General features: G+C 48.2%; 2 protein-coding genes across 4 annotated transcripts; one reads left to right on the top strand and one right to left on the bottom strand.

Annotated features, from left to right (window-relative positions):
- The first annotated feature begins 7,385 nt into the window (after window positions 1-7,385).
- magi1b (membrane associated guanylate kinase, WW and PDZ domain containing 1b) lies at window positions 7,386-108,766 on the top strand. 2 transcript variants are annotated; one of them, XM_084704592.1, is made up of 24 exons: window positions 7,386-8,185; window positions 47,714-47,830; window positions 68,981-69,100; window positions 69,942-70,148; window positions 71,987-72,194; window positions 72,542-72,624; window positions 73,632-73,667; window positions 75,365-75,422; window positions 76,356-76,438; window positions 77,485-77,604; window positions 79,459-79,644; window positions 79,736-80,368; window positions 87,887-87,918; window positions 88,289-88,432; window positions 90,323-90,569; window positions 93,227-93,318; window positions 94,531-94,723; window positions 95,926-96,228; window positions 98,910-99,077; window positions 101,745-101,838; window positions 101,953-102,040; window positions 102,626-102,769; window positions 104,009-104,147; window positions 106,856-108,766. In XM_084704592.1, exons 1-24 carry the CDS (start codon window positions 7,888-7,890, stop codon window positions 108,034-108,036), a joined length of 4,974 nt encoding a protein of 1,657 aa, XP_084560718.1. In that variant the 5' UTR covers window positions 7,386-7,887; the 3' UTR covers window positions 108,037-108,766. The 2 variants fall into 2 exon arrangements, with proteins under 2 accessions (XP_084560718.1, XP_084560719.1); XM_084704593.1 differs by lacking the exon at window positions 88,289-88,432.
- On the bottom strand, window positions 50,470-54,309 carry LOC146272561 (uncharacterized). Of its 2 annotated transcripts, XM_084704595.1 has the most exons (3): window positions 53,779-54,309; window positions 52,422-53,312; window positions 50,470-52,329 (listed from the first exon to the last, which is right to left on the bottom strand). In XM_084704595.1, exons 2-3 carry the CDS (start codon window positions 53,157-53,159, stop codon window positions 50,587-50,589), a joined length of 2,481 nt encoding a protein of 826 aa, XP_084560721.1. In that variant the 5' UTR covers window positions 53,160-53,312; window positions 53,779-54,309; the 3' UTR covers window positions 50,470-50,586. The 2 variants fall into 2 exon arrangements, with proteins under 2 accessions (XP_084560721.1, XP_084560720.1); XM_084704594.1 differs by lacking the exon at window positions 53,779-54,309 and having other exon boundaries at window positions 52,422-53,626.
- Window positions 108,767-110,016: the final 1,250 nt, after the last annotated feature.

Raw genomic sequence — 110,016 nt, 5'->3', positions numbered from 1 at the left:
CTGATCTCCTCATTTCACAAACTGTTTCCATTGTTTTCTTCCAAACTATACATTATGGGATAGATTCCATACTGTATCGTCATGGCCATTTTTGTAGTTAAATAACGTATTGTATGGTATTGTATTTTTTTGCTGTGATTCAATTAGTATATGAATACAGTTGTTCCATGCTTGTTCAGGGTCTATTAAATTATTAATTACTAGCATGCTACACATGTTTACACTCAGGGCTCACAACTAACTTTTTTCCTCGCTGTCCCACTGTACCGTCTTAAAGGGCAAAATGAACCGTCCCAAACTGAACTTGAACTGTCCCAAAATATAAATTCTTGTGTTTTTGCATTTGGACATTCTGACATGGGTCTAGGTTATTTGCAACACTATTTAAATGGAGCTCAAATCAATGTCTGAATTTAAATGTGAATACATACACAATAGAATACACAATTTTCTTGCTTGTTTCATGGTGGGGCTAAGACAATACTTGGTGTGGCTGTCGTAAAAAAGTTTCTAAAGGTTTTAAATATGTTTTTTTCGTGTGTATGTGTGTGTGTCTCAAGTGGCACAGCTATGCTATTTTTTTTCTTAAAGAAATTGTTTCTAAATGTTTTAAAAATATTTTCTACAAAAAGTTTACATCATTGATGAGTGCTTGTTGAGGACTCTACTAGACTCTACTATAATCTATTGTACTCTGCTTTACTCTACTCAGTTTTAGGCTTCTCTGTTCTCCCCTCTCCTCCTTTCTCTTCTGCTTTCCCTGTGTGGAAAAAAGTTTTCATAAAAAGTTTTGAAAGGTTGAAAAAGATTTTAGAAAATATTTGTAAAGGTTGAATTTTTTTTCTGAAGAATGTTTTCCAAAAAATGTTAAAATTCCCCCCCAAAAATACAGAGGCCTAAAAACTATGTTTGCCTGTGGGTTGGAATTAATGTAGCTGGTAGCTAGCTAGTTTACTCATGATGGACAGCTACTGTTTAGGTTAGGGCGCGACCGCGCACTGTAGAGCAGAGCATAAAACAAAACAGTGCTTGTTATGTGAATAAATTGTTTAAGGAATTTTCATTGGAGCTAAATGTGATAATGTGGTGTATGCATTTTATGTTGTTAGGGTCTATTGTCCCGCAGAAGTCTGTATTGAACTGTCCCAGACATCTTTTTCATCGTCCTCGGGATGTCGGGATGACATTAAGTTCGAGCCCTGTTTACACATTTACATTACATTACATTTCATCATTTAGCAGACGCTCTTATCCAGAGAAATTTATAGTTAGTACAGGGACATTCCCCCGAGGCAAGTAGGGTGAAGTGCCTTAATAGCCCGATTCCCTAACCGCTCAGCCATCTGACTCCCACTGTAATAAATGTATGCCATAATAATTTGTAAGCATATGTCATGGAGCTCATTAGCATCCAGAACATCAGCGTAATCTGCAGATCTGAACTACAGATTAGTTGTCGACTTCGCAACCATTTTCATTAACAAGCACAGACTAACAGATCAATTTACAAATACCCTGAATAACCCCTGACCTGAGCGGGCCGGGGGCCAGGTTGAAACCGTCTGGGCTCTCTTAAGGTTCAATTTGAACACTGGCACAACCTCTAGAATGTGTCACCATGTTCAATGCCAGCGTGCTGTATTTCGAGTGGGTGGAAGAGCTGAGCACTTAGGGTTCCTGTCTTGCTCTAAAGCCTTGTTGTGTTGGATTGAATTATTCAGCTATGCTTTAACATGGGCCACATGACCAAGCCTAGTCATAGCCAACAAGTCATCATGTGCTCTCAGTCTCTCTTTTCTGGCTTTCTTTTCTTTTCTCTGTCTCCTCTCTCTCTATCTCTCTCTCTCTCTCTCTCTCTCTCTCTCTCTCTCTCTCTCTCTCTCTCTCTCTCTCTCTCTCTCTGTCTCTCTCTGTCTCTCTCTCTCTCTCTCTCTCTCTGTGTCTCTCTCTCTTTCTCTCTCTCTGTCTCTGTGTGTGTCTCTCTCTCCCCCGGTCCCTGTCTCTCTCTCTCTCTCTCTCTCTCTCTCTCTCTCTCTCTCTCTCTCTCTCTCTCTCTCTCTCTCTGTCTCTCTCTGTCTCTCTCTCTCTCTCTCTCTCTCTCTCTCTCTCTCTCTCTCTCTCTCTCTCTCTCTCTCTCTCTCTCTCTCTGTGTCTCTCTCTCTTTCTCTCTCTCTGTCTCTGTCTCTCTCTCTCTCTCTCTCTCTCTCTGTGTCTCTCTCTCTTTCTCTCTCTCTGTCTCTGTCTCTGTCTCTCTCTCTCTCTCTCTCTCTCTCTGTGTCTCTCTCTCTTTCTCTCTCTCTGTCTCTGTGTGTGTCTCCCTCTCCCCCGGTCCCTGTCCCTCTCTCTCTCTCTCTCTCTCTCTCTCTCTCTCTGTCTCTCTCTCTCTCTCTGTCTCTCTCTCTCTCTCTCTGTGTCTCTCTCTCTTTCTCTCTCTCTGTCTCTGTGTGTGTCTCCCTCTCCCCCGGTCCCTGTCCCTCTCTCTCTCTCTCTCTCTCTGTCAGCCTTTCTCTCATTTAAACATGTACACAAGCATGTAACAGAACATTTCAATGCCGGTTTGAGAGTTTGTAAACACTTCTTGATCAACTTGTTTTAGATGTCAACAACGCCTGAAAAAGACAAAATGGTTGGCTGGCATCCAAATGGATAGATTTTCATTTCCTGGAGTTGCCCTTAGACCTTTGTACTATATAGTTGAGCAAAGATGATTTATTCTTTATTGTGTTGTGGTATATAGTACACTATAGAAATAAATATGGTATGGTCTAAAAGGCCAGATACAAGAGATCTAACGTGTGTGTTACATAACTGGACATGCAGTGTTAACCGTCGCATCAAATAATATATTTGTTTAATCAAATATCTGCCACTCATTACATAATCTGGATATGCTGTAGTCTTCGACTGTTTTGACAGTGTACACGTCAATTCAAATAATGGGATATTATTGTATGTTCTATTACCAGTCCCAAAGAATCTTCACTGGGTTCCCCAGAGGCAGCAACAGCTTTTTGAAAACCAGTCAAGAACATTCCTTATATGATGACCCACGTCAGTGACCTGTGGGCGTCACAGGAACTGCTCGTAATGTGGACAGACCGGTTGATCATGACAGTGGCCCAGGATGCACATTCTGAATGACAGTACAGGTGACAGTACAGGTGAGAGTACAGGTGACAGTACAGGTGACAGTACGGGTGACAGTACAGGTGACAGTACAGGTGACAGTACGGGTGACAGTACAGGTGACAGTACAGGTGACAGTACGGGTGACAGTACAGGTGACAGTACAGGTGACAGTACGGGTGACAGTACAGGTGACAGTACGGGTGACAGTACGGGTGACAGTACAGGTGACTCCCACAGGCCCTCTGTTACTAGGCCCTGCATCTACAAATAAAGGCGTGTCTGTTATTCATGGTGTGGACACATTTCAGAGAGCCACGTGATCGCAAATGTCTGTTTCATAAGATGTTTTGGGAAAATGAATATTTGTTTAGAAGTATTGGACACACTTACATTAAACTAATGTATATTTGTGACATTAGAGCTGAAATACCTCAAACACTTTGACTGGGAGAATGTAGAAAAATATACTTTATTGCTTGGCACATGGGCCAGCGTTACTCAATATGCTGAGTAACAATTTTTTTCCCACTGAAAATCATACTTTTTGGCAAAGGTTTACCTCAGAGACTAGAATTATGTGGCTCCTGATTTAGATTATGGAATTAAAAAGACCCTTCACATTGCTGTCCAGGTCACAAAATAGCCTAGAAAAGTACAGGTCACATGTTGCCAACAGACTGGTGACAACAGTCAGACCACAATGAAAGCCCTTATCGAAGTTCCTGTCATTGCCTATGGCCCGACAGTTTTCATAAGTAGTGCTGGATAATCTGATGGCCTTTTGGTGAGAGCTATTCATCTCTAATCTGGCAGGGCAACACTGAGCTTTGCAGCGCTGCTTTAGTTATAAAAAAAACGGATTTTTCTCTCTCTCTTTCTCTCGTTCCCCTCTGTGGATATACCGACAAGTAAGGCATTATCCTGTCACAGAGGAAAAGCTGATTAAAAAGACATCTAAGTAGAAAATGACCTTCTCGTTTACAGGTTTTTGTTATGTTGTGGTAAAAACAGGGATATCATGGTAAGGTTAGTGTCTGAGTTTTGGAAGGTAAGGCCACTAGAATGTTCTATGGTCATAGAGAACAACATCTAAACACATAGTCCTTATTGTTCATATGATGATCTCATGGGTATTGTATGATCGTCAGGATTAGAGAATCTAATGATGGATTGAATATACTAAACTCAGCAGAAGAAAATGCTCATGCACAACAACATTTATTTCTCTCTTTGTGAATGCAACATCTGTATCTGACAGGATAAGCCAAAAGGCATTAGCAAAGCTTTCACAATCTCTGCTGAACGTGATCTTAAAGACTCGCAGACTAGAAACATCAATCTAATCTGCATCACAATAACTATACAAACTATTTGGAACAAATACATGAATATATCTGGGCTGTGACAGTGCTTCTAGAAAGTTGGGATGTGTGTGTATGCATGTATTTGTGTGTGTCTGTGTGTATGCATGTATTTGTGTGTGTCTGTGTGTGTGTGTGTGTTCACCGAACGAGGTTTGCAAGATCCAGTAAAAGGTCATCTGAGCTCCTGTTGGCAGCCGTAGGCCACATCCCATCATAAAGTCTCCCTCCATCTCCCTCCACTTCCCTCCACCATATCTCCATTTCCCTCCACCTCCCTCCAACTCCCCTCACACGGCATAGAGGTAGGGGCTATGACAGCCATGGCTAATTTAGTACCTCAGTACCCTAATGCGATTACTCTCTCTCTCTCTCTTCCTCTCTTTCTCATCTCTCTCAACTCTCTCACCGCCTCTCTCTCTCCCTCTGTCTCTCTCTCTGACTCTCTCTCTCTCTCTGATCTCTCTCTCTCTCAACTCTCTCACAGCCTCTCTCTCTCCCTCTGTCTCTCACTCTTTCTCATTATTTTTGTACCTTCCATCCTAGCAGATCAAGTTAGCATCTAGAACTACACATGAAGGAGGAATAAACAACAGCAGTGGAACATTGAAGGGCTGTAAAACCCCTTCTGATTCTGTGTTCCAACAGTGTTGTCTTCTCTTCAGGGACCTGTAGAGGTTCATTCATCACAGTCAGTGATGTCGCAGTGATGAATAGAGCTCTTAATGTGTTTAGTTACTTGTGTGTAGATGTCTGAAAACCCTTCATCACTGTGTTCGGATTCGTGCCAATGCACACAATCGAAAAGGGTGATGACAATATTTTCAATGAAGACTAACTGACCTGGAGAACAGACTGAACCCAGTTCAACAAAAGACACATATAAAAACCAATGTGGTTTCATCCAAGCCTGTCCAAATCTGTTCCTGGAGAAACACTGTCCAACACACCTGATTCTAATAATTAACCGGTTTAATAAAATTAATGACTTTATTTGCAACTGCTGGAGCAAAATAAATAACAATAAAAATGTAAAGGAACAGGGACAGAGAGACCAACCCCTCCTTCTAGATGTTCTGTCACGCTGAGATGATACAGCAGCCGATGTAAAGAAACAGTGATTTAATGAGCATGTACTAAGATGGGGTCTTGACATTTCTATGAATAGAACCTTTCAAGAACAGGGCTGACTTGTACGTGTTCCATGGACGTGTGTTGACTTGTGTTGTATGTTCTCTAACTAATGTATTATCCATGGTGAAGTTGACCAAATGTGTGAATACAGATTGCATTTAAAAAGATGCATTATTTATGTTTAGGAAAAAAAACAACATCGTTCTGTGGGTTACAGTATGTCCTCAACAAAATGATGGTATGTTTCCGTATGTGCAAGACAGATCGAAAGAGGGATAAATAGAGAGAGGGAGGAGAGAGATGCATAGATGTAGAAGAACAGAATGAAAGACCTACAGACAGATAAACCATGAGATGTACACCATCTCTGACAGACCATGGAATTGTTTACAAGTTTCACACTACACTGTCAACAGCCTTGCTATGTTTGTTGCATCCTGTTCAATGTACTCCAATCAAGAACAATCTACATAATACTATCCCAAGGAGCGCTCAGCCTGGAAAATGATAAACATAAATTGTTGCTTTTCAAATGAGATCCTTCATGTCTTCCACACTGTGTTACACTAGGGCATCGATTCCATCTACCAAGAGAATGCACTCATCTTCTGTATATTAGAAAGCAATAACTTTATTGCAAATTACAACAACTCAGTAGGGTGGCCATTAAAAAAGCAGAGTTCTCCTGGTCATACACAGCTTCCTTCCTCCTCACTCCACACCTGAAGAAGTTGCTTCAGTTTTATACTTCCTGTCGTCTTCTCTCTTCCAAGAATGAGGCTGCAGTCTTTTCACTGATCAAGCCCTGTGCGATGCAATCATGGACAGTATCCTGGTTTTGTAAAGGTATGCATGTTTAAGCAATTTTTTTCACCAGTAGTAGAGTTACTGTGTCATGCTGTCACACTGTGTGATGAGCTGCTCCTGCTGCGTGTGTGTGACTGGAGGATGGCAGGAGACGTTACAAGGTTCGGGGCTTAAAAGCACCCACTCTGTTACTCTGTCCCATCCAGGCCAACGCTTTCACTCCCGTGGGACGAGTAGTACTTTGAATGTTATTTTTAGGTTGGAAAACGCTCATTGGCTTTTCCCTAGGTGAGAGGCCCAGCCCATCTGATCCCATCAAACAGCGTGCTTAGCTCCCTGTGTCTCAACCCAGCTGTCTAATGCCTGCTCTCTCTCCATCTCTCTCTCTCTCTCTCTCTCTCTCTCTTTCTCTCTCTGCGGTGGGAAAAGGGAATGATAATCATGATGGTATTGACATCCTCATGCACATCTACTTTCCTTTCCATTCAATAATTGTTTTGTGTTTGTATTTTATCATTCGTTTTTTGAAACATTTTGAATCACCAACACTAGTAAACACATAGTTTATAAAGGACATGAAAGTTAGATATTTCCTGTAATGCAAATCGTCAGGTAAAATAGGTAATGTTTCAAATAAAATGTTTTGTTTAGGTCCTTGTCCGTTCAACGTAGCCTACTAAGAAGCTTTGAGGTTTGTCAAAGGAAAGAACTGTGGTGCTTCTATTCTAAATAACACTTTCAACAATAGTTTCTAAATGTAGTTTTTGACGTAAGAAAATATGAAAAGCCAATCTCCCACAACGTCGGTATCATGTACCGTCCACCGTAGTGGTGCTTTAGGACCCAGTAATAAGTGTAGTCAGGATATCCCCGTGGACTCGGTGGGGAGAGGACGCATGCGCTCACTTTACTATCAGCATATCCCGATCTCTACAGCAGTCGGAGTGGGATGAATTTTAACACAACACACGACAACATTGTACCTGCTTAAAGGAGACGTTATCGAACTGAAACCACCAACCAAGTCGCTGGAATAGTATTAAAACATCGCAAACGTATGAATTTTGAGAGATTTTTTTTTTCTCACAAAGTGGCTTCAAAAAAGAAACTCCGAAAACATATAATAAGTGGGGACTGCAGGCGTTTGTAGGATTCTGACAACCGTATTCAAGATCGATATAAGAGGATTAAACGGCTAAGATGTTCTGATGATCAGAAAAATAGTAGCTTCCAATTAACGCCAGCTGGTGAGCAGTTCCTTTGAAGTCGTTCGTCGGACAAGAATGGCTTGATTGTTTTTGTATGATGGGGAAAAAATGACAGCAGCACTCATGCTTCAGGCAAAGAAAAGGAAAGTTTGCTGCTTTTAAATAGAATAGGGCCTATATCATTTTGTGAGATACTTCGCCTTCATACTTGTCGGAGACCACCTGTTTTTTGTTGGATTTTATTCACCATGTCCAAAGTGATACAAAAGAAGAATCACTGGACCACCAAAGTTAACGAGTGCGCGGTCTGCAAAGATGCTCGCGGTGACTTGAATGTGCCATTGCTTGGTGGCGCGGAGAATGGAGAGTTTGCTTATATCGGGCAAGTTAATGAGGATATAGTGGTTTACCAAAATGGAAAACTGTCGGAAGGAGAGTTATTACTCGAAGTAGAAAACCTCTCAATATCTGGATTGCCTCTATACGACGTGCAGACAGTAATAAAGAACTGCAAAGGTCCCGTCAGATTGAAAACAGTCAGACAAGGTAAGTCGCAACGGCGCCACTTCTGTGTGCGTTTGTCAGCTATTTGAGTGAGACCATGATAAGGTTGAACTTGTATGTTTACATTTACATCCTGGTTTGTATTATTCACTTCATAAGCACTCTCAACACCAATTTCTGTTTTTCATGATCATTTATGAATTAATTAATTAATAGTTTGACCGAGCAGGCTTTGATCTTTTACCAAAAAAGCACTTATTGACTGACGTCTTCTCCAGCTCGTGGACTACAATAGAAGCTCACAGTTTGCCTATTCATACTCAACTTGAGTCAGCGTGGGTACGGCTTGACGCTGAAGTACAGTGACAGGCCACCCCCTGGGAGCGTGCCAGCAGAGATGCTCAGAACCTCCCAGGACCAGCTTTATTCCTTCATGACAGATTTCATAACTTTTTACTCAGGAATAGGAGCGAATTAAACGAAGCACATACCGGCATGAAGCCTATGTATTGGTATGTCTGGAACCAACTTGACCCACGGCTCTTTTAGTTAACGTCTTTTTAAATGTATCCTAATTTAGCAGGCTTCCAGCCTACAGCACAGTATCTACACATGGTTTCAGTTCCTGTATTATTCACACTGTGGCCTTTATTGTCTGCTCCCCCTTACTGTATGTGTAACTCAAGACAATATCAGGAAATTCAGCCAATCAACTCCTGCTTAGTTTCGAACACACCATTTCCACGTCCTGTCTGGGGGGATACCATGGCGATTAGATCACATGACAAAATTCAATTTCAGATTTCAATAATTCAGACAGTCTGGGAATATTTTCTCCCTAATCAGTCTTAATTGGTAAAATATGTTTGGCAACAAATGCCATCTATAAAGTTTATATGGCTTAATTGTACCCAAAAGGCCTGTCATTTTCACACAGTTTAATTAACCAAAATCTAGCCAAAATAATAGCAGTCCTATACAGTTACTCTACACTTTTATTTAGTCCTTGAATCAGAAAGGAGACTGAAACTACTGATAGTAAAGTTTGTTCAGGGTTGAACACAGGGGAAACACACACACGTACTGTATACACACACACAAACACACACACTGTACACTCACTCTGTGTGACTGCCACTGTGCTGCCGTGCACGTGTCTATTTACTGTCAGAACCTCTGGGAAAATCATTAACTACATTATGTCATTTCCTCACACATTCCCACAGTCCCTGCTTATTTGAAAGAACCATCATTGTATCCCAACATCTCTCTCTCCTTTTCTCTCTCTTTCATTGATTGGTATTTAGTAGTACACTTTTGATTGAAAGGCTTGAGCTACAGAATCACAACTGAATCACAACTATGCTAGATGGGTCTACCCAACTGAACGTGTTCACATTTGACACATAACTGACACCGGCATGCTACTGAGGTATTTGTTATTTACAGAGACTTTACCAATGAGGGAGGCTTGGTGGAAGTTAAGTCTCTGTTTGTACTGAGATCCATGGCCTACTGGACGTGGAGACAGGCAACAGAATCCTGAAATCCAGCATGGAGCACCGGGGTGAAAGGTCAAGGGAGGTCACGCTGGAGGTATTTGGTGTCTGGGTCACGTCAGAACGCTGTCTGAAGGGTCTTAATCCCTGGCCTGGTCCCAGTAACACAGGCTTCCACTGGCCTGCTCAGACTGAGAATCCTTCATTCGTGTGAGGGAGAGGAGAGGCAAAGTCACTCATTTAAAAAGGCTCAGCTTTTTCAGCTACATGGTGACGTGGGGCTTGCGTGATGAACGGGGCAAGCTCAGCAGATTTGAATTGTGTTGTAAATTGTATGGGTAGAAAATGGACTATTTTTCTGGTGTGGTGTGAGTAGCGAGCTGGTGCTCTGGTTCAGATTTATTGAAGTGGATTAACTGTAGGTGGTACGGAGGGAATGTCTCCGGTTTGCTCTGCATGTGGAAGCGTTTATTTCCTCTTCCTCTGCGTGACCCCCCTCACCTACCCCACCCCACCCTCCCCCACCTTTGTACCAGAGACATAGAAAGATAGAAAGTGTGCGAAAGAAAGAAATAAAGCAGCATGTCTCCATGCAATATTTACTTGAAGTTGCTTTTGTGTGTGCTTGTAAGTGTGTGTGTGTGTGTGTGTGTCTGTCTATCCACCAATAAGAACAAAGCAACGAATGACCCATGATATGTAGTGCTTTAAGAAATGACCTGCTCTCTAAATCCTCCTCAGACTGTTGTTACTCTTGTCCTGGGATCGTTAGTTTTCCACTTGAGGAGCCTCTAATGTATTCACTTGTGTTGAGAATGAATGCAAATGTGTTCCTCTTGGCTCTTGTTACCACACACTCTCTCCGACAGAATAAGAGGAGCTCCTACTGCCTGACTACAGTAATGGAAGCTACCAGAGTAATGGAAGTGTAAAGTGCTGAGGTGCCCCAGGTTCTACTGGTCTCTGACAAATACTGCATGGTTTAAAATAAACTTTCTTTTACTTCGTAGCACCGGTGCTCCTAACTTTAAAAAGTTAAGAGCACCAGCAAAAATTTAGGAGCACCCACCCATATGAACATTTTCATACCGTCTTTTCAGCTCTTCAGATCTGCATTTAATCTGTATTTAAATTAAGTCTGTAAAGATTAAGTTGAACTGGTTAATAGACTGTTGGATAAAACGGTGGACCGGTCACTGTATCAGCTCACAGCAGGCACGTACTGTGTAGTAGGCTAATTAACAAGTGTTTTGTAAAGACATTTAAACGGGTCGCACCATAACGATTATGTGCATTGGCTCAAATACTCCCAAATATATTTTGAGGTCGCACAGATTTCAACAATTTCAAGCCACGTACATGACATGCCATGGGACTGGAGCACCAATGAAAATGTTCAAAAGCCAACTGATCAAGTGAAAGATGCAACATGCAGGCTTCTGTTAACGTTTCTTTGGTGACGGTGGTCATTTCGGAAGGGGAGAAAGGGAGGATGGGTTCTTGGTCTTGGCTCTCAATGCAGGCCTGGACTGAACACCACGTGCCCTAAACTATCCGTACTCTGTCTGGTCAGAACCCAGCAACCCTGAGAAGTCACGTCAGTCATGTACAGTCCCTCAGACTGCTCCCTACCAACACACCACAACATCCAGCTCCTCCAGGCTCATCCCGCTCTCCAGTCCCTAGTCTCTTTTGAATGTCACGAAACCTTGAGAAATTTCCCTGAGCTTAAACTCGTCTTCTTACATTCGTTCCCAGAAGCATCTACGGCCCATACAAAGTGATGGCTGATATGACAAATCTTCTCACTAGGCCTCTGCTTATTCCCACCCTATCACTGCAGCTGTCTCGTTAGCATAATCCCACAGCTGTGAGGTACAGTGAGTTAGTGTCACAAGCTAGCAGCATCAGAGTGGATGGCACACTGAGCAGAGAGGGACATGAGGAGTTGGCTTCCTAGGTCTCTTCTCATACTTGCTGTCCATGAACACTGTTTGGCAGCTCGATCAAACCAGTTTCTTGACACGGAACATCTTGCGTCAAAATATCCCAATGTTTTTGGGTCTGTGAAGAGAGAGTGGGCCCAGCCATCGATTAGGACAAGAGCACAGTTGTTGACAGAGTTGGCTGCCTGTGGACAGCTGTGCTCCTGTGAAGCAGGAGGGTGTTCATGTGCATGCCTGGAGAGAAGGAGCATGACGCAGGATGACGTGGTGATGCCCTCGTTCAGCTTGGCTGGTGTTTACCCCGATGACACTCTTCCCCTCGTGGCCACAGCAGCACCAGGAAGGACTGGTGCAAGCAGACAGCAGTGTCAGGATATGCCCTTGTAGGACGGGATGCATTCTGGAATGTTCCAGGGTTAGGGATTGTTAAGTGTTTTTTTTTTTTTTTTCCTTTTCTCTACCTTCATCTAGAGCACTCTCTAGAGTCTGCAGTTGTTTTCATTGAATCTGTAATGTCCATTGGCTGTGATTAAGTAATCAGTGCGTTGAAAATGTGCTTGTTTTTACTTGTGTCCAGGAAATCCATGCGTTTGTGTTATTATTCAGTCCTCTGGAGAGTCTGTTTGTTTTCAACCATTTTTTTTTTTTTCTTTACCTTTAATTACGGTCGGGCCAGAGCTCTGGGGTCTGATTACACAAATCTCATTAACGCAAAGCCCCTTCCACACACGCACATGCACACATACTGTATTCATACACATGCTCACACACAGAATTTCCCGCCTCAAAGATGCTGATACGCGCATGGACACACACACACACAGACTTAGGGGGTATCTGTGGGATTTGAGGAAGGGCCAGTCTTGACTAAGAGGATTTCGACATGAGTCTGTTTCCGCCGTGGCGAGCAGACAGCACACACACTCCTGTGTTTTGGTTCGAAAAGCCATCAGTGGGGAGGCATGGCTCAGACCAGTCAAAAGAGTCAAAGGGTCTCACGCTGTCCTATTCTTTCTTCTTCTCTGTTCCCTGCCTCTTAGAGTCTCTCAATTTGTTCATCTATTCCAACGTTCTCCCTAATCTCTTCATGCAGTCTCTTTGGTTTGCTTAGTGCCATGATGAGAGCCGGTTTTTAAATGTCTTTGTGAACTGGCTTCAGTGTTACCACTTGGCTCCGCCTCTTGTTGTGTCCCTATGAAAGGACTCCTCCATGATGGTCTGGTCATGACAGGACAGTATGTTGGTTGGGATTGTAATGACAGTTTTATATACTATAGAGACGTTGTAATGTCTTTTGACAGGGGGAAAATGACTTCTTCCCCCAGCCCCTAAAACAAAAGAAGAAACAGATGTAATCAGAACATGTGTTAGTGTTTACATAGGAACAGTGGAGATCCAAATGACAAACAGCATCTCTTTTATAATCTGTGTCTATCCAGACAGTATTCTATTAATCACCCTGCTTACGTGATCAGGGATTAGCACACTTTCCAAGACAATTTGCCATTTAGTCTACAACAAAATGTCAGTCTTTATTCATCACAGTTATTCATTCAGGGCTCATTGGCAGTCACTTCCAATTACCTAGAGACACACACAGTGTGTCTGTTTGACAGTCTCTGTTTGTGTTGCTTGAGGGCTCAACTCTAGATCTCCCATCTGGTCATCTTAGGCACTGTGATTCAGACCAGTGCTATGGTTGTGTTGATTGAGAAAGCATGTGGTAATTGGCTTGAAACTGTTGATGCGCCCGACGACTGTAAGAGCTGAATTGTACGTCTGGTTACGGCTCTTACAGAAGCTACATAGGTACGCCAGACAATTTGTCCTTCCAGCTAGAAGAACCGCAGTCCACAGCACTTCAAGTGACTCACTGTGAGCTGTCCTTGTGGACCTCCAGTTCCATATCCCTGTGACAGGTCTGTGAGGTTGTCTAGGCTTGCCCTTCTCCAGTCATGTATTCCTGTGGGCCACTAACGCCTTTATCAACACCCTATAAATGTCTGAGCCCTTGACTGTCTCTGCAAGTGCCTGACACCTTCACATACTCATACTGTTGACCTGGAAACCAAGTGGGAAAAACCCGTCGCTACGGATACCATGGTTGAGCACAGGCCATCAGAGCAATGTTCTGTTTTCACCATCATCATTAGCACAAATGATGGCAGGGTCACATCGCCTACTTTTCATATGTCATTACCTGTTTAGATTTAGAAACACTCCTCTTCATCAGTGTTTCAGCACAACATCCAACGCGGTATAGATTTGATATAAATTGAAATGAGTCAAGAGGAATTGGCCCTGTCTACGCCTGTCAGATAGATGAAGTTGAAATGGAAGTGCCAGTCTGTATGTGTGTGTGCTCCAGACTGCCCCCCCCCCCCCCCCCCCCCCATGCTCGACTGCAATGTCTATGCCATCCAGCTGATCTGATCGGCAGTGGTGTGACCGTCTGTTTCCGTAGCGACTGGTGGGCGGCGGAAACGGGGCGGAGACAGACAGGTGCTTATCCCTCTCTCCCTCGTCTTTCATCTGTCCCTCTGAAAGACTTGCGAGGAAAGCAGACCTTTTGGTGTTCTGGTCCAGAGAGAGAGAGAGAGAGACAGAGAGGGTGTGGCGCTGAACTTTGAGGTTTCCTCTTTGTTCTGTCACACACAGACAGACCTCACACGAGCACACTCATCCTTTCCCTGAGAATATGTATGACAAGAACTCTGTCTTGTTTTGCTTTGCGACAGCAGAAACAGGAGGTGGTAAGACCTTGTGTTGGCCAGCCCACCACCGTGTTTCTCTCTCAGGAGGTTGGTGTGCATCAGCAACAGGTTCTCACATCCACTGCTGTAAAACTGGCTTCGGCCTAGTTATGTTTAGCCTCTATTGCCACAGTTGTCCCCTAGAATCTATCATAGAGAAGGTACAGTACAGCCCAAAAGCATCGGTTTACTTTTACTTCTGTGGGGGAATTTTCCAACCAAGTCCGGTATGCATAATCTTCCTGGCATAGACGTTTGTTTAGACTGAGAGGGGAAGCGTTCACCGATTGTCAAACAAAATCTCTCTCTGGAATGGGATCGCTCCCTAGCCAAGCCTATCATTGTAGAAACACACCTACAATAGACTACATATTTTCTTTCCCTCTTTCACCATTTCTCACCATTTTCATTCTCTCTCCTAAGGAAAGATTCACCCACCTTAATGCTTTTGTTAGAGATGACAGGGACCATACCAATGACATATGGCCCCAATCTGCTCAATGCATAAAGAATCACCTCCCTGATACACTAAGCATTCATTGGTGAAAACGGTATAGAAGATTGCTAGTACATACAGACAGTCCTCCAAGTCCTCTGGCTCTACTGGGCCCTAACGCTCATAAATTAGAGAGGGAATCTAATTTCCCTCTTGGCCTCTCTGAGAGTTGCAGTCTGCTTTAAGGCGGGAGTGTGTGTGCGTGTATGTGTGGGGGTGGGGGGGGGGGTTCGTTTGATTTGAATTCTTCATGATGTAAATGGCCTGATATAGGCAGTTCCACTGAAGACTTGAGACTCCATTTTGGCTTTGGCCTAGTTGGGCGCTGACTCATCCAGACTGTGTCTGTCACACTGACTAAGCAGTAATGGCACAGGACATATGCCAGGCCTGCTTGACATGACAAATGTCTCAGGGGTTCTAGTGTCAGGATGGGGGCATCTGAGGATCTCAGGCACTTACAGAACCTCAGACAAGTGCTCTGTGAGAACTCCCCTGCCTTCCGTGAAGCACCACAGCAGGTAAACGGTACCTCTCTCCAGGATCCAGCAAGCTGCTTCTGAACCGGGCTCCTCTGGAGTGAGTGGTCCTGGGAGCTAGATTAGACTCCCGGGCTGTTCTGTTGAAGTTCTGTTGAAGTTCAGTTGAACTCTTCAGAAGTGCAGGATCAGAAACATCCTTAACATGTTTGTCAGTCTGTGTAGTGAACTCTGCTCTGTTCTGACTCCTTAGTAGGAGCTTCTCTCATTGGGTCTGTGAAGAGGAAAACCAGAGCGTGTCTTCTTTCAGTGCTCCACCACTATTCTGTGTTTCTGGTTCCTGTCATGAGTAGCTGAAACGTTGTCTGTCACTTCAGGCCCTGTAGAGCAAAGCAGGAGGAGGTGCACTTGTCTCAAAGGAAAGAACCACATCCACCTTGTCAGTGACAAGCTGTCTGGAGGACTGACTCTGTTTGAATACAAACACACCAATGAGAAGACTGACGGAAAAAACAGACCGTCAATCAGTCAGTCAATGAGACAAACTGTCAGTTATTTACAATGCTGACTCTGGAGGGAAGAGCAGACTGGAAGTTGTGTGCTGGAGGTTGAGATGTTTACAACGTCAACAAGCTGAAGGGAACTACGTAGCATTGGTGGAATCCTGCCTGGCTGGTTATGGGTGTCTTCATCCTAACGTCTCTCATAATCGAGCCCTGGTGGTTAATCAATCACACGGGGAGGGCTGGAAGAACCTAACATTATCAAGTCACTCTACACTGTAGCCTGCAGTCAAAGGGTATTCTATTGTTATCTTAATGTAATGTTCTTACATATACGCATATTATATATTATGTATGTTGTTTCCACAGAAGTCTCAACATGTCATAAACCACAATGGAGAGACCCGTGTTTAGAACGGCAAGGGACACTTCTGTTGCAATATCTCAGATAAAGATCACCCAACTGTCACTTTACTGTGTGTGTGTTTAATGCTGACGTCGTCGCACCTGTTCCCAGGGCAGAGCCAGTCTGACAGGTTAGGGTGAAACTGCAGCATACCTGGACCTTACCTGGGTAGCAGGTGAAAGGGGACTGTCCACCTGAGCCTGTAGTGCCAGTTTTCAGGAAGGAGGGGCTAACCCCGAGGCCCAGTGTTTGATGAAGCATTACACTGGAGACCTCCTCCTCCCTCTGTCCTTCTGTCCCTGTAACATCCGCTCCCCAAGGGCCCCTGCAGCCTGCGTCTTTCCAGCCCTTTCTGACCTGCCAACAGAGCTTTACATACCAAACACAAGCTATTCAGTGCAGTCATTCAAGACTTTGAGTATCCCCTTTAGCCTTGACTTTTTTGGGGGGGAGCGTGGAAAGACAATGACAGGCCCTGGTTCCTCCTCCCCTACCCCCATTCCTCCTGGTTTTGTGTGTGTAAACATGCCGTTCGAGGTGATTGAAGTCAGGCGGCCAGGGTAACCACAGTGACAGGCCCTAAACCCTGAAGTAGTGACTGACTGCTATATAAAACCTCTAGAACGGTATGATCTGTCTGGAAGCCGGCTTTAGAGGCAAACAACAGAGTCCTGTTTTTGCCCCTGTTCTGTTTTGTGGTAATAATGCTAATTTGTGTATATATATATATATATATATATTCTTTATATAATACAATCTTATATAAGGTATTAACAATGTCTTTTAGAAGGCGTTCTAGAAATGAAGACGCTTCCTAATCCCTGCCTGTGAAGCACCTCTCCTCCTCAGTCCCCCTCTGGTAGATAAACTCAGCAGGTTCCTCCTGAAGCCTGGGAGACATCCACCGCAGCTCTCTCTAATCCTCCACACTCTGGAGGAGATTTGCATGTGGAAGGAGAAGGATGCGAGTAATGGACTTACTCCAGTCAGATCTGCTGATGTTCTCCATCCAGTGTTTAATTACTCCAGCTCTGCGCTACAGTTTAAAACCATGAATGTTGAAGTTCCTATGAGGCTGTGGAAACTTGGGAACAACTGGTTAGAACAGGATTTTAGATATAACAGAAGGATCACTTCTAATTCATTGGCCCTGGACTCAAACTGTGCACAGTGACAATAAAGTTTAATCTAATCTACTTAACTACAACCCAGTGCTATCTGCTAGGAAGGGCCAGGCTGGAATGTCCAATCCGAATGTTTGTGCTGCCAGAGGGAGTTCACCTCTTTAAGGGGAGGAAGAAGGGGCACATCCACCCTCTGTGTTTACATCCGTCACATGCGCACACACACAGACACACACAGATGGAAGGGAAGTTAAGTTGAAAAGTAGCTATCATTCTAACTTTTCCACAGACAAATCATGTCACGTAGACAAGGGTTAGACTTTTCCAAAGAAATGATGGAATTGGTTGGCAGACGATTTTAAAAAGCTCAAATATGCTACTTTGTTCTTTTTTACTTCTTGTGTGTGTATGCGCGCAGCTGTACCTAAAGTGCCAAAAGTGTTATCAACTCCCAAATTCACATAGCAAAAAGGCACAAATTGTCATCAAAATATGACTGCTTTTGTTTTGTTTACATGGTTCTGTTTCCTCAGTCCTTGAATACGTTTGAATCTACCCTTTGCAGTCCTCCGGGGTAGTGCAGTGTGAGTGAGTGAGAGCACAGAGTGCTCATCTGTGCTCATTCCTCAGACTGGCAGCACCCTCCACCACCTCCTCTGGATCTGGTCAACTGAGAGCAAGTGGGGCACCCTGACCCGATCAGCGATCGACATGCCCTACGCTCTCTCCTGTCTGCTGGAAGCAAATAGTGGAGGCGTAAGCCCGGAGAAGTGTGTGTGTGTGTGTGTGTGTGTGTGTGTGGTAAGTGTGCGGATTCTTCTGGTCTATTTCTCAGGCTTCATTCTGCCCGGCTAAGCGCCAGCTGTACTCTGTGGACTGTGTGATGTTTCTGTACAAGCTATCGTCCTATAGCACACAGAGCCCCGAATCAGGCCCAGAGAGGAACATCCATGGTCATGAGTCAGGTCTCTGTTAAACAGCTGCCTGAGACACTGGGGGCTTGTGGGCCTTTGTCTCATTCTCATGGATCGTTCTGGAGGATGGAGAGCAGTGGTCTTCAACCTTGGTCGTCAGAGCCCCACTGTTCTGTATGTTTTCCTGCTCCAACACACCTGATTCTAATGAAGGTAGTTATCAGGCTTCCGCGAGCTTGATAACGACCCATTCTTTTGAATGAGGTGTGTTGGAGCAGGGAACCATCTAAAACGTACAGGACAGTGGGGCCCACCCGGGTTGAAGACCCGTAGATTGAGGTGTAGATTGTATATGATGTGTGCTATACAGTAAGTTCACTCAGGCTTTGTGTGTCTGTGTTGGGTGTATTGGTTGAGTTTCAGGCTGTAGTCAGATTGGTTGTTAGGGGATGTGAACGTCTCAGTTTGGCTGAGTGTAGCAGCCTGCCTGCCTGCCTGCTTGACGAGTGGTAGTGTGTCTTTCTGCCTGTCTGCCTGCCTGCTTGCCTGACATGCGTCTGTCTGTCTGTCTGTCCGTCCGTCTGACTTTGTCCTTTGGGCCCACATAAAACAACTGAGAGTGGACAGATGGACACAATTCTGTCCACTTGTCTGTGTTGTGTGTGTGGGTTTGATGAACGTGTGCGTGCGTCTAAGAATGTATTCTCGTCCTATTCCTCTGTCAGCTCTCTGCTGAACCGTGAAGGGAATATGTAGCGTAAAAACTGGGCAGAGCCAGTGCTGTCAGCCTCACGCTGCACAGCTCCTCCCGTGCTCTCTCTGTCGGTCTCTTCCCTTCTCTCTCTCTCGGCGCTGTGTCAGTCTTCTGACTCGCCGTCTCTCTGTTTGCGTGCGATATCTCCTGATTTACACAAACAAACATGGGCGTGCTCTGCAACTCTCCGTATGTCTGTCCACCCCTCGCCCCTCGATCCCTCCTGCTTCCTCCTTCTCTCTGGCATACTGGTATTACAATGTAGCTGGGACGTTCCCCCAAAGCGAGCCTCTGTTATGTTGATCATCTCCATCATCTCTGTGTCTTAATGGTCGCTGGGCTCGGGGTTGCCGCGGGCTGTGACAGCACAGAAGCAGTGAGGGAGATGAGGGCTGTTCTGAAGGCCGGTTCCCCGGATTATCCTTCCAACAATCAAACCAGGATGAAATCTCTCCTATCCACTTCCCTCTCCAAAGCCTCCATTCTCTCCCCCTGTTCCCCTGCCTCCCTGCCCTCCTACTCTCTCTCTCTCGCTTTCTTCTTTCCTTCCTCTTTCCTTCGCTCCGATGTCCCTTCGGCCTCATATTTTCTGGGAAGCAGATGTCTTGTGAAACCATGCTGGTGGTTTACCTTCGAGACAGACCCACATTGCTTTTATCACATTGCATAACTCACTCCCCCCCCCCCATCTGTCTGCTGGGAAGTTATCGGTAAGTCCCTGGTCCTCATGCCCGTCCCTGTCATGTCCCTCAGCTGCCTGGTCTCCGTGAGTTCCCCTGTGTTGACACGTCCCCAGGGCTGCAGTGCTGACATTGCTGCTGGCTGTAGAGCTGCTCGCAGGCAGCTTGTGGTTTCTGGAGAAGCTGATGACAAACAGTGATGTTTGAGGCGGATGTGTTGGTGTGTGTGTGTGTTTGTGTTTGTCTCTGTGTGTGTTTGTCTCAATGTGTTTGGGAAAGGGATTGTGGAGAAATGCGTGGGTGATGGGTGGGGTGAGTGAGGGAGGGAGTGTGTGCGTTTGTTTGTGGGAGAAGGGGAGAAAGTGGGCAGCATGAAGCTGTTGGGGCATTGAGCAGAAGGCAGCAGATATTACCCCCATATTTCACGTCTCTGAGATGGACTGGTCTACGACTCCCCCCATTGGACGGTGCCAATAAGCGACATCCACAAATCAGCCTCTCATTTCCTGTATTCTGGCAGAGGGTTGTTATTGCCTTCTCAGCCCCCGTCAACCACCTGCCCCACCCTACCCCCCAACCGCATCGCATCCCTTATCCACACCCTGCCTTTGTTCTGTTCCTGTGATTGGATGGTTGCAGGGTGGATGCTAATGAGGGTGAGGCAGGGTGTCAGCATAGCACAGCTACTGGCAGATTGGATTCTGGGTGACTGGTTGAGGGGGATCATTACAGGGCTGGGGGTGTGTTGGTAATGTCTCCATGGATGTTTACTTTTGGTGTTTGTCGTTGTTTCTTGTTTCAGTTTTTGTGTTGCCATGAATGTGGGCTTGTGAGTAAGCACACGTTTTAGTTGTCTGTTTGTTTGGAACCTGTATGTGTGTGTGTGTGTGTGTGTGTGTGTGTGTGTGTGTATGCAAGCCCGTGTGTGTGTGTCGGTGTACTGCACGAGCGTGTGTGTGTGTGTGTGTGTGTGTGTGTGTGTGCGGTCCCCCTGTTGTGGTTCCTGTGGTGTGATTGATGCTCTACCTCCTTAGATCTGTCTGCTGCAGTTCTTCGCCTGCATAATCTCTCTCTCTCTCTCTCTCTCTCTCTCTCTGTTTCTCTCTCTGTCTCTCTCTCTGTCTCTCTCTGCCTCTCTCTCTGTCTCTCTGTCTCTCTCTCTGTCTCTCTGTCTGTCTCTCTCTCTCTCTGTCTCTGTCTCCTCCCTCCCTTTTCTCCTTTTGTTTGGAAAGAGAGACAGACAACACTGACAGTCCAGTCCTTCCTCTATTTCCTCCTCCTCAGTGCTGTACATCTGATCTGATATCTTCCTAATGTAGTTTGTGCATCACAGACCAGTAAAGACCCATGGAATATGGATTAATAATTTCACCATTTGAAATTGCTGAATAATTTATGGCTACAACAGGTTGTACTGTCTCAAGGACATTTGTTGTGTGTGAAATTTGGAGTTGAGCTTAACTATTGACAACAGATATTCTCTTTATTAACATAAAACAGTCTAGATGTTACAGCATGTAAGGCATTGTCTGTGTCTCTGTGTGTGTGTTGTTCAGAAAGTGCCAGTGTCTGTTGTGGGTAAGGAAGTGATAAATAGCTCATTAGCAGTATCAGGCTGGTACCCAGACACTGTGGTAGCAGATGGGCACATGGACCCCTGTGGAGCTGTTGGGGGTACAGACCACCGGGGAATCCCCCTCACACGCACACACACACACCACCTCCCCACTTTACTGATTAGGGTGTTACAGTGTGCTAAAGCTTTTGGTCATGACTTGTCAACCTTTTCACACCATCACCAGTCAATCCAGTGTTCTCTAAAACCCAAGATCTCTAGGATAATAGCAATTCTTAAAGTCACTATGTTAAAAAAATTATAAAAAATCCAGCACATCACAATCAATTACCCAACTGCTTTCTAGACAGCATGAACCAACCAGCCAGGCTCTCTGAGAGTCCCAAGCCCAGCCCAGACTGCCTCCTTCCACCCAGCTGAGTCCCGGAGGCTGACAGCTTCCTGAGTGGACCTGGCACTGGAGCCACTCACTGCCCCCCCCCCCCCCAGCCCAGCCCAGCACTGGAGCCACTCGCTGCCCCCCCCCCCCCCCCTCCCCCCAGCCCAGCCCAGCACTGGAGCCACTCGCTGCCCCCCCCCCCTTCCCCCCAGCCCAGCCCAGCACTGGAGCCACTCGCTGCCCCCTCCCCCCAGCCCAGCCCAGCCCAACACTGGAGCCACTCGCTGCCCCCTCCCAGCCCGGCCCGGCCCAGCCCAGCACTGGAGCCACTCACTGCCCCCCCATCGCAGCCCAGCGGCCCGGCCCAGCCCTCCCCAGCAGGCTAATGTCAACTCTGCAGCCCCCGTCCTAATCACTACCATATGGTAGTGCATTCATGTCACCCTGCCTCTGCCCCTGTGCAGACCTGGAGCTGGACAGACTCAGCTGTCTGTGTCCCCCCCACCCCACCCCCCAGACCATCAGGCTTCTCCTCCAGCAACCTTAAACTATTTAACATACACATCCATCAGCACTCCAACACTTTATAGTATTGAATTCCCTGTTCGAACTGTACTTACTTATTGCTTCTACTTCGTTTTATTGCAGGTCCAAGTTTTTGGCATTACTGCGTTTTTTGAAAGTTTTTGTAGCTTTTTTTGTACTAAACACCGGCCTTTCTGAACAAGTTTTATGCAGGGGTCATGGTCATGAGCAGTGTTCATGTTGGTAGTAGACCCAGAGACACCTGAGGGACTACCTGTGGACCCATGTGACCTTAGCAACTCATCCTTCTCCCTCCTATAGGTTTTTTTTCCTTCCTATTCTCTCCTTATTCTCCCTCATTTAATAACTCTCCCCCTTCTCTTTCTCCTCCTCTTTCCCTCACTCCCTCTTTCCCTGTATCTGCTGACGGGTTGAGAGTGACAGTCTTTGTTTTATTCAGTGGGAACGTGATCGATGGCCGCCAGCAGAATCAAAAGACTTGGCTTCATTATGGACCATTGATTTACCTCCCAGCCGGAGGAACGCAGGATGTTATGATTGATCGTCTCGCATGCCGCATACTGTACAGGGAAACCTACACCTTGTTTATCTTGGGCTGATTGGTCAGTACCAGCAACAACAGTGAACACAGTGTGATGTGTGTAGGACGAGAGGCCTGGACGAGATGCAGGCTCCCGAGGGATGCTGGGAGCTGGGAGGAGGAGCACGACCCTTCTGCTTTGATCTGCTGAGCCCTGGGACGAGGGAAGGGGTTGGACTGCTTCTAACCACTTTAATGTTGAGATGTGATCAAGATGGTGAAAGAGTGAAGGAAACATGAAGTGAGAGAGAAAAAGAGAGATGGTTTGGAGATACAGTTATGCCACACATGTGGTTGAACTTGTTCCAGAAGAATTTGGGTGGTCTGATGTCATCGTCCTTCAAATGCAGACAGTTTCGTCCTTGCAAAGGAATCAGTTTCTGTGTGTGTGTGTGTGTGTGTGTGTGCACATGTGCCTAGCCTCACAGTATTTTCCAAACGTTTAGTCTTCTACTCATCAAGGTTCCTGTAAAAGATAGACACACACAGCATGAGCTCACTCTTATTCCCTGCCACAAACAACACGTTCAAGTTGGTGTCAGTTAACCACCTCTGGCTGTGAACCAGAGAGGACTTAAAAGAACCGCCGCTCTTTGTAAACTCTCCAATAAACCACCATGAAGTGGGTTATTGTTGACAGAAGCATTCTATCAGATTAAATCCATGTGAATGCGAAGTTTGGGATGACTGCGCTAATCTATGTGTTGGGAGTCTTTGAAGAAGACGTTGATAGTATCGTGCTCCTGGCCCTCCTCAGTGTGACAGCGTGGGGCAGGTGTGGGCGGGGCTCCATGACTCGCTCTCAGGTGAGTTGTTTGCCTCACACAGTCATGCTACTTAGAGACCAGAGAGGGCGAGGGACTGCAAAACCACATCTCAGGAACATTTCCCAGATCAGTCCAAACAAACAAACAGGCTGTCGGTGTTGAAGGTAAGTGGCGTTGACCCTGTGACGAACACGTCTTTATTTTGCTGAAACATGTCAATGAAGACGTGAAGGTCTTTGGGCTTGTTAATCTTTGGGCCTGAACGATGGCTGTTGTTTCACTGTTAAATGTTTCAGGTGTTCCAACTCCATATGTACTTGGAAGCATGATCTTTAGAGACTGACTTGCTTCTAGGATCCATATTTTTAGTTGGTGATTATTGCTGCTGTGGTGTCTTCTTCATGAAAAAAATCAAACTTTATTGTGACCTATATCCTTTGGTTCTTAAAGTTATGGCTGAGGTTGAGATTTCACAACTGAAACCTACTGAACCAACCTTAAGTTTCAGAGTAGGGAGGTTCAGTATGTCGGGCTTAACCTGTTTGTGTATTTGACGATGGTGATGGTTATGATGATGATGATGATGGTGATGGTGATGGTGATTGTGATGATGATGATGATGATAGTTGCAGTCACTCCAATGTCTCTCTCTGTGGAGCATGCTCTGTTGAGTCCAGTGGGTTCCTTCCATTTTGGAGCATTATTAGTACTCCCCTCCTTTCCTTTCGTCTACACAGACCCTAGGGCCCTACTACATCTTCCCCCCTCTCCTATTTCCTACCTCTCCTCCTCCATGTCCTCCCTCTCCTCTGTTTATCTTTTTTCTCTCCTCCTACTATTTCCTCCATCTTTTTTCTATCCTCCTTCTTTCTCTTCCTCTTTCGGGTGACCCTTCCTGGTGGTCTGAATGAACTCCAGATTCCCCACCTGCTGTCCCTCAGAACCCTTGACCCCCTTTGGCAAGGGGGGAGAGGGAGAGAGGAGAACATGATCAGCAGCTCTCCTTCATTAGGACGGGAAACCCTACTCTCGGCATGCTGGGAGAGGATCTGCCTGCTGGTGTGCTGTGGCTGGCCAGCTGTATTATCCCAAATGAAACAAGTGGAGCTGCCCGCAGCCTTGTGGGGCCCCTGGGGGCAGGAGGCTCCTCTGTGGAGTCAGAAGAACACAACGCAGGGCCACCGGTTAGCTGGGGGGAGGAGGAAGAGGAGGGAGCAGAGAGATAGTGAGGTGGCCTGTCAAGAGGGAAGAAGATGAACTGCAGCTTCGTTGTGACAGCCTGTTGTGTGTGTGTGTGTGTTGGTCAGTGTTGTCTCCTGTATCTGAGTTCTATCTCTGCTGCATGAGTCTTGTTGAATAGTGCTGCAAAGATGGTATAGAGGGATCTCTGCCGGCCTGCCGGCCTGCCTGCCTGCCTCCCTGCAGCAGTCCATGGTTTACTCTCAGAGGTCAGCGGGAGGTCACTGGTCCCATGCTGACTGCGCTCATCCAAGCCACTGTGTGTCATGCTGTAATTGCACGTGTAATTCATCCGACTGCACTCTCCCTCCCCTCCTTATAGAGACAAACGATGACTGGGCAGGGTGATGTGGATGGCGCTACTGCAGGCCTCTTGTGGAGAGCGAGTGCAGCCAGATGTCTGTCTAAAGCAATCGGAAAGGAAAAAAAGATTGGGTGTAAAGTAATGGTTAGATTCATTTTCCCCTCATTGGGTTTGCGTATGCGTTCGTGTGGTGTGTGTGTGTGTGTGTGTGTGTGGGGGGGGGGGGGGGGGGGGGGGGAGGGGGTGAGTGTACGAGAGCAGGAATACGATGGATGAGACGTTCATCTCAATGCCCCAAGGTCCTGCAGACCAGCCTCCCGCCACGCCCCCGAGAGCTGTGGTTGCTATGATACACCGGAGAGAAGGGAGGCAGAATGGATGTTAACGATCTTGAAGGTGTCACCAGCTTTAATTGATCACCGAGGAAAGCCTGGCGGAGGAGGGCCATGCGTACTATCAACACAAGCACCCGGCACTCCATAGAAAAGGATGTCACAGCACAAACAAATACACAAATCAATAGTGCTGTTACTCCTTTCTTCTTTCCATCTCTATCTCTGTTCCTCTCTCCACGCCCTGTGTTTCTGCTGGGGCGAAACAGCAGCAGATCTCTCCTGAACCCCTACCCACCCCCCCCCCCCACCCCCCCTCTGCCAAAATGTAATTAGACCAGTTGAGAGTGCAAATGTCATAGCTATTGATCAGAGAGCCAGCACATACAGCATGGGTGACCCCAGCATTTAGCCTCTAATGAACAGGCTTCATTAGCTGACCTGTCCTCAGGCCAGAAGCCAGCCAGTCCACTCCTCTGGATGCCTTCCTCTCTTCAACACTGTTACAAGGAGGTCAGCTGGATGACAGTTTGGATAGTCGGGGGAGCTGAAGGTTAGGTATACATGTGTTTATGTGTGCAACTCATCTCTTACAATCTATATGCGTCCTTGAAAAGGGATAGCCTATTAATAAAGTGTGATTGACCTGAGAGGAATTTTTTAGCTCGCTTCTATGGAAGCAAGTCAGTGACATGTTTTGAATTATAAAAGGCATTGAATACTTGATATTGAAATTGAAACGCCACCAAATTTGTTGGTTTTGAATTCACTTCTTACATTTAAATATTAATTTATTTCAATGTAAAAAAAAAAAAAATGTTTTAGTTTAAGAGGTGAATTCAAAACCAACAAGTTCAGTGGTGTTTAAGTATTCAATGCCTTTTTTTAATTCAAAACATTGTCACTGATTTGGTTCCATAGGCTTCCCTCTGCTATATTTTTTTATTATTATAGACACGTTAAGTTCCTCAGTGTCAGAGTCTAATTCCCAAATGTGTTGCTAAATTACTTCCGCGAAGGTACCATTCCAAGGTTTTGGAAGAATTTTACATTGTTGTGGCAAAAAGTGCGGCTACGGCTAGCTAACTCCAGAGCCATAGAGACTAACTCCAGAGCCATAGAGACTAACTCCAGAGCCATAGAGAGGCTCTAACTAGCTAGCCACAGTCACAAACATTGCTAATGTCTGGAGTGGATAAACAACCATGGTGATAGCTACAGAAAGCGACTCCATAAAGTTTCCTTCTCGCTGAACAAACAAAATGCTGTATCTGCTTTTTATGGCTCAGCATAAGCCTGTCTGGTCCTTCAGTGGCCCCTCAGCCCTGCCAGTATATTTAGACTTCCTTGTTTATCTCTGCTCACAACAGCCAGGAAGCAGCTTCCTAACTCATCTTTTGGGACCATTGGTGGAATGATTCGTTTGCAAGGCCTTATCTGTCTGCATAGCTTCACCAGCCTTTTATTATCAATCCACAGTGTGTGTGTTTGTGTCTGTGTTTGTGAGAGAGTGTCACCAAATTACTTTTGTTCAGAATATTTATCTTTTTGCCTGAGCAGTTTAACAATATCCATTTAATGACATTACCAACACTGCCAGGATAAGAAAGGACCATGTTTCAGACCAAGTAATAAAAAAATGTTCGGAGGCAGAAGCAGTTATACGCCAGTATTAGATTTGGTGTCTAGCAGTGGTCTGGGGAGCACCAGTCTTGGCTAACCTTGTTGCCAGGGGCTGTGCGGTTCCCTCTGTGTGTGGACTGTGATTGGCTGAGAAGCAGCCGGCTTTCTTTTATGACAAATGATGTGTTTGTATGACATCTACTGCTTCTGCATTGCTGCTTTTTGTTTATAGATCTCGAGCCACATACACAAGTACTCTGGTCACCCTTATGAAAATGATTGGCAAACTGATGAACCAGCAGTGCAGAAGATGGGCTAGATTACCTCAAGGTCTGCAGTAAAGACTTATTACCTGTTTGAAATAAAGAATGTTTTACTCAACAGTTCTTCAGTAAAGACTACATTACCACTGTAGGTCTGCAGTAAGACTACATTACCTCTGTAGGTCTGCAGTGAGACTACATTACCTCTGTAGGTCTGCAGTGAGACGACATTACCTCTGTAGGTCTGCAGTGAGACTACATTACCACTGTAGGTCTGCAGTGAGATGACATTACCTCTGTAGGTCTGCAGTGAGACTACATTACCTCTGTAGGTCTGCAGTGAGACGACATTACCTCTGTAGGTCTGCAGTGAGACTACATTACCACTGTAGGTCTGCAGTGAGATGACATTACCTCTGTAGGTCTGCAGTGAGACTACATTACCTCTGTAGGTCTGCAGTGAGACGACATTACCTCTGTAGGTCTGCAGTGAGACTACATTACCTCTGTAGGTCTGCAGTAAGACTATATTACCTCTGCAGTAAAAACTTTCATGTCTAAGGGCATGAAGGAATTTGTTTATGAACTTAAGACAGAAATGGAGAGCAAGGAATGGAGGACAGAGACAAAGTGAAAAATCAATTCTTTAAAGAAACATTAGCGTGAAGCTGAACTTTGGACCTCCCTCTACTCCTTCCACTGTCCCGGCTCTACTCCCTCACACTTCCATCTCACCTCGATCGATTTTTCCACATTGTAAATACCCCTACACTTTTCCCTCTGAGACAAACCATTCAGTTCCTCCACTAATTCACATTGACTGGACCATGATGTATATTCTGTTCTTCAACTTTGATTAGAATACCAACCGTTTCCTGGTCTTCCATCGTTCTTAAGTGTTCTATCGTGGAGAGGATGGGAGAGTGGAGTGGAGGGGGGTGGGGCAAGGAAGGGAGGGGAGAGGACCATAGATTTCTGAAGCTAATTCAATAGCCTGTTCTTTTCTGTTCTTGCTCATAATGAGATTGGAACACAGACATTTGGTCCCCCGATTAAAGCGTCCAATCACAGAGAGGTTGTGGAGCGACAGGTTGCCGTGACCCAGCTCTAATAGAGAACGTTATCACCCAACCAGGCACTGTTCCTTAATTACAAACGATGCAGACGCTGCCGTCGCTGGGCCAAACGTCTTACAGATAATAGACTTGGTTAGCGTTGCTAGCGAGTCAAGAAAATTAATTAAATAACTTTCCTTTATATCGGTACATTTAATGGGTTCATTGCAGTTTGAATTAGATCATTTTACATTATCACAGCAAAGATAAAATAATGAGAAACCAAACACTAGTCACTGCAGAGTGCACAGCCTCACTGTGCTGTCAAAGTCTGTGGCGCTTCCGGGCAGTGTGAGAGTGTCCTCTGCCCAGTGTTGGGCAGCATTAGCCTCCCTGTGATAGGGATGGAAGCAGACAGGGAGAAAGGCTGCTGGCCCACACAGAAACAAACACTACAACACTGTGTCTCTGCCATGCCCCTCATCACTGCATCCCTCTCAGTTTGTAGGCCACTTACCTCATAATACAGAGGACGGATATGGAGAAGCTGTTGGCTATGCCAGTTTGTGTGTCTGTGTGTGTGTGTGTGTGTGTGTGTGTGTGTACGCGTACCCAAAACACTCCCTCACTCACCCCATCGCCTCTATAATCTAGTGCTGCAGCATGCTACCCGACTTGCTACATCACGACATGCCTTTATAATGCACATGTCATTGATTTTCCACAACACATCTGTCGGCCACATCATCATTTTTCCAACTGACCTTTTTACCTCAGAGAGAGCTGTAGGCTACATTGTTTGCATAGATCTGTTAGTAAGTAGCGTTGATGGGTGTATAAGGGCAGTGCTGACTGACGTTAAGGCCTGCATGGTATTGTTCCACTGGGCTGGGGTTCTCCTCTGGCTCTGATAATATCCCCCACAGGATCTATCCATTCATTCTTAAAGCTGCAGAGTACCGTGGAGGGTAGTGTGTCTGTCGTAAATTGCTCATACTTATTTTTGGAAAGGCTGCAACAACACGCCTCTGTTGGTATGCATTGCCAAACATCCCATTCCTACTAAAACCCAGACCATTACTGCATGTCGTGACCTTCTTTTGTTTGTTATAGAGCCCTACTTTCCTGCTCTCATATCCCAATGAAGGACAATTGCATTCAAAGATTCTATTTGATGATCCCTGCTCCGGAGCACAACTTTACTTGATGGAACTTTCCGGTCTTTGTTTGGGGATAGGGGGCTGTCTGAAGGAGGATGTCTGTCCGACACACAGACAGGTTGCATGCTGGGCTGGAGAAGGAGAAAGACTGAACAGGGTTATTAGTGTGCTTACTGAACTCCTGTGTGGTTTTTGGTTGGCCAAAAACCACACAAATAAAAAATAAATAAATAAAACAAGTTGGAAAATTCTAGTCAAAACTAAAACTCATTTTGTTTTACTTTTAAATGTTTATCATCTGGAACATTTTTAATACTCTTTTATGCTGAACCACTAGACAACATGTATCGTTTCAGGATCTTAAGTGACCCAGCAAACAGACGTTAGGGATCAGAGCATACACCATTAACATCAGCCCTCCAGCCAAGGTTTCCATGATATTTACAGCATCTGTTAAGGATAAAAACGTCAGAAGTGTGTGGGTCTTTGCTATTAAAAGCCCAAAGCCGTAGACGTGTAAATGACATCACTGAGCAGGGCAGGTCAGGGCCTATGAGTCATTCAGGGTCCAATGTCAGAACGCCCTGGTCATGTGACCATGGCAGTTAGAGAAATGAGTGGCTCTGGTAGACAGCACTATTGGCTGTGATGTTGACCAAGGGTTTAATGACTAGCTGTAGGTGTTGCAGATTATCACTTCATTCAATGTCTCAGTGGAACAGCCTGAAGTTGTGTTCATTTGTAAGCCTATTGGATGGAAACATGTTCTCTACTTCAATAGTCACTTTGACAATACATACACACACAAACACACATTCCTACGGAGGTTGCTCTGTATTCCTGCATCCTCTCAAAGATGTTGAACAACACGTCGCCTAATAGTACTGTACAGTAGCTCATTAGAGGAGGTGTTGACCTGACCCAGAAGATAAGACGCTGTAAGCTGAACTGACTGCCCAGTGCAGCATTATGAATCAGACAGAAGATCCCTCTGCAAACTTCTCTCCCTGCCTCTTGTGATTGATCAGACTCTGTGGTGAGCTGCTGTAGACCATTAGAAGTCAACAGCTTAGGGCAGTGTAGTTTCACAAGTTATTCAGATCATTAGAGGCACTTAACAAGGTTCTACCTCTGTGGCCAAAGAACCATCAGCATGCGGACCACCTCAGAATGGGCTTTTAATGGCTCAATTAGTTACTACGTGAGCGATGAAGAATGCCATAACACCATAGAAGCAATCAGACAGGCTTTTTGTGCATCAGAGGGGCTTCATTTGCCATCCTTTTGAATTGATTACGGACCATTCCTTAGTGGGCGGGACTGGGGGGAAATTAACAAGGCATAAACACACACACGCGCACATGGTCAGTACTTTACAACGGCAGCGGTGCTAGTATGAGATACCTTGTGTCTCAATTATCTGCCTGCTGCGATTTTATGTTACTCCAAACCTTTACTTGTGTTATTGTTTTGACTGCATAGATCTATTTCGGAGCCAAAAGAGACACACCCTGATATTTATTTTAAAAACTCTCTGCTTTACAGTTCTTTAGGGAAAGCTTGTGGAAATTTCCCATGTATGAGCCAGTGGAAGAATTTTCACCCTTTTTTCTTTTTTAACCCCCTCATATAGCTAGCCAAATGCTGGGCTCATGAGCGTGTTTCTGTCCTGTGCCCTAGAATGGAGATGTCATGGCATGATTGGATCCTGTGTGGGTAGTGTGTTGGCTGGTGAGGGGTTAAGGCCATTGTTGAAGCGCCAGCATTGTTTGGAGAGCTGTGTCTAGTTCAGTGGTCCTGCGAATAGGCTGTGCTGCAGGATGTGTGTGTGATTGGGGGGGGGGTGGGGGGGGGAGGGGGGTACGTGAAGCCAGCTAACTGTTGGAACATGGTATTGTACGTATCTCTCACTGTCTCATCTTTCTTCCATTGGTTAAGATTTCAGCTCTCCTGTCTGCTTAGATACCAGGGGTCTTCCTTGCTTCTGACTGGCTGAATGCAGAGGTCAAGGGTCATGACATTACCAGCCAATCATCACAGTTGTGTCAAGTCGTCATTTATTCATTCATCACAGTCTTTTAATCTAATCTCTGGTTAGAAGACGTTTCCACCAGTGCACTCAGTGTTGAGCAGATTCTCCACTCGCATTTTCCATGACAAAGAATCTGAATGCCACTAGAGATGCTGTAGAGTGGATGAGCAACTTGATTGAACGAGGCCTAGTGCTCATTGTCCCTCTACTGAAGGATGTAGGTAGGCCAATACAACCTGCATTTGAATGCGGCAAAGGTTTTCTTTTGCTCTCTCGGGGAACACAACTACAGCTAACTTCTGATGTGGACGTAATTTCAATTCAAAAGCCGCCGTTGCTGTCTCAGCACTTAGTGGAAGTAGTAGGGCTGTCATAAAACAGTCTGAGGGAGTTTCAGTTTAGAACAGAGCTTCAGCGTAATGGCCCCTGTAGAGGCAGTCCAGCCCCTTGATGCTGAGTCCGCAGGGGGAGGGAGATGAGAGGCACAAGGGCATTTAATTAACTGCCTCAACACTCCATGTGAATCTGGTGTATTCAGTTGCTAAGTTAAAGAGAGCAACACATAACCAATGACACATCAAAACTTGCATGATTGTCATCTGACTTTCGGTGTGTGTGTGTGTGTGTGTGTGTACCATTATGACTGTCTCTGGGCGTTGGCGTCGAAGCAGGAATGTGGGGCCAGGAATGTTGTCCTCCATGACTCTTACAGTTGGGAGTGTCATAAAGAGGTCCTGTTTGATTTAGTTACCCCGAGGGAAACTGGCACATCGAACTTTGTGTGTGTTTGATTTCTTCTGTCTGTGTTGGTCTTCGTTGCTGTGTGCTGACTGCAGAGGTCCGGCTGATATTAGCAGTCCTGTATGTGAAGGATGCAGAGGCGTGTCTGTGTGTGTGTGCGTGTGTGTGTGTATGTGCTATATGGGGTCTGGGAAATCGTGTTAGTGTTCTGCTCCATGTGGACTAGTCGTGTGTTTGTGTGTGTTGTGCTACGTGGACTAGACCTGTGTGTTGAGCTACGTGGACTAGACCTGTGTGTTGAGCTACGTGGACTAGACCTGCATGTCCTATTAAACAGCCAGGCCCTGTAATGTGTATGTGGCCACACCTCAGTGCACTCAACAGGCTTCTGTGATTGGAGCCTAATTGCAGATAACTAATCCTCTTCCTGTTTCTCTGGAGACCTCATGGTTTCCCAGCTTCATTCTGCAGTCATCTGCATTCTGCCTGTGTCTTGACACGGTATGGCTTTGGCCTCAGCTGTTTGGGAATGGACTTGTTACCATCCAAACGAGCGGAAGCCAGTTCAGTTTGTTGTCTGTCTGCGTCCCTATCTGATTGATGGGGCTGTGATTGTGTAATGGAGTCTGGTTTGGCCCCTGCCAGCATCCGTGTCCGCTCTCTGCCCCGGAGGGCACAGGAGATCTCATCTGAGAGAGACAGGCAAAGATCCTCCTTAGGATGATCTCTCTCTCTGCTCTTATCTCCCTCAGCTATTATGTTGAGGGGTGGTGGGGGCGTAGCAGAAGGGTGTAGGTTACAGGGAGACGAGGAGGCTGGAGTCTTGCCAAATGGATAAACTGGCATTTCTGTCTCCCCTCCCCGCCCTGTCATATCCTCCTCTTCCCTTCCCTCTCTTTCTGCTATTTTCATATTCCTCTTGTCTGTTCTCACCTATTTGTTCTTCCGTCAAGTCTGTTCTTTTTGCTCTTGTCTAGTTTCTTTGGAGGTTCCTGGGTAAGGAACGATCACGTTTGAGATATGACAAGTGCAGGGAAGAGAGAGAGGAGTAAAGAGGAGAAGTGGATAGGAAGTACGGGAAGAGAGATGAGAAAACACAAGGCAGGGTTATGGAAATGTATAACTCTGTCTGCTTCTCAGTTGGAGCTGATAACAGCAGCCCTGCTGATGAGCCCCCAGCTCTGGCTGCTGTGTCACCTTCATACCGGTCCCCCTTCCTTCTGGAAGGCAGGAGTCCTGTTGATACAGCTGGCTGGAGAAAGCAAGCCTGGAGCAGTGTGGCCCACTGTAGAGCTGGAGGGAGTCCTGAGCTCTCGTTCACTGTGGCATGAACTCAGGCACCCCAGAGCTCTCTGTCTGTCTGTTTGTCTGTCTCTCTCTCTCTCTCTCTCTATGTCTCTATGTCTCTATGTCTCTATGTCTCTATGTCTCTATGTCTCTATGTCTCTCTCTATGTCTCTATGTCTCTCTCTATGTCTCTATGTCTCTCTCTATGTCTCTCTCTATGTCTCTCTCTATGTCTCTCTCTATGTCTCTCTCTCTCTCCCTGTCTCTCTCTCTCTCTCTCTCCCTGTCTCTCTCTCTCTCTCTCCCTGTCTCTCTCTCTCCCTGTCTCCCTGTCTCTCTCTCTCTCTCCCTGTCTCTCTCTCTCTCTCCCTGTCTCTCTCTCTCTCTCTCTCTCTCCCTGTCTCTCTCTCTCTCTCCCTGTCTCTCTCCCTGTCTCTTTGTTCTCTCTCTCTGCTGACTCACTGGCTGTCTGTCTCTCTCTGAGAGAGAAGGTGCACACTGCACCTAACATCTGTACAGAAAAGGTTACACTCTCTCTCTCGTGTCTGTTTCTTTCTTTTTGTTTCTTCATCTTAAAATTATTCTTCAGTTGGTAATGTTTATGTAGCACAAGTGCAATTTCATTCAGTAAAAAAAAAAAAAAACACAAAGGAAACGTTTGGTTGATTCAATAAAAAAACTGTCAAAAGGGATTCTATTCTACTGTGTGTTGATTTCCCATGTAATGATCCTTTCTGTATGTCACCCCTCTCTCCTCCTCCCCTCTTTCCTCTCTCTGCTGGGGGATCATTCATGCTTCCGCTGATTTGAGAGTGGTGTCAGCTGTCGAGTCCCTCGGACGATTTATGTGACAGATTAATTCTCCCATCTCCACTGAGACACGCTGTCACCACCACCATCTCCTGCCTCTGTGATCCATCACCTCTCTCTCTCTCTCTCTCTCTCTGTCTCTCTCTCTGTCTCTCTCTCTGTCTCTCTCTCTGTCTCTCTCTCTGTCTCTCTCTTTTTCTCACACGCACACACACACGCTCACACACATTCACACAAATGGACTCCTCACTCAGTTTTAAGACAGACTGTCTCTACACAGGCTGGCAAAGTATGGGCATCACCTTGTAACTGTTCCTGTGTTCAGCAGCAGGCTGCACCACAGAGGTGTCAAGTGAGCTGCTGTTATTCTTTAGAGATAGATTAAGTGTGTGATTGTGCGAGAACGATTTTGCGAATGTGTGTGAAATGTCATTCTTGGATTGGCACGTTGGATAGAAGGAGATGCTGGCAAACCATTATTCAAGAGGGAAAATGTCCCCCTATGTTATGCAGTAATGTTAGCTTTGGGCATGCCTCTCACACACGTCTTGAGTTTCCTCCAGAACTGCTCCTTGAAACCACCACTGCAAAGCTCCTGTCAACACCAAAAAGACTCTCACGAGACAGCACATAAGAGGCCCATTAAAACTAGTGTTTCCACCAGATTGCAGAGGTTTTCTCTCACTAATCAGGTGACATATAAATATGTCATTATTATGAGTCCGGTGCAACGTTTTTATGTTTGTCTTGGGGTCTCACCCATATTCTTGAGTGTGATCAGATTTCATAATGGAATGTTATTGCCCATTATCTCCTCAGAAGCAAAAGCAAACTGAAATGCTGCTGATTCTTGGCTTCACAGGAAGCCACCCCGTGTGACCCATTCTACTTTATCACCTCCACACTTGCTTTTGTTTACAATCAAAGCTCTGCTGAAGCGGAGCTTTTTCTTTTATTCCCCCTCCTTTTTTTTTTTTTCTTTTTTTTTTTACAAGACTTCAATAAAGGAAGTGCTCCTAGTCTTGGTGATTTCCCTCGGAAGACGGATAAATCCTGGAGAAGGACCGCGTCAGCAGGTCGCTGAGCGGCCTGTTCTCGTCTTCATGCCATTTCATTGATCCCTAGTGTCCCTGGTGTCCCTGGTGTCCCTGGTGTCCCTGGTGTCCCTGGTGTCCCCAGGTGTCCCTGGTGTCCCCAGGTGTCCCCAGGTGTCCCTGGTGTCCCCAGGTGTCCCCAGGTGTCCCTGGTGTCCCCAGGTGTCCTTGGTGTCCCCAGGTGTCCCTGGTGTCCCTGGTGTCCCTGGTGTCCCTGGTGTCCCTGGTGTCCCTGGTGTCCCTGGTGTCTCAGGTGTCTCAGGTGTCCCTGGTGTCCCTGGTGTCCCTGGTGTCCCTGGTGTCTTAGGTGTCCCAGGTGTCCCCAGGTGTCCCCAGGTGTCCTCAGGTGTCCCCTGGTGTCCCCTGGTGTCCCTGGTGTCCCAGGTGTCCTCTGGTGTCTCTGGTGTCTCTGGTGTCCCCTGGTGTCCCTGGTGTCCCAGGTGTCCCAGGTGTCTCAGGTGTCTCAGGTGTCTCTGGTGTCCCAGGTGTCCCCAGGTGTCCCCAGGTGTCTCAGGTGTCCCCAGGTGTCCTCAGGTGTCCTTGGTGTCCTTGGTGTTCCTTTCTAAACACACGCCCCCCAGACATCTGCCTTCCTGCTTTTGCGTGCCATTAAAAGTACATACAGTAGCTCTCGGTTGTACCCTGGTGTGTTGTTGGTGCATTCCTGCGGAGTCCTTCAGAAGGTAGATGAGTGTCTTTCTCTGCATTCCAGGGTTCTGACTTTGTGGAATGAAACCATCATGAGGATGGAGGGATGAGGAGAGACAGTGAGTTGGTCAGAGAAAGCTCTGGAAGAAAGAGGGAGAGCTAGTAAAAGAATAGGGTGAGAGAGGGAGAATGAGAGACGCAGAGAGATAGAGAAAGAGAGAGAGAGGCCAGCTCTCTGAGCTTAAGCCCAGCTGAGGCAACGTAGTAAAGATGATGACATCTTTTCCAGTGAAAAGGCTTTCATCCGTTTAATGGCCCACAATCCCCTGGGCCTACATGCCGTCGTTCTCCTTGGCATCGCTGGCGTCTCTGCCCTGGAAGATTCCTCTGCCTGCTGATCTCTAATCCACCAAGCATCATGCCCACCATGTTCACCTCTTTGCACACACACACACCGCAAGACACACAAACGCACATACACTCATATATGCACACACACACACACGTACACACACACACGGAGGGCTCTAGAAGATGAGGAGAGGTTGGAGATGCAATTTTAATGCCACTTTTCTATTCTCAGAACATCCTCTCTCAGACAGACAGACAGACATGAACATGCAGGGGCCATGTTGCTGTCAGTCTTAATCTCATTCATTCATTGATTCAATCATTTAGCAAAATGACTCTTATCGTCCGTTCACCGACCGCTCACACACAAAGCACAGTGTGACAGTGAGTGACAGTCAGGGAGAAGGAATGAAGCTGAGGTGTTGTGGCGCAGTCCAGCGTGCAGGAGGGCATGGTGTTTGTTGGACCAGTGGTACCAGCACCACCACCCCCTCAAAAAGGGCTCTGGCCTATAGGAAAGCCTGACTCTCCAGGGCTGACGTCAGGCCCAGCCAGTGGCGCTGTGGCTGGTCGTTGGTATAGGGGGCTGGGTGTGGGGGGGGGGGTGCAGTTCCTGCTCACTCAGCACATTCCCCAGTAGGGGCACATCTGTGGCACAGGCTCAGCCAGCCCAGCCCTGCCCAACCTCACTGGAGCCCTGCCAGCACACACACACACACACACACACACACTTCCTTTTACCCTCTCCTCTGATACCCTTGCTTTCTTCCTCTGGTCAACCCACCACCACCACCCTCAGTATACTTTTCCCCCCTCTCTCCCTTCAATAAACCCTCTCCTCTATGCCTCCTCCCCCTTTTGGACACCCCTCCCTCTCTACTTATCCCCCACAAGACTCATTTGCCTTACATAACAGATGTCTCATTCCCAGACAGAAGTTGTTCCCAAACACAAGTCATGCCCCTATGATTCTCAACCGAAACTTGAACTGCTGAGTCGGGATATGCAAAACAGGCACAAGACGCACTAGCATGCAGTTCTAGTCCAGCAGGTGTAGTACACTTACTGAGCACACTATAACTCAAAACGCACCAATCTGATGGTGGGCCCCAAATGTGGGGGGGGGGGGGCGGCGGCATCAGAGAGCTGCTTCCGACATGGTTAAAGTAGTTACTTCATTACTTATTCAGCAACACTATAACAAGCCTAATAGCAGCCTTACTTTCCTCAGCCTTGGTTTTCAGGACCAGCTGCTGTCAGTGTCTCCCTAGGCAGGAAGAAGCACCAGTCCTGAAGCAAACAGGATACTCCTGTAGGGCAGTAAACACTGTGACGCACTAAACGTGACTGGGATGATCTGGGATGAGTCACAACTCACTTGATTAAGGTACTATGAAAGATCAGTCAGTTACAGCAGCAGGCTTCGTGCTCAGAACAAACTGCCCACATGAAATGACAACCTCTGTGGTCTGCTATTAATGTCTGAGACGAGGCCAATGATGAGGTGTGTTGTGGGGGCGTTAAGGTGGGCATCAGACGGGTCATGAGGAGGCTCTGTGGGGGGTGTCCTCTTACCAGGCAGCAGTTACAGAGGCTGGATTTTAGGTGAACTAGGGTGTGCTCAGCCTGTTAGCTGTCTCTGATGCTGCACCCGGATATTAAACTGTTGATGCAGTCACCATACTGCATTCTGCAGGTGTGTGCGCGTGCGTGTGCATGTGTGTGTGTGTTGCATGGGAGTCAGGTGGCTGAGCGGTTAGGGAATCGGGCTAGTAATCAGAAGGTTGCCAGTTTGATTCCAGGCTGTGCAAAATGACGTTGTGTCCTTGGGCAAGGCACTTCACCCTACTTGCCTCGGGGGGGGGGGAACGTCCTTGTACTTACTGTAAGTCGCTCTGGATAAAAGCGTCTGCTAAATGACTAAATGTAAATGTGGATGTCTCAGCCATGCATGGTCGCAGTGAAGAATGCAGCCGTTAACTTAGAGTGTGCACCCCCTCTCCCCGCTGTTCCAGCAGAACCTGTTCAGGGCAGTGTTTACAGGGCTTCCATTACCAGCCTACTTCTCCCACTGCTCTGGAATTTGTTCAGGCCCCGTTGTGTAAAGTTCACATTGCTCAGTGGGCCAGAGGAGAGAGGCCTCTGGGCTCTGCTATGTAGCTGCCTGGGTTTGGTGGAGGACGCCAGAGGGCTCAGTGCGGATGGAGTCTGGCCAGTGTCACCTCCTTGCCAAACACCGGCCTGCGTCCTCTGTCCTGATGTTAAACGCTGTGAAGGGACGCCTGAACAGCCAGCTCATGTCAGGACACAACACTCTAACCCATGCTGGCTGGCTGGCTGGATGGCTGTCTAGCTGCCCACCTGCTTAGCATTCAGACAGGATGAGCTCAAGCCATGCAAGTGCAGTCATCGTTTCTAGTGTTTGTGTGTGTTCTTGACCTCTTGTGTGTGTTTGTGTCAGCCTGTGTGCTTGAGCGTGTCCCTGTGTGTGTGCGTGTGGCAGTTACCAAACTGCCCTCTTTCTTTTGCTGCATTAGACTTAATTCACTTCCTCTGGCTCACTGGGTACCGCCTGCTCATCATGCTAGCAGGAGCATTCTTGAAGCCGCGCCGGTTATATTTAGTGCTCTGTGCTCCCAACCACACAGTGATGTACATATGCGTGCACTCTCACACACACACACACGCACATACACACACACATACACGCACCTACACACACGCACCTACACACACACACACACACACACAAGCACGCAATAAACTGTCCTCATAGATTCTAAGACATAGAAAAAGCAAACTTTGTATTTAACAAGAACGAGGAGCAGACAAGGTATTTTACAGAGCGTTTGGTGAATTGTGTTAGAACGTTGTTGTGTACAGGCGATGTTTGGAAGCCCTTGATCATGCCCCTCTGTTTGGTTGCTCATCCTCTGTGTTTATGGTTCATGGTCAAAGCTGTGTGTGTGGAACGCATCCTAATGACACTCCCCCTTCTGGTCAGAGGTCAGTGTTACACCAGTCGTTGGGCTGTTGGCTGTTTCTGACCCAGAATCGGGCCTGTATCTAACCAACATTGACGGCTACATGGCTTCTGGCTTGCACAGCTTGTAGTCCCTACCTCCCCCCCTCCCCCTTCCCGACCCCTCTACATGCAATATGTTAATGCTGTTTGTGTGAATGTGAGGGAGGCAGAGTGGTTATGTAGAGGGGATGGCTGCTCTGTCAGACAACACAGAGAATGACATGTCACATGACCGCTTTGTCTGTTTACAGAGGCGGGCATATGTTTCACTGACACACTTCTGTGTGTGTGTGTGTGTGTGTGTGTGTGTGTGTGTGTGTGTGTGTGTGTGTGTGTGTGTGTGTGTGTGTGTGTGTGTGTGTGTGTGTGTGTGTGTGTGTGTGTGTGTGTGTGTGTGTGTGTGTGTGTGTGTGTGTGTGTGTGTGTGTGTGTGTGTGTGTGTGTGTGTGTGTGTGTGTGTGTGTGTGTGTGTGTACGTGTACATGGAACATGTATTGTGTGTGAGTTAGTGTGCCAATATTCTGCGTTAGTGACTGACAATTAGACAGCAGAGCAGATGGAGTTTGAACCAGGTTTCTCATATAAAGAATAGGTTCCTCTGTTTGCGTGCGTGCCGTTCAGCATCCTGCCTGACTCTGACTCAGCATCATGACAGGAACAGGAAACTGGGTCAGCCATGCCCGCTCCAAGGGTCAGGGAGTGAGGAGGGGGAGAAGAGGAGAGAGGTCAGCAGAGGAGGTGTGACTACAGGGATGTGTGAAGATGGTTGAGGAGGGGCGGCAGCCATAGCAGATGAACTGAGGAGAGAGGGAGATCGATGGTGGTATAGATTGATGTGTCCTGTCTGAAGCCTTTTGACTGGGAGGACAGAGAGAAGGAGAGGAACATGGAGATGGTATGCTTGGAGCGAAGGCTCCCAGGCATGCTCCCACAGCAGGCATCTCCAATGACGTTGAGTGACAACTGCCCCCTGGTGGCCATCTTCATAACTGCCTCTCGGCTGTGTGTGACTTCCTGCAGACCTTATCAACACTGTCTCTCTCAGTCAAAGACATGCTCCCCGTAGGCCAATTAGGAAGCGGTGAATCTTCTGCGACAATCTCTTGGCAAAGCAAACAGACCTCCTTTTAAAGAAAAGACATGAGATAGACCAGAGAGAATGATGATTGTCTTTCCCTGCCCGACCCCCCTCGGTCTGTATCGACCAGAGGGGTGAGAGGAGGTGCTGGGAGCTGCAGGGTGCAGCACTTCATAGCTATCACACTGAGGGACTGTGGACGCATCAAGCTACTCCTGATTCAACCCCAGCAGTCACCCTTTTACCCCACAGAGGGAGGGAGGGAGGCCAGCCAGGAGGGAGTCTGTAGTCTGTATGGTAATGTCATGCAGGGAGCTGGTAGGGTGTTCACTAATCACTACCACACAACCATTGGTAATCATGCTGGTGTAGCTTGCTTTCTGTCCTGTGATTGAGATCTGAGTAACCCAAGTTGGCTGGGAGGATTCAGGTAATATACTGGAACCAATCCACTCGAGTTGGTGTGGTTTGTTTTGGTTAAACATTGCTTATTTCCCAGCGACGTAACAACCATGACTTTTGTGAAATCCAATACCTAACCCCTCTACTATACAGCACTGTTTAACTTTCTCCTTTTCTGCTCACGGATATCTCTTCATCTTAAATCCTCGTATACCTCGTATATCTAATGTGTGTGTGTGTGTGTGTGTGTGTGTGTATAAACTCAGCCCAGCACGGAAGCACTGACCAGCACTGAAGACACACTTTGGCCTTGGATGTTACCAGGGCTCCAAATGAACGTCAGTCCGTCTTATGTCTGTATGTTCGGATTTTTTTCTTCTTTTCTTTTTGGCAGTTATATTAGCCATGTTGGTCCCGTTATCGGCCGTTCAACCACTTTTAATAGAGTAAAGTCAAGTTTGACGATATGCAAGACATAGAGCTACTACGCACATGGGCGGTGGCAGGGTAAGGCTGGTTGGGCTACAGCCACACCAAGAATTGTGTCACCAACTCGTGAATCAAGCCAGAAAATTGGCTATTCTATTGTGTATGTATTGACGTTGAAATTAAGACATTGATTTGAGCCCCACGACTTCATGGATTACTTAAATAGTGTTGCAAATAACCTAGACCCATTTAAAAATCCAAAAACACAATAATTTACATTTTGGGACGGGTCAAGTTCAGTTTGTAACAGTTAATTTTGCACTTTGGGACGGAACTATGAGGGAAACAAGCTCTGGATGTTACACACTGCTCCTTCTCTCTTTTGCTCTCTCCTTGTCTCTTTCTTTTTCTCTCTTTTTCTCCTTTCTGACTTTCCTTCTTTCTCTGTTTTCTGGTTTCTGTCTCAGGTCTTTTGAACTCTGCTCTTTCCTGTTTCCATATTACATCCTCTTGAAGTCTGGGGCTCCTTGCTGCCACCTCAGAACTAGGAGATTGATTGTCCTTAATTGTCCTTAATTGTCCTTAATTAACCCCATTGGGGTCAATACAGAAAGTCGGTGGTAGACTCGGGGGAGTCAGATGGCTGAGCGTTGAGGGAGTTGGGTTCGTAATCAGAAAGTTGCCAGATCGATTCCCCGCCGTGCCAAATTACGTTGTGTCCTCCACCCTACTTGCCTCAGGGAATGTCCCTGTACTTACTGTAAGTCGCTCTGGATAAGAGCGTCTGCTAAATGACTAAATGACTAAATGTAAATGTAGACATGTGATTAGCTTCCGAGCCCTCCGAGCCCTGGCCTCCCACCAGGAAGCTCAACATGAACAAAGCAAATCCACTCCACCAAGCCTTTATCCCAGAGCTGATACCCTGAGATCCCCTCCTAGCCCCGGCCATCGCTCCAGGTCATTATCTGGACTTTGTGGATGGAGGTTGGACATGTCTGGACTTCCCCCTGTTGACTGTGGTTGAACACTGTGGAGGATGAAGCTGAGGGTGACGTGTGTGTGTGTGTGTGTGTGTGTGTGTGTGTGCGTGCGTGCGCATGATCAGGTGCACAGACTGTTGATATTAGCTCCAGGTTGGCTGTCTGAACACTGTACAGATTCTGACGTAAATCGTATGAACACACACAGACACACACACACACCGGTACAGACACTATGAATCTCAAAAGCCTGTATGAGCCCTTGTTGCTCTCTCTCGTGCATCATAGGAGGAAATTGACATGTCTGAGAGCAGAGATCCAGCACCTGAACTGAATCCTGGGAAGCATATTTTCTCTGCGTGGAGGACTGCGATCAATGAAAGCAATCTGGAGCAGGAACCTCAGCCAAATCACGATACCATTTGATGTTTCTGTACATTCCTGCTCTCGTCTCATCTGTGTTCATCCCTAGCCCTCACTGTAGATTACTTTGTAATGTTGCACGCCCCTGGCCCTCTGTTTAAAGCACGTAATCAAAACTCAATTTAGGTTCTTCCACCTAAGGTGGGAGTATGAGGGGAAACATTCCTACTAGAAAATAAACACATCCATCATCCACCGCTCCCCGTATCAACACAGCCATGTCTGCAGGCGACCTGTTTTCTTCCAACTTTAGTTATCGTTCCTGGAACAAATACAGGTCAGCGCCGTCTGGGGAGAAAAGGTCATCCACCCCTCGAACCAGTAGAAACATGGAAGTGAGGAGGTTTTTTTACCGTGTCATGATGCTGATCCTTTTGATGTTGTGTTATAATGTTATCATGGTGCTGTACTGCAAGTGGAGGTACAATACACCTGAGATACAGGATCTGAGTTGATGTTCTGTATTGTGTGTGTGTGTGTGTGTGGCAGCGGGAGTTTTATTTCCTTAATGTTTCATCTTACCTATAAGAAATTCTTATGTTCGGCCATTTTTATTAAATACAAATTACCATTAAAATATGAAGTACTGGTAAGTAGAAGAATCTGTAGATTTAAATTGTTTGCAGTTTGCACATTTCAAAAACCCTCCAGTAGGGGGCACCAATCTAAGCTTGCTGTGGCCACAATGGAAGCCTGGCTAATCTCACTGGGTTGCCATGGTGACAGGGCCCGGCTGTGACGCAAGCAAGGCTTAATGACGAGGAATAGAGGGCAGTGTTGAGCAGTGTTGAACTGAGATATATACACACACACACACATGTACACACACACAAACAGATGGAGTCAACCAGGGAGAGAGATGCCCAGAAACACACACACACACTCTCACACACACACTCACACACACACCTGGTCTCCTGTCTTCTCCAGCAGAATAAATCCTGTGTCTGCCCCGCCGCCATCTTTGGTTATTTTGTTACACGGGTGGCAGACTGTTTAGTTCAGCAGCGCTCTGCCCAGCCAAACAAGGCAGTGCCTAAGGACTTGGCTCATCCAGTCCGACACCCACCATCACTGTGTTACTCCTGTCATTGGTGGGTCTCTTGGAAACATCCTTATCTTAAAGGCTTGTTTTGTTTCTGGTGCAAAGGTATGGGCCCTCTTAAAACACTTTGAGTTCATTGAGTAAACCGGTCAATTCTCTCTGTTTCCACTCATGTGGCCCAGCTAGTAAGTGTGTAGAGATTTTGTGGCTGTGGCTTTTTCCATGATGTGAATAGAGTGACTGCAGTGGGCTGAGTGGAGGGTTTGAGTGGTGCCATGGCTGGGTCTGCCTGTCTCAATAGCTGTCTGGGGGATTCTTCTGGCTGCCTCATAGCCCCTCTCTCTCTCTCTCTCTCTCTCTCTCTCTCTCTCTCTCTCTCTCTCTCTGTCTCTCTCTGTGTGTCTCTCTCTGTGTGTGTGTCTCTCTCTGTGTGTCTCTCTCTGTCTCTGTCTGTCTCTCTCTCTCTCTCTCTCTCTCTCTCTGTCCTTCAGCCCATTTCTTTCTCTCTTAGTCGCATGTCTCCTTGCTAAAACCCCAGACGTTTTTAGAGGGCTTAGTAGAGGATATATAGGCACTAATTATCTGTGTAGAAGAGATTTGGGTAAGTGTTTGGGGGCCAACTGTTGCCTTTGCCCTCCACCCCTCCTCCCACCCCCCCAGATGGACTGTAGGGCTCCTGTCCCTTCACCCGAACTCCAACCATCCGAACCAAGCCTAGCAGGAGCTTCAAAGGAACACTGTCCTGAAGGTCTGGACAAGCCAGCAGCTTTCAGTTTCCTGTGGGTGGCGTCCCTGTGTGTTCAGGCCAAGTCACAGTCACAGTTCCGTTCAGTGTCCCTTAATGGGCTTATGGTGTTACTGGTCTCCGTAGCGCAGTGTTGTGGCTGTCAGGGGGCTTGGGGGAGTTAAACTGCGAGCTTGATGACCTCTCCTATATGTTTGTGTACATAGTGTGTGCTTTTCTGATGAAGACTCCCCAGGTATTAAGAGACGCTGTGCGTGTTGGGGCTTTATCCAGACCCTTGGTGATTACCTCCAGGAAAAAGGGGCTTGTACTCCCTTCACACTGGGGTGTAAGCACAGTCTGGGGCCTGTGTGTGTGTGTGTGATCACCAACATATGTGTGCATGTACACCACGACATGTATCGACATGTTTTCTCAGGTGTGCATTAACTGGCTTTTGTAGGCTACATCTGCTTCTCACCTTAACAGAGGACCCTTAAACTGAATGTCCCCCCTCAGTTCTGCTGGCATGGCCGGCCTGGTATTGGTCAGCATTTACAGATTGCCGACCCCAGAGATAAGAGGCAGCAGGATGGATGAGCTTCTCTTGGTAATCAACGTGTCCTTAAGTGATTGCGTCCCTCCCCCTCCCCGCGTCACTCCCCCTCCTATATCAATCAGACAGCCCAGCTTTCAATGCCCACGTCACCACAGGCATGGCTCTGCCTTGAAGAAAGCTGTCTAATTTCCTTTAAAAGGTTCCTGGTTTAATCAGGGTGGAGTCCGAGCTGCTGGCAGGATACGCAGAACCGGATTAGAGGCTCTTGTGGCGGCGATACTGCATACTGCTAGGCTAAGCCAGGCTAGCTAGCCTCAGGCCTCCAGTATACCTAGGAAGTCTGTTCCATTGATTCTAATGGAGACATGGCTACGTCCATTCTGCTGTTCTCGGTATCGATATGCTGGTGTGGGTGGAACAGGCCCTCTCTGCCCTTGCTCTGCTCAGACTGCCAGGCATGCGACTGTAGGTCGGGGTCTACCACAGGGGGTTTCCCTTCTCCCCCCCTCCCTAGGAAGCAACTAAATGGAGTGTGTGTTTGTCCATGCAGTGGTCTTGCATGCATGAGGTCGGAAGCTTTATTGGCCTGAGTAATGTCTGGCAACCTGTTGCACGGATTACAGCCCAGGCTGGGTGGCAGGGGGCTAAAGGCTGAGTTCACTCCCAGGAAGAGAGATGGTATACTGGCACTTACCACTCCCTGCCCTCCCCCCAAGCATTCCCTGTCTGGCAGAGAAAACATGGCATTTTACAATTTTACTGTAATTTGTCAAATAAAATGAAGCCAGACTGTTATGTCTCTGTGTCTCTGTAACTGGACCTGTTAGCCTGTGCTCTGTATTGTCTCATTGTGGCCCTCGGTCCAGGATGCTCGAGTGCTAGACGAGGCTAGTAATCTAATTAAAGATATACCGCTAAATTTGCTACACAGTCTACACACTGTGGAGGAAATCAGGGATTTTCTTTCACAACACACACACATGCGCACATACAGTTTCCATGGAAACCAAATCCAGGGCTTTTTATCAGCTAAACTTTGTTGGGCTCAGCAGTCATTCAGAGAGGATTGTGTTGGAATGTGAAATATGTTTATTGGGAGATGGGTGTTGTGTGACTGGAACACAGAGACACATAGAAACTTCTGGAAGGCCTGTTGGCTTGGGATTGGATCCATACACACCCACCGTACGAGTATTGACAGCAGATGGTCTAGCTGTAGGAGGTGGCTGCACTATTATAACAGACAGATGTTCAGATCGGCAAGCAGGCAGATTGATAGGTAGCCAGACAAAAAGCCAGGCAGACAGACATTCAGATAGACATCCGGTAGGAAGGCAGACAGACGTACCGTATTTTTCGGACTATAAATCACACTGGACTACACATTGCATTTATTTAGACATTTCACAAAATCCAAATCCAAAAGACCAAGAACAGATATTTAATCTAGTTAGGTTATTCAACTACACAAAAGCACCCAGAACAACAGGCTGAATAGGTGTCCGGTATGTTAACGCAGTGGTTCCCAACCCTGGTCCTCAGGGCACCCCTGTCCTGCATGTTTTAGATGTTTCCCTGCAACTCCAACACACCTGATTCAAATGAATGGTCGTTAACAGGCTTTGCATAACTACTATAACAACCCATTGATTGGAATCAGGTGTGTCGGAGCAGGGAAACATCTAAAACATGCAGGACAGGAGGTACTTGAGGAGCAGGGTTGAGAACCACTGAGCTACACAATAGCATAAAGAACATGCCTGGGAGGCTGAATAGGCTAAATCAAGGGTTCCCAATCCTGGTCCTCAGGCCTCCCTGCCTTGCATGTTTTAGATGTTTCCCTGCTCCAACACACCTCATTTCAATGAATGGGTCGTTATCTAGTTATGCAGAAACCTGCTAACAACCATTCATTTGAATCAGGTGTGTTGGAGCAGGGAAACATCTAAAACATGCAAGGCAGGGAAGCCTGAGGACCAGGATTGGGAACCCCTGGGCTAAATTAACATAACAAGCTAGCGAGTCCAACAAGCAAGTCAACAGTAAACCAGTTCACCAAGCTCGCAATCTCATTCCACATCACTGAATCCGTTGAACTCACTGGTTCATGTCAGTCAGTATGAATTGACATTTAAAAACATGTTAAATTATATATATTTTGATATGTAAGTCGCAACTGACTATAAGTCGCAGGACCAGCCAAACTGTGGAAAAAAGGTGTGACTTATAGTGCAGAAAATATGATATGTAGGCCGACAGATTGACAGATAGTTGGAGAGGCAGAGCAACAGGCAGAAAGTGGGAGGTCTGGGAGAGAAGGAGAGTCTGTATTTGAAGAGATCCGAGTTTGGAGCCAGGTACCCCTTCCATGTGACAGAAGATGTAACAGAAGATGTGCCATTCATTTCCACACAGACAATTATCCTTGATGTACATTCACAGTGTAGGTGTTTTGCAAGCTGGCCATGTAGCTAGGATAACTGGGACTACAAATGCGCTGCCTCGACAGCCATCAGCGTGTTGTGATGTGGTTAACACATGGCTTCCTGTTTGTCCTGCAGGAAACAAGCTGAACAAGGACCTGAAGCACTATCTGAGCCAGCGCTTCCAGAAGTCCTCTCCTGACCATGAGCTGCAGCAGACCATCCGAGACAACCTGTACCGCCACGCCGTGCCTTGTGAGTACGCCCCCCTCCTCAGTCCATCCCCCCTCCGTTCATCTCTTATCTCATTTCCTCTGGGTGCCGTTAAACAACATCCATGTGGATCTATATGTTGTGACCCCCCTGCGCCCCTACTCCCTTTTCCTGTACCCTGCTACATCAGCTGATGAATGGACTCTCATCAGCCTGGAATTTTATTTCAGACAAACGCTATTTGATTAGAGTGAGCTGGGCCTAGAGCACTAGCGGTCAATAGAGCAGAAGTCTCTGCCGAGGCAGGATCAATGTCCAGTGATGAACCACACAAGGTCTTGATCTAAAGAACATGCCCTTCCTAACCCTTTCCTTAACAGCATTGTGGATTCCCTTGGTCAGTCCCAGTGGTGTGGGGACTAGTGGATAGGGACTGGGACTAACCCCCAGATCAAAAGTGCTGTGTAGACACAGAAGAAGAGAGACAATGTTCTCTCATGTCTTCACTCACTCCACGTGATCACAAATTCTGCTGTGTGGAGACAGAGTTCCCTGGGGGGATATGACCACAGCGTGCCTGACAGACAGGTGGGAGGGACGAGGAGGGAGGGAGGGAGGGACGAGGAGAGGAGGGAGGGACGAGGAGAGGAGGGAGGGACGAGGAGAGGAGGGAGGGACGAGGAGAGGAGGGACGAGGAGAGGAGGGAGGGACGAGCAAAGGAGGGACGAGGATGGGAGAGGAGGGACGAGGAGGGAGGGAGGGACGAGGAGGGAGGGAGGGACGAGGAGGGAGGGAGGGACGAGGAGGGAGGGAGGGACGAGGAGAGGGGGGAGGGACGAGGAGGGATGAGGAGGGAGGGATGACGAGGAGGGAGGGAGGGACGAGGAGAGGAGGGACGAGGTGGGGGGGGAGGGACAAGTAGGATGAGCTGAAGTTGTCACTCTTCCTAACTAGAGTGCTGTCTTCTAGCTCCACACAGTATTGCTGTTGATGTTGAACCCATTCACAAAGTCCTGTGTTTGAACACCCTGCGTGTTTGTTGAACATGTATTCATTCATGCTCATTATTTGTTTGCCCAAGGCAGCTTTGGCAGAAAGTAAATGGACTGATATAACTAGCGTAGCACCACATGTCACTTCTCTCACCCAGCCTACATGTTCACAACACATATACTGCACATGATTTAAACATGGCCAGGTTATTTGCCGCTAATTGCTTTTCATTGGTGTATTTCTCACATTATGAAAGATGTCTGCTGGTTCCTTCTCCCAACAGCAACACCAATCCCACTCTCATTGTTTTCATCACAGTGGCTTTCCATTGCTTTGTTTCACTACCCTCTTAAGCTAATTGCTCTGTGAGTGTGTGTGTACGTGTGTGTGTGTGTGTGTGTGTGTGTCACTGGCTTAGTCACATGGGCTCTATAACATTTACCCTGGTCACCAGATGTCAGCCAGAAGGGCATTGGGTTTGTGGGAGTCTGGTCATCCCCATGCAATTTTTTATCAAATGTGTGGTCTAATCTTAAACTGATTGAATAATTAAACTGTGTGTATGAAGATAACAAGTAACTGAATAGTTTATTTATGTTTTAGCACTGTTCCGCTCATTACTGGTGTGTGAGTGTATGATGGTCTAGATCTTGGCTGGGGTCACTTGGGGCGTGTGTGAGCCATGAGTGGGATTTTGATTAGTGTACAATGGCATCTGGAGGGGACAGATGGAGGGCTGGTGCCTGGAGGTGGGATGAGCGTCGAGGACACTGCCCATTTCAGACTCACCCCTGACTGGGGAGATTGTCCTCAGACTTCCCCCTGAATGCCACCATCCAAAGTGGTGCACGCCTTTTTGTTTAACAAGCTGAACCCTTGAACCGCTTGACCAGCCCAGAGGGTGGTCCCACCAGCTGGCTGGTGACCAGAGGGTGGGGAGCAAGGGGGGTTAAATGACATTGGAAGAGTGATGATGGGGACAAGTGACCCTGACCAATAATTACTTTCTCTCCATCTCTGCCCGTTACTTCCAGTGTCACCTGCCAATACCCCCCCCCCCCCCTTTCTCCCCAGTATAGGATTGGAAACAGTCTGACTTCTGACAGGGATGTTACATTGGGCTTACAAGACAAAAAATGATTGGCTTACACCGTGTGTGAGCAACATTGATTAAGCTGATGGGATTTGGAGGGGACCCACATGGTTATAATCAAATAAGTCCCCATGTTTCTCAGCCACCTTGCTATGTCTCAAGTGGCTTGTGAAGTCACATGCTCAGGAGCAGTTGCCTGTTATGACCCACAACTGTCCTGTCTCTGCCAGTACAGGAGTTTGATGAGGGGAAATTCTTCCGTGATGTTTGTCATTCCTCCCCTGCTGCACAGATACAAGGTTAGGGTTACTGATAGGGTTACTGACAAAAATAGGGTTACTGATTGAGTTCAGGTGACAAAAGTTATTTTGTTTGCAACCTCGAGAATTCAGAAGATATTTAGATGATCTTGATTCTGGTGTGGTAATACAATAAGACACCTACTTTTGTCTCGATGCTGTATTAGAACTGAATGTATTAAGTAAGCTTTAATCTTGGTCATTAACTGTGATTAATAGATTTGGAGAAATAACAACTTGAAAGAAAGGAAGACAGAGACCATGCATTTAATAGAACTGATTTATTAATGTATTCATAAAACGAACATGCTCATTATTCAGATAACTTAAACTGGCAATTTGGTAAGGCACATGCAAACAGGTCATGAAAAGGATAAACCGTAAAAAATGTCCAAAACAAATAGTTTGCTGCTCAGAAGCTCTCAACTTTGACACTCACAAACTTCTCTTCCTCCTCCTCCTTGATGCTCTCAACAAGCTCCTCCTCCTTAATGATCACCAGCTCCATGTCTTCCTCTTTGACACTGCTGTTCCTACAGCCCTGCAGTCTTACCCGAGCCAGAAGCCCTCTACCTGATGCCCACGGTTCTCCGTCTTTGAAGCAGTCGATCAGGTGGTCCTCACTGCCATCAGGGGCCACTGTCAGTCCGCATGCCTTAAAGGACTTCTTTAAGAGGCCCGGGTCCATCTCGCTCCACACCTTGAGGACCCAGTCCACAAGCAGGCGGGGAGTTGGAGCTTTCAAGTGTCCCTCAGATGTGTATTGTTGGTCCGAATCTCCTGTCGTCCAGCTGTCATAGCAGTCCTGAAGACCGGCTATGAAGGGCTGGTTCCACATGTCGGGGGCGTGGATCCATTTTGTGCAGCCGTCTGGGATGACGGCGGTCGTCAGGTCGTAGCCCTTCTGGAGCTCCTCTGTCGTGGTAGCGCTGGTGTGACAGGAGCACGAGTCCCAGACCAGGAGACGAGGAGCCAGGCTGATCTTCCCCAGGATTCTCTGGAGCCAGTCTGCGGCCAGTCTGTCATTCATCTTACCCTGTTGGTTGGATGCTACGACAACGCCGTTTATGCCTTGCAGGGCCTTCGCGTCTCGGACCCGTTTGAAGATGACGTAGGGCTTCAGCTTTGTACCGTCTGCTTTAGCCGCCAACACCACAGTTACGTGGCTTTTTTCTTGGTCTGTGGCTCTCAGTGGACCACTGCGCTGGTCTTCAGTTGATCTGGCCGTGTCAAACCACACTTCAGTCTCGGCCATGGCGATTATGTTGTTGTCCTTTATTTCTTTCTGAGCAATCGTCTGTGTCGTGTCCATTAAATAAGACACCACCTTGTTCATGACTTCCCCGGCATCTTCTTGGGCGGCTGCAGTGCTGCGCCGGGCCGCAAACCCGTTGCGCAAAAGGAATTTTTCCAACCAGCCCGCGCTGGCAGTAAATTCAGGAGATCCACCGTCATTCAGGGTGGTGTAGAGCTCCTTTGCTTTACTCCTGATCATCCTTTGAGACACCCTCATTTGTTTGGCCCGGAGGCCCTGGATCCATTCACACATTTTCACCTCCAGCTCATTGCTTTTCTTCTTCCTCCCCCCACCCCCTAGTCTGGCTCTCGTCTGGTCCAACTGTGACATGCTTACAAGGTCTTCTTTTTGACTTTTCCAATCTCTCACTCGTTTTGAATCAATATTAAAATGTCTGGCAGTTGCCTCTCCTGAATGTTGCTCGGCGTAGTTGATGACCTGAAGCTTGAATTGGATGTTGTGTTTTCTTTTGGTTTTCCCCATGGCTAGTGAAGACAACTTCTTTTCAGGGAAAGTACCTGATTCTGATTCTACATTGCTTTCAGTAAAGCTGTCAAACTCACTTTCTTCTGAGTCTGAATGGAAAAGAGCTAGTAACTCCTCTGATAAGCGTGGCCTAGTTGCCTCTGCATTGTCCTCGTTTTCAGTGTCTGAGTTTTCTGCAGTAGCTTCACCTTCACCTGGCATTATTCCCACCTTTCTGAAACTGTTGACGATGGTACTTTGCTTTACTCTATTCCATGCGGTCACCACCCACGAACAGGCATCTGAAAACTTTGCCTTTTTAAGTTTTCCTGCTGGAGTGAATTTGTGCTGGCCTTCACTCATCCACTTTTCCCACTCCTCTCTGACGTACACCTGAAATAAAGCAAAAGTGGTTTCTCAGAGTTATAAAAGGGCTCGACAACTTGAATATCATCATTTCAACACTGTAACATATATGATCTTACCTTAAATGCATGGTTTACTCCGACATCTAATGGCTGAAGTTTACACGTCAGGCCTCCAGGGATTATGGCTAACTGTGAACGCTGTTCTTTTATTTGCTTTTTGATCTTCTCTGTCTTGTGTGCTGCCATAGAGTCCATAATGAGGAGACCTTCCGGATTAAAGAAAGACCCTGGGCGTTTTCTCCAGCACACCTTAAGCCATTCGCTCATCACTTCTTTGTTGACCCTGCCTTCCTTGTTACACATGACAAAGCAACCAGGAGGAAACTTTTCTCTGGGCATGGCGACCCGTTTAAAAATTATACACGGAGGAAGTTTAGTGCCGTCTGCCATACAACTTAGTACAGCCGTAAAATGGGTCCTCTCCTGTCCAGTTGTTGTCACTTTCACAGACTTTTCACCAACACTGGCAACTGTTTGGGGAGCATCAAAAAACATGGGTACTTCATCCATGTTCCCAACTTTACTTGGTGGGAAATTGTGTTCTATTATAATCCCATGGACAAATGATTTAAAATCCTGTATTTTTTCCTCCCAGCCATCAGGTAATTTCTGTCCAACAGTTAAACGGGCTCTGATAAATAAATTGTTCCTCTTCATAAAGCGGAAGCACCAAGATGGGCTCGACATAAAATCATCATGTCCCATTTCCTTTGCCATTACACTGGCTTTTAGTCGAATGGCTACCGTACTCAAGGCTGTCCCGGCATCTCGCTGCGCTGTGATCCAGGACGCCATCTTCTTCTCTAAACGTGGCCAGCGGCAGCGTTGTCCTCGACCAGCAGCTCTGGCGGTGGTTTTCTGCTTTTTCAGGACATTTTCGCGGAGTCTCCAACGACGAACCAGGCTTTCATCTACTCCATGTTCTCTTGCTGCGGCACGGTTTCCTTTCTGTTTCGCAAGTTCAATTACTTCCAGCTTCATGGAATTTGTATAAGATCTTCTAGAAGATGATGGCGCAGCTACAGATTCATTGTGAGGCATTGTTTATACTTAAACTTTACTTTTAACACACGAGGGAATGTGAATACAATGTGACTGATAGGTTCAGTCTGCAGTATTTATACAGATACATTTAAATTAAACATTATCAAAGAGTTGAGGCATGAGGTTAAGCATCTGGACAGTGGCACATCATTATTTTGTAGGCTATAGGCCAATGATTAACTACTTATATTTTCCTAAATGTAATACTACTACATTTGGTTTCTACTCCCCCCCCCCCCTCCCCTTTCTTCACCTCTCCTGGAGCTGCTCCTTTAATAGTGTTTTTGTTTTGGATTACTGTTGAAACTTTAAAAGTCCCTTGTAAAACAGCTATTATAAGAGAGAGGAACGAACTGTTTTCTATCATTACCCTGATTCCTATTGGGAAACATCAGATTCTTGTGGAGTAAACATTCGCAGTGCTCTCAATCTGGCTATTTTTCTCCCCCAATCTTCCTGGCGCCTTTCAGCTTCTAGGTGGTCGTCGCTTAGCATTCACAATCCCCTTCTCCTGCCCTCTATCCAGCGTCCTTCACTCCCGCTTATGCTGTACAGCGGCTGCAACTGTCTCTGTCACTGCAGCCTCTGCTCCCTGTCCCCCTCCGCTGTTTCCCAGAGATCGTACCGGAAGAAGAACGCTGCAGAAGAACTGCCTGTGTTTTTGTCCCTTGTTTTGTTTCGAAGCCTCAGAATTGTAGCTGTCGTCTCGGAAGCGGCAGAATCTCCGCTGTAGGAAAGCACGTGGGCTTTGTCCGCACAGCTCAGCTTCCACAGTTGCTTCCCCGCTCTGTTTTCATTTATTACATTTTTTTCCTTTACACTGTGGTGCTCCAGCAAGGTCGTTAGCTGATAGATAGGCTAGAGGAGTGGCTAGATTTGTGGAGGTGGGGGTTACAGCAGGGATGGGGGAGGGATTTGGGGTTGGAGAGGGGGATGGGAGAAAGGAAGGAAGGAAGGAGGAGGTACATTAACACTCCCATCAGCGCAAGCTTTACTAGCCTACTGTAGCACACAGCTACAGCTCTACTAGCCTAGTAGCACACAGTTACAGCGACACATTGTTAGATTGTTCCTTGTACAGCCTGTCGGTCTGTGCTTGAATGCAGTTTGAATACCGTTTTCTGAAAGCCTTCCTCCTCAGAGAACTTGTAATTCAGTGGCGGCTGCTGGTCTTTCAAATAGGGGAAGCTCATTTTTGGCCTAAATCCTAATTTTGCTAGATCACTGGCTAGTTCACAGACATCGAGTGAGAGACTGTCCAATTATAATTTCTGGTAGATAAAGGTGCATATCGCGCGTCCTGATTGCGTCTGGGGGGCGGGGGTATTTTTTCATGACCTCGCCTGTATACCACCTGTGAATAATATGGCTTGATATGTAACAGTATACAGTGTTTCCCCTAGGTTTTTTTTTTAGCAGTGGGGGCAGGTCTGTCCGACCACCCCTCGGCCGAAATAAAGTTCTAACCCTATAGTTTGGAGTAGGTTAGTGTAATAGTCTAATAACAAATGTAATATTGCACATATTTCCGTAAAGCAATAGGCCTACAGTTAGGCTAGTTAAAGTATGTTGAAAAAAAAATGGCAGAAATATGCTGATAATTAACAATTTACGTAACCACTTGTTGTAAATCGTCAGTAGGCTAGCCTAGCTAGCCTATCGATCAAGGTACTCAAAAGCATGTACACTGTCTGCTTCATTTGATCTTGATAGGCTAAGCATTCTTTAGAAAATAATAACAATATACCCACTATTAATTAAAACTATTAACTACTTACTAACCGAGAGTGAGGTCATGCCGGGAAATATCAAACTGAGGCTGGAAAGTATCGACCGAGCGATAGCGAGGTTTGATATTTCCCGGCATGACCGAACGGTCGAGGTTAGTAAGTAGTTTATTATATGGCATTTTTAGCTAGCTACTTTCCATTTTGTAAACGAAAATAAATGGTAGGCTACCTCTAGGCTAATTGTAGCTAGCTCTCAAGTCTTCTCACGCTGTGTTTCACGTGTTGCCTAGCAACTCATTACTTTTGATAGAAAGCGGACAACATGGTTCTGCTAAAATGGCTTTAATGTCAACACAAAATAACGACACAAGTGATTAAAAGAGTCTAGTCTTCATCCTCACTTTCGATGACAAATCTTTTCCGCATCATCTGGATAGTATAACTCCGCAGCTGACTCGTCGCTCATTTTGAAGATGACTTCAGAGGGCAATACGCGTCTGGCATGACTATCCATTAGCCAATCAGAAAGCTCGTACCGTCGTTGCCATATAATAATTCAGCATAATAATGCACCTAAAATACAAAAAAACACTGAGTATATTAATCAAGTTGATCTCCAGCATACAGGAGGTAGAGTATTTTCCTTAAAATCTATGGACATATTTTGGTGGGTCAACTGGTGAAATAACTACCCATACATTTCCACTTGTCCACTAATCCTCCTGATTTTGGAGATGGGAGTTCCCTGGGAATTATGACCACAGTGTGCCTGACACAAACGGGGGAGGGAAGGGAAGATATTTATCAACAGGATGGCCTAAAACCGTTCATAAGTATTTCCTAGCTAGTCCTCTCCCTTAATTCTCCATAGGATTGGTTTCCCATGGTAGCTTTGAGTTAACCGACTTTAATAATGACAGTGAAAACACGACTGCACCACAGAATGCCCCTGCCATCACCCAGCGCACGCATTCAAACCACAGCTACCTCGACCAGGTAATTCACGGCTATTTTTCCTCGATTTGAAATGGAACCCCATCTACAGTTTTCTTCTTTAGACTGTGCTTCTCCACTCATCTAAGTTCAGTTTCCATTGAGATTATTCATGACCGTGTCACTGTGAATTGCATAGGCTTTTTCACAGCAGCTATTCACCATTTCATCTAGTCGCCAGTCAGCCAGGCAGTGTTATTTTACTTGAGTGTGGTCATTCGGGTCCTCAATTTTATTTATTAAATTACTTAATAGGCCTGTATTTGATCTAGGATGGCCACACACTCAAATGTGTACCATTATGACTGTGTATCCACTGATTAAATAAAGCCCAAAGGTATTTGGTGCCTTGTCACTATGTGATATAGGATATACTTGGATTAATGCACTTTCAATTACGTTGTTTTGGATAACTGTGTGTGTGTGTGCATATCAGTTCCTATCCCTTTAGTTTAAGGTAGATACAACAAGCCAATACTGAAAATTCTGTCACAACATGGATACACTATCATTAATTATAACGGATCATATATTGGTGACTGTACCTTGAGCTGACATTGTGGTGACAGTCGATCACACTCTAAAATATATTCAATGTTATAAAATGTTGCAAGTGGTTAATATTCAACTGCAATTGAGTGATGCCCAGGGCCTATATGTAGCCCTAGGCATCCCCCTACCTGATCCCCAGGGCTACACATGGGGGGAGTGGGATAAAGGGGGTGTGGGTGGAGGCACTGGGTGTGTGGTCAGTGTGTGTGTGTGTCCATTCTGGTCCCCAGAAATAGTAGCTTTTCTGTACCAGCTGTGGGAGGTAGAGCACTCCTGGAGATTTTTCTGCCCTAATTTTTCCAGACTTTGTTTTGTGAGATTGTGGGTTTGTTTGGACTGGAAACATCTGTGGAACTCTAATCTGGTCAGGCTTGAAGGCACACAATAAAGTGTTACAGACTGAGTTTTAGACGGATGTTTGGAAAACGCAAAATGTGGTTCTATCTTCATTGAATGAAAGCGTATGTAGTTGTGATATTTCCAGGCTCTCTGCGTGCTATGAAAGCCGTGTTTCCATTGCAAGTACCCGGAACTTGTCCGCCCCATAACTACTTTTGAAGAGAAGGTTTCTTCATCCCATTGTTTCCTTCCCCAGAAGATTAGACAAATTATGCACCGCACTACATCCAGGAAGCAAAAACACCTGCTGGTCCGCCTGCCAGAGAGCTTCTATTATTGTAGTTCTTGATTTTCCTTTAATCTTGCTTAAAATGCTTAAGCTTCTTCTGGCACTGTTTCACAGTGTGAAACATTTTCAGCTCCAGATTCTGCCATATGCTTACAAATGGCTTCTGTTCTCCATGTTGATGTGAAGCTGCAGGATTTAAAAAATGACAGTTGAAATACCGATTCAAATACTGAATACTCAGCCAGCCAGAAAGGTTCAGCATTGCAAGCCCCGCCCACATTGCAAGCCCCACCCACAAAGTTCTGGTATTTTGGAATATACTATCCCAGGGGCAGGTTCCTTAATTTCTTTGGTCACCAGAACTCAATCCAGACCCTGGTGCTCACGGTGAGAGAAAGTTCTTGCAGTGGAAAGGCGGCTTAAGATTAACCTTGTTGGGTTAATAGAGCATCATCTATGCTCCTAAGCCCCTCTCAACAGCCCCCCTCCCTATTACCCCAGACCCCAGCCCTGTTCCTTACTCCCAGCCCTGTGTTCCTAGCCCCTAGTCTCAAGCCCCTATTTTGAAGCCTCCTGAGGTAGTGATTGCCACAGTTAGGTGAATTATGGGGAGGGGCTCTGTGGGACAGAGGGGGCGTGTGAACTTGCATGTGTGAAAAAAGAAATATATTGACTATAGAGGGGAGGGGGACACGAGAAGAGGGGGGCAGTGCGAAAGGGAGAGAGAGGACGTGCAAACGAGAGAGTGAGCGAGAGAGAGAGAGGGAGACTGAGAGGAGGTGGGCGGGTGCATGTGGGTGACTGTGAGACAGGAGTCAGTCGGCTCAGTCAGACAGAAGCCTGGCAGAGTGAGCGGCTGAATGCACGTTCCTGCTGAGCCCAGTGGAGCAGCCGTGGACAGTGGAGCGCAGGCAGAGACAGCAGCAGCAGCAGCAGCAGCAGGGTTGCCTAGACAGAGGGCAGACGTGCAGGGGAGGAAGAGCTGGGAAGACTGTGTCGGATGTGCTGCCCAGGAGGAAGCAGGGAAAGAGCTTCTTCTTTTCTCCTCCTCGTCCTCACCTGACTGGATTTTCTCTTGCTCGCTGTGGACTAACAGAGGAGCGATCTGAGGTATTTTACTGCTATTTTGCAGCTTCCGGGATTTAATGGCGAGGGGTGGGGGATGAAGGGATCGAGAGAAAGAGAGAGAGAGAGGAGGGGGCTAGGGTTGCTGTGCATCCAGCGGAACACATCAGAATAAGAGATGGAGGCAGTTCTGTGGCAGAAATGGCAGCTGATGTGTTTTGGTTAAATGGAAGCTCTGTGTGTGTCTGCCGTGTGTGTGTGTGTGTCTAGCCTCTGTGTGTGTTGTTTTTGTCCGTCTGGTGTACACGGTATTGCACTGTGATAGCTGTATTAAGCTGAGATCTGTTGACATGCCTGCTTTCCTTGGAGGCCATTATCCTCACCAGAAGTGGCTAGCAGCGGGCGTTCATGAGCAGGGGTTTTCAAGATGCTAGGACAGCTGCCCCCCCATCTCCTCCCTCCCCCCTCTCTCCCTCTCTGTATCCCTCTGTCTGTCTGCTGGTCTGTTCCCCTCCTCATGGTACTCTCTTCCCCCCACTCGCTCCTTTTCTCTAAGTCAATGGATTGTATCTTAAAGCCAACACTGTCTCGCTAGCCCTCGGTGTTGAAGCCTTTCTAGGAGATAGAAGACAAAGGCCAGTGTGTTGGATCATTCTATGCAGGTTTCTGGGTGATTTAGCTTGAGTGGCCTTCAGGGATTTTTGTGTTTTAATCTCCCCCTCCCCAAGTTCCCCCCTTTCTCCCCTGGAATACTGTAAACGGTGGCTAGGCTGATAAAAATGGTCTCGTCACAGGTTGAGAGAGGCCTGTATTGATCTCATTTTGGTCCGTGTGTGTGTCATCTTCTTGCCGCAAGCCTCTTACAGCCAGTGTTCTGAACAAATCCCCCCCCCCCCTCCATCCTCTCCGTTAAACATCACTGATCAATCTGTCAATGAGTGAATGGCCAAAACAAAGGCTGAGACCCCTCCCAATCGAAAATGGGGTTAGAGGGCTTTAAGGTGGCAGGGCTTCAGGGGGGGTGGGGTGGTGGAAGGGGGTGGGGGCAACGGAATGCACCCCCTCCCTGTGATGAGGGGGGTTGTACGTGGAGGGGTAAAATGGTGGAGTCCACGGCCTGGGTTGTGGATTAACCCTTTGCTAGGACAGATGGCTGTCTCCCCCATGGAGATGAGGAACCCAAAAGCTCTGACCACTCGTCCTCCCCTGTTCCCCCATTCCACCACCAACACCACCACGCGCACACCAGCTAGTTTAGATGGATGCCAAATCTTTTGACATTTATTTACAGCAGTATACATGCTTCTAGTCTGGTCTTTGTGTTTGCTTGTATACATAAGCCCCTGACAAGTGTGATGCTGCTCTGTTGGAACAGAGAGCCTTGCTGTGTATAGATCAATGTGGGTGTACGATGAGGCCTAGATGTTGTCAGTTACATAATGTTACATGTGTGTGGGGAGGGAAGCCTATGTTTGGCCGAGCCAGTCGGTTTGTCAAATCCTCGAGGCTTGTGGCCCAGCCAGACAGACATGGGTGGGCAGACCGATAGACTGCTCTCACATTTGGACCAGTCGTCCCTGTTGGCGAGCTGTTAGTGTGCACGGCACATAAACACAGTCTCTCACCCCTCTCTCCCCTCACGTGAGACGTGAGCAGACTATGGACCAGGGGAGAACAGAGAAGCACATTCACTCCCCCCCCCCCCCCCACCGCTGTCTAAGCCAGAGTAACCCGGCCAGCATCAATACCTTATGATTGGATATGCTGACAACACCCCCCCCCCCCCCTGATGCAGACAGCCATGTTAGACTGTATGCTTCATGTAGACACTGGAACTGTGAAGGCAAGCATTTAGTGTGCTGTTACTCGACTGTTTAAGAATTCCTTCGAGGTGATTTGCGTTCTAAACGACCTTCCTGCCTCATGTCTCTGGCAGTACAGAAGCTACGTACTGAAAGTGGAAAAATTGAAAACGGCAAATCTGAGTCGTTTTTTTAATTGGCTCATGCAATCAGTGTTGTGAGACACTGCTTCAGAATGAATCCTAAAGTATTATTGGGTTGGTTTTTGGTTTAGTTCAAAATTGCCGTTGAGGCACAGACTCTTTGGGGTTTGGCAGACAGTGGTTGGTTCCATGGGGAAAGCCACAGTTATCTGTTAAACACATACCAAAACAGAAACTGTTATTCTGTTTGGGAAGGTACATAGCCGTTTCCCACATCTTAGCACTAGAAAGGGGTCAGTCCAGGGTGAGGCATTATCCTCCTCACACGTTTACTGTAGAGGCAAGGTAGAGAAGTTGGAAAAATACCCTATTTTTTCACATGTTGATGGATAGGGTAAACTGATGGAGAGATGTAAGGAAAAGTGAAGACGAGAAAAGATTTGAAGAAGGAATGGAGAGATGAGAGGAGAGAGAAATGTGAGCGGGTGAAGAGAGCTACAGAGAGAGGCAGAGTGAGCAGCACAAGCCTCTAGTGTTATCCACTGGGTCATGCTCATGAAAAATTTAATCAAGCTTTGCAGATAACAGCTTCCTCTCCAACTTAGCACAAACACATCTATATCTGCACGCTCCGTTTAAAAAAAAATATATGTTCTATATATGTTTTCTGCTCTATATGTGGCTCGACATTGTTCCAACCAAACTATTTATATTTTTCCAAATGTGATGACAAGTGTATTGAATTTGAGACAAGTAGCAATATTTGTGAAGGCTTTCATGGTTTCCTTTTTAACAGAGAACTAGTTCAATATGGGCTTTCAAATAACTTGTCCTGAAATACCCGGATGCCTGCACACAGCCGAATAAGAATAGATGTACCTATTAATAGAACAATTATGATAATGAATCGTTGCCAAACACATTTACGATGGCCTACTTTTCACCCATGGCACCACTCGGATCACTATCGTGAAGACAAGCAAGTCATCCATTTCAACAGGATCTGGTCTGTTTTGTTGTTTTATAGATATATATGTTTGCAAATGATTAACCCGAAGTCAACACTAGAATCAATGTTGTGCTGACCGACATTTTTCAGATCTTTCACTGACTTCAGACAGCTTTACACCACATCTAGGTCATGTCTGCCGTGGTTTGGAGACTGAAGGTATCAGTTCTCGGTTTCATGGGTGAAGATGTTGGGTGCCAAAAGTCTGAAAACATCCAACTGCACTTAAACAACAGGGAGGTATCGAGGTACCTGGCTGTTAAAAAATGCTGCTGAAAGTAGAAACTATTGACCACACCTAGACCAGGTTTGAGTTAATTGCACACATCTAATTGGTTTTAACAGACACTAGCTGGGATAGAATTAACTGTTTTGTGTTAAGGGGTCGACAAATTGATATGTTTTGGTTTGGAACCTGTGTGGTCTGGTGAGGTGGGTATGGTAATGTAGTTTAAACAAACTTGGAGAACATAATTTACAGTACTGAATGGATATTGCCTTTGAGATGTACTGGAGGTGTTAAATCAACAATAAGGTAAATGACAAATAAGGACAGTGTCTTCTTCCTGTGCATGTTGTCTAAACCACAGCTTTGTACACGGCTGTTACAGTGCGTTTACATTTACACTGCAGCCTGAAAGATAAGTCTTCGGTCAGTCACCTGGAACTAAGGCATCTCCTTAGCTGTCTGTAGATATACATTGTTATGGCTGTTCCAAACTGAACAAGACGTAGACAACCTCTAATCCAAAGGGCCAAACAACAAAAGTATATTTTCAGTCTGTCATGTGTGGGCCTTCAATTGGGTGACCCACCATACAGCAGCTGCAGTGTACTCCCAAATGCCCTGTTGTGTGTGTGTGTGTGTGTTTGTGTGTGGAGGGGGTATTCTAATATTAATTAGAATGTTTAGGTCGATGACAGGTGAGAGGGTCTGCCAAGCAGGTAATGGAACAGACAGATAATACTGTACAAGCTTTACTGCTTTGCAAAGACACATGTGCATCTGTGTGTGTGAGCACTTGTCCATAATGTGTTTGCTGATGAGACACGCAGTCCTCGTAATAATGTAAAAGGTCCATTCCCTGTCATCACTCATGCAGTGATTACATCTAGCCTAGTGCCCATGTGGATGAACTCCACCTACCAGTCTTCTTGTAGCCCTGCGTCTCAGTGTGGATCTCATTCCCTCTGGGCTCCTCTCAGCCTAAACAGGCTGATGGGCACACCAGCCTGTCTGCTCCTCTCCTCTACGGAGGGGGAGGTGGGGAGGAGTGGACGGGGCAGGGGAGGGGGGGAGGAGTGGACAGGGTGGGGGGGAGGAAGGGAGGAGTGAACAAGGGGGAGGAGTGGAGTGGACAGGAGCGGAGAGGGGGAGTAGTGGATAGGGCTGGAGGAGAGGAGTGGACAGGGTGGGGGAGGAGTGGAGTGGATAGGGTGGGGGGGGGGGGCTAGTGGTGGACAGAGTTTGGCATTTGAACATGGTTGGGGTGTTACAGCAGCTACAGATCTACTGACCTGCTCTGAACACACAGTCTTGTTGGAGATCAACCCCAACAGGAGCCATGTTCACTGTTTTCTGTTTGGGTTGCTTTGGAAGGCAGAGAAATAAGCCACATGAATGCACCTGACCTGGTGAGCAGAGAATATGTCCAAGTTTACCAAGCAGACAACATTAACCAAGAAAGCAATGGAGATGTCAAACATGCGACCAAGAACTCGACCAAGATGTCTAAATAGTTCAATAAGCCAACTTTCATCAAGATGCACAACTTGATCAAGACGACAAAAAGAATCAATGTGCCCAACTACCTTACTTACCTTACCAACTACCTTACTCAATCAAAGTACCTTTCTCAACCAAGATACTTTATTCAACCAAGATGCCCAGCTCGACCAAGATGGCTGTGGCCTTTAGCTGGGTGCTGAATGTAGGTCACAACTAAAATCCAAGCCCAGGCCCTGGGGCAGAAGTAGGCCCTAGGTACTTTATTGCTCTGGGGAGAATGCAGGGGGGAAAAAAAATCCACACACTGGTATTTTTAGATCCTGGGTTGTAAACTGGGTGTGTGCTTAGCTTCCTGTTGCCTTGTTTTGATGTATTTTTGAACCACAGTGTTCAAACTCCACAGTGTTCAAACTATGTCTGATTTTATTGCCAAGTGGCTCCGGCTCTTGTTAGCGCAGAGCTGAGCTATTTTCTCTCCTCCTTGTACTTGTGTCCCGTTCTCTTCTCTGCTGTGAACACACTGGGGCTGATCTGATAATCACTCACCACTCCGGTCTTCAGTTCTTCTAAAGAATTGTCAATGATAATTGAGTCATGAAGTCATTTCGTCTCTTGTCCTCTTATCGTGTAATCATGCCCACAAATCAAATCTCACAGTCTAGTGTTAGCAGTTTATGTCAAAGTCTAAATCAATTGTGCCACTGGAAGGGCACACAAAAAGGTTTATAGAATAGAATGCAATCCTTGATGTACTTGCATGATGACCCAGTCTTTCTCTGCTGTTGTAGCTAGGTGTTGGCATGCGGTCAGGATGTAAACTCATCTAAAGAAGATCCATTTAGTTTGACAGGGTCACAAGATAAACTGTAAATATCTTGGTTGTGCATGAGCAGTTTGTTCCGTACTGGATGTACCAAGACTTCCAGCTTTCATTTCTTCCCTGGATGTGCAGGGAGATGCGGTCTATTGTTTAGCATGAGCCGGTGGAAGGTGTTTACAGGACGCCGCCGTTTGTACTGTGTACATAGACTCACACTGCTGTTTCCCCACAGCAGTCGGGAATAAACCGAATACACACACATACATACATATCCAGAGAAACGGTTGCTAAGTATGTAATATTGTGGTGGTTAGGTGGTATTGTCTCCAGGTTGGTTGAGACACACAGAGATCGCAATATTCTAACGAGTGTGTGTGTGTGTGTCTGTGAGCCTTAGCGCGACCTCTGAGTCTGTAGCCGTCGGGGTCGTCCCGGCTGAGCCAGCTCATGTCAGTTGAGACGGAAATAAGATGTTGGGTATTGATGGCTGGCATTGTGGCCAAGTCGTGATGCTGAAGGTCACAATGAGGGTGGTTGGGATTGGCTGTGGTTGCTATTGATCATGGTTCAGATGACAGTGTGATGTAAGTGGGGGGTGGGGGTAGGATTGGGACCGAATCAGAACGCAGATTTCAGTGCCTCATTTCGGTGCCACTTAAATGCCTGAGCTGTCGGTTGAAATATTTGCACGTTTTTAACGTTATCCACCATCGTTTTGTGGTTATTTTTAATTCTTTTTTTTTTAAAATATCTGGGTCACCTCAGGGTGATGATGTGACACCTCCACAGGGGGCGCCGGAGAGGCGGGTCAGGGGGACACCAGGCTGGCCCCATCACCTCGTCACACCTCGTCACAGAGCTGCTAAGCTGCTCTTCTGGGCCATTCTGGCTTGCTGAACGCTAGCTTCGTAGCGTATGTTTACCCATGTACCAGACACTTCTGTTATAGGTCACGTGACCAGCGTTCACAGCCAGTGAGTAAGGTATGGTAGGACCCGGTCGGGGCAGAGTGGGTCAGTGTGTGCGTGTTTTTGTGCCTGTGTGTTTCTGTATAGTGTTTCACGTATAGTAGACTGCCTCGTGTGTTGTCATGGCACTGGGGGAAGGTGTGTTTACTGTGTAAAGCCCCATTAGATGATTAGTTTTCCTGTTTGGCCTTTGACCATGTGATGTCCTGTGCCCGAGTCCTACTCTCACTGTTGGGATGCGTGTGCATGCGTGTGCGGTGCTCTATACTTGTATGACCAGAGGGTACGAGAGAGAGTAATGACATGGTCCACATGGGCTTCTCGTGGACAGTTCATGGTCTTTCACATGGAACTCAAGTTCAAACCTGTTCAGCCCTAGTCACCAACTGGTTTACGGGAAATAACGTTCCTGTGAAGCATCCATCATCGGTCATCTCATTTATCAACCACAGCATTTCAAAGCAGACAACAGTGATTCTCTGACATCTTAAAGGCGTGTTTGGGACGTGATCTGGTTGTTGGATCACCAGTGTCAGAGCAGAGGCATCACCAGACTGCCTGTGCTGCTGAAGGCCAGTGAAGCAGACCTGTAGTTTGTCTGTCTGGGTCACAGACATACCTCAGGTCTGTTCCTGCCAACTTCACCACTGTTAGCGACATGCTTAGGGGCCTGCAAGCATGTACACACACACACAAACATTTATGTACACACATTCACCTGGTCGCTCTCTGACGGAGAACATCTCCATGGTTGCGCTCAATCCCCTGTGGACCTGCAATGTCAATGTCAATGTCCTGTGTTCTGGCGGGAATCATGTTGACTCACGTGGTCCCTGCCCTGTGTGTGTCCTCCCTGGCGTTCTGCCGCTGTGCGGGAGTGAGAGCGCTCCAAAGTGAGTGAAAAGGGAAGGGCCTCCATTGTCAGAGGAGAAGCTGGGCTCCACTGGATCTACCCTCCCTGGGTTGTCCTTAGCAACAGAACAGAATGTCTCGCTGCAACGCAACACTCCGTTGTTTTCATGTAGAGATACACGGTACGGGCTCTGCAACACGAGCTAGCACCCCTCACCATCCCGACCCTCAACAATGCACACGCTTCCTCCGTTGTCAGCCAATGGCGTTTGTGCGTGCGGGCGGTGTGTGTGCGCATGTTGTCAAACTGGACATCAAAGGCCTTTTTGTGAGTTAGTGGATAGGGATGCAAAAATATTTTTTTGGGGGGAAATGTTGACCAATAACCGACGCTCGTTAACGACCATTAACCAAGAAGAAGAAAAAATGTAGAATGGATGAATGTCTGTGACCCATTTGAAAATCAACTCCCTTATGGGTAGATTTTTAAATGGCAGCATTAACATCAACATAATAAAAACAGATAAACAAAACAAAAACACATTGAATCATAAACACATTGAATCCGAGAGCGCTGGGTGTACCTATTATTGGCTAGCCTGGCTCTGCCCTCTTACGTACTTCTGCTGAATTTTGCTTCTGTACTAGGTCTGGCCTTGAGGTACGCAAGTCAGATGTCTCCGGTTAATTTTGTACCGGCCAATCAGCGAACAGAGGGAGTGGCTGAGAACGATGAAGTTCATGTTGTAGCTAGTTTGTGTTGTAGTTCCGTAATGGCGGCGGGGAAATACGCGAGCGAAGCCATTCGGCCCGTTGTAGCAACGCTGCCGAATATATCCATAAGCTAAAGCCGGAGCAAGAACAAGTTTTGCTGAGTTTTGTTGGTGGCATTGATGTTGTGGCCTTCCTCCCCACGGGGTTCGGGAACAGTTTGATTTTCCAGCTACGGCAGCTAGCTCTGTTAGGGTAGTTGGGAAGGAATTGGCTAACGTGAACGCTAGCGATTTGTTATGGCAGATCAGAGTGGCTCTGGGCAGATCCAGTAGTTTTAAACTTCAACAGAGTACCCGCCTACAAGGACGTCAACGCTTGTCAATGGACCGAGGCCAGACTATGTACAAATGAAATGTACGAAAGTCTGGTTAGGACCAGGCTAATGATTGGCAGCTATAACACGGAAGTACAAGTAGTTATTTTGCTGCTGAACAGAGATTGAGATTGCCGAAGTAGCAGAAAGTTGCTAATTGTCACCAGTTGCTCGATAAAACGTTTTTGTTGTAACGTTAAAAAACGTTTTTTTTAAACGTTGCTAAATGTAGCAACATTGTCGCTAAATTGAAAAAACTGTCAACCGATAGTAACCGGTCAACATTCGTATTGTTGGTTAACGGTTAATTATGAGCAGTCAGCAATGGGCTCTGTCTCGGCTGGAGAGGTCAGAGATTGAAGAGAGTTGCGCTAATGTGAGGCTAATTCATGCCATACTCAAACTGCTCTCGGTAAAGGCTCTCTTTTTCCACAGCAGTTGTCAATGGCACCTTTGTAAGGAATAGTGAATGATTTAACCTAATAGGAATGATGGTGTTTAGTCAGGACTTTCAATGAGACTGGCCGTTCTGGCCAAGCTTATTGGCTGACTGAGACTTGGAGGGTGATTGGCTGACTCAGGTTGCCAGTGTTGCTGAGGTTAGATGAGGGCTACTCTGCTGGAGAACTGACCAGGACTACCATGATGCTGTCTACTTCAGACTGGCTGAGAACTTTCCAAGGTCAACACTCGGTAAAGATTTACTGTCTGTAGCGGTATAAGCTGTCCAAGTTTGTTTGATAGAGTTCAGGGGTTTGTTTGAGTGTTTGTGTCTGCATTGATTTTCCCTCACTCGAAGAAAGATGAGGCATTTTACAATGAGCGTCGTATAGTCAACGTTTTCAACTATCAGGATTCGGAGACAGTAAATCACAGGCTCTAGCGGCTGTACACACACACCTGTAACACACACACACACATACACACAAATACACTGACACACAGTAGCGCCATCTCAAAGACGAGCAGCTTCTCAAGATAACTTGACCCGTGTCAGAGGCAGGCACAGGGAAGATTACATTGAAGAAGTGATTGGTGATATGACAGGGCTGTGATTGAGAGTATGGCCGCAGTGTGTGTCTGAGTTCTCCTCACGTCTCTTGATTTATCACCTCTGTCATTGGACAGGGCCTCTGCGGAGCTCCGCCCAGCCCACCAGGCTATTTTTACCAGCCATTTCTCATCAGCAGGCCGGGGCGTTGGGGAGATAGAAGAGGAGAAGAAGAGGGAAACTAGGGAAAAGAGATGGAAAAAGAGAGGATTTCTCTGTGCTTGCGCTCAGGCTTGCTGGCAGCCATCTTTGTTTATACCCACGTCATGCTCGGACGCAGACAGCAAGCCGGACATGTGCTGTTTCCTTCTGTGTTCTTTGTCTGGCACATAGGTAAACAAGGTTCAGAAAAGAAAAATATAGATCATGATATAGGATAAGTGAGGAAAATAGGATGAAAATGAGAACTTTCTGTATGTCTGGCTGTGTCCAAAAGGCAATGATCGTAAAGCCGTTTAACACTGATTGGCCAGCTGTTAGGAGCTATTTACACTAGGCACATGCTATCCCTTCACAACCTAGACTGCAAACAAACGCACACACACACACACACCTTCGCACAGTGTTCTCCACACATGCCAGATTCTTACCTAGGTGCTACTACGGTACCTAACACCAGTGAATGTGAATGAGCAGCCCCCTGCTGAACGAGAGGCATTCCCCTTGTCAGATGGCAGTGCTCCAGTGGAGGGTCTGGCTGGGAGCTGTAGACTTCCCTGGTCAGGAATGACTCACTCCTCAGATGGTGTTTGTGTTCCAAGTAACGCTTCTCTCCTCTCGTCACAGGCCTGTGGTAATCACCTCCGATGTGGGATCTATAGGGCTATATCGGTTTATGGGAAGAATCATTTTATTACCAATCTCGTTTTATTCTAAATCCCTTTAGTATTAGCTAGACTTTGCTACTTTTGTATAGTTCGGCCACATATTTAAGTTTCAAGATTGATATATGTTTAATGTATGCACCTTCCTGCCAAAGTAAATTCCTTGTTTGTGCAAATATTCATGGCAAATAAAATCCCTTCTGATTCTGATTCAACTGCAGCCCTGCGGTGAGTTAACGTTGTCCTCATTACCCAGCAGCATGGCACAATCGTCCAGTTCTTGGCTAACTCTTTCTCTGTCTTTGATTGGCTTCTCCAGGTACAACCCGCCCCCCGCGAGACGGAGAGGTCTCTGGAATAGACTACAACTTCCTGTCTGTGGAGGACTTCTTGGACCTGGAGAAGAGTGGAACCCTTCTGGAGATAGGAACATATGAAGGTACAGATGCACCCTCCTGGGAGTCCTCATAGCATGGGTAGCCCCGCCCCCATGCAACCCCCACTAGCATCCATGACTAGTCCCATGCACTTCACATACAGCCAAAAGAGGGTTATTTAGAAAAATGGAACACTTCAGAAGGCGTTACTGTGACCCGCTGAGACCTCATGTAGAGTTTTATTCCCAGTGATCTAACCAGGCACCAGCAACAGTCTTGTTGTTAGCAGCAGATAGTGAAGATATGCTGTAGACCATTACTGCTAACTGAGAGGCTACTGAGTCAATTGACAAAACAAAAACAAACTTGCTGCATTCTGCTGACATCATGGTCTGTGTGACAGGGGTCTCCTCCTGAGAAGAAAGGGGCTTGAATGGGGGGGAGGGGGGCATTTCTGTTTTCCCTGTCATTGTTTCCCCACTGTTGTTAGTGTGTATATTTTCCTTATAAAATACCTCGCATAAGTGGACCATTTAAACATGCCTGGCATAAATACCATTCAGTCACATTCATTCACATGTACTTTTAATGAAGTGGCTGTTCCGTCCATTTAGCCTGGTCACTGCCTGCAAACAATGGAGCTTTCCCCCTCTTCCCAGGGAAAGCAAACAGCCCAGGGGGGGCCAGCCCAGCCTCCCCCACTTCCACCAATACAATGTTCCAGAAAAAACCTCTAACAAGAAACTGTGTGGTCATGCCTTTTCACCCTCCCCCCCCCGCCCCCTCCCCCACCAACTCATCTGCATACAAAGACTAAAAAGATTACGCGCCCCCCCCCACCTCCCCTCCTGCCCCTTAGCTCTGTTTTCCCTTCCAAACATGCTAATATCCCCCGTTGCCTAGGTAACTATTATGGGACGCCCAAGCCGCCCAGCCAGCCCCCTAGTGGGACAGTGATTAGTGGTGATGCTCTGCAAGACAGCCTGCCGGGCTCCCAGCACTCCACGCCCCGACGCACCGTATCCTACAATGAGATGCAAAATGCTGGAATAGTGCCTGCAGACCTGGAGGAGGACGAGGACGTCCCTGAGATGAACAGTAGCTTTACAGGTAAGAGGGAGGGGAGAGGAGGAGAGGGGGAGATGGAGGAGAGGGGGAGAGGGGGAGAGGGGAATAGAGTGGGAGGGAGGCGTCTTCCAGAAGGGTGAGGGAGAGTGGACTAAGACGGAAGGGAGAGAGGATTGTAAATGGTCAGAAGAGTGGCAGTGTAAGGTGTGTGAAAGAGCGCAGTAGCACAGGAAGAAGCAAAGAGAGTAAAGTAGAAGAATTTAAAGAGCAAAATAGCAAGAGAGAGAGAAAGAAAAGGGAGTGGGAGCCAGGGAAAAAAGGTTAGAAAGGAAGGAGTAGTGAAAAGGCGAGGGTGAAAGAGAGGGATGGTGGCTTTGAGGAAGGGCAATACAGGATACAAGTGGTCCTTTGTGTGTAACGGCCAGAGGCTTGCTGCATCCACATCCGCCAGTCTGTCTGAGAGTAATACATAGTACCAGTCTGTCTGAGAGTAATACATAGTACCGGTCTGTCTGAGAGTAATACATAGTACCGGTCTGTCTGAGAGGCATACATAGTACCGGTCTGTCTGAGAGTAATACATAGTACCGGTCTGTCTGAGAGTAATACATAGTACCGGTCTGTTTGAGAGTAATACATAGTACCAGTCTGTCTGAGAGTAATACATAGTACCGGTCTGTCTGAGAGTAATACATAGTACCAGTCTGTCTGAGAGTAATACATAGTACCAGTCTGTTTGAGAGTAATACATAGTACCAGTCTGTCTGAGAGTAATACATAGTACCGGTCTGTCTGAGAGTAATACATAGTACCGGTCTGTCTGAGAGGCATACATAGTACCGGTCTGTCTGAGAGTAATACATAGTACCGGTCTGTCTGAGAGTAATACATAGTACCGGTCTGTCTGAGAGTAATACATAGTACCGGTCTGTCTGAGAGTAATACATAGTACCGGTCTGTCTGAGAGTAATACATAGTACCGGTCTGTCTGAGATTAATACATAGTACCAGTCTGTTTGAGAGTAATACATAGTACCAGTCTGTCTGAGAGTAATACATAGTACCAGTCTGTCTGAGAGTAATACATAGTACCAGTCTGTCTGAGAATAATACATAGTGCCACCTGGCTGCCAGAGGAGGAGGCAGACTCTCCCAGCATCTCCCCCGTCTCCTCTCTCCTCCTCAGCAGACTTTGACACTGCTGCTCTGTGGAGGAGACTGACTGAGAGAGAGATGCCCCAGAATATTTTCCAGCTGTAGGCTGCCCTGATAGCCTCCAGACGTGTGAATCTGGGGGTTTAAGGCACAGTGCTTATGGACATCTTGTGGTTTTGTTCTTATTCTTACATGGGGCATTTTAAGATGTTCTGAATGTGAACTATATGCACAAGCAGTCTTTAAAATGCTTTTCTGTGCATTGGTGGTGCAGCTGGGGCCAAATGTTCTTTGTTTCGTGCATGTGGTTCAGTGTGTTTGTTTTGTGTGTGAGATTCAGCCACATGTTGTTAGCGAGGGAGTGTGAGTGTAAACTTGCCCTTATGGTCTTTCAGCAGACATGAGGTGAACAACGGGGGGTCTAGGGGCAGTGTGTGTGTGTGTGTGTGTGTGTGTGGCTGAGAAGGGACACCTCTCTGTTTATGAGGTGTGAGTGCAGCAAACCTATCATTTACCAAGTCATATTTAGTGAACCACAGAAGCCTAGTTTTAAATAACACTGCATTGGGTGGAGTGCTTAGTCCCACCACACTCCAAAGCTGTCCTCAGAAATGGGACTCCCAATGGTGTGAAACATCACTCCACCGTCGTCTTCAGCGAGTGTGTGTCTGTGTGTGTTTACATGTTCACTTCCGCTAACCCCCACCCACTTGGCACCTTTGCAGGAGACTCTAGTGAACTTGACGAGCACCCCTACCCCCAGCGCGAGAACGCCCCTTCCTACGGTGTGAACAACACCTCACCGTCAACCACGGACGGCACTCAGCAGACACACACACACCTCAGCCATCCTCCCCCAGAGGACCCCCTGGGCCCTCTGCCCGACAACTGGGAGATGGCCAACACAGAGAACGGAGAGGTCTACTTCATAGAGTACGTAACTCTGTCACACACACACGGGCGCTGTGAGGCCAAATGGTGTCCTACCTGACGTCACAATGCCGTTCCGTCGCTATGCCGACCAGTTTCCTGCTAGCACGCGTAGATATCTCAGGAATTTAAGGTTGGCATAGCGACGGACGCGTCCTTGCTTCGGAACGGCATTGTGACATCAGGTAGGACAGTATTTGGCCCTAGGGCACTATTTGGCCTTACAGCACCACACAGGCTGGAAAGGTGGTGGCAAAGGGATGTTTGAGTTTGTGTTTTTATTGGCCGTCTTAAAAAAAAAAAAAAGGAAAAACACAACTTCCTGTTGACTGTGTTTTTTCCCCCCTCAGCCACAACACGAAGACCACATCCTGGATTGACCCTCGTTGCCTGGACAAGCCGCAGAAGCCCCTGGAAGAATGTGAAGACGATGGTACGGCCTCACTGTGTGTGTGTGTGTGTGTGTGTGTGTGTGTGTGCGTGTGTCTGTTCGGTTGACATCTTTCCGTAAGTACATAGGTGCACAGCTATTAACAGCAACAAGTTCTGTTATCCTTCTGATAATACGGTATGTCATCTCAATGCAAGCCTGCTTTTCCCCTGCTGGCCTATAGATGGCAGTGTTGAGCCGTGGCAGCACAGTGCCAGGACCGGGGCCATAACTCTTGTCTTGTGCGCTCATGCTGCCGCCCGTCTGAGCAAGCCGCCCCAGAGCCACAGGGGCTGACTGGATTATTCGCATCATCTAGCATAAATAAATAATGCTCCCTTGTCCTACAGAGGGGCACACGTCTGCCCACGCAACAACACAACACTGATCATCTGACTCCTCTCTGCCTCACCCCTTCCCTGACACGCTCACGCCCTCACACACATGCCATGTGTGTATGTGTGTGTGTGTGTACCGCTCCTCAGGCAGATAATGTTCTGTTCATTTTTCCATATAAGGTTGTGTTTAAGGACTTGAGTGTACGAACGAGATGTTAGAGATTTTTGTTCGCTTATTGCTAATTTTTTTTTTTTTTGTGATATTAACTATTAACTGGTTTTAAGCCTGTCTCTTCCACCGTCTATATTTGATACTGTAATTTATGTCTCTACCTCTGTCTCTGGTTGGTGTAGCTCACTTGGTAGTAATTAGTACTTATTGATTTGTGTTTTAAAGGTTTCTCTCTCGGGCTTAAATGTATAAGGAAACTGTGAACAGTGCCACCAAGTGGCTCTTTAAGAAACGTCATCTGTTAGCCCTTTAGGAATTTAGTAATTCAGTAGTCTATTCCATAAACAAAGCAAGGCAATTGTTGATTTCCAATGGATGTTAACATCATTGTTCATATATATTTAGACATCGATGTTGTGAGAAGGTTCTTTAAGCTTCATGTTAACCCTGTCTGTTTCTCTTCCCTCCCTCCCTGCTCTGCTGACTTGGACCGCGAGCAGAAGGGGTACACACAGAGGAGCTGGACAATGAACTAGGTAGGCTTCTCTTTCACCCCTCAACTGATCTGTCTGTCCATCCAGCAGGCTTCCTACTTGTGGCTTGTGGACACATAATAGTTAGCACACCCCTCTGGCGTGATATTTGGTGAGGTGTTTCTTCTTTGGTGAGGTGTTTCTTCGATGTGTTTTCTGTCTTCAGAGGTGGCTAGGACAGAAGGACAGAGGTGTCTGTAGACGCTACTGACAGTCGATACACTCCCACATGGTCTGACGTGTGGCTAATGATCTAATGATCGAAGGAGCTAATGATGGGTTACTAATGGGTCTCACTGTCAGTTGGTCCTTTCTGGTTCCAGCCTCATCACAGAGGGCCAGTCACTGCAGTCGGCCCGAGCCCACCTTCACACAGAGCAGAGAAAGACGTCTCATCTCATTTCCTGCCAGGGTTCCTGTCCCTGATTGGGTTTCTGCCTCGTCCCATTTCATCATCCATACGCTTGGACGTTTGAAGTGTATTCAAACAGTGACAGGGTCACATCCGAATGAGCTGTTCTCAGACCAGCCTTCAGCCTCGGAGCCCAAGCGCTGTGTCGTGCACCGCAGACAAGCACAGCCCCCATCCGTACGACAGCTCTGATTGGATGAACACAGTCAATAACCATCGATCGCAGAAATTCAATATACAGAGAAAAACGCAGTTACTTCACTTCTCCCTGAGAAGGGGAACGCACGCACACACACACACACACACACACACACACACACACACACACACACACACACACACACACACACTGCAGTCCCGCCTTGCTCAAGAGAAATCAAACCCGGCTCACCATGAGAGTGACAGACATGGAATGAGATGCAAAGAGTTTAATAGGCAATTTGTCACCCCTAGTCCCTCTTGAGCTGGGAGTGTGTGTGTGGAAGAAGGGCTGGGTGGGGGGCAATCCTTTCTGATAACCATCAGATGCATCCTTCAGCAGCCACTCACAGGTCAGACACGCAGTGACGTCCCCAGGGCCCACAAGCAGTCGCGTTGGCACCGGGGCCCCCTCAGGAGCAGAGCCACTATCGTGTGAGATCAAGTGGGTGATTAGAATCGACACAGCGCTGAGGTGAAGGCTCTCTGCTCAATGTTCCCCCTCAGTGCCTCTGACTCTGAGCTGCCTCTGGATAGTCTGCTGTCAGAAGTCACATGTTGGGACTCTGCACTCATTAGAAACGGGTCGGTCTTTCTAGGAGTGTAAGGACGGTCTGCTCCCCAGCATGGTGGTGGAGATGTGTACAGTACAGTTGCGTACTGCAGTGGGCTGTAGGCTCCATGTTTGAAGCGCATGACAGAGCTCTGACGATCCTGCATCAGCAGAGTCTGTGTGCTATGAGTGTGTGTGTGTGTGTGCCTTTTTCAAACCGCAGTGCCAGGTGTGGCTCAGGTAGAGCTCGTACAATCGAATCCCACCCTTGTGCCCCGTCTCATCCCCCTTAACCTGTGTTTCCCCTCTCCGTCGGGGCTGGGGGTGTTGTCGTTTACGGTCCCAGACAGGTCCTGTCTGCAGTCTGGTGATCTGATGTGTGAAGTGTCTGCTGTGTGGAGGACAGCAGAGCCAGACAGCCTGTGTTGGGGCTCTCTGAGGGGCGACAGGCTGCCAGTCTGAGCCAGCTCGCGGTCCGGACAGGGACTGACTAGAAGCACTGTCTCCAACAGCTCTGCCCTCTCTCCTCTCTTGCAGAATTGCCGACAGGCTGGGAGAAGATAGAAGATCCAGTCTACGGGGTCTACTATGTTGAGTAAGTGACATGTGTAAACACACACACACGTTTTAATGCATGGCTCATATCCATCTTTATCTTACTGTAGAGTTGTGACACTGAAAACAGCATTAAATAATGAATGTGCCTCACGTTGTTTATGGCCCTGACCATTTTGGGAAATGTAGGCCATTTTATTTGTGTCATTATCATCTGGAAACATTCAGTTTGTCTGCTCTGTGGGAGCCCATTGGATCCCCACAAAAACATGAATACATTCATATGTTTTGATGCGGTTCAAAGCAATACCTTGGAGGCAGAAGCCATGCTTTTTTTTTGTCTTTGAGATACTTTCAATATACAGTATATATTATTCACTTTTATTCGTGTTTACTGCGTCATCTCGCAGCAAGTCTCCACACCGTTTGAAGTGTTGTTTGTGTGTGGTGTGGTGGGGTGATTAGTCCACCCTCCTGGGCTACCCTGTGACAGTTAGTCTGCAGGTCAGCTGGAGGCTGCTGGTCAGCCTCTGTCTGGACTCCCTGTAGCAGCTGAACAGTTGATTAGCCTGCGCACAACTAATTCATCACCGCTTATCTCCATCTCCCACTCCGTTCCCTTCCTCTGACTCCTCTTCTATCTCGTGTCCCATCTCTCCCTTATTATTCACTCCTCGTTTCCTCTCTTATCAACCTCCCCCCCCCCCTTGTCCATGACCTCCGTTGACCTTCTACCTTCCCGCTTCTCTACTTTTCACCTCCATTCTCTGTTTCACTTTTCCTCCACCCCTTCCCCCCTCCTTTTGTTCATTCCAATGCACGTGCTCTTCCCTCCGGCCGCCCCCTTCCCCCGGCCTCCTCGCCCCCCTCCCCCGCCCTCCTCGCCCCCCTCCCCCGCCCCCCTCCCCCGGCCTCCTCGCCCCCCTCCCCCGGCCTCCTCGCCCCCCTCCCCCGGCCTCCTCGCCCCCCCCAGTCACATCAACAGGAAGACCCAGTATGAGAACCCGGTCCTGGAGGCCAAGCGCAGGAAGCAGCTGGAGCAGCAGCCACCAGAAGGTGAGCGCTACATCCGAGGTTCGTCTTCAGCCCTCCCCACGGGCGTCACTTCCTTTCTTTATCTCCATGTCTGCCTGCCTGCCTGCCTGTCTGTCTCTTTGTCTGCCTGTCTGTGTGGTCTGTCTGCCTGCCTAGTGTCTATGTATCTGCCTGCCTGCCTGCCTGTCTGTCTCTTTGTCTGCCTGTCTGTGTGGTCTGTCTGCCTGCCTAGTGTCTATGTTTCTGTCTGCCTGCCTGTCCGTCTCTTTATCTGTCTGTCTCTTTGTCTGTCTGTTTGTCTGTATGTAAATCTGTGTCTGAATGTCAGCCTGCCTGTCTGTGTGTCTGTATCCTCTACTGCTACTGCTGCTGTTTATAATTTGCTACCAATACACCATAAATGCATAACTATGATTTACATTTAATGTCTTAAGTTGCCTTTTTGAGTTCATTTTAAGTTGTCAGTGTTGCTTCAAATAATTTGTAAAGCTAACTTCAATGATTACTTAGAGGTGAGCAGGTAAGTTGGTACTGTATTTGTTGTTTAACCTCTCTCTGTCCAGAGTAGATGTGTCCATTTAGATGTGGTGAGATTGTCAAGGTTGTAGGTGATACATTCTCCAGCTTGAGACCACATGACTACTCCCAGTTAGCTCCAGGTTACATGGGGTCTCTTTGAATGCACAGGTGAGCAGGAGTTGTGGATGCAGGTCGCCCTCCAGGGCCCCTCTCCACCGGCCCCTGTTCTGCCAGCTCAGCTAGACGTGTTTCAGAGTTGATTACTCGCTGACTTTTCCTCCGTAAAGCTCAATATCTCCTGAAACTCAATATCTTTTCCGACTTTTTACTCCACCATTGATTTTTAATCTTGGTGTTGAGAATATTAATGAAGATTGCAGTTCTGATACACACCATGATGGTGACTTTTGATTAAACCGATCCGGCTTCCACTGTGGATCAGGCTGTTGCTGCAGTTTCACGGCGAAACATGGTAAAGCAGTGGGGCAAGGTGCAACTGTGTGCTGTATAGACACCATAAACAGGAAGTATGCTCCTTGCTGTTTCAGAATGGATAGAGGATTCCAGCTTGGCAGGGGCCCCTCTGGCCAACTACGCCACCAACCACCAGGAGACATACAGAGAGCCACAGACTGGCCCCCCGCTGCCCCCCTCTGCAGGACCCAAACGTAAGGCATCACTCCATCTCTCTGAACAGAGAAGCCCACACACCAAACAAAAACATGAAACACATAGAGAGAAATTGATATTCTCTGTTTTCCCCTGCTGACAGGTCTGCACATAACAGAATCCTACGAGCAGCTTCTCTAATTATCTCTCCATAGATTTATTCAGATAAAATCCAGCAAATGTACCTCTTCATGTCTACTCCTTCTATCTTCCCCTCCCCCACGCACACTTTCTTGGTATTTCTCCTCTCTCTCTCTCTCTCTCTCTCTCTCTCTCTCTCTCTCTCTCTCTCTCTCTCTCTCTCTCTCTCTCTCTCTCTCTCTCTCTCTCTCTCTCTCTCTCTCTCTCTCTCTCTCTCTCTCTCTCTCTCTCTCTCTCTCTCTCTCTCTCTCTCTCTCTCTCTCTCTCTCTCTCTCTCTCTCTCTCTCTCTCTCTCTCTCTCTCGCTCACTCGCTCACTGGCTCGCTCACTCGCTCACTCACTCACTCACTCACTCACTCACACACTCACTCACACACTCACTCACTCACACTCTCTCTCTCTCTCTCTCTCTCTCTCTCTCTCTCTCTCTGTCTCTGTCTCTCTTTGTCTCTCTCTGTGTCTCTCTCACCCTGTCCTTGGGAACTCCATCCTCTCTCTCTCCTGTATGTCTTGGTCCTCGTCCCTCACATTAAGGTGCTGAAGTATCACAATGCCCTGCCTTTAGTGCTTGCTGAACTCCAATTCAATGACGCAAACACGCATACACAACAGATGGAAGCTTTTCTCAGACACAAACACAAGGACAATAGCTGACTCCAAGGGGACTGCATATTTCATTCTTTGCACACACTGTAGTACCGTAGCTGAAGAGTTGCCAAGTAACTGCACTGTCCTCCTTTGTCACCTAGCCTGTCAGAATATCCACTGTTTCATTCCATTCTGCTCATGTGCATTTACTCCTGTCCGTCTCCTGTCCTCCTCAGCTAAGTGTCTCTCCCTCCACCTTCATATGCCGTCTCTCTGTCTCTGTCATTATCTTCCACTTCTGTTCATAGGCTTTTATTGTATACCGATGCCACTCAAACATCTCGCTCAACTCTGTCTTCTGTCAACCTCTCTGTTATACAAGTAACCGAGGGAGAGGGAGGGAGAGGGAGGGAGACGGGGGGAAAGAGGGAGGTTGTTTGGTTTGGATTTAGACGGCAGACGCCAGTCTGTCGTGTGTGTGCCCTAAGCTTGCTGCATCTCTCAACCTGTCTAGAGAGATGGAGTTGTGTGAGTGACAGGAGGGTATTCTGCACTGCCTTCAGAGCTGCGTTCAAAGCTGCTCTGCTCCTCTTACTGGGACAGGATCACACAAGGGGGTTGTATAAGCTTAGGAACATCTGTTTTCCAAATCTAGGAAAAACACCCGTAACACGAAACCTCAACACTCTCCTGCCGAATAATCTCTTTGGAGAGAGGAATAACAACAATTCTGCATCTCCTCCTATATGCTGACTTTTAGACCCAGCAGTGCAGCTCTCTGATGGGCTAGGATGCTCAGGCAGCCCCCTCTCACTGGGAGGGGTTGGATGGATAGGGGTTTACACTTGGGATCACACAGGCTGGCCCTCTCCTTCTCGGACTCCCCCTCAACCTAATGAATCTGTCACTCATAATCAGTCAGTTGTAATCTGCATAGCACACTGAAATCCTCAGTGAGTGAGTTATCACTGACAAGACAGCTAACACACATCAAAGTTGTCCCGTTCGTTTAAGCTGACACTGCCCACTGCATTTGCACACACCGTACCTGTGGAGGAATGAGGTTTTGGAATATCACTTTCAGTGTGGTTATCTCCGTGTGTGTGTGTGTGTGTGTTCTCCAGGAGGGAAGCCGTTCTTCACGCGGAACCCGGCGGAGCTGAATGGAACCTTCATTAACACCAAGCTGAAGAAGAGCCGTCGGGGGTTCGGCTTCACCGTCGTCGGGGGCGACGAGCCCGACGAGTTCCTGCAGATCAAGAGTCTGGTTCTGGACGGACCCGCCGCCCTGGACGGCAAGATGGAGACAGGTAGGCACCGCCGCCGGCTGCTCCGAAGGAGAAGCCCTGACCTCTGACCTCACCGCGGTCTGGCCTGAACGCCGTTTGTTGTCCCGTGCAGGCGACGTCATCGTGAGCGTCAACGACACGTGTGTGCTGGGCTACACCCACGCTCAGGTGGTGAAGATCTTCCAGACCATCCAGATCGGCTCCATGGTCAACCTGGAGCTCTGTCGGGGCTACCCGCTGCCCTTCGACCCCGACGACCCCAACACCAGCCTGGTCACCTCCGTGGCCATCCTGGACAAGGAGCCCATTATCGTCAACGGCCAGGAGAACTACGACTCGCCCTCCAGCCACGGCAGCCAGAGCGCCCTGGGCGGCGGGCCGGTTAACGGCATGAGGGAGCCCCGCCCCCACAGCCCCTCGGCTGACGTGTCGTCCAACGGCTCCCATGGTTACCCCAGCGACGTGGTGAGCATGGCCTCCTCCATCGCCACCCAGCCGGAGCTCATCACCGTGCACATGGAGAAGGGAGACAAGGGCTTCGGCTTCACCATAGCAGACAGTCCCGGGGGCGGAGGCCAGAGGGTGAAGCAGATAGTGGACTACCCCCGCTGCCGGGGCCTGAAGGAGGGGGACATTATCGTGGAGGTCAACAAGAGGAACGTCCAGAGCATGAGCCACAACCAGGTGGTGGATCTACTCAGCAAGTGTCCCCGAGGCAGTGAGGTCACTATGCTGGTGCAGAGAGGTGGGTGGAGCCAAGTTACTATGATGGTGGAAGGAGGTGGGGGGGAGTCAGGTGACTGCTGGTGACGAGAGGTGGGAGGGGTGAGGTGGGGTGGATGGAAGCAGGTCACTATGCTGGTGAAGAGAAGTGGGTGGGGTGTCACATTAAGTCCTTTTACAGATAGATTAATATGGATGATGAGTTCACTCATGCAGAGAGCTGAGAGAATGTGCAAATGGAGAGGGTGTGAGAGGGAGGAAAGGAGGGAGGGGATAAGCGAGCGAGGATGCAAGTGAGTGAGTGATGGAGTGAAAGGGGGTTGAGGTGAGTGGCTGAACACGCGAGTAAGTGTTTAAAAGGATATTTAAGTGACTGAAAGAGGGAGTGGGCGACTCCCGAAATGTGAGAGAAGAGTGCAAAGTGCTGAGAGGTTTCAGCCCAAGACAGTAGCAGAGACGACAGGGAGCAGAAGAGAGGGGGAGGGGGAGGGGGAGGGGGAGGGGGAGGGGGAGAGGGAGAGGGAGAGGGAGAGGGAGAGGGAGAGGGAGAGGGAGAGGGAGAGGGAGAGGGAGAGGGAGAGGGAGAGGGAGGGAAAAGGCAGGGGAATGAAAGAGCACAGAGAGAGAGAGCGAGCGATACAAAAGAGACAGAGAGACATAGTCTGGTGAGAGAAAGACTTGGGTGTAGATTGTTCCAGGTCAGAGAGTCTGATGAACATGGACTTCTCTTGTTGAGGTCCTTCTGCGGATGCCGCTGTGTTTCTGTCACTCACGTCTGTCGCTTAGTGGTTCTGAGTCTGCATGGACAGAGAGCACCTCGGGCAGGTATGTGTACGTGTGTTGCGAGTGTCTTCAAGACTGAGTGGGCTGTGCTAAGTCTGGGGCACAGCTTTTGACAAGTTTGATGATTGGAACAGTCCACCTCACAAAAGAGTTTGATGGGAAAGAGCACGAAGGGACAAAAATGATTGAATTTTGACTTTTCTCTGTCAAATCCCTCCATGAATTGACTCAAAATCCACAAAGCCCCCTAGACCTTGGTGATAGGAGTAATTGGGCTGTTTTCTGGAGCTGACGTTGGCCTTATTAATTTGAGGGCCTGAAAGCCTGTTATCTTTGCCGCAGCGCTAAGAACACACAAAGCAAATTGGTTCGAGCGGAGAACCCTCCTCTCTCCTCCTCTTTCTTCTCCTTTCATTCCCCCTGTCCTCTCCTTTATTAACACTATCCCTCTGGTGGGCTAGTTTACACATCACCATAAAACACAATTACCCATAACTCTCCACTTTATGGATCGTCAATAGAACAAATGCGTGTTAATAAGTGTTGTTGGTGGTGTGCTTGACTTCACTCCGAGTCTAAAGTGCTGCTTCAAGGTGTTTCAAGGTGCCAGGGCTTGGCTGAGCTACATTGTATCAGGTGTGTCATATTTGACACATCAGTTAAGAAATGTGAGTGTTGTTTATGTGTGGCTTGCCTCCGTGAGGACATGTCTGCAATAAAAGACTTGGCGAACCATGCATGCGCACATCATGTTGAGCCCAAGTCTTTGCTGAATGGATTCACATTCAGACAAGAACCATGCTGTCAAAGCTTTTCTTCTGGGGTGTGTTTAAACACACAGACATACACCGGCACATTAACACACACACACGCATGGATAGCACACAGGAACCGTCCTGTTGTGAGCAGGATACCGTTGTCTTGATTATGCTGTCTCTCTTCTCTGCTTCTCTTCTCTGTTCACTGTCCTCTCTGCCTTGTATGTTATCTGAGCCTAATTGGCTTGCTCGCTTGCTCTCGCTCTCTCGCTCTCTCTCTCTCGCTCTCCTTTTCTCCTGCTACTTGTCTTAGTCTGTCTTTTTCCTGGTCTCTCTCTGTATCTCTCTGCAGTTAACAGCCTGTGCACATCACCAATTACAGTCTTACTGGGGCTCCCTGGGCAGGGCTGTAATTGGTCAAACCTGAACCATCCCCCTCCCCTCCCCCATCTCGCTGCGTGTAGCAACACCCCTCCGCCTACACATATGGTCCATTCCCAGGGGAGCACATCTACAGTTCATTACGGTCTGTGGATTCTCCAGAACCCCCCCCCCCCCCCCCCGCTTTCGCACAAACACCGCTGGTGAGCTCATTGGCTCCCCACTCAAACGTAAATCTCTCGATGTCACCTGATCCCAGCGACCACAATGGTCTCACCCCCTTCTTGAGCATCTTTGGAGACTATGTCTCCTGTTTCAGTGTTTAAGCCAATCACTGTTGTTGTCCTGTTATGATTTTATTATGATCATACGTGTCCCCATAGGGAGGGATGATGGTGTTTAATGGCTTCCATCACAGCAGCCTTTCAGGAATTACCCAATGCATTTGTCTAATTATGCAACCCTATGGTGTCGTTTCCCCTGCTGTCCTTCACATGACTCCGCCCACCTCTGACGTCATTCGTTTTGGTCCCAAAAAAGCTCCCTGGGGCATCCCTCCAGCTTCCCCTCTCCGCTCTTTTGAACGGTGCACAGAAACCTGAGGCGCCCTGCACACAGCTGTTACTTTCAGTCATTTAGCAGACGCTCTTATCCAGAGCGGCTTACAGTAAGTACAGGGACATTCCCCCCGAGGCAAGTAGGGTGAAGTGCCTTGCCCAAGGACACAACGTCATTTGGCACGTCGGGGGGAATCGATCCGGCAACCTTCCGATTCCAGGCCTTAATCCCTCACCGCTCAGTCATCTGACTCCAGCTGTTGCACTTCTCTAGTCATTAAAGAGCAGGAACAATGGGGTGAATACCTGCGCACCAGCTCTCAGGAAGCCCTGCAACCTCCCTCATCAGTCGCCCATTGAAATTCCAGCCCATTCACCTCAGCAGGAATCCGAGCTGCGTTCAGCAAATCAGTGTCAGTCTGTTCACCTGTGTGCTGAGCCAGGCAGGCGGCAGAGGGAATGGACCACTGCTGGAGACGTGCTGATAGCTACTTCCTAAACCAGTCGGCCCAGAATAGCTGCAGTGTTTTCCAAGAGAAGAGGGAGGGGAGCGTTGGAGGGAGGGAGCGAGGGGGGGAGGGAGGGAGGGAGCGAGGGGGGGAGGGAGGGAGGGAGCGAGGGGGGGAGGGAGGGAGGGAGCGAGGGGGGGAGGGAGGGAGGGAGCGAGGGGGGGAGGGAGGGAGGGAGCGAGGGGGGGAGGGAGGGAGGGAGCGAGGGGGGGAGGGAGGGAGGGAAAGAGGGGGGGAGGGAGGGAGGGAAAGAGGGGATGTCAGAGGATCAGACGTGGATGATGAAAGAGTGGTGCAGAAACACTTCTCATTCTGAGTCATCAATCACTGGTCACTCCACCGCTCCCAGTAGAGATGAGCCTTAATGCTCTTCATTTCCCCCCGGAGAGAGGGCTGGATAGTTACACTGCTCCCCTATGGCCTCCAAACACCGGATGGCTCTCACACTGCGTGTCCACTACAGCGGAGCGGGCGCCGCAGGGCGTCGGCTTTTAATTCATTTTCAGCAAAACCGGGCGTTGACGCTCGCGTAGGGCCTTGTGGGAAGGCGAGCCAAGCATTGCGAGTTTACATTTCTCCACTTTATGTAAATGAGGAGCGTTAAACGCTAGCGTTGGCCAATCGGATTGGTTTCTTGAAACATAGCAACCGTTGGTCATGGTAAACATTTCTAGGTTTCAGTTTCAAGATGGAGGAGAAACTTATCGTGTGTATGGCTGCACACCCAGTCCTCTTCAGAACAAAGTTACGTAATGCGATGATCCTGAATTTAAAGATTACTAGTTCGCTAGCCCAGCCGACACACAACTGGTGTGACCGGTGGTGTAACACATAGTCTACTGTAATCTTGCACGAGTAAAACATTGTGTATTTTTCACAAATTTGATATTGTGAGTACATAAACCCAAGTCTGCACGCTTGGCCATGACTACAACAGTAGTAGTGACCTTGGAGAACTACAACTCTGTATTAACTTGTCTAACACACCTCCGAGCGTGGTGAACTGTGGGAAGGCAAGCGGTGCAGAGCGTTAAAACACACGCTGTCGTGGACACTCACCGTGAGACGTCCCTGGCACTGCCGGAGTCCGGTGTCAGCTTCTGGGATATGTAGTAGACGGGGACTTAAGTCAACTCCAACGTGACGTCAACCATTGTGTTCACCTTAGTAGCACACCTACACTGAGAACTGGAGGCGTTTGTTCCGGTGAGATGGATCCATTGGAATAAGGGCAGTTTGTTGGGTTAACGGCTGGGTGTGTTCTGGACATGATTGGGTGAGCTTGACCTGGGTAAGTTGTCCATGCCCATGGTGGTCCTGGACGGCAGGTCATTGAGGGGACACTGTCCCAAGACACGGCCCCTTATCACCTGGCTCGAGACACTAAAAACGCTGCTTAGCAAATGCTCCCTGTCAAAAACCCATATTATATGACCCCATATTACTAACCTTAAAGGAGAGACACACACACACCACACACACCCGTAGAAAGATAAACGACAAAGATGGGCCCAGGCTGTCAAAAGAGCAATTGATTTAATGTTAGGAGAGGAGGATGCTGGTTATTTTTGCACACTTTGCATTTCATTGTGCTGACTTGACAGTCGCCAGGGATAAGGAACGGCATTGCAGAGAACTGTAGAGAAAAGCAATGATCACTGAGGATTGTGCCCAGCTGGTGGTGGGTGAGGCCAAAAGCCACAGCCGTATTCCTGGACCTGGACTATTTGTGTATGAGTCAATTCCTTAACAAGGGCAATATATGCCCACCCCACACCTTCATGGCTAGGGGGGCAAGTTGTAAATCTCAGTCATCGTTGCCTTCCTTTGTTTCCATGACAATGCTCTGCAGCACTCTGCAGTGGGGTTTTCCTCTGAGGGTCTGTGGCGAGTGCGTGTGTGTCACATGACGTCTGTGCCCTAGGATTTAATCTCCCATCAGCCTTCATGATGTTTTCTCTCACGCCACAAGGGACAAAGCTTTGAAGAGAGATGCTTCCATTGTCATGTCTCATCTCTGCTAGATGCTAAACCCTCTTCTGTAGCGCCGGGGGATGAGAGGAGACGGCTGGGGATCAGGTGGCTCCTGGTCTTGTGCTCACGTGTCCATCAAGGCCAAGGTTGTTTGCGTCTTTGCCTGGTCACCTTTGCTATCTCGTAAGATCAGCAAGCACCTCTGTCAAATCTGATTACAGTCCTTTGCACCGAAGGCACACACACACACACACCAACACACACCAACACACACACACAGACACGAGAAGGGAAGTGAAGCGGTGCATCTTGAACATGCCAGACACGTCCAGCCCATTTGTGCATGGATGACATGTGACTCAATCCACTCTGTACACAATGGAACAGCCTGGGTCGGCAACGGTTGCCAGGACACCGTCTGTCTGTACCCTGTTGCTGTCGCGTTGGTGACAGATGGGCCTGCCTGTCAGGAGCCATTGCTCAAAGACAAGATCCATGTGTGTCAGGGGAAGGGGGGGGGCATCATCATCATCATCATCATTGTCTGCCCGGTAATGGCCTGCGTTTAGCCACTGCTGCTGCGTCCACAGGACGTCTGACTTGTAAGCTCCACTAGGGGCAGTGTTGCAGAGGTTAGAGCCTCACACTCCGTCTGTTCAGCTCCTTGGACTGTGTTCAACCAAACACTGATTCAAACAGGGGAGTGACAAGCAGTACTCAGAATGTATAGAGTTATGTGAAGGATTTTCTTTTTTTAAGCCACCTCAGCAAAGTTGAAAAAGTATGACACGGTCAGTGGAGGTTTATCTGGAACAAGCTTGTTCTCTACCTGCTCTCTCACTTGTAGAGGCAGGCTGGCTCAACTGTCGACTCTGTGAGATGTGGGTGTTTCTACTGTACCCTGTACCAGAACAGGAGAGATGTGGGTGTGGGTCTGAGGTAAAGGAACAGACCGCTGTAGTGAACACTATCTGAAGAGGTCTGTGGCCAGCATAGAGGAGTGAGGAGAGGCGACGAGGCAGATTAGACATGCAACACACAGCAGGATAATCTAACATGGACAAATGCTCTGTCCCACTGACTGAAGGATAAGGGGGTCAGATGGGGTTCAGATAGGGGGATCGGGAAGGGGGCTGGCGATGTTTGCGAGTAATGATTGATGGAGAGGAGGGAGGGGTTGGGAAAGGGAGGAGAGGATGAGTCTTTGGGCAACTCCAGATGTGACTCCCCTCCCCACAGCTCTCATCCACCTACCCCTGAGGAGATTGTCACATTTGCCTCTTTGTCCAAAACTAGTCTCACATGTTAAGTCTAGCAGTATGTGGGCTACATCTGTTACCCAGATTAATCTTTACCGCCCCTACTTCTAATTCCATATCTTGTGCCCTCATTACACATGTGCACGCACGCACACCACAACACACAGTGTATAGCGCGGGAAGCTTGTCTTGTGAGGATATCGAGACTATATTTATCCTCCAGTCCTCTGTGTTTGAGTGACGGTTGGAGGCGATGTTGATCTCGTCGGTTGGATCGTTCCTGGTGGGCCGCTATTTGCGTGTGATCAGATCCTTTGTGGGAGGCCCGTCAGGCTGCCTGGTGACGAGCAGGAGGAGCGCATGCACGTGCGCACTCGTCACGTGCGTGCGTGGTGATGTGGTGATGTGGTGATGTGCTTGTGCTTGTGTGTATCAGTGTGTGGGGTGGGGAGGGGTGTGAGGGGGGAGGGTTGTGAGGGGGGAGGGGTGGGAGGGGGGAGGGGGGAGGGGCGGGAGGGGGGAGCGGTGCTCGGCTCAGAGCGGAGGGGGAGGGTGAACGGAGAGAGATGGGGAGGGAGATGGGGAGATGAGGAGGGAGGGAGATGGGAAGGGAGATGGGGAGATGGGGAGGGAGGGAGGGAGGGAGAGAGAAAAGCGAGTGCGAGAGAGAGAGTACGAGAGGAGATGCGCGGACTGCCTCTAGATGCCGGAGCCTTCCACATTGGAGCGGCGTGCGGAGCGGACGCAGGAAGATGGTCTCAGTAAGAGGGGAACTGACGGTTGCCTATAATTTAATGTTCAGTATCTTGGACTCCTTCTCCATGGGTAATATAGCAGGAGTTAGATGAGACATGCCTCTCTCTCTCTCTCTCTTTCTCTCTCTTTCTTGTTGTCCTTGATGTTATTACTCTTCGCAACCTCACATGCCTTTTTCTCTCTCTCACACACCCACACACACCAGCAGTAGGATAGTCAGGGTGTAGGGAGCACAGAGCTAGCCCTTGGGTCTGGCCCCTCTCCTCCGCTGCACCAGCCGTCCCAGCCGTGGGGCTAATGCAGATGGATCGAGCTGCCCCCCTTTTCAGCGCCGCGCGCGAGAGCGTGGCTCTGTGAGCGGAGGAGCGAGGCAGAGTAAGAGAGGGGAGGCAGTCAAGTCAAGCGCAGACGAGCGCCGACGCGCTACGCTGACACCCGCTCCTCTCTCCGAGTCCCCGTTCTCTCTCTCTCCCCGCAAAGTGACGTGGAATCTTGACCTGTTTCAATAACGCTCCTTTTTTTTCTCTCTTTTTTTCTTTTTTTCTTCCTTTCTCTCTGACCAGGTGTGGCTCCTGCAAAGAAGAGCCCAAAACTGGTAAGTCATTAATGCTCTTTCTTTCCATGCCTCCTCCACCCATTCCCCTCTCCCTGTACGTTTGCGCTCGAGCCTGTGTGCTGAGCTGCAGAGAAGGGAGGCTGATACTGGGGCCGGGAAGGTGGCTCAAGGCTGTTGTATGGGAAGGGATGGAGGGATGGATGGAGGCAGGGGGTTTCCTCCACCAGAGCTCCCCGCTGTGCAGGGGCTGGATCTCGGGACTTTGATGCACCGTAAGCTGCCTGCTAATAGGACTCTGCTCCCTGATCTGGTTGATTGTGACAATGTGGGAAGTGAATGCCCCCCCCCCCCCCCCTGCTCTCCCCGAGGGGGGCTACGATGTTCAACTGTTCTGACGCTTGTTTTCCAGGACGATGACGATGACGAGCGTTATCGTTTCGATGACGAGCGCTCTCTCTATGAGGACGAGGAGCGCTTTCAGTTTGACGATGAAAGCAATTCCGATGATAACTCTGTGGATTTTGAGCTCCGTCCTAGCCAATATAATGGCATGGTAGGTGACTGTTGGGTCTGGTATGAAGGCTTTCAGCAGGGAGCTGGGTGGCCTGCAGGTTGATAACGGGGCTACAGGCTGGTGGTGGAGGGAGATAAGGCTGTGAAGGTAAATAATGTCTGCTGCTAACACAGGTGGTGGGTTGCAATGCCATATAGGACACCGTATCGGCTGATAATGCTGTAACTTGGTAGCTTGTGATACTGCTGTAACTTGGTAGCTTGTGATAATGCTGTAACTTGGTAGCTTGTGATAATGCTGTAACTTGGTAGCTTGTGATAATGCTGTAACTTGGTAGCTTGTGATAATGCTGTAACTTGGTAGCTTGTGATAATGCTGTAACTTGGTAGCTTGTGATAATGCTGTAACTTGGTAGCTTGTGATAATGCTGTAACTTGGTAGCTTGTGATAATGCTGTGCAGGTTTACTAGTAGATAATGGTGTCCTGACGGCTATGATGGTGGTGGGTTGATAGGATTGCCTCTCTCTGGTGATGGGATGTTTATGACGTAGCAGAGCAGCACCTGGCTTCCTCCTCCTCTCAGAAGCTCCTCTGTTCCCAACAAGCCACATGAAAAGTCCCTCAGGCACCGAGGAGATGAGGGGAGGTCAGGTGTTCTGTTGAAGAACCACCAAATATCAGGGCTGTTGGAGTTAGACAAGACCTGACTGTGTAGTTTCCAGTCAGGGGTCAAGTCATGGAGTCTTCTAGTCTGACAGGGAGGAAGGAGGCCTCTGACAGTGTACAGTATCCATTAAGACACAGCATCCTTGTGCATTGATTTGATACCCACCATTCCTCATGAAATGAATAGTAAGTTATGTGTGTAGAGGGTGTGGATTCTAGGAAGCATGACTTGTCTGTTATGTCTGCCCTGGGGAACTTGTGAGGTACATGGGTGTGTTTGTTGGGCTTGCTAGACTGTCTTTATTACACCGTCAACTCAGGAGCTTTCAAATGGGATTCCAAGGGGAGCTTGTGGCTGTTTGAGCCATAAGGGTCCATTTATTGTCTGCAGTAGATCCTGCTCTAAAACCACCTGGGACTTGACATCTGAGAGTGGCTGAGCTCTCCTGCTCCACTCCCTCTGTGTATTTTTGTTCACCACATCCTCCAAGATGGGGAAGTCAGGTGATGTGCAGATCTGGACCAGTCACCCTGCCCTCACCCTCCCCCTCCCCTCCCTCCTTGTGGGAGGCGGCCTGGGTTGTGTTCGTGGTGCAGCCCTACTGCAGGTCTCCATGCATCGCTGCCTTCCTCCATGACTAGTTAAACACTCTGACTGACTGTTGCGTGCTCTGAAGGCTTTCTGGTAGGCAGTGGGGAATAGGGCTCCTCACTAATGTATGCAGCTCTCTGTTGAACAAAAGGAATGGGCTATGTACTCTTGTCAGTGAAGCTGGGGTTTTCTGTTTCTCTGTCTCTCTCTCTCTCTCTCTCTCTCTCTCTCTCTCTCTCTCTCTCTCTCTCTCTCTCTCTCTCTCTCTTTCTCTCTCTCTCTCTCTCTCTTTCTCTCTTCGTGCTTTAAAGCTGTGAGTTTTTTTTTTCTTCTTTTCTATCCTGATTCTTTTCTACTTGGAGACCTACAAAGCCGCCTGATTTATCCCGAGTGTCAATGTTGAGTGTGCTACCTGTTAAAATCATTGGGCGAGATCGCAAATAAACCTCTTGTCGTTTATTTTGACAATGAGACGATTTAAGGCTTCTTAATGCTCTTAGTGACGTCTCTTCGCTTTCTGCCCTTGCTTCTCTCCCTCGTTCTCCCTCTCGCCCTTCCCTCCCTCCCCACCTCCCTCCCCACCTCCCTCCCACCATCCCTTCCTCCCCACCTCCCTCCCTCCCCACCTCCCTCCCTCCCTACCCACCTCTCTTCCTCCCTCCCTCAACAGCAGTTGGCAAGGAAGGACAGTCAGAACAGTTCCCAGCACAGTGTGTCCAGCCACCGGAGCACGAGCCACACCGACTCTCCTATCCACCCCTCCCTGGCCGCGCCCCACAGCGAGAGCGTGCCGCCTGCCCCCTCCCAGGCCCTTCCCGGGCTGCCAACCCAAGACATCCCTGCCGACGGCACCATCCAGAGGAAACCAGACCCCTTCAAGATCTGGGCCCAGTCCAGGAGCATGTATGAAAGTAGGCGTAAGTATGATATATTTTGTTGGCACGGGTGAATGAGGCGTGGCCCAGGGGCTTCCCCTGACGACTGGGGTCTGGATGAAGGCTAACCTGCATGTATGTAAGTGGTCTACCTCCAGAGAAGCAGCTGTCGTTTTAACACCACTCACTCCCCCTCTCACCTCTCACTGCTGCCAGCTGCTCCTAAGTGCCTGTTGTTGTTTCGGGGGGGTGTTTTTGGCTTGCATGTGGGACGATATGCCGTAGCACTTTATTTGAGAAGCTACGACTGGGAGTAGTACAACAGATTTGATAGCTTAGCCTGGTAACTATCCCCACGTTCCCCGAAGCTGCCAGCAGAACTGCCACTGCTACTAACACTAAGGCCCAATTACCGCTCGTGCGGTCATTAACACGCTTACGAGATCCCCTGCTCCTCAGAATCACAAATGGCTGTGTAATTGGCCAGGACGATGGAGGACAATGTGTCCCCTAAATTCCTCATTGTGTGCTGAGTCTCAAATGGGGGAGGCGGGCGTGGGGTGAGGTGTGTGTGTGTGTGGGGGGGGCGTGGGGGGTGGGGGTGGACTAGCCTCCTAATTAACAGGAATATCCCTCAGCTCCACTGTCAAGTGCGGCCATCTGAGGACAAGAAAGAGGATGAGAGGCTCTTCCAGGGTTGAGAGACTTCAGCCTCTAATCATGTCTGTGGTGCCCTGGTCCTCTGGAGATCCTCCATGATTTAGGAGCCTTCAAGGAGGGGGGGGGGGGGGGGAGCAATGGCTGTCAGCACCCACGTCAGAGCTGAAAACATCCTTTTAGTGAGGAAAGTATACGTTTGAAGATCAGGAAGGAGAAAAGGGAGGTGAGGAGAGAGGGAGGGAGGGAGAGAGAGAGGGGGGGGGATAGGAGAGAGAAAAGGTTAGGGTTTTACAAAGAACTTGTACATCCCTGTCCTGAGGAGATGAAGGCATGACTGGGTCTTGAGCCCTGTCTGCCTCTGTTTGTTAGTCACTGCTTAGAGAGCGAGGGAGCGAGGGAGGACAGGATGTGGGCAGATAAAAAGGCAGTGTGTGACAAGCGGTGTAACTTGTTTGCAGCTTGGGCTGTGTTGTCAGCTAAGTGTTGAGACCACCAGCCAACCTGACAATATATTTTACATTTTATTCCCCCACTTTCCCCACTTTCTTTCTATAAACAAATCCATCCTTTTCTTTTGAAAGTGTAAAACAGTCACACCTGAGCTGGTTGGTCTGAGTTAGCCAGACCATTAACATCATGGATACGTTCAGATCAATAGTGTTTGGAGCTGAGGTCATTTCTAAATTTGATCCTGTGCCCCAGCACTGTCCTCCCAGGGTTAGTCCTAAGAAGGTCAGGCTGCTGCACTTAGCCTGGGACCTGCTAGCCTGTCCACTAGCCAGGGTAATGCTGGAGACTGGAGCACCAGCCCCCTTTCCTCTTCCTGGACTACTGTGGGTGGAGTCATATTCCTGCTCCTGCCCCACCTGCTGGGCCTGATGGCTTTAGGAGGGCTAACCAGCTCTCCAGGCTGTCCAAGGGAGTCTGAGCCCAGGATCACACGCGTCTTAACTCTGACAGACAGCCTGAATACACACTCCAGATATGCCCTCCCAACACACTTGAGTCAAGCGTCTCTCTCTCTCTCTCTCTCTCTCTGTCTCTGTCTCTGTCTCTGTCTCTGTCTCTGTCTCTGTCTCTGTCTCTCTCTCTCTCTCTCTGTCTCTCTGTCTCTCTGTCTCTCTGTCTCTGTTTCTCTATGTCTCTCTCTCTCTCTCTCTCTCTCTCTCTCTCTCTCTCTCTCTCTCTCTCTCTCTCTCTCTCTCTCTCTCTCTCTCTCTCTCTCTCTCTCTCTCTCTCTCTCTCTCTCTCTCTCTCTCTCTCTCTCTGTATCGCACACACACACACAAAAAATTGAAAGCTGTGGCTTGAAGCCCTCTCCCTGACCACCTCTGGTGCTACATGAACCATGAGCTGTCAGTCTGCAGTGCACCAGTTCTTAGCAACATGGGGTCGTTCTGACAGCTGGCCCTCCACCTGCCCCCTCCACAGCCCCCTGGCCCCCCACCTCAGATCCCCCTGTAGAAGCAGAGCCCCCAATGAGCCCCCCTGTTGATAAAACCAGCGGTTATACAGTTGTTGCCTCGTCCACAGGCTAATGGGATGAGAAATCCTTCATTAGTCTGTTCTGTGTCTGGAAGCCTCACTTCAACAGTGACGCGACACACACACACACACACACACACACACACACCACCACAACACCACTGCTGCTAAAACATCCAACAGGATTTTGTGCATATTTTTGTGGAATAACTATGCAGCCTACAGGCTTCAGAGGAGATTTTTGGACCAGTCTTATGATGGCTTATATAATGCCTGTACCTGGGGATAGGTCGACTCCCAGAGAGACCGCCCCCTTCCTTTGATGGGAGCTGATGTTTACTCATGCCTCCATATCTGTCCCCCGTAGGGAATGGTACAGTGGGTAATTTTACATAACACATTGGTAGAGCCCCCCTCCCCCACACGCGCATACACCCACACCCACACATATACATTCACCTTTTGACCCCTCACAATGGAACGGTCCGACTGATTGGTTGGTGTGATTGTGCAGGTGGTGTAGTCGTGTTTGTGATTGGCTTTTGTGGTTTCAGTGCCAGACTTCCAGGAGCAGGACATCTTCCTGTGGAGGAAGGATACAGGCTTCGGCTTCAGGATCCTGGGAGGCAACGAGCCAGGAGAACCGGTGAGTCAGCTCCACACATACCAGTAAAGCTGCATGCACGCTCATGTTCATGTACTCTTAAGGTCATTGCACACTGAGTCCGAAATTCGTATCAGAAATTTTAGCATTTTAAAAATAAATACGACCTCATGTTATGTCAATCGTGCTTACACACTGCCTCCGAAACTTTTATCCGTCAAAAAAAAGTTCAGATCGGGTTCGATTTTCTGTGTTTTTGCATCCATAGCCAGCATTTTGATAGGTTTTTTGGAAATTCAGAGCCACCGAATGTCGAGGCTGACGATTGCGAAAAAACTCATACAAAAATTTCTGACTCAGTGTGCAATGGCCTTAAGACTGATAGAATCCTCTGTACCTGGAGAATTATTTTTACAGCATTAAACTCAACCAACCAGTACGTGTTAACCCAATGGGTCATGCAGTACAGATAAATGTGATAAAATGGTATAAACTTCCCCCGGTAAATCCCATAACATCTAATATTACAGTTAGGCTCTGGGCTCACATTCTTTTCCATTGGTAGTGTTTTTTTGTCTATGGAACAGCTGGTTCAGAGTTAGTTGTTTGTTGGAGCCAGTCAAATCTGGAGGCTTCAGTCCTTTAGCGGCGCCACGCCTTCCAGCATCCCCTTCATGTCACCTCAATCAGACACAAGATATACAGCACCTCTCTCCGCTTCTCCTCTCCTCTCGAAAGCTGCCAAGTGTTTGTTCTCAAGCACTGGTCAGGAGGAGGAGAATGATGACTCATCAGAGATTTTGGACCTGCCAGTGAAGCCAGCTGGAGAGAGGGAAAAAAAGAAAGAGGGAAAGAGACTGAGAGGAAGGAGCCATGGTCTTGGTTTATGGCCCGACTAGCAGTATTCTCCCAAGGTTTAGTGCGGCGGTAAATTCTGGAGAAGTAGACATCAGAGAGCAGTCGACTTGCGACACACACACACACACACACACACACACACTCATTTCCAGACCCACCAGTGTAGGAGACACAATTGTGTGAAAACTCGGTCTGGTCAGGAGAGACGGGGTCCGACACAAATCCATTAGCACCCTATTCACCATGACTAACCCTCCACTGTCAACCTCCGTTCTCCAGCCAAATCTCCCCAGAGGCCCACTGGAGGCGGCGGGGGGGAGGGGAGGGGGGGGGGTCACATGTGCGCGCGTGCGTCACCCAACTGCATCCTGACCGGTCCGTGTTGTGTTTTGTTAGATCTACATCGGGCACATAGTGAAGTACGGCGCTGCGGACGAGGACGGCCGCCTGCGCTCTGGGGACGAGCTCACCTGCGTGGACGGCACGGCCGTGGTGGGCAAGTCTCACCAGCTGGTGGTGCAGCTGATGCAGCAGGCTGCCAAGCAGGGCCACGTCAACCTCACCGTGCGCCGCAAGACGGGCTACGCAGGTGAGGCCAGGGTCACCGCACACCACACATGCTGCCTGTTATGTTAGCACGCTGCCTTCTGATGTCCCCTAGTCAGATATGCTGCGTTGGTTCGCGCCACGTTAAGATTTCTTTGGTCAGCTTTAGTGTGTCGGTGTTTGCACCTGTTCAGCCGTTCGTGTACTCAGCTGTGCGGATTCAGTTCTGTTATGTACTGCTCAGTAGTTCAATAGTTTTGTATTCAGAAGTTCAGCACTGCTGTATTCTGCTCTGTCATGTTCAGTAGTGTAAGGGGTTTAAATATTGGCAAAACAACCAATTCCCTTTATACACAAGAACAACCAATCAGACCTCATCTTGAATGGGGTGTGAGAGCCATCAAGTTGAGACTCCAGACTCCAGACTTTAGCATATGAGAGGTGGGGGCAGGTTTGACACCCAGCCTTACAGTAGCTACGCGTTGAGGACCTGCTGTACTCTTGGCGTGTCGAGAGCTGCTGTCTGCCTGCCCTGCTCAATCTGTCTTCATCGGAGCCCATCAGCGGCCTCAGGGCCCAGGTGATATTTGCAGGGGTCACCCTCCTGCTCTTTGACAGTCTGGGCGTGCGGTGGAAACGTTTGTCAGAGCCGGCGAACGCAGCCTCAGCCCCTGCTCTGCCCTTCAGCAGGATAAATAAAGGCCCATAAATATGACGGAGAGGGTTTCCAACCTTCTGCCTGATGAAAAAGCCCAGAACGAGAACGGAGGGGCCGCCAGGCACCAAGGAATATGAGGCGCCTGCCCTCCGCCACCACACAGAAAATGAAACTGAAGCATTTGGTCGGTGATGCAACACAGCCAGCCCTTTCTTTAGATGTTGTGGAGGGAAATAGATCAAAGGTGGGTGGGTAGAGGACTGGATTCCCCCCGGGCAGGTTTCCTCTCATCTGTGGGATCATTACGGCTGCAGAAAGGCAAGCCACGGCGCTGGTGTCCACCCTGATTAAGGATATGTTTTATTTTAGAGTGAGGAAATGTACATGTCGTCGTTAAACGCATGGAAGAGACTGACGGTATTGTTCTCATCATCCCCTTTCATCCTCTCTTTCCTGCCCTCTTATCTCTTCCATTCCGCCAACATATCCAATCACCCCCCTGCTCCCTGTATGGACCCTATCCCACCTCTTTCATCTTCTCCTCCGCCCCCATACCTCCACCCCCCCCCCTCCTCCCCCCTCCACAGCGTCTAAAGGTGACGGCGAGGTGCCCCCGTCCCCGGCCTCCTCCCACCACAGCAGCACCCAGGCCCCCTCCCTGACGGAGGAGAAGCGGACCCCCCAGGGCAGCCAGAACTCCCTCAACACCGTCAGCTCCGGCAGCGGCTCCACCAGCGGCATCGGCAGCGGGGGCGGAGGGGGCGGCGGGGTGCCTGCGGTCAACACCGCCCTGCAGCCGTACGACGTGGAGATCCGGCGCGGCGAGAACGAGGGCTTCGGCTTCGTCATCGTGTCCTCAGTGTCTAGGCCCGAGGCGGGGACCACGTTCGGTGAGACCCTGCCTCCCTGCGCCAGCTCACTCAGCACGGCTAGGTCACTCAGCACATCTAGGTCACTCAGCACATCTAGGTCACTCAGCACATCTAGGTCACTCAGCCAGGCTAGGTCACTCAGCACATCTAGGTCACTCAGCCAGGCTAGGTCACTCAGCACATCTAGGTCACTCAGCCAGGCTAGGTCACTCAGCACATCTAGGTCACTCAGCCAGGCTAGGTCACTCAGCACATCTAGGTCACTCAGCCAGGCTAGGTCACTCAGCACATCTAGGTCACTCAGCCAGGCTAGGTCACTCGGCACATCTAGGTCACTCAGCCAGGCTAGGTCACTCAGCAAGGCTAGGTCACTCAGCACGGCTAGGTCACTCGGCACAGCTAGGTCACTCGGCAAGGCTAGGTCACTCAGCACATCTAGGTCACTCAGCCAGGCTAGGTCACTCGGCACGGCTAGGTCACTCGGCACAGCTAGGTCACTCGGCAAGGCTAGGTCACTCAGCACATCTAGGTCACTCAGCCAGGCTAGGTCACTCGGCACGGCTAGGTCACTCGGCACAGCTAGGTCACTCGGCAAGGCTAGGTCACTCAGCCAGGCTAGGTCACTCAGCCAGGCTAGGTCACTCAGCACAGCTAGGTCAGGGTTGTGCTCACATACAAGACTGGACTGGATAGCATTCAGAGACACTATCTGTTCTGGATTCTGCCATCGCTGACAGACTTCTTTAACTATCCTTATTTATACAACCACCCCCCAAAAATCTCTTCTGTATTGTACACAGTGTGTGAAAATCCACTTCTGAGCCAAATAGTTATTTCTGCCTCTTTAGATCAATAAGGTTTGTATCCATCCTCAGTGGGAGTGGTGCCTATCTCTCCCTCCCTCTCTCTCTCTCCCTCTCTCTCTTTCTCTCTCTCTCTTTCTCTCTCTCATCCTCTCTCTCTCTCAGGCAGACAGAGACACTAAAAGCCTTTCTCCAGCAGCTGTAAAATTCATAGCAGCCTTTCATAATTGATCTCCAGTGAAAGTGTATTGCATAACAGGCCTGTATAATTCAGCTGCACTTAAATGGCTCTGATGAGCATCTTGTCGCTGTGCTGACGATGTCTCAATGATGAAGTGTACCAGGACAGGGAAATTAGTAGTGTGAGATTGGCATAGTGTATCCAAGTATAGGTAGCCGTAACTAAGATCAGACAGTCCCGGACACATTTCTAACCTGAAGTAGAATGTTGAAAGAATACCTGGAACTGTATTCATTTGTCTTTAACTGCTACTCTCGTACATCCACACACACAGTTTGAGAATGATGTCCACATGCATGTCCTTTGTTCTGGTGTCTGTTCTGTGCCATGTGCTCTCTGCTCCCTTCCTGCTTGCTGAGCGCTGACAGCCTCGGGGCCAGGTCTCTCAGGCCAGTCCCAGGCTTCTTGCAGGCCTAGCATTTCCTTCACTATGTTCCTCTGCCTGTGGGTGTGGGGCTGCTGATAATGGGTTTACACTGCTCAACTTGACTTTGCAGCCAACAAGCTAGCAAAGCCCCCTTTTTCACCGCAAACTGTTGACAAATCCTCACAGCGCTCGCAGCACTACCCATTTGATCAAAGATGGTCATAAAAGTAGCATTGTCATGAATTAAGTTCTGACAATGCTCCGTAGCCAAGCTACACCCACTGTCTGCTGCTGTAGCTGGCTAGCCGCTAGCTGCTAGCGGCCAGCGAGCCGTCATCCCTCTCTCAGTCCTCTCTGTCTCTGCCAGCTTGTCAAACACTTCCTGCTGCAGTGAAAACCAACTGCAGCCTGTGGCCTCTTCTGAGGAGACCTTTCTTCCACAGCTCAGTGGGCGTCAGCCCCCACACAGCTCATAGGGACTCCAGTGACAGCAGAGGATGTGACAAAAAAAGGCTTTGTGCTGGAATGAAAGGAGGAGGAAGGGAAACGGATAGAAAGAAAAGGAGAAGGATGGGGATATTGAGATAGCATGAGATATTGATGCACGCTCCATTTCTTCTTTCATGACGGGCTGTGTAGAAGTGTGTGCAGATGGAGAAAAAGACCTCAGGACAGAGGGAGACGGGTGCTCTGAGGTGTTTTCCAGGGCTGGAGCAGGTGTCTGTACTATGAGAAGGGACTCTGTCATTGGCTCCTCACTATTAGGAGTTGGTTGCATGAAATGTACTAAAGCAAATAGAATAATTAATCAAGTTTGGTCAGGAATTGGAGCTGGATTAGCTAAGGATGTTGCTGAAGGGAGAGGGAGAGGGAGAGGGGAGGGGGAGGAATGAGAGGGAGAATGTCAGTAATAAATAAAAAAATGTAGTTTGATCTTTCTCACTTTAGAAAACTGGATTTTAAGTGACTGGAGAAACTAGAGAGGCTTATTTTTGCAGAATGTACCATCCGAATTTCCCTTTCGTTCCTAATAAATGCTTAAAATGTTTTGGGCAGCAAACATTTTATTGGCAAACCTTTACTGGCAGTTGGTGGCTTGGTTTAATTAACGCTTCAACTTCTGACCCTCTCTTTCCTCCTTCTCTTCCCCTCTTTTCGCCCTTTCCTAAAATCACACCTTTCCTCAACCACTGTAACACCACAACACACACTGAATCGCACAAAATGCGACTTGTTGCTGGGAAAAAAAAAGCTGGAAATGCATGTGTGGCCATGCCCCACAAAATAGGGCGCATCATCGAGGGGAGCCCGGCGGACCGCTGTGGGAAGCTGAAGGTGGGAGACCGCATCCTGGCTGTCAACAGCTGCTCCATCACCAACAAGTCCCACTCAGACATTGTCAACCTCATCAAGGAGGCCGGGAACACCGTCACTCTGAGGATCATCCCTGGAGACGGTGAGTGGAGGAGCACGGCTCCACAGCCTCATCCACAGGCCTCGTCCCCAGGCCTCATCCCCCTCCGACGTGACATTCATCCACACAGCATGCACTCACTATAGTCAAGTTTGGGGTTTGTTTGACATTTGTATCGAGTGCATGTACAGAAACGAGGGATTTGTTGGTCCAGCTCCTGTCGGCGGTTCTCCTAGCCGTCTTACCTCGATTCTAACAAATGAAGCGTAGGTATAGCACAGAGGGTGTTGGTGGATTCAGCCCACTCTACGCGTTCCTGTGTTGGGGTTATGTAAACGCTGTGCAGGATGCTGTGCTTGGGGATGTGACTTGAATAGAACACCCCCGCCATGTCAACAGAGCTACTCCTCAAGATGAGAGGAAACTTCTCTGCATCCGTGTGTCTCATATACCTCCCAAACATGCAAGAGTAATTCAGCTGTCAAAGGACTGCAGAGAGAGAGACAGACAGAGAGAGAGAGATGTGGAAGGGAGGGAAAGAAAGAGAGAGAGAGGGAGAGAGAGGGAGAGAGAGGGAGAGAGAATAAGAAAAGCTTGACTCGAGTGGCATATCTGCATTGTGTATTCAGGCTGTCTGTCAGAGTTAAGACGCGTGTGATCCTGGGCTCAGACTCCCTTGGACAGCCTGGAGAGCTGGTTAGCCCTCCTAAAGCCATCAGGCCCAGCAGGTGGAGCAGGAGCAGGAATTTGACTCCATCCACAGTAGTCCAGGAAGAGGACGGGGCTGGTGCTCCAGAGGGGGGGAGAGAGGGAGAGAGGGAGAGGGAGAGGGAGAGAGAGAGGTTATAACAGTAGTTATTTGTGTCCGTGTTTGTGTGTTGTGCTGCTCTGACAGATCACCCTATCATGGTACATAAATGATGTTTAAGTGGTGGTGGGAGGGGGGGGGGGAGCACACAGTGATGGAGCCAGTGGAAGCAATCCTCTTTTGTCAACCTGCATGTTAGGGAAATTGGAGCTATTTGTCCACAGTTGCCTTTTCTCTGCTTGTTTTCCATGGATGAAAGCCTTTCTGTGAAGCAGCTGATGAGAACACAGAGCTGAAATTGTTTTGTCAAGAAGACAGGAACGGAGGAAGGTGTGTTTTAAAAGCACAGAGTGTCAGAGGACTGGGAGGGTTGGTGTCTGTTTTCGGCTTATGTGGGAGTCTTATCCGCACGCAGGTGTGTGTGCACATCTGTTTTAAGCTTCCCTTGAGTTTGTGTGTGGTGTTTTAATGTCACACCTCTTTCTGCGTGTGTGTGTGAATCTGCCAGTCTGTGTGGAGATCCAGGGCAAGGTTGCCTCCTGCTGTTGAGTGCAGCTCTCAGGGGGATGCGTGTATTAGGGGGGTGAGTGTAAGGCTGGCTCTTCCACCACTGGAAATGGAGTCAGCTCTGTTTCCGGATACAGCACATTACACCTAATGCTTCACTTAAACCCCCGCGCTTGGCTTAGAGTTTCATTAGGAACCAACCACACCTCGTTTGGTGGCCAGGTAACGGCGCAGGGTGAACTCCTGTTACTCCCTTACACAGTCTCCCCTGTGTGCATCCCTCTTCATTCTTCATGTAGATTGCCACGCCCCTCCGCATCATGCGCTGGTGCACGGCCAGAGCGAGAGAGCGATTAGGCAGACAGCTCAGTGCTTTTCTGTCTGCCCTGAATGTTTCAAGAGGGACAAAAAAAAACAGGCAGAGGATGGCAGCGGAAGGGGGGGTGTGGGGTGGATGAGGTTGGGGAGAAGGGTGGAGGTTGGATGGTAAAGACATGGACACAGGGCCATGGTTGGAGGGGGTGGGAATGAAAGAAGGGGTAGAGGGAGGTATGGAAGCACATGAGAGAGGGAGGAAGCCCTGGGGGGGCATTAAGGGAGGGAATATGGGGGGAGGGGACATGGGGAGGAGGGCTGCTGTACGCAGAGCCTGCTTCACAGCTGACACCAACAGAGGAAATGAACCAGGGTCTATTTTAAGGCTTTGGGATGCATCGGCCAGGCACCCATCAACCCCTAGGTCTGCACCAGCACATCCCAGCGGGCCTGGATCAAACAACGGCCAGCCCTGATTGGCCAGCCTGTTGTGTCGGAGCCGTGGACTGAATGGAGAATTAAGCCAATGGGATCCAAGGGGACCAGCGGGGGAGTGATGGATAGATGAAAGTGGGATTGACCGTGGACCGTGTGACTGTGAGGAGAATACTGAGCAGGGGCTGGGATTAGAGGAGAGGGGGCAGGGCAGGGCAGGGGTGGAGGTGGAGATGAAAGATAGGAATGGTTGTTATGTAGCAGTCGTGGGTGTAGGCTTAGAGGAGTCTGTGAGGAAATGCTGGTGTAACTGTGCTGTTTCATGCCTGCTGCTAAGTATAATAGCTGCTGATTAAGGGACTAGTGGCTTAGTGGGGCTTGAGTCAGAGTGTTGTGATTACATAGAGGACTTCCAGTTATAGGACTTCGCCCCCACAGGGCCTGGAGTTTCATACCAGGACTGTGGTGTGGGTGGACTGGCCCGGTACTGCTGGGTCACTGTCCTGCTTCTGACCTGTTATTGTCCTGGTTCTGACCTGTTGTTGTCCTGGTTCTGAACTGTGTTTGTCATGGTGCTCATGGCTCTGTGCTGCTGTCCTCCTGTAGCCTGTCCGACCTCTCCTCTCTCTCTCTCCTCCTGGCAGAGTCCTCCAACGCATCCCTGCTCACCAACGCTGAGAAAATCGCCACCATCACCACCACTCACACGCCCCAGCAACAGGCAGCACCTGAGGCTAGGTGAGAGGCATGCTGGGACATGGAGTCATGCTTGGATGCTGTAGTCGCACCGGACAAGCCAAGAAGATGTGATCAGTATTTAACTAGAAAGTCCATCTGTCTGTCTCCTTCCAGAAACAACACCAAACCAAAACAGGAGTCATTTGAGTTCAAGGCCCCACAAGCCCCTCCTCCCCCGGCCCCGACACAACCTCCAGCCCAGGTACGGCACACTTCCTACTCTCCACCCACCCTCCCATCTACAAAGTCAGTACATCCATCCATTCATTATCTGTCAGTGCAGTGACGGTGTCACCTTAAGAACTTCTGTATGTCTGAGTTCTGTTTGCGAGACATGACATTTACTTAGGAGGTAATATACTGGACTGTACAAGATGTACTGTACGAGATGTCGGTTGGAGGGCAGGATGATGGCATCATGACAGTATTGATCCAGATCTGCTGGTGGATGCTGGGACTGTGTCCTTGTGGTGCCTGTGTCTCACTCTGTCTGTCTGTAGATACCCCCAGAGTTCACTACATCAATTATTCAACACGCACACATGCACAAAGAAGTTCAAAATAGGTGTGACTTACCTAAAGGTGGTGTTTGTCCCTCACTGAAATTCAAGCCCTCTCACAGACACATTTAGCCACCGCTGAACCACCAATGTGACCTTGGTGTGTGTGTGTGTGTGTGTGTGCGCGCGCATGTCCGTGCCTGTGTGTATGTGCGTGTCTGTATGTATGTGCGTGTGTGTGTGCGTGTGTGCGTGTGTTTGCGTGTGTGTGTGTGTGTCTGCCTCAGGACACTGAGCTGTACTCTGTGGACCTGGAGCGAGACAACAAAGGGTTTGGCTTCAGCCTGCGAGGGGGCCGTGAGTACAACATGGACCTGTACGTCCTGAGACTGGCCGAGGACGGAGCCGCCGTCCGCAACGGCAACATGAGGGTACGTCCCCTCACCCCCTCCCTCCCCTCACCCCCTCCCTCCTCTCACCCCCTCCCTCCTCTCACCCCCTCCCTCCACCCACACCAGCTCCCTCACCGGCCTAGCATCCAGACCCCCACCCAGCCCAACATGCCAAGTACGCAAGCCTGCCATCTCCTTCTGTCAGTCGTCTGATTAGCGCTAGTGAGGGTAGCGTCTGCCCAGACGCCAGGTGTGGATTCAGTCAGTGACCAGTCGCTCCCACTTAGACAACCCCTGTTGAAGCATCCTCTCATCGGTTTAAGTGATGATCTCAAAATGTACGTTCCGCATCATCTGCATGTGGGCAAATAGAGTAGAGGCAGCGTGCTCGACGAGAGCTTGTCTCAGACAGGCTGGCCCACTGCTTCACCGCACACTGTCCCTCTCCCCAGAGGAGAGCTGCAGGATGGAGGCTAATTGTTCTGTGAGTGTGTGTGTGCTGCAACTGGATGTTAATGTTTCCTTTATGCTGCAAATGTCACGTCAACATACAGTTTAACCTTTATGGTGATTAATTGCATGAAATCAATCTGTACACCGACACAACCCGGGGCCCCGGAGAAATGTGAGGGTTAATTGATTATTCTTTTGACATGCTTGTGAGGTATGTTTCAGAAATGACTGCTTGTATCTGACAAGTAAGCTGTAATGTATGTCTCACGCGTGTGTGTGCGCGTGCAGGTTGTGTGAGGTGCAGTGTCAGTAGGAGACCCAGTTCTGTAGGAGTGAAATTCCCCCGATGGAGAGAGCTCTGACAGATAACTTGAGGCGTAGAGAATAAAGCAGCCTTGTGCCCTGCATGTCCTCCCCCCCCTCTCCCTCTCCCTCCCTCCCCCTCCCTCTCTCTCTCTCTCACTCTCTCTCTCTCTCTCTACACAGGCTGCACACAAACTGTTCTTTGACACCATTTTCCTTCTCACGAAATGCGGGTTTGAAAGAAATATTACCCTTGTTATTAGAGATGTCCTTTTTAAAGATTTGTCCTTCCTCTCGCCTCCCTTGACTGTCCCGTCACCCCCTCATCACTACGGACCCACTTTCAACCTGTCTTCCTGCCTCCTCAAACGCCTGTCTCACCTTCCCTGTCTTTCTGTGTCTGTGCCCCCCCCCCCTCGCTCCCTGCCTCTGTTCCCTTCTCCTCGCTCCCTGCCTCTGTTCCCCTCTCCTCGCTCCCTGCCTCTGTTCCCCTCTTCTCGCTCCCTGCCTCTGCCTCACCAGGTTGGAGATGAAATCCTGGAGATCAATGGCGAGAGCACCAAGGGCATGAGGCACGCCCGGGCCATAGAACTGATCAAGAACGGTGGGCGGCGTGCCCACCTGGTCCTCAAGAGGGGAGACGGGTCGGTTCCGGAATATGGTGGGTCAATCTACGAAAACATTCCCTTCTCCCCCGTCTTCACCCCCTGAAGGCTCTGGGGGGAAACAGGCTTGGGGGGGGGGGGGAGTCGTGGGTCCGAGGTACGAGGACTCCCCCCCCCTCTCCTCCTGGTGGGTCACCTCTGGCTGCCACTGTCACCTGGGTGTTTTGGTGCTCCCGCGGGTCCTGTCCTCTCTGCTGTCACCTGCTCTCAGCCGATGTCCCCCTACTGTCACCTTTCACCTTCTGGCTGGGGCATATTTAGCTTGGGAGCGGGGTTGCAAGGCATTCTGGGACTTTGGAGTGTGAAAGGGGGTTTGTACAATGCCACATAAAAAAAAGAAACGTTGACACAGGAGGGAAAAAAATACATAAAGATTAATGTTTCATATTGTGGATCTATGTATTATTGAGTCCTAACTGAATGCTATTTTTAGGGTTGAGGGTAAGGAAAGGAAACGCAATCTATTGCGTCCTGTGATAATTGGGATACACTTGGCTTTGATTGCATCTCCAAGCTTTGGGAAGTGGCGTAATGAGTATATTTATGATATTTATTGAAGGTGAATGTAAGCTACTGAGTTGTATGGTCTTAGGTCAAGACTCCATTCAAATGAAAGCATTTCAAAGCTTTTATACCATCTAACTCCGCTGTATAGGACACAAACCAATGGAGTTATTACCGCCTACTGTTAATGTCAAAAACTGTGTTAGGGACTCCACCCAACCCTAGTCAGAACGCTATTCTGCCACTAATACATAAGTTATGTACAGTAAGTAAAAGAAAGAAGCATTTTTACAAGTATTTTTGTTTTTGTACAGAGCCATGAACCAATCCACATATTAAATAAAAAATATATTGCTGCATGAGCTTGTAAGTGTAAATCAAAAAAGATTTTTTTTTTGTTTGTTTTTTTCATCTTCCATAATATTTATGGAATGTTTCATTTTTTTGTATTGTATTGATCTGTTGATTGATAGTCACAAGTCATCTTAATGTTTATCTGTCTGGGGGATGTGCCCATCTGAAAGGTGTCATTCATATTGCGCCAAGAATGTGGTATGTTTTCCTGCACCAATATGACATCTCTGTGAGGTTGTATATTTTTTTACCATTTTTGTACTTTTTAGTTTACACCCTTTGACATGTTCGCTAGTGTTTCTTTTTTCTGTTGGCAATGTAAACTGCTTCATATGGTGTTTGGTGGTGCGTGTGTGCGTGCGTGTGTGCCTCATGCCGTTTCTCTTTCGGGTTCTTTAGGGTTTTCTGCTGTTTTGAGTGTGGATGTGTGTGTACTGTAGGTGCGTGCGTGCGTGTGTGTGTGTGTGGACCGTTGTGAACTGGGCTCCAGGACTTCCTCTGTAACTGTTGATTTCAGTTTTGCTTTAAGGGTTTGGGCAATTTCCTGGACTGTTTCTTTCTTTGAATGATGAAATGATCAAAATAAACACTTTTTTCCAGTGAGAACAAAACACAAACAGTCATTTCTTTCCTTCTACTGGTGTGAGGATCTAAACCCTATGCTTTTCTCTTGTTTTCTTTATCTGTCTCTCCCTTGTTTGCACTGGGCTCTTCCTTACCTCAGGGGTGGTTGCTCCCCATCTGGCTGCATGTGTGAGAAATGACAAGATGGGAGAACCTTCTCTTTACCAATCGGGCCAAAATCAGACCACGGTAACTGTCCTTGGCCTCTCTCTCTTCTTGCTGTCTCTCTCTATCTCCTTGCTATATTCCTCTCTCTCTCTCTCTCTCTCTCCATATGCTGTGGCCTCAGCTCACCGTGCCGTGTTCTACTCCATGCATACAAATTCATTCACCCAGAATGCATTGCCAGTACCGCCGTCGCTATCGCTGCTTTTGTATCATGCTGACCAATCGGAATGGATTCATGCATCCCACCTTGACATGCCAGCCGTCCTGATACATCATGGCCATGTTTGAGAGCTTCTTGTTAAAGCAATTTAATTAGTTTTTTTGTGAAAACCAATGTAAGATTCCCTTTTTCATGGCGGTTCAGTTAGATAACTGTATTTTTGAGTTTCATCTAAGGGGTCTTTATTGTGCCTTTTTATAATGTTGCTTATATAGAAATATTTTTTCTGAAGGCTACGTTTTAGCGCTTGTTGTTAGATGTGTTGTCCTTCGTTTGTTTACTCTGAGCAGATCAGGTGAGATCAGAATGGTAAAACTAAACCTTGCACTGCCTAAACTCCACAGCTCTAAACATTATCCCAACACGCTCATACATTTTAAAGCTCATTACTCTGCTCTCAGAACCCATTTGCATTTTTTTTTTTATTGGCATTAAACATTTACCGAGCATGAGAGAGCATGAATTAGTCATGGCAGAACTGAATCAGCTTCACCAACGCCAGCTGGCCCGTTAGGCACCACGGGTTCAAACTTGCCATCCAGCTCCCCCTGTACCGAACCGTACCGGGCCAAGCTGGAGAACTGGAGAGAGGCTTGTTGTAAGTAACGTCCTTAAGCTTTGGCTGCTCATCCATTTCCGCCTCGGCCTCGTAAGTTAAAAGAGCTCTACTAATGCATCACCATCAGCAGTAGCTGTGACAACTTTCTGACGTTAACATCTGTGGTGGTTCCATGTGTGTGATACTAACAGAGCATGGTCTAGTGTGGTGTAGCCTCTCTGCCCGTGTGTGTCTCACCCCCACCCCCTCCCCTCTATATCGTGTTGTCCCCCCAGACGCCGGCGTCGACGGCACCGTCGACCCAGCCGCCAGGGTACAAAACGCTTCGGAAGTAAGTGCCCAGCCCCCTGTTGAAAGCCGAGCCAACGCACCAACAGAGTCCAGCTACAAACCAGACCCCAAACAACCATCCCGCAGCAAAGAGACCAAGAAGGAGGGCAAGGGCCACTTCCATCACAAGAGCCGCCAGCGCTCCCCTGACAAGAGCAAGGGCAAGCGCAAGGGGGACAAGTCCAAAGGGGAGACGGGCGAGACCAAGCAGCCGAAGAAGAAGACAGAGAAGGGGAAGACAGAGAAGGGGAAGACGTCGAGCGGAGGCCAGCACCGCCGACACCGTTCCCCGGAGAAGGGCCGCAGCCGGGGCCGCAGCCGGGCCCGCAGCGCCGAGAACACCCTGGACAGCCGCCACAGGCAGGGGCACGGGTACGAGCGCTCGCCCGCCAGACGCCATCGTTCCCCCGGCAGGCGCCATCGCTCCCCTCAACGCCATCGCTCCCCTCAACGCCACCGCTCTCCCCAGCGTCACCACTCCCCCTACAGATCTCCTCACCGTAGCCGACACCAATCCCCTGACAGGCGTCGCGCCCGCTCCTCAGACCCGTACCGCCAGCCCTCCCCGGAGCAGGGCCGGTGGAAGCCCAGCAGTGATGTGGCAGCAGCCCGGCCGCCAGGCCCCAAGCCCAGCTTCCTGTTAGAGGACGAGAGCATCCTGCGGGAGTCCCCAGCCCTCGCCCGCTTCAACAGGGAGGTCCCACGGCTGCCTGAGCCTGGGGACAGCCTGCTTCTCAGGACCTCGTCCCTGGAGCGCTCCTACAGAGAAGACGTCCTGCTGAGAGACCTGGCCCGCTCCCCGAGAGAGCCCTATGGAGAGAGATACCTGCCACGGGTACATACTCCCGACTCGGACTCTGCCTACAAGCGGTACAGCTCGCTGCTGAGGGGAAGCTCGCCCTCCAGGGAGTCTCCCCACCCCGAGTCACGGTACCGAGGGCGGAGCCTGGGCAGGGACATCTCACCGGTCGCAAGTTTGAGACGTGGCGGGGAGGAGGAGGGAGCGTCGAGGCTGAGGGAGTACTACAACACGCTGAGATCCAGCGGTGGGCGTTCGTCCAGGCCCACCCTCCCTGAGCCCCAGAGGAAGACCTACAAGGAGAGCCCCAAAGATCTGAGCATCTGATTGGATCTCCCCCAAAGATCTGAGCATCTGATTGGACCTCTGAGTCCCATACGTAATGCATCTTGGCTCATTCCATTCAGAACCACCTCAGCTGGAAATACACACGGACCTTGGATTAACCTAACTTATTGATTATGACATTTCTATGTTCCTTATCAGACAGCAAATATAAAACTACTTTTAACAGCTGAAGTAGGATCTATTTTTTTCCTTTTGGTTTTTATTATTTTCGGGTTCTTTTTTGTTCCTGGGTAAAGCATTCTACACGTATCCGACTTTTACAGAAAATGTAAAACCATAAAAAAAACTGATGTGCCTAACAGTTCTATTGAAGAGCGTTTTTAAGTTAAGACTTTTTTTTTTTTTTTTTTGATAGAGGCGTTTCTCTGACACCTGATGATATGGATGTACTTTTCCACACAGAGCCCATGGAAGCACCTCAGTCACCTTGTCCTGTGATCGGTGCCAACACAGATGCTGTGCATGTCTTTACAGTTTCAATGTCTTCTATTATTTGGGGTTCTCTCTCTTTTTTCCTCTCTCCCCCAGTGCCACAGTTTTTTAGACATGTGACCAGACTACAGCACAAGCCTGCATTTGTTTGTATATTTTTTGACAGTTTGCAGTATGTGTACATTCAAAGGTGATCATTTTAAATAAATGAAGGGAAATTAAAAAGTTAAACTATGATGATGACAATGTTACAATAAAAAATAATATATTAAACAGATGAATTGTGAGTTTCTTGTTTATGTTAAACCATTCATGTAACTATCTTCTGGCTTTAAGCAAATAAAAATGCTCTTTGGACCCCTTCATACAGTAATACACTCCTAATTATCCTATCCTATACAAAAATACACTAGATATGCAGCGCATTTGCCAGGTATCCTTTTTGACACCGACAATTTGGCCATGGCCATGGGTGATCAGGAATGTCTCTATTCTCAGTCATGTTGACATCGACAACTCCCTATCTCACCCATAACCACATAAAAAATTAAAATAAATCTGAGCTAATAATTACCAAAAGTGTTTTTCACACAAAACATGCAATACAAAAACGTTTCAATTTTTTTTCTTTAACTTTTAATGTTTGTTATTTCTTTTGGAAGATATTTGTTCAACCTTTTGAAGAAAATAATATTTAAAACCTTTCAACCATTCAACCTTCAAAATCCTTCATGAGAGATCATGCCACCTAATAAAACTAAAGTATCGAGCCTGGCTTGAACATTTAAGAAGTAGAAAGTACAGATATTTGTACTTTGATCAGGAAAGTTTCAACGTTTTATTTAAACAACACCACAAAAACGTTAGTTTTTATTTTGTTATTTTTATTTGTTTACTTTTTTTAAATTAGTTTTTAAACCTTTCAAAACTTGTTTATCAAAACCTTTTTTCGAAAATATATTTTCAACCTTTCAAAACTAGCCTCACTTGAACATTTAAGAAGTAGAAACTACAGATATTTGTGTAAAAAATTTAAGGAAAGAAATTAAAAGTAAAATCTGAATAATCTACTTAAGTACACAAACAAAGTATTTGTACTTTGTTACTGTACTTAAGTACTGTATTGTACTGTGTTCCCATCTCTGGTCAGGTGACAGAAGAAAGGGCTACCTGCAGTTCCTAGGTGACAGACAGGGATTCAGTCACACACAATCTTGGGGTCCAATCGGGTGATCACACTACGGCGATGCAACAGCGTGGAGATAACTGACTATCTCTTCCTCTCCATCTCCCTCTCTTTTTCTCCCGGTCTCTCTACCTACCTGTCAACAGTATCTCTCTATCAAATGTAGAATTCGAGACAGTTTTATTGCTTGCATGACCCAGTCACGATGAACAACCAATCACTGGTGAAAATATATCACCTCATCGCCCAGACTGGTTAAGGTAATAAAATCATTAATAAGGACGTCACAGCTGCTTGGCGACAGCCCTCCAATCAGGCCTGCTTCAGCTCAGGGGCTTTCT

This window comes from Hypomesus nipponensis, chromosome 9, assembly GCF_054491055.1.
Source record: "Hypomesus nipponensis isolate SF chromosome 9, ASM5449105v1, whole genome shotgun sequence".
Lineage (NCBI taxonomy): Eukaryota > Metazoa > Chordata > Actinopteri > Osmeriformes > Osmeridae > Hypomesus > Hypomesus nipponensis.
Note: the sequence above shows the minus strand (reverse complement) of the source record. Positions and strands in the feature narration are given on the sequence as shown.

Bases quoted from the DNA above. Each gene is read 5' to 3' on its own strand.
- LOC146272561 (XM_084704594.1), bottom strand. From the start codon at position 53,405: ATGCCTCACAATGAATCTGTAGCTGCGCCATCATCTTCTAGAAGATCT. The intron at 52,330-52,421 runs GTAAGATCATAT...GCTTTATTTCAG, and splicing joins GAGTAAACCATGCATTTAAG to GTGTACGTCAGAGAGGAGTG.
- magi1b (XM_084704592.1), top strand. From the start codon at position 7,888: ATGTCCAAAGTGATACAAAAGAAGAATCACTGGACCACCAAAGTTAAC. The intron at 72,195-72,541 runs GTACGTAACTCT...TTCCCCCCTCAG, and splicing joins GGAGAGGTCTACTTCATAGA to CCACAACACGAAGACCACAT. The intron at 75,423-76,355 runs GTAAGTGACATG...CGCCCCCCCCAG, and splicing joins TACGGGGTCTACTATGTTGA to TCACATCAACAGGAAGACCC.